We start from the raw sequence: 144,179 nt of genomic DNA on the forward strand, positions 1-144,179 counted from the left end.
GCCACAACTCACAAAGCTTACAAGGTTACCAGAATATTGCTTGGGTTAGTGGGTATTGCTATAGGGAGAGGCTGGACAAATTGTTTTACTTTCTCTGGAATGCCGGAAGCTGTGGGGAGACCTGATAAAAGTATATAATATTATAAGAGGGATAGAAAGGGTAGACAGCCTAGGGTAGAAAAATCAAACATTAGAGGGCATAGCTTTAAGATGAGATGGACCAAGTTTGAAGGAGATGTGTGGGGCAACTTTTTTACACAGAGGTAGGTGAGTACCTGGAAAGCTGCTACAAGGGTTGGTGGTTAAGGTAGATTTGTAAATTGAAGTCAGAGAGCTGTACAACACAGAAACAGGGCCTTTATTACACCTCGTAAATGCTGACCAAGTTGGCAAATTGGGTAGAATCTTCCGATCCATATAACTGACCATTTCTATATACTAAAACTCTCATTTGTTTGGTTGTTTGTTCCTGAACTACAGCCAAAATGGTACACGATAGCGCGACAATTTTAGGCCCACCTTACTCATCATCCTCCCTTTGGTGCTAATGGAAGAAGTTTCATTGAAATTAGTGTTATATTTTTTAAATTATCCACATTTTAAAGTTTAAATCAATCTCCCAGGGAGGGATGGGTGGGGAGGGGGGGGAGGGAGGAGGGGAACGAGGGAGGAGGAGGGGAGGAGGGAGGGGGGATAGGGGGGGTTGAGGGGAATGGTGGGGGGGAGGGGAAGGGGGAGGGGAAGGGGGGAGGAGGAAGGGAGGGGAGGGGGAAGGGGATGGGAGGGTAGGAGGGGGGTTGGAGGGAGGGGGGAGGGTGGGAGAGGGAGGAGAGGGAGGGGGTAGGAGTGGGATAAGGGGGGTTGAAGGGGTGGAGTGGGAGGAGGGGAAGGGGGGAGGGGAGTGGAGGGGGAGGGGAAGGGGTGGAGGAAGGGGAGAGGGGTGGAGAGGGGAGGGGAGGGGGAGGGGGGGAGGGATGTGGAGGGAGGGGGTGGAGGGGGAGGGATGAAGGGAGAGGGAGGGGAGGGAGGGGGAGGAGGGGGGATAAGGGGGGGTTGAGGGAGATGGTGAGGGGGAGGGGAAGGGGAGGGGATGGGACAGGGAGGGAGGGGGAGGGGAAAGGGGAGGGATGGTGAGGAGGGAGGGGGGAGGGAGGAAGGGGATGGGGAGGGGAGGGGGGAGGTGGGAGAGGGGATTGGGGGGAAGAGGGTACTGCACCAATGCAGGAGGGGTTTGGGCCCAACGGGGCCACTTGGTCTTGTATCTTTTAAAAGTCATAATTGCAACTGCTTTTATAGATTCATTTAGTAGCTCATTCCAGTTACGGACTATTTTCTGAATAAAAAAGTTGTTCCTAATGTCCCTCTTAAATCTCTCCCCAGCATGCCCTTCTTGATCTTGTACATCTCAATAAGGTCACCTCTCAGCCTCCAAGGCTCCACAAATAATCTCTCCAACTTCTCCAACCTCTTCCAACAACTCAAGGCTGCAAGCTCAGGTAAACATCCCGGCTGAATCTCCTTTGTACCCTTTCCAACTTAATGACATCTATCCTATAGATGAGTGACCAGAACTGCACACAGTATCCAAGTATGATCTTAACAATGACGTATAGTTGCATCATGATGTGCCAATCTTTGTACTCAAGCCGCTTCCCAATGAAGGCAAGTGTGGCAAATGCCTCTACACCACACTGCCCACCTGACTGGCTACTTTTCGGGAATGATTACCGGTACTCCGAGATTGTAAATATTGTAATTATTTTACCCATTGATCCATACGCTGAAATTTGCATGCTTACTTTGTATACTGTTCAAAGCAAGCACAGTAATATCGGCTAAACTGACAAAGCATTTCACTTTACGAAGACTGCTTCTTGCTCCGGTGTCAACAATGAAGTAGAAGGATTTTTGTATGTTATCAGTGGTATATATATGTATTAAAATGGTGAGTCATTTCTGGGATAAACAGTTTATAATCTGCATTTCCAATATGTAACAGAATATTTTAATCCCCTTGCACTTTGAACATGGTTAAGTGTGATTTCATAATATAAAACCTATTGTTGCTATCTCTGAGAATGGATAGCAGATTTATGAGGAGACATACAGCAAATTATTGGGGGAGCTCATGCATAACCCTCAACTATAACCAACTGCAGCCTTATTATTAACTCACCCCACAATGATCAGGAGAAATAGGAGTTTTAAAATTGAAACTTTTCATCTGCAATTCTTCATGACTCTGATAAAGATGGCAACTTTTGAAAAGCACATCAAGCAACAGAACTTCTAACAGCACTCCTATAACCTTCACACATATTAGCAAGGTTTATCAACAATGACTCTGGTTCTATAATGTTGCTAATAGTTCCCTCAACCTGGGCATGCAGCTACCGCAGTTACCTTTCCCTTAGGATTGCTTGGTTTGCTGGGGTCAAGGAAAGAGCGTTCACGTAGCGGCCCTGTTTCCACCAATCTTTTCACCACTATGCACAAGAAGCGCAAGATGCCATTGTATGCATATGCCGCAAAGTTGTTCAGCTCCGGCTAAACAATTTCTAATCTTGTGATGTGGACTCGATAAGAAGAAGAGTGATTTGCCAATGGGGAAAGTCACCCCTTCTTTAACAACCTGGTGCCATCGCAACAACCTGGAGCTCAATGCTCTTAAGATAGTGGAATTGATTATAGACTTAAGGAGAGTTCCCCTCCCCTCCCCCCACTCACCATCAACAACACCACAGTCACATCTGTGGAGTCATTTAAGTTCCTTGGAACCATCATCTCCAGGGACCTGAAATGGGAGGCTACCATCGACTCCACAGCCAAAAAGGCCCAACAGAGGATGTACTTCCTGTGGCAGCTGAGAAAACACAATCCGCCATTGGCAATGATGGTCCAGTTTTATACTGCCACCATAGAGTCTGTCCTCACCTTCTCAATCATGGTCTGGCCATGAAGGTTTGGCTCAGCCACCAAGCATGACATCCGGAGACTGCAGCGCATTGTTCGATCAGCTGAGAAGGTTGTTGGCTGCAACCTTCCCCCTATTGACGAATTGTACACTGCAAGGTCCAGGAAGCAAGCAAGCAAGATCATCTCTGACCCCTCTCACCCAGGCCACAAACTCTTTGAAGCACTTTCCTCTGGAAGGCAACTCCGGACTGTCAAAGTCACCACAACCAGACATAAAAACAGCTTTTTTTCCATGAGCAGTAGCTCTACTCAACAGCCAAACGTCTGTAGCCTCCCTTTGCTCTGGTATTTTATTTCATTCTCATATGTTTAAATTATGTTTTATTTTTAATTGTCTACTGTATATCGTGTTGTTACTTGCGAGCAAAGCACCAAGGCAAATTCCTTGTATGTATACTGGAAAATATACATACAAGGAATTGTATGTATATACAATATACATTGACTAATGTCGAGCCAATATATATATATTGGCTATATATATATATATATATATATTTGGCTAATAAATATATTAGCCAATATATTTGGCTAATATATTGGCTATAAAATTTGGCTAATAAAATTTGCTAATAAAATTTATTCAGTTCAATTCAATTCAATTAGGTGGTCAAAATGTGAATTTATGACTGCAAAAGGTTAGGTCACAAATCATTTAAATGTTAAGGAAGGGATTACAAAAATCCTCTGTAGATAGAATCAGTGGATAAGATAAATGAAGGCCCTTTTCCGTGTATTAATGTGCGATGGTTTCAAGTAATTTGATTTTGGATGTAAATTTATTGTTATAGTTGAATGATACGATACGATGCGATACGATAGAACTTTATTTATCCTAGGAGGGATTGCACATTCCTAATCATAAAAATACAAAACACATGAAACATGAAATTAAAGTGACGAGTGCAAAAGGATTGGGAATGTGCAAAGATTGGGGAGAGGGGGGGGGTGCGGGAGGTGAGGGGAGCCAGTCTCATTCTACCCCACGACCGAAGAGGGAGGAGTTGGACATTTTTATAGCCACAGGGAAGAAGGATCCCCTGTGGCGTTCTGTCCTGCATGTTGGTACAACCAGTCTGTTGCTGAAGGTACTCCTCAGGTTGTCCAGTGTGTCATGGAGGGGGTGAGCTGTATTGTCCAAGATGCTCCGCAGTTTGAGGAGCATCCTCCCCTCCAAGACCACCTCCCATGAATCCAATTCCGCCCCCAGGACGGAGCCAGCCTTCCTGATCGTAATCATAATTTATTAGCCAAGTATGTTTTGCAACATACGAGGAATTTGATTCGCCATACAGTCATACTAAAAAAGCAACAAGACACACAACTACATAAAAATTTAACATAAACATCCACCACAGTGGCTCCTCCACATTCCCCACTGTGATGGAAGGCAATAAAGTCTTATCTTCTTTCCTCCTTTTCTCCCGCGGTTGGGGCAATTGAAGCTCTCGCAGCCGGCGATCGAAGCTCCCATGTCGGGACGATCGAAGCTCCCGCGATCGGGGCAGTTGAAGCTCCGGCGGTTGGAGCTCTTGACGTCAGTCGCTAACCAGGGATCGCGAGCTCCACGTTGTTAAGGTCCGCAAGCTCCCGCGGTCGATCCCTAACAAAGGAATCACCAGCTCCACGATGTTAAGTCTGCATGCTCCCAAGGTCCCAGCAAGAGGCCACCAGCTCCATGATGTTAGGTCACAGTGCAGATGGAGATACGACGGAAAATGTCGCATCTCCGTCGAGGAAAGAGATTTTAAAAATCCCCCCACCACCCCCCACATAATACAAAACAAAAGATAAACTAAAACATACATTTTACAACAAACTAAAAACACAAAGAAGGAAAAAGACAAGACAGACCGTTGGTGAGGCAGCCATCGTACAGCTTACCAAGGTACTTTGCAAATTAGGATAGAGTTTTTGGTGTAAAGCTTTAACCAAGAACTCACAACATTTTAGCATTACTCAGCAATTGGAATAAAAGTTGACTAATACAACATGGTTGCACTTAATCTGATGTATTTATATAAATGAGAGAATAGCAAATCTCTCATGATGTTGCTTGCATAGAGTTGCAAAATATATTCTGATAGAAGAAATGAGCATTTTTATTAAAACTGTAACTTGCTTTTAATGGGAGAGAATATTTCAAGACACTTCAACCCTCATCAATACAAATTTGCCTTTGGCCGAGGAAGGAGTTAAATAAGGACATGACAATGATAATGACAATCAATGTCAAACATAGCTGGTTCGGCTCTCTCCCTTTGGAGATGGTTAGTACTTGGCATTTCTGTGACACAAATATCACTTGTCTCTTTTCAGCCCATGCCTGAATGGTGTCAAGCTCCTGCTGCATGCTGGCATGGATTAGTTCATTTGCTGAGGTACTGTGAATGTAAATGCATATTGTGCAGATGACCCTTAAGTGCAGGAGAGTTGGAGTTGTGAAGATGGAAATTAACGTTGCTGTTATATTATTAGCAATTGATCTATTTTTAACAAGAATTATCCATTGGGGGCATGTGTTTATTGTAAATTATTATGATGTTGATTCAGTCTGAACAATGCTAATGAGTATAGTTTCATTAGTCTCTGACAAATTTGTTTACAGCTATATATAAATTGCTTGGGGCCACCTCCTGCAGTTCAAGCTGATGTTGTTTGATTCAGTTGTGAAATAAATGGAAGTTGTTTTACATGAAATCTGAAAGATAGATTCTGAAAAATCATTATATTTGTGGTGTTAACATTTTTTTTCATTTCTTGCCACTTCCCGTTTGCAAGATTTACATGGTACTGTTAAATATAAACAAATTTTAACATGAGAGAATTTGAATCTGCTAAGACAACATGCTTTAGAATGTGTTTACCAAACAACAGGGATAATAGCTTTGCAGCCAAAGGAAAACTGCTAATTGGGTTGGCCTCTGGGGTGATATTCAGTCTTGCAGCACCAGGGAGCCCTAAACATTGTTAGGGATTTGGAAGTATGTTGGCCAAGGTTTACTAACCACATTCAACAGAAAATCATAGGTAGTGCACACACAACTGATGGCAAGCATTCCTGGAGGACGATGAGCTCAGAAAATCAGCCCTCCTTTTTGCTTTCTTCAAGAGTCATGAATAGGATTTAGATATTTGTAATAAATCCACAATTATAATTGATACATTACTATTATTTTGTGAACAACTTAGCATTAAAATTGTTTATAACATCCCAAAATTTGTAATTTCAAACAATAACCGATCATTGCAGTGGACAAAACTCCATGAACATTTATTATTGCTGAAGATGGAGCCAAACATGAAATTTATTCTTATCCACATAATTGCATGTCAATTTTTTGTTCTTGATTAGTACAGGTTTCAGAGGTTATGGGGAGAAGGCAGAAGAATGGGGTTATGAGGAAGTGATAGATCAGCCATGATTGAATGGCAGAGTAGACTTGATGGGCCGAATGGCCTAATTCTACTCCTATTCCTTATGACCTCATGAATATAGTATATGTTTATCATTTTTAAATTCATTAGATAAGTTAGAGAAGTGGAAAACATACACCTGACCTGAAAGCACATTACAGGAGCATCGAGATCACTGAGTTTTGTAGGACTTTCTGCCAGTTAATTGTATCCTAAACTCCTAATACATTATCAAAAAACGTGAAACTGATTTTGCACATTATTCATATTGGACTGAGAGCAATGACATAAATTTCTATTTCTATGAAATTTGAGAGTGTATTAGTTGTCATTAGACCAAGTGGACCCGTTGGGCACAAACCTCTCCTGCATTGGTGCAGTACCCTCTCCTTCCACCTTCCTCCCCCTTCTCCTCCTCTCCCCCCCTTCCACCCATCCCCCCTCCCTCCTCCCCATCCCTCCTCATCCCTCCCTCCTCCCCCCCTCCCTCCTCCCCCCTCCCTCCTCCCCCCCCTCCCTCCTCCCCCTCCCTCCCTCCCCCCCCTCCCTCCCTAGGAGATAGATTTTAAAGGTGAATAACATTAAAAATACGACCGATTTCAATGAAACTTCTTCCATTAGCACCAAAAGGACGATGGTGAGTAAGGTGGGCCTAAAATTGTTGCGCTATCATGTACCGTCTTGGATGTAGTTCAGGAACAAAGAAACAAATGAGAGTTTTAGTATATAGATTATTGCAGAGTGGGTTGATTCTTATATCCATTGTTAAGAAATATTGTACTTCAAATGCCTTCATTGAAATACTGCAACTGGTGTACAGTTTGATAGCTGACAGCTGATGCGGATTAACGCTATATGCATCATTCAGAAGATCAGAATCTGCCTATATAAGGAAAAGAGTACCATTCAGATAAGATAAGGGTTAGAATTTTGAGAGAAATTAATGGACATCTGAAAAAGAATAGTATATGGATCTTCTCTCCTGTGATGCTGAGTTACTCCAACATTTGACCTGCTGAGTTACTCCAAAATTTTGTGAATAAATACCTTCAATTTGTACCAGCATTTGCAGTTATTTTCGTACATTACATATGGAAGAATGGGATTGCCCTGGAAGCCAGGATAAACTCCATGTGCCAGAAGGCTCTTTTATCTTGTAAAGAAATATGATATACCACATGCCACAAAAACATTTCCTTCAATATCTACTCATATGCCTTATGAAACTTTTAATACTTACTCTGCATGGACATGGCACAGTATTGCTAAATTACTGGTGCAGTTTACACCTGCGACATTAGCCCCATTTCAATAGTCAATAGTCAATTTATTTGTCACATACACATAAATGCGCAGTGAAATGAAAAATTACCCGCAGTTCAACAATAAGACCAATAAGAATAATCAATAAAAATGCAATAACACATACAATCATAAACCAAACAAAAGAAACATCCATCACAGTGAGTCTCCTCCAGTCACCTCCTCACTGTGATGGAAGGCCAGAATGTATTTTTCTCTTCCCTGCCGTCTTCTCCCGCGGTCAGGCTGTTGGAGTTGCCACGTCGGGGCGGTCGGGGCTCCCGACATTGAAGCCCCCGCCGGGCGGAGAAAATCCCGCGGCCGGTTGCAGGCCGGCTGGACGGTGAAAGGTCCGCGGCGGGCCGACCCAAGCCACACGATTCGGGGCGGGCGAAGACGCTGCCGCTGCCAGAGCTCCCGATGTCGGTCCCCACCCAGGGGCCTGTGGGCTTCCGACGTCCAGACGGCCCGCGCCGAAGGCTCCGGAGCCTCCGGATCCTCCGAAGGCAGCCAGCGCCGCAGGTGGTGAGTCCGGGCCGCGGGCTCTGCGAACCGCCAGCTCCAGGTGCATGGCCGGTGGTAGGCCGCAGCGGGAACGGAGACACGACACAGAAACAAAGGTTGGGTCTCCATTCGGGAGAGACACTTTTACAGTTCTCTGATAATAATCTGCCTTCCTATTCTTACCACCAAAGTGGATAATCTCACACTTATCCACATTAAACTGCATCTGCCATGAATCCGCCCACTCACACAGCCTGTCCAAGTCACCCTGCAACCTCATAGCATCTTCCTCGCAGTTCACCCAGCTTTGTGTCATCTGCAAATTTGCTAATGTTACTTTTAATCCCATCATCCAAGTCATTAATGTAATATTGTAAATACCTGCGGTCACAGCACCGAGCCTTGCGGTACCCCACTAGTCACTGCCTGCCATTCTGAAAGGGACCCATTTATCCCCACTCTTTGCTTTCTGTCTGCCAATCAATTTTCTATCCATGTCAGTATCCCACCCCCAATACCATGTGCTCTAATTTTGCCCACTAATCTCCTATGTTGAAGGCTTTCTGAAAATCAAGGTACACTACATCCACCGGGCTCTTCCCTGTCCATTTTCCTAGTTACATCCTCAAAAAATTCCAGAAGATCAGTCAAGCATGGTTTCCCCTTCGTAAATCCATGCAAACTTGGAACGATCCTGTTACTGCTATCCAAATGCTCCGCAATTTCTCTTTTATAATTGACTCCAGCATCTTCCCCACCACTGATGTCAGACTAACTGGTCTATAATTTCCAGTTTTCTCTCTCCCTTAAAAAGTGGGATAACATTAGCTACCCTCCAATCCACAGGAACTGATCCTGAATCTATAGAACATTGGAAAATGATCACCAATGCGTCCACAATTTCTAGAGCCACCTCCTTAAGTACCCTGGGATGCAGACCATCAGGCCCTGGGGATTTATCAGCCTTCAGTCCCATCAGTCTAACCAACACAATTTTCTGCCTAATGTGAATTTCCTTCAGTTCCTCCGGGAACATCTGGGAGATTGTTTGTATCTTCCTTAGTGAAGACAGATCCAAAGTACCGGTTCAACTCGTCTGCCATTTCCTTGTTCCCCATAATAAATTTCCCTGCTTCTGTCTTCAAGGGACCCACATGTGCCTTAACTATTTTTTTCCTCTTCACATACCTAAAGAAGCTTTTACTATCCTCCTTTATATTATTGGCCAGCTTACCTTCGTACCTCATCTTTTCTCCCCGTATTGCCTTTTTAGTTATCTTCTGTTGCTCTTTAAAAGAGTCCCGATCCTCTGGCTTCCCGCTCTTCTTTGCTATGTTATACTTATTCTCTTTTATTTTTATGCTGTCCTTGACTTCCCTTGTCCGCCACGGGTGCCTCTTACTCCCCTTAGAATCTTTCCTCCTCTTTGGGATGAATTGATCCTGCAACTTCTGCATTATTCCCAGGAATACATGCCATTGCTGTTCCACCGTCTTCCCTGCTAGGGTCTCCTTCCAGTCAAATCTGGCTAGCTCCTGCCTCATGCCTCTGTAATCCCCTTTGCTATACTGTAATACTGACACTTCCGATTTTCCCTTCTCCCTCTCAATTTGTCGATTAAAACTTATCATATTATGATTACTGCCTCCTAATGGCTCTTTTACCTTGAGTTCCCTTATCAAATCAGGTTCATGACACAACACTAAATCCAGAATTGCCTTTTCCCTGGTAGGCTCCAGAAAAAGCTATTCTAAGAATCCATCTCGGAGGCACTCCACAAACTCCCTTTCCTGGGGTCCAGTACCAATCTAATTTTCCCAGTCTACCTGCATGTTGAAATCTCCCATAACCACTGTAGCATTATGTTTGCGACATGAAAATTTTAGCTCTTGATTCAACTTGCACCCTATGTCGAAGTTACTGTTTGGGGGCCTGTAGATAATTCCCATTAGGGTCTTTTTACCCTTACAATTTCTCATTTCTATCGATACTGATTCTACATCTCCTGATTCTATGTCACCCCTTGCAAGGGAGTGAATATCATTCCTTACCAACAGAGCGACCCCACCCCCTCTGCTCACCTATCTGTCTTTTCGATAGGTCGTATACCCCTGAATATTCAGTTCCCAGCCCTGGTCCTCTTGCAGCCATGTCTCTGTAATTGCCACAACATCATACTTGCCAATGTCTAACTGAGCCTCAAGCTCATCCACTTTATTTTTTATACTTCGCGCATTTAAATACAACACTTTAACTTCGGTATTCACCTCCCCTCTCACACCATTGGCCATTTCAAGTTCCTTTGACTTCATGTCTTTCTTCCTGGTGAAAACAGAGGACCTTGACCATCTCCTGTGGCTCCATACATAAATGATCAGTTCGTTTTTTGAGAGTCCCTATTCTCTCTCTTATTATCTTTTATCCCTTAATATACATAAAATGTATTTGCATTTTCTATGAGAGCTACCTCTTGTCCCCTTTTTGCCTTCCAGTTTTTTCTTAAGTATGCTTCTCTTTCCCCAATACTCCTCCAGCTGCTTTGTTCACACAATTGGCCCTGACCTTACTCTCTAATCCCATCTCGAACTTTCCTTCCCATTTATTCTAGAGTCCTTTGCAATTTCTCCTGTATTCGCTTCCCCTTAAACTCCATCTTTTAAATGTCTTTTAAATTGTGTTATTAGTTAATAACAATGAATCAAAGAATTTTTATTGATTATAGTTTAATAATTGGGAAAAAATTAATATTGAAATTCTGGAAAGGTCCTACATCCCCCACAATTAAAATGTGGATTACAGGAATGTCGGAGACACTTCATCTGGAAAGATTGAGACTTGTACTAATGGACAGGTTGAATCTTTTCAGAGGAATATGGTCTCCATTTATTGCATATTTAAAGGGTCAAAATGGCTTGGTGCGAGGACCTGACTGTGGCCTGAATAATGGAATGGAGGAAGAATTATGTATAATAAATCATGGATATATCTCCAATGATAGATAACTTTTTTAATACTCCATTCATTTCTCCAATTTGGATTTCTTATTTTTATTTTATTTTTCTTTATCTTTCCCTCTCTGGGAAAAAAAGTATAGAAATATATAAGACATAATTGTTAATATTAATAATATTACGAATGTATGTGATAAGTATATTTTATTAATATGTACTTATGTTTAATAAAAATATTTATCAAAAAAAATAAATTGTGTTATTAGAGTCATAGTGTTCTACATCGTGGAAACAGGTCCTTCGGCTCAACTTGCTCACGCCGACCAACATACCCCATCCACAATAATCCTACCTGTTGGATATGTTGGCCCAGATCCTTCTAAACCTATTCTATCCATGTACCTGCCTCAACTACCTCCTCCAGCAGCTCATTCCATATATCTACCACCTTTTGTATAATATATTTTCTGTTCAGGTTCCGATTAAATCTTACTCCCCTCACCTAAAACCTATGTCCTCTGGTTCTTGATTATCTTACTGTGGGTAAAAGATTGTCCATTTACCCAATCTATTCCTCTCATGATCCTGTACACCTCTATAAGATCACCCCTCATCTTCCTGCTCCCCAAGAAATAAAGTCTGCCTGCTAAACCTCTCAGGCCCTAAAGTTCTGGCAACATCCTCATAAATCTTCTCTGCATCCTTTCCAGCTTGACAGCAACTTTTCTATAACAAGGTGACCAAAACTGAACACTCTCAACTGTAACATGACCTCTCAACATCTATATTTAATACTCGGACTGATGATGGACAATATATATCAAAAGCCTTCTTAACCATTCTACCTGTGACGCCAATTTCAAGGAACTATATACCTGCATTCCTAGATCTCTCTGCTCTACAACACTTTCCAGAGCCCTGCCATTCACTGTGTAGATCCTGCCCTGGTTTGACCTCCCAAAATGCAAAACCTTGAACTTATCATTATTAAACTCCATCAACCATTCCTCAGCTCACCTGATCAAGATCCTGCTGCAATTTTTGACAACCATCTACAATACCACCCAATTTACCTGCCTCAACTACTTCCTCTGACAGCTCATTCCATATACTAAACTCCCCATCCTCTGTGTGACAAGGTTGCCCCTCTGCTACCTATAAAATAATTGCCCTCTAGAAACATAAGTAGATAGAGTGACAGAGGCGTTTGGTATGCTTGCCTTAATTGGTCGAGGCATTGAGTTTATTTGTCAGGGAGCCATGATGCAAGTCTATAAGACATTGGTTAAGCCGCATCTGGAGTATTGGGTACAGATCTGGTCGTCCCATTGTAAGAATGATGTGGAAGCTTTAGAGAAGATGCAGATGTGGTTTGCCAGAATACTGCCTGGATTAGAGGTTATTAGCTGCAAGAAGTTGGACAAATTTGTATTATTTTCCCTAAAATTCCAGGTTTTGAGGGGAGACCTGATAGAAGTATATAATATTATGAGAGTCATAGATAGGGTAGTCAGTCAGTAGAAATGTCAAAGTCATGAGAGATTTTGTGAGAGGAGCAACATTTAAAGGAGATATGCCATTCAAGTTTTTTTACACAGAGGGTAATGGGTGGTTGGAATGTGATGCCAGGGGTGGTGATGGAGGCAGATAAGAGTGCGATTTAAAAAGCATATACATATATATATATGCTGAGAATGGAAAGATATGGATCATGTGTAGGCAGATAAGGTTACGATACCTTGTCATTACTTCCAGCAAGACGCTATTGGCCAAAGGGCCTGCTTCAATGCTGTACTTTTCTGTTTTGTATTCTATGCCTTCTAATGCTAACCCTACCCTGGGAAAAAGACCTGTGCATTCAACCTCTCTTTTGACCCTAATGTTTTATACACCGCCATAAGATCAGCTCTCATCCTCTTGCGCCTCGAGAAATAGCCAGCCCAATCTCACGTATAACACAGATATTCGAATCTTGGCAACCCTTTCCAGCTTAATGACATCTTTCCGAGAGCAGGGTGATGAAAGCTGAACACATAACTCCAAATGCAGCCTCGCCAACGTCTTGCGCATACTGTAACACAATATCCCAACTTCTATACTCAGTAACCTGATTGTTGAAGCCCAGTGTGTGAAAACCCTTCCTCGTCACCCTATCTACGCCACTTTCAGGGAACTATGTAGTTGATGAAAGCCTGAACTTTAAGAGAAAAGATAAGGGTTGACTGAGCAGAATATTGATCCCATCCCACATCCTGAGCATCTAAAGAAATACAGCCTTTCCTGAACCCAGGTCAGCCCAAAACACTTCTCTGTTAGTCAAATTGTTTAGATTTAGATTTTAGATTTAGATTTTATAGATTTTTAGATTTAGATTTAGAGATACAGCGCGGAAACAGGCCCTTTCGGCCCACCAAGTCCGCGCCGCCCAGCGATCCCCGCACATTAACACTATCCTACACACATTAGGGACAATTTTTAATTTTTTTTTTACATTTACCCGGTCAATTAACCTACATACCTGTACGTCTTTGGAGTGTGGGAGGAAACCGAAGATCTCGGAGAAAACCCACGCAGGTCACGGGGAGAACGTACAAACTCCATACAGTACAGCACCCATAGTCAGGATCGAACCTGAGTCTCCGGCACTGCATTCGCTGTAAGGTAGCAACTCTACCGCTGTGCCACCATGCCGCCCAGTGCCCACTGAAGCATAGTCACTGTTTTTAACCTGAAAAAACATGACAGCCAAAAAGCATGCAGCAAGGTCTCATGAGTAACAATGTGAGAAAAGACACATGTGCAGGTACATGGATAGGAAAGGATTATGACTCATATGCATCCAAATGGCATTAGCTTAGATGGAAATCTTGGTCAGCATGAAAGAGTTGGCCCGAAGAGCCTATTTCCGTGCTGTGTGAGTCTATGACATGTTTTCTAATTATGTTCACTGACAAATTAAATTTGACCTTATGCTGCTGATCTTATTCAGATTATACCTTGAGGTATTTTACATTTATCCAGACATAAATCTCCTGCAATTTCTTTTCTAGCTTTCTATTGTATCCTTGGATATATCTGATCAAGCCTGGGAGATCTACCTTCATATATCTTTGGACGTTCAGCAACTGCTCGAGCATAATATGGACTGTCCTCAAGACATCGCTATTGAATTTCAAGTTCCTTTGACTTCATGTCTTTCTTCCTGGTGAAAACAGAGGAATTTGACCATCTCCTGTGTCTCCATACATAAATGACCAGTTTGTTTTTTGAGGGTCCCTATTCTCTCTCATTACCTTTTATCCCTTAATATACATAAAATGTATTTGCATTTTCTTTGAGAGCTACCTCTTGTCCCCTTTTTGCCTTCCAGTTTTTTCTTAAGTATGCTTCTCTTTCCCCAATACTCCTCCAGTTGCCTTGTTCGCAGCGGCCTATACCTGACCCAAGTCTCCTTCTTTTTCCTGAGAGGTAATTTTTTTCTTGCTATCCAAGGTTCCTTATTCTTATCTTTTTAATACCATCAAAGTTGGCCTTGCCCCAATTTAGAACTTTAACGTGAATCAACCCTGTCCTTATCCATAACTATTTAAACTAATAGAACTGTGGTCACAAGTCCCAAAACGTTTACCCACTGACACTTCTGTCACTTGCCCAGCCCAATTTCCCAAGAGTAAGTCAAGATTTGCCCTCCCTTTTGTGACGCCCTCTAAATATTGCCTCGGGAAACTTTCCTGAATATACTTGAAAGATTCCATCCCATTTGAGCCTTTGTGCTATGGCAGTCCCAATCTATATTGGGAAAGAAAAAAAATTCCCTACTATGACAACTCTATTAGTCTTGCAGATGTCTGCAATCTCCCAGCTTTATTTGTTCCCTTATACCCATTGATTTTTTAGGGGACCTATAGTACAATCCCAACATGGTGATCATCCCCTTTCTATTTCCTAGCTCCACTGGATGAACCATCAGAAATGCCATATTGAACTACTGTTGTTCTTCTTAATCAGTAAAGCAAATTCCCCTCCTCTTTTACCCCCACCTCTATCTCACCGATAGCACCAACTGCCTGGAACATTAAGCTGCTAATCCCGACCATCCCTTAGTCAGGTCTCCATAATGGTTATAATGTTCCAGTCGCACATACCTAACCATCCCCAATTAGGCAGAGCGCGACTTCTACAGGTGTTCCCTAAAGATGTAAACTCTTAGACTATTTATAGGATGAAATAAAAGGAAGTAGTACTCCTAATGAGAAATGACCAGTAATTGCAACCTGCCAAATGATGCAAAACTCGACATTCTAATTCTTTCACAATTTAATCCTTCCACATTAAAAAAAACATAACAAAGCAGTTAACCACTTCCTTGTCCTCACTGACCAGACTTTCATAACAGGTATAACAGAGCTTTATTTGTCGTTCGGTACCGAAGTACCGAACGAAACTACATAGCAGTCACAGAAAAAAAAAAAAGAACACAAGACACATAACCCCAACACAAACGTCCATCACAGTGACTCCAAACACCCCCTCACTGTGATGGAGGCAACAAAACTTCCACTCTCTTCCCCACGCCCACGGACAGACAGCTCGTCCCCGACCGACCCGCACAGTCCCCGCACCGGGCGCTGAAACGTCTCGCGGCCGAACCGGGCGATGAAAGGCCCGCGACCAAGCCTTGCGCAGCTAAGTCCAGTGGTCGAGCCGCACCGGGCGATGTTAAGCCCCGCGGCCGAGCCGCACCGGGCGATGTTAAGTCCCGCAGCCGAGCCGCACCAGCGGTGAAAAGTCCCGCAGCCGAGCTGCACCGGGCGATGTTAAGCCCCGCAGCCGAGCTGCACCGGGCGATGTTAAGCCCCGCAGCCGAGCTGCACCGGGCGATGTTAAGCCCCGCAGCCGAGCCGCACCGGGCACTGTTAAGTCCAGCGGCCAAGCCGCACCGGGATGTAAAGTCCAAAGGGAAAAAAAGACGGACAGACTGCTAGTCAGCCGCTCTTTAAATTCAATGCAATGTCTATCCCACAACCTCCCCAATGTTCATTTATGGCAACCAACCTCACTCATTCCATTCTCACGCTAAACAGAGCAAGCATCTCCCCACTGAGCCCAATTAAGACCTTATCAATTTCCAATCACAGATACTTAATTTTAAATGTAAACTAATACCTCTTTGGCACATTGCAAAAGTGTAATCAGACAAAAATGGAAACCAATAAAATGGTGCCAAGACTAAGTACATACGCTGAGAGATGGAGTTTTAGGTAGATCTTGGGCGAGGTGGATAGGTTCATGTGGAGTTAGATTAGCGTGTCTTGGATGAAATTGATTTCCCACAAGAGAGCTAGAGCTAATTTTAGATGAAATGAGACTTACCTCATACAAAGCAATGGTAAATGGGCAGTGAAATCTCCAGAATGAAATTAGGCCACCTGTGATTAGGTGATGAATTTTCTTGACATTATTACCCTAATTAGTGAGCTTTCTTTCTGTATTTTGCCTGTTCCAGGAAATTATATCGTTCAAAGAGGGTGGGATATATATTGTAATGGCATAATTATGGTGACAATTTTGGAGCATTGGCCTAAACAATTGAACCATTAATGGGCTAAATGGAAAGGGGGAAAGTAGGTTACCCATAATTTGTATAGCTGGGGAAAATTGCTAATATGGAGAGGAAAGGGCTGGGACAGAATATGAACACAAGGGGAAAAAATTAACTTGTTGCAACAGGGACTCATAATATAAATTGATGTTAGTAGAAGACCAAAAACCAATATCAGTTACTGGGTAAATGGGAGTTCATGCCAATGCAGTACAGATGGAAGAGTTTAGTGTGAGCCGAAATGTATGGAGTATGGAAAATGTCAGGCCAGCCCGTAAAGGGAATACACATGAATCTTGCAGTGCATACACTTTTTCCTATTAATTTGTGATGCCACCATGATGCACTTTTGCCCCTCTCTAAACCATATAACAGGCAGAAAAACAGAAAAAAAACCATTCAATAACTAGGGCAATAATAGCAATAAAACCCATTCCCCAATCATGAGCTACCTAATGTCATTCAGGAGATATTACTGTTGACCTCGTGCATTATATAGGGTGATTCACACTCCAGCTAAATTAATGCCATCTCACTCTTATGACAAATCAGTTTACACTCAAAACCTGCCAATCTATTCCCCAGTTGAACAGTTTGGGAAAAGAGAAATCACCATCCATTCAACCTAGTTCTATCAATAGACAATAGACAATAGACAATAGGTGCAGGAGTAGGCCATTCAGCCCTTCGAGCCAGCACCGCCATTCAATGCGATCATGGCTGATCACTATCAATCAGTACCCCGTTCCTGCCTTCTCCCCATACCCCCTCACTCCGCTATCCTTAAGAGCTCTATCCAGCTCTCTCTTGAAAGCATCCAACGAACTGGCCTCCACTGCCTTCTGAGGCAGAGAATTCCACACCTTCACCACCCTCTGACTGAAAAAGTTCTTCCTCATCTCCGTTCTAAATGGCCTACCCCTTATTCTCAAACTGTGGCCCCTTGTTCTGGACTCCCCCAACATTGGGAACATGTTATCTGCCTCTAATGTGTCCAATCCCCTAATTATCTTATATGTTTCAATAAGATCCCCCCTCATCCTTCTAAATTCCAGTGTATACAAGCCCAATCGCTCCAGCCTTTCAACATACGACAGTCCCGCCATTCCGGGAATTAATCTAGTGAACCTACGCTGCACGCCCTCCATAGCAGTTTTAACAGTTTTTCTTGATTCTGCCTAACATGTCTGGTTGAAATGATAAATAAGTATAAATGTGACCCCATGCCTCATTATTTTATAAATTCCAAATTCAAATGTTCACTTTGCTAATGCATCTAGATGTGGCCTTTAACCTTATTCCCATTTTCCTCAGCCTTTTTGGTATGGAGAATAAAAGAGAACACAAGATTTGACTAATGGTCGTGTAGTAAGTGGGAAACTTTACTGTGCATTTAATTTGCATTTATGCCTTCTTTTCAGAAGAATGTTTATTTTCACTATTGCTAAATTGAATTGTTCATGAACCTTCACAATGTCATCTACTCGAACAATCAGAAAAATACTAACGAATTGGGAAGTGGTTTTAATTTAAATAGATCCTCCGTGTGCTGCCGAGACACAGATCGCGGGCTAACTTTAAAAAAATATAATCTGTAGGAATGGGAACTTTGGGACGCATAGAGACTTGCATTAGATTCATGGAAGTACCAGTCGTTCTGGTTGCTAATGGAAGAGAATGCACTTCCTCTTTCACTTCAGGTAACCAAGAGCGCGAAACGGCAGCAACATCGGTGGAAAATCGGTAGCGGGCTGAGAAAAGTCCCACCGTCCAGTTCTCCGGTTGGGCCATCACTTGAATTTTCAGGCATTGATGTGGCATGCTGAGGCCATCCCGTGGCCACTGTGCAGACAGTGCAGTGTCATTTTCCGGCAGATAATTTCCGTCTTCCGACCCTATCAGTTGTACCGTACTGTAATTAATAAACCCGTATTGGGAAAATTGCCATTTCAGAACCGCATTTGAAAATAATTTACAGACGGTAGGTGACGAGTCCCAATTTAAGTTAAATAAAACCACTGACCAGCAGAATAAATCCCACGGTATTTATATTTGAAACGAAGTTTGACAAACGATAGAAACGGAAGAAATGGCTATCTTTCTCAAGCTATTATCTGTTTTACTTAAGTGGCTAATGGTATATATTTATATATACATACATCTGACATATATATATATATATATATATTCACTACTTCTTCAATTACGGCGTTTATACAAGTTTGTCCTTCCGCAGTCAGGGTGCGTGTACAAACTTGTATAAACGCCGTAATTGAAGAAGTAGTGAATTGGATACCTTAGAAAATGGTGCAAAGGATGTCGGTTTGTTTCAAAATCCAAAACAAGCTGTGACTTTAAAAATATCCAATAGCTTTGGACTAAATGTGGCAGAAAACAGAATAATCCTGGCAGAGCTCAAGAAGTCTTTCAACGGCTGCATATCAACACCGTACAAGGCCAGTGGTGGAGAAGGAGGCGGGGTCTGTACGTTTCCAATCAGCTGGCTGCATCATCAGTGAATCATGCCAGTATAACTTTCAGCTTGTTTCCTCTTCTTCCAACCTTGTTTTATTACTGTTTATGATAATTTCTTTCCAAAGCACCACAAGAGAGGGTTAAATGGTTGTATACAGTACCATAGAAAAATAGGTGTAGGAGTAGGCCATTTGGCCATTCGAGCTAGCACCGCCATTCAATATGATCATGGCTGATCATCCAAAATCAGTACCCCGTTCCGGCTTTTTCCCCATATCCCTTAATTCCCTTAACCCCAAGAGCTAAATCTAACTCTCTGTCTTGAAAACATCCAATGAATTGGCCTCCACTACCTTCTGTGGCAGAGAATTCCACAGATTCACAACTCTCTGGGTGAAAAAGCTTTTCCTCATCTCAGTCCTAAATGGCCTATCCCTTATTCTTAAACTGTGAACCCTGGTTCTGGACTCCCCCAACATCGGAAACATTTTCCTGCATCTACCCTGTCCAATCCTCCAAGAGATTTTATATGTTTCTATAAGATGCCTCCTCATCCTTCTAAATTCCAGTGAATACAAGCCCAGTTGACCCATTCTTTCAATATACGTCAGTCCCGCCATCCCGGGAATTAACCTGGTAAACCTATGCTGCACTCCCTCAATAGCATTAATGTCCTTCCTCAAATTAGGAGACCAAAATTGCGCAGTACTCCAGGTGCAGTCTCACCAGGGCCCTGTACAACTGCAGTGGGACCTCCTTGCTCTTAAACTCAAATCCTCTCGCTATGAAGGCCAACATGCCATTAGGTTTCTTCACTGCCTGCTGTACCTGCATTCTTACTTTCAGTGACTGATGTACAAGCACACCCAGGTCTCGTTGCATCTCCCCTTCTCTAATCTGACACCATTCAGATAATAATCTGCCTTCCTATCCACTAAAGTGGATAACCTCACATTTATCCACATTATATTGCATCTGTCATGCTTCTGCCCACTCACCCAACCTCTCCATATCACCCTGCAGCCTCATAGCATCCTCCTCGCCGCTCACACTGCAACCCAGCTTTGTGTCATCCACAATCTTAGAGATGTTACATTTAATTCCCTCGTCTAAATCATTTATATATATATTGTAAACAACTGAGGTCCCAGCACGGAGCCTTGTGACACCCCACTAGTCACTGCCTGCCTTTCTGAAAAAGACCCATTAATTTCTACTCTGCCACCAGTTCTCTATCCATGTCAATACCCTACCCCCAATACCATGTGCTCTAATTTTGCACACTAATCTCCTGTGTGGGACCTTGTCAAAGGCTTTTTGAAAGTCCAGCTACACAACATCCACTAGCTCTCCCTTATCCATTTTACCTTGTTACATCCTCAAAAAAGTCCAAAATATTTGTCAAGCATGATTTGCCCTTCATAAATCCATGCTGACTTTGACCAACCCGTCACTACTTTCCAAATGCGCTGCTGTAGCATCTCTATACTAAAACTCTCATTTGTTTGTTTGTTTGTTCCTGAACTACATCCAAAAAGGTACACGATAGCATGACAATTTTAGGCCCACCTTACTCGCCGTCGTCCCTTCGGTGCTAATGGAAGAAGTTTCATTGACAAAGTTATTCACATTTTAAAGTTTAAATCTATCTCCAAGAGAGGGAGGGGAAATAAGGGGGGTTGAGGGGGATGGAATGGAGGGGAAGGGGGAGGAAGGAGGGGGGAGGAGAGAGGGAGGGGGCAGGGAGGAAGGGAGGAGGAGAGGGTGCTGCACCAATGCAGGAGAGGTTTGGGCCCAACTTGGTATAGTCTTTAATAATCAGCTCCAGCATCTTCCCCACTACCGATGCAAGGCTAACTGGTCTATAATTTCCCGTTTTCTCTCTCCCTCCTTTCTTAAAAAGTGAAGTTAAATTGGCTACCCTCCAGTCCACAGGAACTGATCCAGTGTCGAGAGAACGTTAGGAAATCATCACCAATGCATCCACGATTTCTAGGGCCACCTCCTCGAGTACTCTGGGATGCAGACCATCAGGCCCTGCGGATTTATCTGCCTTCAGTCCCAACAGTTAACCTAACACCATTTTCTGACTAATGTGGATTCCCTTCAGTTCCTCCCTCCCACTAGATCCTTGGTCCCCTAGTATTTCCAGGAGATTGCTTGTGTCTTCCTTAGTGAAGACAGAACCAAAGTACTCGTTTAATTGTTCTGACATTTCCCTTGTTTTCCATTATAAATTCACCTATCTCTGACTAAATTTTCCTTTTTACATACCTAAAGAAACTTTTATAGTCAGTTTTTATATTCCCCGCAAGCTTTCTTTCATGCTTTTTATCCCCCCATCTTAATTAACCTCTTTGTCCTCCTCTGTTGAGTTCTAAATTTCTCGAGTCCTCTGGTTTGCCGCTTCTTCTGGCCAATTTATATGCCTCTTCCTTGGATTTAACACTATCCTTGACTTCCTTTGTAGCCACGGTTGAGCCGCCTTCCCAGTTTTATTTTTTCGCCAGACAGGGATGAACAATTTCTGGAGTTCATCCTTGCGGTCTTTGAATCTGCCACTGCATCTCCATTGTCAACCCATTAAGTATAGTTTGCCAGTCTATCCTAGCCAATTCCCGTCTCATACTTTCAAAGTCTCCTTTATTCAAGTTCAGGACCCTAGTCTCTGAATTAACCGTGTCACTCTCCATTCTAATGCAGAATTCCACCATATTATGGTCACTGTTGCCCAAGGGACCTTGCAAAACAAAATCGCTAACTAATACTTCCTCGTTACACACACCCAGTCTAGGATGGCCTGCCCTCTAGTTGGTTCCTCTACATATTGGTTTACAAACCCATCCCATATGCATTCCAGGAAAACCTCCTCCTCAGTACAGTTACCAATTTGGTTGGCCCAATCTATATGTAGATTAAAGTCACCCATGATAACCGCTGTACCTTTGCTACACGCATCCCTAATTTCCTGCTTGATACTATCCCCAACCTCCCTTCTGCTGTTTGGTGGTCTGCATACCACTGCAACAAATGTTTTCTGCCCTTAGCTATTTTGCAGTTCTACCCATACCAATTTTACAGCATCTAAGCTAATGTTTCTCCTTGCTATTGCATTAATCTCCTCTTTAACCAGCAATGCCACCCCACCTCCTCTTCCTTTCTGTCTATTCTTCCTGAATATCGAATACCCCTGCATGTTTAGCTCCCAACCTTGGTCACCCTGGAGCCTTGTCTCCATAATTTCAACTATATCATATCCCTTAACTACTAACTGTGCATTCAATTAATCCGTCTTATTTTGAATGCTCCTCCCATTAAGGCACAAAGCTTTCAGGTTAGTTTTTCTTATCTCCCTTCTACCTTTTGCTTCTATCCTCCTTTTATGGCCTTCTGTCTCCTTGCATTGGGTCCCATCCCCTGGCCCTGTTAGTTTAAACGTAACCTTTCCTACACTCTCTTTCCTGTTAGCTGCACGTATACGCTTCCACGTTGTTGACTCCACCCCACTCCCACCCCCCCCCCCCCCCACACTATTTAATACCATGCATTAAGCTACCTAAATCATTTAGTTGACCTTGATCAAGTAATGGCAGGATTGCTATAAATATCGAAATGGATTAAGTTGGTGATAATGCTAACTGGAGTTACTCATTGGCAAATATCACCACTGCCTCCTTCAGGCTTCTAGTCACCTACAGGAGGACCAGAAGGCAGGAGGGGGTATGAAATTAAACGTCAAACGGCTGACCCCACAGAACATTGTGGAACTAAAAAAAGGGACTAGAGATTGGAGAACCATGAAGCCCCTCTTTGATTCCCCAATGCACTGGTGGGAAGCAACCAAAGAGAAAATCAAGAGGTTCTTTATCATCAAAGGTGTTTAGAAAGCAAAATAGGGTCAGAGGGAGTTGTGCCAAATTCAGACTTGCAGCAACTCATCCTTCTGCAGTCTTGAAGAAAGAAATGGGCGGCACGGTAGCGCAGCGGTAGAGTTGCTGCTTTACAGCGAATGCAGCGCCGGAGACTCAGGTTCGATCCTGACTACGGGTGCTGTACTGTAAGGAGTTTGTACGTTCCCCCCATGACCTGCGTGGGTTTTCTCCGAGATCTTCGGTTTCCTCCCACACTCCAAAAACGTACAGGTATGTAGGTTAATTGACCGGGTAAATGTATAAATTGTCCCTAGTGTCTATAGGATAGTGTTAATGTGCGGGGATCGCTGGGCGGTGCGGACTTGGTGGGCCGAAAAGGCCTGTTTCCGCGCTGTATCTGAAATATGAAAAATATGAAATGTGAGGGAGGAACTCCGAGAGAACACCAAGTTCACCACAGACCAACACAAGAACATTTTTCGATCCAGAGTCTGCTCCACGGAGCAGAATGAGACATGTTCACGCTTCTTCTTCCAAAAGGTTTTCAGGGAGAACTCTGTAATCTACAGCCTTAAGGAAGAAGACGGATCAGTAACAAGCTCATGGAAGGACATAGTATGGATCTGCAGATACTTTTATGCTGGTCTGTATGACAGAAAGGTCACAGACAACACAAATTCCCAGAAATGTCTGTACTCTATCACAAAGGTCATAGAGGACTGTAAATGGGAGAGTCTGGACCAACCACCGATCCTAGAAGAGCTGACAAATTCCATCCATTCCTGACTAAAATAAAACCAGAAAGTGATAGCTTACTGCCTGAATTGTACATGGCTATATGTGACTGGGTGGGCCTGCTGGAAGTGTACAATGCTATGCTTCTGGTTGGCAGCATGCCAGACTCCATGAGGAAGGACATATCACCTTCATCTACAAGCAGAAAGAGGAGAAGGATGACATCAGGAATTAGACATATTTCACTATGAAATGTAGACTATAAGATCCTGTCCAAGGCCATTGCCAACCGTGGGAATTCTGTTCTGCGACTGGTGATCACCCTGACCAAACCAGTGCAGTGCCAGCAGGTAAAACTCAGGCAGCCTTGTGATGCACAGGGATACCATCGTCTACATGCATAAAAGAGGGGTGGACTCCTGCATTGTCTGCTTGGACCAGGGAAAGGCCTTTGACACATCACAAATGTACATGATGAACAGGCTCTCTAAAATTGACCTTTGAGAGGGAATCAGGAACTGGATCCAACTATGTTACACAGATTTCTGTCATGCTATCCAAAACAATGGATGGAAAATGGATAGCTTCCCCATAAGGTCTGGAGTCAGGCAGGGTTTCCCACTCTCCCCTGTCTTGCTCGTGCACTGTGTAGAACACTTTACTGAAAGCATCTGGAGGGATGAGAGCATAACAGGGTGACATTGCAAGGCAGTGGGTGTGCTTATATCAAAGCCACCCTGCACATGGATGATGTTGCTGTCTTCAGCATGGCTCCATAGTTGGTCCACACATTGATCAGCATCTGCAACCAATTTGCACCAAGAACTCACCAATAAGCACCAAGACATCACTTAGTTGGTGATGAAAGGGCTCAGTCAAATTCTTCCTGTACCATCAGAACCTTACTCCTGATGCACACTGCCCTTAGGAAGCAGCTATGGAGAGGAGACGGTTGCCCACCACCTTACATTGTTTATCCTGAACAGCTCCAAAACAGAAGACTTTCTAATTTACAGGCTGTTCCCTGAGGCATATTTGGGGATGGCATCTGCTGCTGGAAGATCATCAAACAGACGAACACACACTTTTTGGTCTGCCTGAAACGTGTTGGCCCTACAACACCATTAAATGTCTTTTAAGGACTGTTAACAACTGGCCCATTCCAGACTGCAGGAGTACGTGCTGAGGGATTCACTGAAATTTGGTGCAGCCAACGCCAAGGCTCTGTGGGGCTGAACCACAGTTTAGGGTCCTTCCTCTGCTGCAATTTGAGGGGGCAGAGTCCAGTGGGAACTCCCTTTATCAAAGAGAATGGATAACACCCCATGGGGCCACATGAGCGGCAAGGGTATTTTGTTTAATGATATATGCAAACTCTACCGAGTATGACACTTTTGAATGTATAGTGCCATTCCGAAACAGTAGAAAATATCTAGTGTAAATATTTTCTAGTTTAGAAAATATCTGAAAGGTTTATGCACAATTTTTATTTTCTATATATTTTTTATTCTAAAATAAATGTTTGGGGGAAAAAAAGATTTTGCGAAACAATAAGTGCTGGAATAACTCAATGGGTCAGGCAGCATCTATGGACAGAATGGATAGGCAACATTTCCAGAAATCTATCTATTCCTTCCACATGAGCTGCCAGACCTGCTGGGTTACTCTAGCACTTTGTAATTTGCTCAAGATTCCAACATCTGCAGGTCCTTGTATCTCCAGAGTTAATTGATCAGACAGCATCTGTGGAGAGAATAAACAGAGTTAATGGTTCATGTGATGGCATTTCAACAGATCTGAAATGTTAACTCTGTTTCTCACTGTACAAGTGGTGCCTGCCCTGCTGAGTATTTTAAGCATTTTTGGTTTTTGTTTCAGCTTTCCAGCATTTGAAGCTTTTTTTTTGCTGGCCAATGCCTTTTGATTACTGCAGACTTCCTTTAAACAAATTATAGTTAAGCTTTTTTTTGACAAACTAGAACTGGTTAGCACGGGTATTATGAGCTGAATGTCCATTTGGATTCTATATGACTCTGACTCTATTACAGTATTTTTGCTCTTTTAGAATAGTACAAGGCCATTAGAAAGTGCAGCATATCAAACATTGAATTTACAAAAGATACGATTACATTGTAAGATAAAATAAGGCTTCATGAATTGGAGCAAAAGGTTAAGTTAAACGAGGGGAGTCAAACTCATTTTAGGTCACGGGCCGGAATGGGCAAAATGTGACTTCATGCGTGCCAGATCACTTGTGCACGCGCGAATGCATGCGCGTACTCCCACAGCGTTCGGTGCCTTCGTTTTTTCAACCTGCTCTCATGTGTCTCTGCTATAACTACAAAATGTTTCACTTTATGAATTTTGTTTCTTATGAAGAATATTGCCTAGCAAGCATTACTTTTATGATTGGTATTAGCTTACAGTCGTAGGCGACAAGAAAGTTGTGATGCGAGAGAGAAAAAACAATGCTCTTTTGGCTAAGATTGTTTCGAGAGCACCACCCTTTCCATTAATAAACCATTTGAAATCGAACTTTAGCAGACACAAATGTAAACCTAACGAAACAAATTGTAAATATAGGCTACACAACTGTACCTATTTTTTATTTGCCTGCTTCCAGCAATCAAACTCAGACAATGAACACAGTTCGCCTCTAAATTTTATTGAAGGGATCACATTTACAATAATAGAAGTCAGAAAATGAATGAATCACAATATTATGACACTCAATATTTCATAATTCATTTTGCTTACATGTCGCAGTGCATCAAACAGTGTCCCTCATATTTCACTTGCTGCTTCCAGACACCTGACATCTCTTGGCTTTAACCAGCCTGTCAACTCAGGTAGACACAAAATGCTGGAGTAACTCAGCGGGTCAGGCAGCATCTCTGGAGAGAGGGAATGGGTAATGTTTTGTGTAGAGACTCTTCTTCAGAAGAATCTGATGAAGGGTCTCGACCATTCCTTCTCCCCAGACATGTTGCCTGTCCCGCTGAGTTACTCCAGCTTTTTGTGTCTCTTTGGTTTAAACCAGCATCTGCAGTTTCTTCCTACAATCATCTCACACATTCATTGACGTCTGCAAAGTGCTGATGTCAGCTCATTGTGCTGATGGCGCAGTCGGACCCTGGTCTATAAAACCGCGCAGAGGTCACCGCGGCCGAGAGCTGGGATTCTCACCGCACTGGTCATCTGCAGTGCGGGCAGAATCTGCCACGATTTCATGGTGGCTCTGTAGACCCTCCCGGACACCGACCACAATAGACAATAGACAATAGGTGCAGGAGTAGGCCATTCAGCCCTTCGAGCCAGCACCGCCATTCAATGCGATCATGGCTGATCACTCTCAATCAGTACCCCGTTCCTGCCTTCTCCCCATACCCCCTCACTCTGCTATCCTTAAGAGCTCTATCCAGCTCTCTCTTGAAAGCATCCAACGAACTGGCCTCCACTGCCTTCTGAGGCAGAGAATTCCACACCTTCACCACTCTCTGACTGAAAAAGTTCTTCCTCATCTCCGTTCTAAATGGCCTACCCCTTATTCTTAAACTGTGGCCCCTTGTTCTGGACTCCCCCAACATTGGGAACATGTTTCCTGCCTCTAATGTGTCCAATCCCCTAATTATCTTATACGTTTCAATAAGATCCCCCCTCATCCTTCTAAATTCCAGTGTATACAAGCCTAATTGCTCCAGCCTTTCAACATACGACAGTCCCGCCATTCCGGGAATCAACCTAGTGAACCTACGCTGCACGCCCTCAATAGCAAGAATATCCTTCCTCAAATTTGGAGACCAAAACTGCACACAGTACTCCAGGTGCGGTCTCACCAGGGCCCGGTACAACTGTAGAAGGACCTCTTTGCTCCTATACTCAACTCCTCTTGTTACGAAGGCCAACATTCCATTGGCTTTCTTCACTGCCTGCTGTACCTGCATGCTTCCTTTCAGTGACTGATGCACTAGGACACCCAGATCTCGTTGAACATCCCCTTTTCCTAACTTGACACCATTCAGATAATAATCTGCCTTTCTATTCTTACTTCCAAAGTGAATAACCTCACACTTATCTACACGAGGTACAGAGAGGGGGTAGAGAGAGAGAGAGAGAGAAAGGGAGAGAAAGGGAGAGGCGGGAGGAAAGAAGAGGGAGAACGGGTGGGAGGGGAGAGTCAGAGAGGAGAGAGAGGGGGAGGAGGGAGTGGGGATAAGGGGGTTCAGAGGAGGGGGAGAGGAGAGTAAGGAGGGGAGAGTCAGAGTGGAGAGAGGTTTACTGTATGATAGCAATAATATCAAGCAGTCTAGAAAGTCTAACAGCTCTGAGCATGCTGGATTACAGGTTTCACTATATCTTGTAGGACATTACCCAGATTCCTTGGACCACAAATCTGTAACCTCCATGCAATGCTTCCATGCAGCACCAAAACTAAGATGGAATATTATACCACAGCTGCTGGTAATAATCATTGGGTGCCCTTTTTCATAACCAGCCCAAAAAGTGGTTGCTACTTGCCATTGACACCAATTTCACAGAATCAAACAGCACAAATGTGTTCAGTTCAATGTTTCCCTGCAAACACTTGAACATATGTTCCTGGTGGTGCAGATCACAGACAGTCTGACCTGGTCCCTAAACACTGCATGTCTAGTCAAGAAAGCCCAGCAGCGTTTGCACTTTCTGCGCTGGATGAGAAGAGCACACCTCCCCCATCCCATCCTCACCACTTTCGACAGAGGCACCATAGAGAGCATACTGACCAGCTGCATCTCTGTCTGGTTTGAGAACTGCAAAGCCTCAGACTGGAAGTCCGTGCAGAGAGTGGTGAGCACGGCTGAGAAAATCATCGGGACTTCACTTCCTTCCATCCAGGACATTGCACACAAACGCTGCTTGACAAAGGCCAAAAACATTATTAAAGACCCCACCCATCTCCATCATGGACTGTTCACCCTGCTGCCCTCTGGTAAAAGGTACTGCAGCATACGGAGCAGAACAGCCAGGTTCAGCAATAGCTTCTTCCCCCGAGCCATCAGACTTTTGAATTCCCAATAATCCGCCGCCATTATTTTTATGTGCGAGTTACTTATTTATTTTTTTAATTATTTTATTATTCGGTGTTATATTGTGAGCCAGATGCAATGGAATTTTGTTCAAATATGCACTCGTCTGGTGTATAGTTTTGAATGACAATAAAGTTATATTCATTCATTCATTCATATGTATCAGGAAAAGGTAGAGTGGGCCCCTCAATCCAGCCCCACCATTTAATAAGTTCATTGATCTGATTGTAACCTCAACTTTGCTTTCCTGTCCATCCCCTTACTGATTAAGTATCTATTTACCGGCTTTAAAAAATATTCCAAGACACTGATTCCCCCACCCTGTGAGGAAGAGAGTTGCAAAGAATCACAATACTCTATGAGATAAACAGCAATATTGTTGATCACGTTCCTGTACTGCTTTTATTGTATCATTAAAAACATGGGAGGAAATGTATATGGCTCTGAGTTGCTCAGGAAACATGACCGATTGTTAAGACAAACAGGTATGTTTTGAAAAGGGGCATAAGAAAGATGTACATCAGCATAATAATCATCATAATCATAATTTATTAGCCAAGTATGTTTTGCAACACACGAGGAATTTCATTTGCCGTACAATCATTAAAAAGCAACAGAACACACAAAATATATTTTAACGTGAACATCCATCACAGTGACTCCTCTGCATTCCTCACTGTGACGGAAAATAATAATAATAATAATAATATATTTATTTTATATAGCGCCTTAACACATGCACAAAGCGCTTTACAAATACAATTAACATAGAAACAAACAGACAAACAGACAAACTATCCTGACGGAAAAGCGGCGAATAATCAACGCCAGCGTCCTCTCACGTCAGGGTCCGGCAGTAGACATTAAAGAACACAAGACACACAGATACAATTTTTTACACAAAACAAAGGTGAAAAAAAGTTAAATCTCTGCCTTCTTTGTCCTCCAGCGGTCGGGGGCCTCTAACCTTCCGTTGATGGGACGATCTTACTCCCGTTGCCGGCGGCGGGCCTTCCTTGTTGGGGCGGTCAAGCTACTGCATCGGGGGGGATCTCAGCTCCCCCTGCGTCGGACGATCTACCCCGTGTCGGGCTAGTTGAACAGCGTGCGGCTTTTGGAGCTTCCCGACATCGGTCTTAACCTGAGACTGCGAGCTCCTTGATGTTAAAGTCCACAGGCCGCGGTTGGAGCATCGATCCCAGGCAATGAATCGGCTCCGATTAATAAGTCCACGCCCCACGGTGAGGCTCAAAGTCAGTCCCAAGCAAGGCCTCCAGCTCCACGATGTAAGGCCACAGAGTGACCAGAGATACGATCCGGAAAACAATTGCATCTCCAGCAAGGTAAGAGATTGAAAAAAAGTTTCCCCCGACCCCCCCCCACATAAAACAAATCAGAGAACATTAACACATACTTATTCAACACACCATAAATAACAGAAAAAAGACGAAAAGGACAGACAGACTGCAGGTGAGGCTGCCATCAAAGCGCCACCCGGTCGGTACATGTTTAGAGAAGAGGCATATGATCTGAAGGCTTCCCCACCAAAGATGGAGCTATAGGTGGTGGGTAAAAATAATGTTTTAAAACATAGAACAGTATAGCACAGGAGCGAGCCCTTCGATCAACAATTTTTTTTGCCGAACATGATGTTAAACTGATCTCATCTGCCAATATTCCATATCTAAAAGTCTCTTAAATGCCACTATTGTACCTGCCTATATCATCACCCTTGGCAATGCCTACCAGGCCCTACACCTCTCTGTGGAAAACATCTGCCCTGTTTAGTTTATGGTGACGTGTACTGAGATAAAGTGAAAAACCTTTGTTGCATGGTCACCAGTTAGCGGAAAAACTATAAATGATTACATGAAGTGTAAATTGAGTCAATGGAAGGGAGGTTTGTTCGTGTGATGGTATGATGTCCATAATTCTCTACAATATCTCACAGGGATATTGGATGAAATTGGATGGCCCCAAACCATGCATCCTGATAAGCACATCTGTAGAGATTGGTGAGAGTTGTTTGGGACATGCCAAACTTCCAAAGGATTCTAAGGAAGTAGAGGCATTGGTGTGCTTTCTTGACCATTTCTTCGATATGCATGGTCCAGGACCTGTGTGGACCAAAGGGCCTGTTTTCGTACAATATCTCTAAACTAAACTAAAGTACCTGTGCATTGTGAAGCCAAAGAAAGGAAAAGATGTGGAAAGGGACAGGGTGAGGGGGACCCACAAGGTTATAATCATTTCGAAGGATCCGGACCCGAAACGTCACCTATCCATGTTCTTCAGAGATCCTAACTGATCGACTCAGTTACTCCAGCACTTCGTGTTTAAAAAAAAAAACAGCCTCTGCAGTTCCTTGTGTCTCCAAAACACAATGGATGATGGGTGATTCTGTGACTGGCCGATTGTTATCAGCTGAGGCTCAGTACTCAACACCCTGCTCTTTGTTGTATATATTGATTTTTAAACTTGCATGCACGCAGCATGATAAAGAAATTTGCAGATAAAATAATCGACCATGTGATTGAGAACAAGAAGGAAAGCTATACTGTAGACACAAAATGCTGGAGCAACTCAGCTGGACAGGCAACATCTCTGGAGAGACATTTCGGGTTGAGACCCTTCTTTAGTCACAGGAAAGGGAAAGGAAAGATATAGATGATGATGTAGAGAGATATAGAACAAAAATGAATGAAAGCTATGCAAAAAAAGTAACAATGATAAAGGAAACAGGCCTTTTTTAGCTGTTTGCTCGGTGAGAACGAAGAGCTGATGGAACTTGGGTGGAGGAAGGGATGAAGAGAGAGGGAATGCAGGGGTTACTTGAAGTTAGAGAAATCAATATTCATACTCCTGGATTGTAAGCTGCCCAAGCAAAATATGAGATGTTGTTCCTCCAATTTGCATTTAGCCTCACTCTGACAATGGAGGAGGCCTAGGACAGAAAGGTCAGTGTGGGAATGGGAAATGGAATTAAAGTGTTTAGCACAGATGCTCCCTGCCTTACGATGCTTCGATTTCCGATATTTTGATTTCGCGATGGTGCAAACGGTAGCGACCCGTAGCGAGCCACAGCTCGCTTTCGGCCATGTGATCACGTGTATTCAATGCACTTCGACTTACGATATTTTCGGTTTCCGATGGGTTTCTCGGAATGTAACCCCATCGTAAGTTGAGGAGCACCTACCAGGAGATCAGGTAGATCCAGACGGATTGAGCAAAGGTGTTCAACGAAACAATCGCCCAGTCTACGTTCGGTCTCGCCGATGTACGAGTCCACATCTTGAACAACAGATACAGTAGATAAGGTTAGAGGAGGTGCAGGTGAACCTCTGCCTAACCTAAAAGGACCGTCGGGATCCCTGGACAGAGTCAAGGGAGGAGGTATAGGGACAACTGTTGCATCTCCTGCAGTTGCAGGAGAAGTTACCTGGGGAGGGGGTGATTTGGGTGGGAAGGGATGAGTTAGTCATCCCTTCATTCATTGCATGAAAAGCTCAAGAATAATAGTTTAAATTGAAATAATTACAAGAGAGTTCAGCAAGCGTGCAATCCTTGCTCGATTAAAAAAAATACATTTGTCCAGAACAGGTTGGCAGTTAACTCCACATATAAAAATGATTCATATCTGGAAAATAAACATCTTTCAAGGAAAAGGATGATTTCTTTGCTGTCTTCCTTGTTAAAGGTTAAGAATGATAACCTCAAGATCTTTGAACATGCTTCATCTGTTGTTGACTACTCCTTTAGCTTTCTGACCTCTTCAAAAGCCTGAAGTTATTTTTCCACTTTCCTTACTGCATATCATAGATATATTTAACAGGAATAGAGAAGATTAAAATCAAATTACTAATCTTGTATTAAAAAAAAATCTCATCTGTACCTGAACCCTCTAGTATTCTTTCAAAATGTACGAACTGAAAACTAAATTATGTCATGGGTGATAGAAGATCAACATTTACATTTGTGAGGGAAGGAACTGCAGGTGCTGGTTTACACCGAAGATAAACACAAAATGCTGGAGTAACACAGCGGGTCAGGCAGCATCTCGAGAGAAAAGGAATAGGTACCATTTTGGGTCAAGATCCTTCTTCAGAAGAATCAGGGCAAGAGGGAAACTCGATGTATGAAAAGGTACAGAACAGATTAGAGGCAGCACCGTTGGCCAAAGAGTTCACTATGGTCTATTGTTGGCTGTGGAGGAGGAGATTACGAGGGGATATGAACAGTAAAATTAGTTGGACGACTAGGGTGGAGGAAGGACAGAGAGGGAATTCATACTACTGAGTTGTAGCTGCCCAAGCGAAATACGAGGTGCTGTTCCTCTAACTTGTGTGAATTCACTCCGACGGTGGAGGAGACTAGGGCAGAAAGGTCACTATGGGAATGGTAAAGGGGAGTTAAAATGTTTGATAACCAGGAGATCGCGAAGGCCAAGGCGGACTGAGCTAAGTGAAACGATCATCCAGTCTGCGCTTGATCTCGCCGATACATAGGAGTCCATACCTATAACAGCAGATACGGTAGATGAGGTTGGAGGAGGTGCAAGTGATCTTCTGCCTCACCTGAAAGGAATGTCAGTGTCCTTGGATGGAGTCAAGGTAGGATGTGTCGGGACAGGTGTTGCATATTGTTTAAAATACTCAGCCTGTTTTTAAATTCCTTTTTGTCTCTTTGTGCCTGAAAATCTTGTTCTGCATTCCAATACGCAGAATCATATGTACCTTGAACTGTGGGATACAGTGTACCCCACAGTTTCTTTGCAATCCTTGGCCCTAACTTCTGGCAATGTCTCTGCTATCTCATTACCCATCTCCTTTAGTTCCAAGAAAATGCTGTCAGCATTTTCTACCAACCTTAATGTTGCCTTTTTTTCGAATAAGTACTCACAGGAAGAGCGACTTCGCGTAATTTACTGCGCTAAGTTAGCAATCGTGTCCCCCACCGCTTTGAAGCCACTTGCAGAAGTTCTTCCATATAAGGCAAGGAAGAACCTGCAGGGAGACAAGGGTGCAGCAGCCGCGCCCCCCCCAATGCAAACCTGCAATCCACGTACCAGTGCAACACACCTTGAGCCGACGTGCATTGCCAGCGCGGAGCACGGCACCCACCTGACTCGGGTGCGTGCTGACGTCAGCGCTCGCACGATGGAGGCGGAGGTTGGCGGAGGGGCTGAGTCGCCTCACAGCCGCGGCGCATCGAGCAGCTTTGACTATATATGGTCAAAGCGACGAGGGAGCAGCCGAGGAGCCTGTTTCCGGGTTGGGTTTTTTTTTGGCGTGTATTCGCCCTCACTCTGTGAACCCGCGGCGACAGGAGGGCCAGGCAAACGGAACGGAGGAAGAGAGAGAGAGGCGGCGAGCGGCTGTGTGGAGCGACCGTTGCTCGTTGAACGAGCGCGTCGGCGGCGACTCGCGCTCTTCATCCCTACCGCTGAGTAACGGCCCGGCGCGCGCCAGATCTCGCGGCGATGCCTCACGAGCTGAGTGAGTGTTGCCCGGGCGGGGGAGCAGGGAGGGTGGCCGAGCAAATGGAGCAGAGAATGCCTTCGGAGCAAAGGTTGCAGCTAACGCTGGCCAGCCCCAGCCCTGCTAAAGACTCGACAGTACGAGATGTGCAAAGATTTTTTATTTTAATTTTTTTAAAGGAGCCTCGCCCTTATTTCCCTTCGGGGTTTGGTTCCCTTTTCTCATCCCTCTCTTCCGCCTCAATCAAACTGGTTCAAACTTGACAATTGCATTCTTGTCATTGCGCTGCGATGCTGCCAATTCTGAAGTAATCCTTCAATTGAGCATTATTTTATTTTAAGGGGAATTGGTCAGCGAATTCGGAGATCCGCATATTTGCAATATCGGAGTTAACAAGTGTCCTTCCCTTTTTTGAACATTTGTGTTATTTTTGCAAACTCGAGAAGGACATGTCTTACGAGAATAGTTGCATATTTAAAATTATTCATTCGAATAATTTGAGAATATTTCCTATACGAGCTCGCGAGTGTTTAAACAAAAAAAACTTCGATATTGTGCTTGCATTAGAACCACTTAGTCATGGAGACATACAGTAGAAACTGGCCCTTCGGCCCAACTTGTCCATTTCGCCCAAGATGTCCGGTCTAAACTAGTCAAATTCGGCCCATATCCTTCCAAACCCTTCACGTACATGGATGTACCTGTCCAAATGCATTTTAAAATGTTATTGTACCTGCTTCAACTGCTTTCTCTCGCAGCTCGGGTTTTGGTGTATATATCAAGTACATTGAATTTTGAAGCAATAATATATTTATTTTTATAAATATATAAAAGGGTCCTGATAGTTCTAATGTCACACCCCAATACTGCTTTAAACTGCTGAGTTGTGTTTCCATTCATTAGAGGAGTTAAATTGTGTAATGTTGCTGAGGTCCTTTTGGATTATCTTTTGACAGTATTCTATGTCTCAAATATCACTCGATAGTAGGCTGAATACGTAACTTCCTATATGTTTAAATACTTTATATGCCATGAAATGTTACACATATATATGAAACTTAGGGAGGTTTAATTTAAGTACCCATTGAGTACTGAATTTTTCGTGGATGTAACTAGTAGAGTGGATAAGGGAGAACCAGTCGATGTGTTATATCTGGACTTTCAGAAGGCCTACGACAAGGTCCCACATAGGAGATTGGTGTACAAACTTAAAGCACACGGTATTGAGGGTTCAGTGTTGAGGTGGATAGAAAATTGGTTGGCGGACAGGAAGCAAAGAGTAGGAATAAATGGGTCCTTTTCGGAATGGCAGGCAGTGACTAGTGGGGTACCGCAAGGATCAGTGCTGGGACCCCAATTATTTACAGTGTATATTAATGATTTGGACGAGGGAATTGAATGCAACATCTCTAAGTTTGTGGATGACACGAAGCTGGGTGGCAGTGTTAGCTGCGAGGAGGATGCTAGGAGGCTGCAGAGTGACTTGGATAGATTAGGCGAGTGGGCAAATGCATGGCAGATGCAATATAATGTGGATAAATGTGAGGTTATCCACTTTGGCGGCAAGAACAGGAAAGCAGAGTATTACCTGAATGGTGACCGATTGGGAGAAGGGGAGATGCAACGTGACCTGGGTGTCATGGTGCACCAGTCATTGAAAGCAAGCGTGCAGGTGCAGCAGGCAGTGAAGAAAGCGAATGGTATGTTGGCATTCATAGCAAGAGGATTTGAGTTTAGGAGCAGGGAGGTTCTGCTGCAGTTGTACAGGGCCTTGGTGAGACCGCACCTGGAGTATTGTGTGCAGTTTTGGTCTCCTAACCTGAGGAAAGACGTTCTTGCCTTAGAGGGAGTACAGAGAAGGTTCACCAGATTGATCCCTGGGATGGCGGGACTTTCATATGAGGATAGACTGGGCTTGTACTCGCTGGAATTTAGAAGACTGAGGGGGGATCTTATAGAAACACATAAAATTCTTAAGGGGTTGGAGAGGCTAGATGCGGGAAGATTGTTCCCGATGTTGGGGGAGTCCAGAACCAGGGATCACAGCTTAAGGATAAGGGGGAAGTCTTTTAGGACCGAGATGAGAAAACATTTCTTCACACAGAGAGTGGTGAGTCTGTGGAATTTTCTGCCACAGAAGGAAGTTGAGGCCAGTTCATTGGCTATATTTAAGAGGGAGTTAGATGTGGCCCTTTTTGCTAAAGGGATCAGGGGGTATGGAGAGAAGGCAGGTACAGGCTACTGAGCTGGATGATCAGCCATGATCATATTGAATGGCGGTGCAGGCTCAAAGGGCCGAATGGCCTACTCCTGCACCTATTTTCTATGTTACATTGCATTTTTTTTGCATTGAACATTAATTTTAAAGTAAACTGGTATTTCCTGGTCATGAGTAATAAACAAAAAAGTACAACAGTGCCTTGTATATATCTGTATTTTACAAATGCTCTGCAGAAATGCTAAGTTTAGTCATTGCTCATGGATCAATAATCAAAAAATATCTTTCGCAAAATGAGATCTGACTAAACATTGCAATTCACATTCCTATCCAATTACTGACCTTATCTGATAACTGCTGCACATTTCTGGGATATCAAACAGCTGTTTTAAGTAAAGGTGTCACTGCAATAGTATATTGGAGTGATGTCAGTGGGAAGGTGGAGGAATGATGTGATGGCATGTTTTTTGAACTCTTTAACTAATTCCCCTTTATAACAGCAATAATGATGAGCTAGTGATCAAGCTTCCAATGTGTATTTTGAAAGTTGAAAGGTTTGATCCAAATGTCGTAGTTGGAAGGAATTGCATGTTCATCCACAAAAGATGTTTGAGTCTACATATTCTGTAAGCTCATGGATTGGATTTCACTTAACTCTTGAAAATAAAGATCTGTATTTATGTAGAGAGCATAACCTTGACACTGCAGCAAGCTCCATAATCAATTAACTGCTTTTAAATTATATTCATTGGTATAATAGATGAAAGCTTACAAATTCTTAGATACCACACACTGAAGAAAACAAACATTTGTTTGTTTTAAGTTTAGTATAGAAATACAGCATGGAAACAGGCCCTTTGGCTTGCACCGTCCACACTGACCACCAATCACTCTAGTTCCATACTTTCTTATCCACTCTACTTATTAGAGGTGATTTTACAGAGGCCAATTTCCAGAGGTCGCACGCCTTTAGAAAGTGGGAGAAACGGGAGCACCCAGAGGAAACCTACTTGGTCACAGGGAGAACTTGCAGGCTCCACAGAGACAGCAGCTGAGGTCAGACTCTAGCCCGGGTCAGTGGCAACATTTCTGCCAGCTGCACCACTGTGCTAAAAGAGGAATGAATGTTGATTGAGACCATTTTTGAATGGTGCCTACAAAGACATATTTGACTTTGTTTTAACTGCCCGATGGAAAGATGGCTCCTCAAGGAATGCAGTGCACATATTATTGTACATGAATTATGCCGTAAGTACTGTGCTTGCATTTCTTGAATGGACCTGAACTCAAAGCACTTGTTGCTGAGGAGGTTCATTATTTGATTTTGAGAGTAAACTAAGGAAATCGGCCATAACAAGTTAAGACCTGAGCTTGCATAACACAAGAACTTTTACCCAAATCAATAATGAATGACGGAATCTGTTTGTGCAACAACCTTGTATTGTTGGTGGTGTAATTGTTCACAGAATGAGGCGCGTATAAATAAATAAATAAAATTCTAGAGTTTTGTAAAAAAAACCCTTCAGAGTTGGCTGAGAAGGAATGTTTCCGAGGCTCTCGGACAATTATTTTCACAACGAGAATGGTGAAATAAATTGGGTCTTTGTATGGTATATTTGAAGGATGTTGCTTGTTACAATATTGCTGCCCCTATTGTTCCTGTATAATTTACTTCATTACGTGCTCAGAATTTTTGATATTTCAAATTGAGCTGAATTTGATAACTAAATAGCAGCAAGAAATATGTATCTTAGTATTGAATTTTTTAAATGGGCTCTCTCATTGTCCAGGGAACTTGTGTGCCTTAGTCATTAGAGCCATTAAGATACTTAGCTTGGACTAACTAATGTCAATATTTTTATTTTTCTCATTTGAAGGTGACCTTGATGTGCGACTGAAAATATCATAGCTTCTCAATGTTTGTCAAATTTATAATCTAATGGAACCATGACATTTCATATCTTGTAAAGTGCTGAATTACGTTGCAGTTTAATTTTCATTCTCGCTTTAATCTCTTTCTTGCTTTTCAACAGGCAAAGTGTTTGCATGCCTCCCTCAAGCGGAAAGGGGTGTTTCAAAAGTCATTGGAGGTGATCCCAAAGGAATCAACTTTCTTTACACCAATAACAAAAGTGTCATCATAAGAAACATTGATGTAATGCATATTTTATTTTACTAACTTTAATTTGAATACATTTTTAAAAAATGGAACATTTGTTTTTAAAAGCCTTTTCTCTTTTCAGAATCCAGGGATTGCAGATATATACACCGAGCATGCTCGTCAGGTTCAGGTTGCCCAATATGCACCCAGTGGATTTTACATTGCTTCGGGAGGTATGTGAATTATATTTTTGTCCCTTATCATTGCTTAACTATTTGTTTTGTTATTGTGTTTCAAGTGTTTGTCACTTTAAATAAGCACAACTTGTAATGAATAGTATTTTTAATACTGAAATTGGGCTTTGAAGAAAATTCATAGCACAAGAATATATTGCTCATCTGCTCTTTTACCTTTCCCTGATAAACGTTTCATTGTCCAGTTTACAATATTTTATTCCATATGAAATGCTTCTGTTTAGAGACACTTGGAAGAGTTGAGAGAGTGGTGGAGTTAAATAAAAAAAATAAAAAAGGTTATTAAAAACACATGAATCTGATTAATTGAGATAATATAGCTGTAATTTTCTTACCTAAGCTTGCTTTTTAAATATATGCACACACCTCTCTAACATCCAGTGCATTCCTGACATACATGCTGGCTGAAATGCACGGTTCCAAAGTCTATAATGTGCTGCTTGATGTTCTTCACTGTGTACCCACTAGCAAGGCATTACTGCTTTCTGGATTGTTATTCGTAGAAGCACAGTTTGAAAGTCTGATACAATTGTATCACCTTTTTATTGATACTGAATAAGTTGCTTATGGTATCAAAAATGTAGATTTCCTTGGGTGCATGTAGCAAAGTATAACACTAACTTAAGTTCCCCATCTGCCTTCTCTGCCAAGATTTAGACAGCAGTTTAAAAGCTGACTTGCTGGAAATTGACCACTCCTGCTTTTCACTACTATTACGTGCTCTTGAACGACTTGGATTCCTCTCTAACTACCTTTTCTTGTGCGTTTTTTTTTCTCCCAAATATTATTAATTTTCACAACTTGCTATATTTAACCCAGTTCTCTTTTAGTTTCTACTTATTTTTTGTTCTATTGCCTTTCTTTTATCTGGGGAATGTTTGCTTTAATTTCCTTTGTGGATTTTCACAGCCTGCCTCTGAGCTATCTCTTTTAAAGGTCATTCATTGCTACATTCACGTTTTGTTCAACAAAATTTGACTCTACTTTATCCTTTCTAGATATTTTTCTCATCTATTGAGTTATTCTAGTAATCTGAACTTCCAGTTAAATTGTAATTTAAATTTTTTTCCTTGCCTCTTTACAATGTTACTCCAAACATTTTTGTGATTTGCTGCTCCTAGAATTAATTTGATACTTTTTCTCTGCCTAAATTTAGGAATTTTGTTTTTTGTATTATGGCAGATATTTCTGGCAAGATTCGAATTTGGGATACTACCCAAAAGGAACATGGACTCAAATTTGAATACCAACCCTTTTGTGGAACAGTCAAAGATATTTGTTGGTCTGCTGATAACGAAAAGATTGCAGTTGCTGGAGAAGGCAAAGAAAAGTAAGTTTCAAGAACAGGCTATATTCTTGGTGATGCATATAAAACTGTATAACTACAAATTTACGCTGCTTTAGTGACAATAGGATGTATCAAATAAATGTTAAAAATAAAAATAAATATGTAACTTGATGGCTGAATAACTGTAACTGAATAATAAATAATGTTATTGATTTGTTACATTCCCACTAACCATCTGGCAATTGTATTTTAACTTCATGTAGATCTTGGGGGAATAGAATGCGCAAAGTTTTTAAGATTCTTAGCTAGTTTATATTCAACATAAATTTCAAGCAGAAATTGAAAATCTATTGCATTGGGCATGATTACCTTATTTCTGTGTTAAAGTACAATGTCTGTTTACATTTCTCACCGTTGGATGATCATAATAACATTGTTGTACAATCAAAGAAGGAAGAATGGCTTGTGATAACTTAATGGAAACCCTTTTTGAAAGATTTTCCCGAAGTAGATAATTTGATATTGAACATGGAAGATGGATCAAGATGCTAACTGAAAGTAGCAGCATTTGAAGAGACCCGAGTAGGATCAGACCAGAAACATGAAAGGGTCAATAGAAAGCATTGCAAAATATGAATTGGAAGCAGTTCAAGGTTATCTGGAGGAAGGCATAATTCAGGAATCCTGAGTTTAGTCAGAGGGTAGTTGGCTAATTCTTGATAAGGAAGGGCATAAAGCAGATTTGAGCTTGGATGAAATCAATCCTCAAAAAATTCCAGAAGGTTAGTCAAGCATGATTTCCCCTTCGTAAATCCATGCTGACTTGGAACGATCCTGTTACTGCTATCCAAATGCTCTGCAATTTCGTCTTTTATAATTGACTCCAGCATCTTCCCCACCACTGATGTCAGACTAACTGGTCTATAATTTCCTGTTCTCTCTCTCCCTCCTTTCTTTAAAAAGTGGGATAACATTAGCTACCCTCCAATCCACAGGAACTGATCTTAAATCTGTAGGACATTGGAAAATGATCACCAATACGTCCACAATTTCTAGAGCCACCTCCTTAAGTCCCCTGGGATGCAGACCATCAGGCCCTGGGGATTTATCAGCCTTCAGTCCCATCAGTCTACCCAACACCATTTCTTGCCTTTACTTCACGCAGAAGTAAATGTGTTAGATTTTCTAGTCCCTGTACAGATTCAAATAACGTGTAACCAAAACTAGAAATTAGATATTCCATGGTACTTGCTTTTATGGAAAATAAAAAGTTTGGATTGCCTTGATAATCAAGATGTCCCAAAAATGTATGTATAATCAGTTTTGTGGTGCTAATGAAAAGTCGGCACAGGTCCCCTGGTACCCGGATGCAATTATAGTTGGGAGTAAAGAAGGCCCAAAGAGCATCTTTTAAAAGTGGGACAGTAAAGATTTAATAAGATTTAAATGCTTAAAGCAGCTAATGTTTAAAAAGATGTATTGTGACTAAAGACCTAAATTGAGAGGTGGCTATGATAATAATGGCTGTGTTGCTTTTGATCTGTTGGAGGCCATCATAGATTTGAAGATTTGTCATTTGGAAAATGGAAAACTGAGAACAATGGCACATTTAACTGAATTATCAAGATTGGAAGTGCTGGATGCCCTTAAAGTTGTGATAACTGAGCATTTGAAATATTAGTATACTTGGGCAGAATTTACTAGTTTTATGCAAAAGAAGGCGGCATCTGAAATATGACGAGCTTGTTTATTTGAGAGTATAACTGGCAGGGTGCATGAGGTTGCTGGGAACCAATGAATGTTTTCACAATAGACAATAGGTGCAGGAGGAGGCCATTCGGCCCTTCGAGCCAGCACCGCCATTCAATGTGATCATGGCTGATCATTCTCAATCAGTACACCGTTCCTGCCTTCTCCCCATACCCCCTGACTCCGCTATCCTTAAGAGCTCTATCTAGCTCTCTCTTGAATGCATTCAGAGAATTGGCCTCCACTGCCTTCTGAGGTATTTTAGGTGTGATATGTTGAGATGTTAAGGTTCGATGCATTGGGAGTGATGTGTAAGCATTGGTTATGCTGACTACGGAGGAGGGAACAACGAAAGATATATTTTGAATGAAAAAAAGTTGCTAAACATGTTTAAATCTTGGGTGTTTGAGAGAGATTAAGGACAACGTACCTCAGCATACCAAGTTTCATGACATAACAAATTAAGATCAAGTTTAGTTTCGTTTGGAGATAACCCATGCAAGTCACGGGGAGAACGTACAAACCGTGCAGGCAGCACCCGTAGTCGGAATTGAACCCGGGTCTCCGGACAGTAGTGGACAAGTCGAACTGGATGGCATCACCCTGCCGCAGCTGAATGCGGGAAGGCCTCACCAAGGCAAAGACCACCATCATTGAACATCTGCTACAGACCCGAGACCGATGCTGGACGCTGACGTGAGAGGGCGCTGTTTGTTCGCCGCTTCTCTGTCTGGATAAATCTTTCTGCTTGATCCTCCCAGCTTCACCTGCCCAACTCTTCCACCGCTGCCTCCAACCCACTCCTGGACATCTCACACCTGTCCTGCCTTTTTGCTGGCTTGGACTGCTCTCCTGTGTGTTACCTGGACAGCTAGCTAGCTCCCTGCTAGCCACCGCTGCAGTCATCGAGCTGCAGGATACTCGTTAGCTAGCTGCTAACGCTAGCAGTTGCCCAGCTGCCTCCTCTGCCTGCACATCCTCAGCTCTCTATTAATCCTCAGGCTGCTCATCTTCATTCCTTGGTCCTCCTCACATGCCATGCTCTGGATCAGCCTGTTGTGCCTGACGCTTTGGTCAGCTAGCCCGCAGCTGCCGGCTAACTTCTCCGGGCTCTGCGCTCCTTCGCTCCTGCCTGGCATTGCACTAAGGTACTCCGCCGCGAGGCTTCTCCAACTCAACAACCACTCCACTCCGCCATGCATCTCTGTCATCAAAAACCACGGACTTCTACGACGACCCAGATACATCCACAGAGGCTCCAGTCGCAAGTTTGTTTACTCCCAGACAGGTCACTCCATCCCCGCACTCTGGTCAGCTTAGCGCACTCCCACCCATCGATTACGTCATCACAACAACACACACGAGCGCGCCCCCTGTCTGCAAGCCCTGGCAAAATCACCCGAGTCCATCCACACCATACAAAGCAATATGAAGCTCACTCTGTACAATACCCGGTCCCTCAACAAATAAAGCCACATTCTGAACGACTTCATTCTGGACAATAAACTGGACTTTCTCTGTCTGACTGAAACCTGGCAACAACCTCTGGATTACCTCTCACTCAACCTCACTACACCCAACGGATACTCCTACATCAATAAACCACGCTCGGAGGGCTGAGGTGGTGGGATTGCCGTAATACACCGAAAGGACATCAAGACCAGCCTCATCTCCATCTCATCTGCTCCTTCATTTGAACACCTGGTATTTTAAACACTCTGCTCACACACAGTTAGTCATGGCAGTTGTCTACCTCCCTCCCAGCGTGTTCGCCCGCCCCGAATCGCGGGGCTTGGGTCTGCCCGCCACGGACCTTTCACCATCCGGCGCGGCCTGTCACATTGAATGGCCGTGCTGGCTCGAAGGGCCGAATGGCCTACTCCTGCACCTATTGTCTATTGTTTTACTTACTCTGTAAAGCGTCTTTGAGTTTCCAGAAAAGCGCTATACAAATGAAATGTATTATTATTATTAAGATGTAAAAGTAATTGCTGGAAAACTATTAAAATACAATGTCAGCTTTGTCGCAGTGCAGATCAGTTCAGGGTTGTGAAAGTAGATGAAGTATTGTCATGTAGGATGTTGTGAATTGTCCATTTTTATTGATCATAAGTGATAGGAGCAGAATTAGGGCATTTGGCCCATCAAGCCTACTCTGCCATTCAATCACGGCTGATCTATCTCTCCCACCTAACCCCATTCTCCTGCCTTCTCCCCATAACCTCTGACACCTGTACTAATCAAGAATCTATCTATTTTTGCTTTAAAAATATCCACTGACGGCCTCCAAAGCCTTATGTGGCAAAGAATTCCACAGTTTCTCCACCCTTTGACTAAAGAAATTCCTCCTCCTTCCTAAAAGAACATTATTTAATTCTGAGGCTATGACCTCTAGTCCTAGATTTCCCACTAGTGGAAACACCCTCACCACATCAACTCTATCCAAGCCTTTCACTATTCTGTACATTTCAATGAGGTCCCCCTCGTTCTTCTAAAATCCATTGAGTACAGGCCCAGTGCCGTCAAACACTCATCATATGTTAACCTACTCCTTCCTGGGATCATTCTTGGAAACCTTCTCTGGACACTCTCCAGAGCCAGCATATCCTTCCGCAGACATGATGCCCAAAATTGCTCACATATTCCAAATGCGACCTGGCCAGTGCCTTCTGGAGCCTCAGCATTACATCCCTATTTTTGTATACAAGCCCTCTTGAAATAAATGCTAGCATTGCGTTTGCTTTCTTTACTGCTGATTTGACTTGCAGATTAACTTTTTGGGAATCTCGCACCAGCACTCCCAAGACCCTATTCGTCGACAATTTCTGGATTCTCTCCCCATTAGGAAAATAGTCTACGGCTTTATTCCTGCTACCAAAATGCATGACTCCACACTTTGCTACACAATATTCCATCTGCCACTTCTCTGCCCACTCTCCCAACCTGTCCAAGTCCTTCTGCAGAGTCCCTGCTTTCTCTACACTACCTGCCCCTCCATCTATTTTTGTATCATTCACAAAGCCCTCAATCTCACTCAAATCATTAATGTACAATGTGAAGAGCAACGGCCCAGCACCAAGCACTGCGGAACTCCATTCGTCACTGGCAACCAACCAGAAAAAGCACCCTTTATTGCCATTCATTTCATTCTGCCATCCAGCTAACCTGATTTCCATGCTAGTATCCTACCTTTGATACCATGGACTCTCATCTTCCTTAGCAGCCTCCGGTGTGGCACCTTATCAAAGGTTTTCTGAAAATCTAGGTGAACAACATCTACTGACCCTCCTTTGGACTCTTAAAATCTTACCAACCAATGAAGTCAGACTAAATGGCCTATACTTCCCACTATTCTGCTTTGCTCCCTTCTTGTGTAGCGGGATAATATTGGCAATTTTCCAATCATCTGGAACCACTACTGACTCTAGTGATACTTGAATATCACTATCAATGCCTCCACAATCTCTAAAGCCACATCTTTCAGACTGCTAGGGTGCAGTCCATCCGGTCCAGGTGACTTATCCACCTTCAGCCCTCCTGTCTCTTTTGAATTTTGGGCATGTTGTTGGTGTCTTCCACTGCGGAAACTGATGCAAAAATGTTATTCAACTCCTCTTCCATTTCTTTATTTCCCATTATCACTTCTCCATTTTCCAGCATCCACTCTTGCTCTTTCTTACTCTTTATATAACTGTTATGTAATTAGCTAGCTTACCTTTGTATTTTATCTTTTCTCTCCGTAATGCCTTTTAGTTACCTTCTGTTGTTCTTTAAAAGCTTCCCAATCCTCTGGCTTCCCACTAATCTTTGCACTGTGAAATATCTTCTCTTTTTTTTTTAGATTTTAGAGATAGTGCGGAAACAGGCTCTTCGGCCCACCGGGTCCGCGCCGCCCAGCGATCCCCGCACATTAACACTATCCTGCACACACTAGGGACAATTTTTACATTTGCCCCGCCAATTAACCTACATACCTGTACGTCTTTGGAGTGTGGGAGGAAACCGAAGATATCGGAGAAAACCCACGCAGGTCACGGGGAGAACGTACAAACTCCGTACAGACGGCGCCCGTAGTCAGGATCGAACCTGAGTCTCCGGCGCTGCATTCACTGTAAGGCAGCAACTCTACTGCTGCGCCACCGTGCCGCCCTCTTTTTGTTTAGATAAGAACATTTTAATTAAGATCTCGGTGTCTGAGGATGCAAATACTGCAGACGTGGGAAATTAGCCTGTTTTGCTGATGGATTGATGTGTGAGTAAGGGAGTCTTTCACAATTGTCCACATCTGTGAAGAGAACAAATCTAGAACTGCTTTTTGCCTGTGTTACTTAAATTTGTGCCTTGGATGGTTGAAAAAGAAGTTCAGTGGATTGATTATTTGGAGAGAAAAATCTAATGGGAGAGTGTGTATGTATTCATAAGTTAAGAAGGCAATGTTGTAAACTGAAGATTTAACAGGATGAATGTCGAGATGCTTTCTCTCTGAAGATCGGATAACTAAGGATATTAGCCATGGGGGGAGGGGGTTGTTGGTCAGTTGGATTGAAATAAGGTTTCTTCAGTCAGATTTGTGGTTATAAACATCCTTGTTGGTGGTTAGAGACTAGGATCTGGCACCTATCCAGACTCAACTAGACAGGTGAGGAGGAGCCAGCGCTGCCGTCGCAGCTGCGGCTTGCCTACAGTCCGTCTGTCTTTTGTGTTTTTTGTTGTTTTTGTCTGAATTGTAGTTTTAATATGATGTAGTGTTGTATGTTATGTTTTGGGGGGGGGTGGGGTGGGAGGGAACGGGAACTAACATTCTCTCTCCCGAACAGAGACGCGACCTTTGTTCTGTGTCGTGTCTCCGTTCCCGTTGCGGCCTACCACCGGCCATGCACCTGGGACCACCTGGGGCTCTGGTTCGCAGAGCCCGCGGCCCGGACTCACCACCTGTGGCGCTGGCTGCCTGCGGATGCTGCGGGAACGGCTGCGACTCGTCTCCGGAGGCTCCGGCGCGGGCCGCGTGGACGTCGGAAGCCCGCAGACCCCTGGATGGGGGCCGACATCGGGAGCTCCGGCAGCGGCAGAGGCAGCGTGTTCGCCCGCCCCGAATCGCGGGGCTTGGGTCTGCCCGCCACGGACCTTTCACCATCCGGCGCGGCTTGAAATAGGCCGCGGGATTTTTCACCGCCCAGCGGGGGCTTCAATATCGGGAGCCCCGACCGCCTCGACGTGGCAACTCCAACAGCCTGACCGCGGGCAAGACGGCAGGGAAGAGAAAAAGACATTGTGGCCTTCCATCATAGTGAGGAGGGACTGGAGGAGACTCACTGTGATGGATGTTTCTTTTTGTTTGGTGTTAGTTGTGATTGTATGTGTTATTGCATTTTTATTGATTAATCTTATTGGTCTTATTGTTCAACTGCGGGTAATGTTTCATTTCACTACACATTTATGTGTATGTGACAAATAAACGACTATTGACTATTGATATTGACTATTGGTTGAAATGTCTCAAGATGTTGAGAATGTGCCTGATTGAACTGCTGAGGGAAAGATTTTATTAAGATAAAGTGTGGAATTTGTCATGAAAGCTAAACATTTTTTGACACAGTTTTTGCTAGTTGTGATCTTTATTCATTGTAGCTTATGTGGTGTTATTGCAATGTGCCTTTAAGACTACACAGGTCTATTGGTAGGGGGTCATCAGAGGGCAACAGGGAGGAGCCCGGGGGAGCAGATGGCGGTTGAATAAACACTCGCGTAAAAACACAGTCGGACTCACTGTATCTTTTTAAAGAACACAACATGGTGTCAGAAGCCCTGTAGGGTGCGTGAAGTGTACTTTGAGTCGAACAACTATCGTTTGGAGCTCGTTGACGGCAAAAGAGAAAGAAGAGTGCGACATGCAAGACGACAACGCACAGAGAGCCCCGGTAGGACCAAATGCTACATTTAGCATCCAGCCTCCGGAGTCCTTCGACTTTTCAAAGCCGCAAGAGTGGGCCAAATGGATACGGAGGTTCGAAAGGTTCCGTCTGGCAAGTAACTTGAATGCCAGCTCCGAAGATAATCAAGTTAACACGCTGATTTATTGCATGGGAGATGAGGCGGACGATGTTCTGCGCGGGTTAAACCTGACAGTAGCACAAAGCGGAACGTACATAGGGGTGCGCGATGGCTTCCAACGATTTTTCATAGTAAAGAAAAATATAATCTATGAGCGTGCCAAGTTCAACATGCGCAGGCAGGGAGAACATGAAACAGTGGATGCCTTTGTCACTGCGTTATATGCGCTGGCAGAGCACTAACTACGGGGTGCTGCACGACGAGCTGATATGCGACAGGCTTGTTGTCGGACTGATGGATAAGCGGCTGTCCGAACGTATGCAGCTTGACGCAGAATTGACGCTCGAAAAGGCCGTCAATATGGCGAAGCAGAGTGAGGAGGTGAAACGGCAACAATCTCTGCGAGGTGACACCAGGACAGAGGCAAGTGATGCTAAATCTGTGGACAGAGTGTATAAGAGCAGTAGTAAAGGTGCCAAAAACAAACCTCACCAGGCTTATGGCCACCAACTCAAAACACACAGCGCCCAACACAGCAGGGGGAAAAGTGTACAGTGCCATAAATGTGGCAGCTCTCCGTCCCATCCAAGGCAGGATTGCCCGGCAAAGAATGCAAAATGCCATTTATGTGGGAGAAAGGGACACTACAATCGTGTGTGTAGATCACCCAAAACCGTGCAGGAAGTGGAAGAGGACGAGGATGTTATGTTCCTAGGCAGCGTCACAGCCGATGGAGAGCCATGGATGGTAAACATCGACATAAATGATAAAAACGTGTCATTCAAAATTGACACCGGCGCCGATGTTACAGTCCTACCCCACACCGTGTTTATAGAGATCTATAGAGACAGCGATCCACCTACCCTCCGTAAAGCAACCAAGCCACTGCTGGGACCCGGGAGGAGTCCACTAGAAGTTGTGGGCGTCGCTGGGCTGTTCCTGGTGAAAGGAGAGAAAAGGGTGATGGAGGATGTGTACGTCACACGACACCTGCACACTGCATTGCTGGGGAGGCCTGCTATTGGCAAGCTGGAGCTTGTGGTTCGGCTAGACAGCATCACCATAGAGACACTTAAGACTAGCTACCCGAAGCTATGCAGCGGTCTCGGGGAGGTACGACAGCAGTATGCCATCAAGCTGAAACCAGGGGCCCAACCGTTCTCATTGAAGACACCCAGAAGGATTCCGTTGCCGCTGATGGGTAAAGTCGAGCGAGAATTGTCCCGCATGGAAGGCCTGGGGGTGATCACCAGGGTTGAAGAGCCTACTGACTGGTGTTCAGGCATGGTGGTGGTGCAGAAAAAGACAGGAGCCGTACGCATATGCGTCGATCTCACTAACCTCAACGAGTCGGTGGGTCGAGAAAAGTACATCCTGCCATCGGTGGAGGAAACACTGGGGATGCTGGCAGGAGCCAGAATATTCAGCAAGTTGGATGCCAACACGGGGTTTTGGCAAATACCCCTGACCGAAGACTCAGCAAAATACACAACATTCATCACACCCTTCGGTCGTTACTACTTCAAGCGGCTGCCCTTCGGCATTGCCTCTGCCCCCGAACACTTTCAAAATAGGATGGTGTCAGAGGTCACGGAGGGACTCGAGGGAATCGTCTGCCACATGGATGATGTACTGGTCTGGGGCCAAACACGAGAGGAGCACGACGCTCGTCTGCATACTGTGCTGGCGAGGATCCAAAAGGCAGGCATTACGCTTAACATTGACAAATGTGACCTGTCGAAGGAAGAGGTGACCTTTCTTGGTCATGTCCTCTCCTCCAGTGGCATTAGTCCTGACCCGAGCAAGACTGAGGCTGTAAGGAAGATGGAGGAGCCAACCAATGTGAATGAGCTGAGGAGCTTTCTCGGAATGGTTAACCAGCTGGGGAAGTTCATCCCGCAACTAGCAGAGAGAGACAAGGCTCTGCGAGACCTCCTGTCAAATAGGAACTGCTGGCTGTGGGGCGTCGACCAGGCAATAGCGTTTCAAGATTTGAAAAATGCACTGGTATCCCCACCTGTACTAGCCATGTACGACACGAACCGTGAATGCAAAGTCTCAGCAGACGCGTCATCTTACGGCCTGGGAAGTGTACTTCTCCAAAAATGGGAGGAGGAGTGGAGACCGGTAGCCTACGTGTCGCGATCTCTCACACAGACGGAGCAGAGATACGCGCAGGTGGAGAAAGAGGCCTTGGGCCTGACCTGGGCTTGTGAAAGGTTCCGCAACTTTCTCATCGGTAAACACTTCCAGATGGAGACGGATCATAAGCCTCTCCTGAGTCTGCTGGGGTCACAGGCACTGGATGCTCTCCCTCCACGGATTCAGCGTTTCCGGATGCGCCTCATGCGCTATTCTTATTCCATTTCTCATGTGCCAGGAAAGTGTCTGTGGACAGCTGATACGCTGTCGCGTGCTCCTGTGAAAATGGGGGAAACGCCTGACGAAAAGGAGTTGTTTGAGAATACAAACATCTATGTGGACATGATAATAGAGAACCTGCCGGCAAGCACTGCCTACCTGGATGAGTTGAGAGCGGAGCTAAAAAGGGACAGTGTGTGCGCACGCGTAATGCAGCTGTGTCAGGAAGGATGGCCAACGAATAGCAACAGTGAACCGGCACTCAGGCTGTACTGGGCAGAACAAGCATTGCTCACGGTAAATGACGGACTGTTACTCAAAGGGGCAGATTAGTCATACCCTCAACTATGAGGAATGACGTGCTGACCAGACTACATGAAGGTCACCAGGGAATGGTGAAGTGTAGAGAGCGTGCACGACGGTCAGTGTGGTGGCCTGGACTAAGTCAGCAGCTGAACGAATTGGTCCTCAACTGCCGGACATGCAGCAAAGAGAGACAGAACCAGACAGAGCCGCTGATGCCATCACAATACCCAGGCTGACCATGGCAAAAGCTGGGAGCTGACTTGTGCATGCTGGGAAGCAAGAACTACCTGCTGGTAGTGGATTATGCATCGAGATACGTGGAAATCGCTCCACTCAGCCCCACCAAGTCGACAGATGTAATCCACCACCTCAAATCAATGTTTGCACGTCACGGCATTCCGGAGACATTGGTCACAGACAATGGGCCTCAGTTTGCCGGAACCGCCTTTGCTGCGTTTGCAAAGTCGTATGGTTTCCGCCATGTCACAAGCAGCCCGAGATATCCTCAGAGTAACGGGGAGGCCGAATGTGCAGTCAAGACAGTGAAGGGTCTCCTGAAGAAAGCGGCGGATCCCTACCTCGCTTTACTTGCATATAGAGCGACCCCACTGCAAAACGGGTACAGCCCAGCCCAACTCCTTATGGGGAGAAGGCTTCGCACTACGGTACCAACACTTCCAGCCCTGCTGAATCCTGCTCTTCCCGACAATTAAGTGGTTGCGTGGAAGGAAAAGGAGAAGAGAATCAGAGATGCACAACGGTACAACCTGCGGCATCGTGCACAGAGTCTCGACAGGCTCTTTCCCGGACAAGAAGTGTGGGTCACGGATCAAGGCGAAGCTGGAGCTGTGATCGGCAGCCACACCGCTCCCCGCTCTTACATCGTGGAGGGACCTCACGGGACGGTCAGGCGAAACCGTCGCCATCTAATTCCCATGAAACCCTTGCCGGACCAGAGTGGGGGTGGTATGAAAGAGCAACTCCCGGGTTGCATTCCAGAGCAGAGCTCAGCAGAACCACCAAAAGAGAACATTCCAGAGCAGAGCTCAGCAGAGCCACCAAAAGAGAACATTCCAGAACTGCCATCCACTCCCAGAACCAGGTTTGGGAGAAGAGTGGTGAGACCAGATAGGTTGAACTATAAGTGAAAAAAAAGAGAGTTTCTAAAGAAAAATGTTTTTCTAATTTAGTGAAAAGGGTAAAATCCTTTTCACTAAGACAATGTGTTTACATGTACTTATGTTGAATTAATTTAGTTCAGATAGGAACAGACCTTCCAGCTAAAGAGGCAGAATAATCCTCTAAGGTCTGGTGAATCAACCGCAGTCTACCGATTGATTCTAGAAAGGGGAGATGTGGTGTTATTGCAATGTGCCTTTAAGACTACACAGGTCTATTGGTAGGGGGTCATCAGAGGGCGACAGGGAGGAGCCCGGGGGAGCAGATGGCGGTTGAATAAACACTTGTGTAAAAACACAGTCGGACTCGCTGTATCTTTTTAAAGAACACAACAGCTTATAGTAAAGTGCTAAAAAGTGAAATAAGGTGGAAACAAGCTCTTTTATAAATGATACTGCCAAGGAGAAATTTTGCAGGAGATGTGGCCCAAGAATAGGATCCAAACGATGCCTTTTCTGAAAAAATGCTCATAAGGTCATAAGCGATAGGAGTGGAATTAGGCCATTCAGTCCATCAAGTCTACTCTGCCATTCAATCATTGCTGATCTCTCTCTCCATCTCCAAACCCCTTTCTCCTGACTTCTCCCCATAACCTCTGACACCTGTACTAATCAAGAAAGTGTGCTACTTTGCTGGGATAGATAGGAGTGCAAGTCTGGGACAGTCTCACAGCCATATGTACATTATATTAAATAAGGAAAGTAATTATTTGCTACATTGAAATATCATGTTTGTATCATTGCAGAAGAGGAGCAGTCATTCAATGGGACACGGGAACTAATGTTGGGACAGTGAGTGGCCACAGCAAAGCCATAAACAGCATATCTCTTAAGCCAAATCGCCCATACCATGCTGTGACTGCCAGTGATGATTTTTCCTGCGTGTTCTTTCAAGCATATCCTGTAAAGTTTGTGCGTACACTTTCTGTAAGTAACCTATTCAAAATATTCTGTTATAAAATGTTTTGGTAACTGAACAATGTCAAAATAGCGATCATAATTTGTGGCATTTCAGTTTTTTATGTGAGGAAAATAGTTATCCAACAGTTGCTGTTAAATCATTAGTTCTTTAGTACTAAATATTTAAATGTTGTACTAAATTCTCAGTAATTTAGTACTTTACAGCAGTCCCAAGTACTTAAATGAAGGCTTCTGTCACTTGTTTTCAGGTACTGAGTGCTGTGCCCATAATAATCTTGAAACCAAAAGCAGATGCTGCCTAGCCTGCCCAGTTCCTCCAGCACCATGTTTGATTGCTGTCAACAATTTCCATCATTTTAAGAACTGACTATAAATGTTAGTCCCATTGAATTTGTGTTGGTGTTCATATGTCCTCAATTTGGTTGATCCCAGGTTGGAGTGTACTCTGTTTATTGATATCATAGCAAGCACTGGAAGAGAATATCTTCCACGGCTATATGTTGTTGGAGCCCATAGTATTTGCCAGGTGTGCTCAACTATTTCTTTATTGCATGAAGATTTACCATTTATAATGATAGAGCTTTGATGCTGAGAAGGATTCTCTTTGCATGGATATGAGGGTTGCAGATAATTTGCTCTTTTTTTCCACTTGCTGCCATCAGTGAAAATAGGGGTGCTCACTTCCTTTTTCTACATGTGGCTGAATGTGGTAGTTTAGGTTAGTTTAGAGAAACAATGCAGAAGCAGGCCTTTCGGCCTGCCCAGTCCACACTGACTAGCGATCCCTGCACACTGACGCTAGCTTGCACACTTGGGACAATTTACAATCTTAGCAAACCAATTAACCTACAAACCTGTACATCTTTGGAGTGTGGAGGAAACCGGAGCACTTGGAGAAAGCCCATGCAGGTCACAGCGCGAACGTACAAACTCCGTACAAATAGCACCTGTAGTCAACATCAAAGCTGGGTCCCTGATGCTGTATGGCAGCAATTCTCCTGTTGCATTCCCTGTGCCGCCCTCTATTGTAGGATTGAAGAACTTGAATTGGGATGGTTTGTTTGATGGAGGGACCTTTAGCTCCATCTATAATTTGGCTCCTTAACATGTTTGTAAAGTGTTACTTTATTTTTGCTTTGTGTAGCTGTTGCAGCAGAAGGAGGAGCAATCCTTCATCAGCCTGCAGGGCTATAATCAACAAGAGGCTTCCTCTGTGTATTTGATGTTTGAATTAATGATGTGAAACTAAATAGTCATTTTGAAATCTCTCGACTTTACCACCTCCTTGGATGGCTTGATCCTACCAGTGAGATGAGACAAACTAAAAGATCATGCAAGAGTTTGAAGGATTGGCTGAAATATGAACATTCATTAAACTATTGCTTAAATAGTCACTGGGGGCGGTGGTGGGAGGAGAACCTTTCAAATTTAGGCCAATTCTTCACATTTGATCAATCAGTTGTGTGAACATATGTCTCAACTAAGTCTGATGCCGAGATCAGGCTGAGTGACCCGAACTATTTATTTCCCATTTTGTTGATTATTTGGTGCAACTGTGTGGCCTGTTGGTCTAGTTCAAAGTTGTGTGGGGATTAAGGTCGCACACAGGCCAGGTAATATAAAGGCTATCGATTTCCATGAATAATGAGCCACGGTCAGAAGCTTGATATCACTGTCCAGACCTCCCAACTCCCAGCGAGAGGGCGGTGGGGGGGCCAGGCATGTGCAAGCGGCCAGGCATGTGTTTTGCGGAAAAATGTGAGGCAAAATCGGAATGGCGGAAATGTAATAAGAAAGCAGAAACTTTCCGCCAAATTCAGAAGGGTTGGGAGATCTGACCATCCCTGATGAGAGCTCGGGGCGGCACGGTGGCGCAATGGTAATGTTGCTGCCTTGCCGCGCCAGAGACACGAGTTCGATCCCGACTATGGGTGCTGTCTGTATGGAGTCTGTACGTTCTCCGTGACCACTAGGATTTTCTCTGATCTTCAGTTTCTTCCCACACTCCAATATGACATGTTTGTATGTTAATTGGATTGGTAGAAATGTAAATTGTCCCTAGTGTGTGTAGATAGTGTTAACGTGCGGGTTGTTTGTTAGCGCAGACTCGGTGGGCCGAAGGGCCTGTTTCCGCGCTATATTACAAATCGAATTTACAGAAAACTCTGCTTTAAGTGTCGAATAGGTCAGGAGGACACATTATTGGCAACAATGCTGAATACAAGATTCAACACATCAAACACATCACCAAGACAGCCTTCTTCCACCTCAAAAACATCGCCCGTCTCCCTCCATCCCTCTCCTCCACAGCTGCAGAAACCCTCATCCACGCCTTCATCACCTCCCGTCTGGACTACTGCAACAGCCTCCTCTATGGTTCACCCTCAAAAATCATCAACAAACTCCAACACAGCCAGAACTCCGCTGCCCGTCTATTCACCCACTCCCCGATCCGTGACCATATCACCCCCGTCCTTTACAAGCTCCACTGGCTCCCCAACCCCCAGAGAATCCAGTACAAAATCCTCCTCATGACCTACAAAGCCCTCCATAACCTGGCCCCATCCTACCTTACTGACCTCCTCCACAGACACACTCCAACCCGTAACCTCCGCTCTGCTGCTGCAAACCTCCTGCCCCCCCCCCCATCCGGACCAAACTCAGATCCTGGGGGGACAGGGCTTTCTCCATCGCTGCTCCCACACTCTGGAACTCACTACCCCAAACCGTCAGAGACTCCTCCTCACTCACCACATTCAAAACATCACTGAAGTCTCACCTGTTCAGCACTGCCTTCAATCACTGACCGTCACCTCACCTTCTTTTTCCTTTTCTCTTCGTTTACTTATTTATCTATTTATTTTCTTTTATGTTTTAGTGAACCTTGTAAAGCGTCTTTGAGTGTTTAGAAAAGCGCTATATAAATGTAATGCATTATTATTATTATCATTATATCTCTAAACTAATCTCTGGCCCTGGGTAATTAGTCCATTAACTTACTATGTTTTGATTGGCACATTTTCAATCCTGGATGATTAGCATTGTCAAAGTTAAATTGAAGGTCTGTTACTGGAGATTCCAATAGTTCTGATGTGCAGATCTTCAGCCCTGAACCTTTCGATATGAGTGTCCCCCAACCAGAATTCATGGACAACCATCGCAAAGCCGTCAATAGGGAAAAACTAGGCCCAGCTATAGTCCCAGGATAATCACACAGAAATTACATCTGTTGATTATGCAAGGCTGGCATGCTTAAAGCAGACAACAATGTAAAGTTGAGCAGTTTCACTGTTAATAATGTGTCATTCCCTAATAAAGTCAATGCATTTTATGTTCATTTTGAAGATTTGATGGGAGAACATCTGCCCCAACAATATTGGGCGCACTTACACCTTGAGTCGCGATAGCAGGAATCAGATTGGCTTCCAAAGACTGAATTTGTAGAAAACAACTGACTTGGCGTCCCCAGGCGTATGCTGCGAACATGTGCGGGCCAGTTGGCAGGAATATTCGTGGAACCCAAGGGGTTCTACAGATATGTCAATAGCAAAAGGATAGCGAGGGATAAAATTGGTCCATTAGAGAGTCAGAGTGGACAGCTATGTGCTGAGCCGGAAGAAATGGGGGAGATATTAAACAATTTATTTTCTTCGGTATTCACCGAGGAGAAGGATATTGAATTATGTGAGGTAAGCGAAACAAGTAGAGCAGTGATGGAAATTATGAGGATTAAAGAAGAGGAGGTACGGACACTTTTGAAAAATATAAAAGTGGATAAGTCTCCAGGTCCTGATAGGATATTCCCATGGACATTGAGGGAAGTTAGTGCAGAAATAGCAGGGGCTATGACGGAAATATTTCAAACGTCATTAGAAACGGGGATGGTGCCGGAAGATTGGCGCATTGCGCATGTTGTGCCTTTGTTTAAAAAAGGTTCTAAAAGTAAACCTAGCAATTATAGACCTGTTAGTTTGACGTCTGTGGTGGGAAAATTAATGGAAAAGATACTTGGGGACAATATATATAATTATTTGGATAAACAAGGCCTGATTAGAAACAGTCAACATGGATTTGTGCCTGGAAGGTCATGTTTGACTAATCTTGAATTTTTTGAAGAGGTTACCAGGGAAATTGATAAGGGCAAGGCTGTGGATGTTGTCTATATGGACTTCAGTAAGGCATTTGACAAGGTTCCACATGGAAGGTTGATTAAGAAGGTTAAATCGTTGGGTATTAATAGTGAGGTTGCAAGATGGATTCAACAATGGCTGAATGGGAGATACCAGAGGGTAATGGTTGACAATTGTATGTCAGGTTGGAGGCCAGTGTCTAGTGGAGTACCCCAAGGATCTGTGTTGGGTCCACTGTTGTTTGTCATTTACATTAATGATCTGGATGATGGTGTGGCAAATTGGATTAGTAAATATGCAGATGATACTAAGATAGGTGGTGTAGTTAATAATGAAGTAGAGTTTCAAAGTCTACAGAGAGATTTGGGCCTTTTGGAAGGGTGGGCTGAAAGATGGCAGATGGAGTTTAATGCTGATAAGTGTGAGGTGCTGCATTTTGGTAGGACAAATCAAAATAGGACGTACAGGGTAAATGGTAGGGAATTGAGGAATGCAGTGGAACAGAGGGATCTGGGAATAACTGTGCATTGTTCCCTGAAGGTGGAATCTCATGTGGATAGGGTGGTGAAGAAGGCGTTTGGTATGCTTGCCTTTATAAATCAGAGCATCGAATATAGAAGTTGGAATGTAATGTTAAAATTGTACAGGGCATTGGTGAGGCCGAATCTGGAGTATGGTGTGCAGTTCTGGTCGCCAAATTATAGGAAGGATGTCGACAAAATGGAGAGGGTACAGAGGAGATTTACTAGAATGTTGCCTGGGTTTCAGCACTTAAGCTACAGAGAGAGGTTGAACAGGTTGGGTCTTTATTCTTTGGAGCGTAGAAGGTTGAGGGGGGACTCGATAGAGGTTTTAAAAATTTTAAGAGGGACGGACAGAGTTGACGTGGGTAGGCTTTTCCCTTTGAGAGTGGGGAAGATTCTAACAAGGGGACATAGCTTCAGAATTGAGGGACAAAAGTTTAGGGGTAACATGAGGGGTAACTTCTTTACTCAGAGGATGGTGGCTGTATGGAATGAGCTTCCGGTGGAAGTGGTGGAGGCAGGCTCGATTTTATTATTTAAGAGTAAATTGGATAGGTATATGGATAAGAGGGGATTAGAGGGTTATGGTCTGAGAGCAGGTAGATGAGACTAGGTCAGAGAGAGTGGTCGGCGTGGACTGGTAGGGCCGAACGGGCCTGTTTCCGTGCTGTAGTTGTTATATGGTTATATGGACATCTTTAACCCATCTCTCTGGAACATCTGGATAACAAAGACACCCGTGTCAACTCTGTTTATTGCACCCCTCCCAACCATTCTGAATTTGGCAGAATGTTTCTGCTTTCTTATTTCATTTCCGCCATTCTGATTTCACCTCACATTTTTCCGCAAAACATATAGCAGAATATACTCGTGATAGGCCTGACATTGTACATGTAGTCCAAGAACTACAGACTGTTGCAAATAATAGTCATTTTTCACACATGATTGTAGCGCAATGCGTGTACGCATTTGGTGTGCATACCTTTTTGCTCAAAAGTTGCATTACGTGCCATATTATGAATTTTGGACATCAAAATTATGAATTTGTAAAATCAAATGTTGGGAGGTCTGTTATTGACTTTATCTGTGCCTAATTAATCTTAATCAAATTAATCTCCAAACATCTGGCCCTAGGTATCAGCACCCCCTCTGCATCCCAATCCTTGACTGATAGATCGCAATCAGAAAGGATGGGTGACAAATCATCCTCTATGATCAGTCTCCATACCAGTACTCCACAAGGAAGCATTCTCAGCCCCTTCATTATACTTCCTTCACACTCACTATTGTGCAGCCAAATTTGCTCTATCTGTTTACAAGTGTGCAGATGACACTGCCATAATGGACTGGATATTGAACAGTGACGAGACTGGGTACAGGAAGAAGGGGCTTGGTATAAAGACAAAGACCTCTCTTCCAGTGGCAGATGACAAAAGAGCTAGTCATTGATGACCAGCTAGTCATGGTGTACATGCCATAGTCGGCATTGATGGTGCTGAAGAGATGAAGGTCAAGGGCTGAAATTCCTGGATACTTCCTCAAATGAAAATTCAGCATGTCTTCAATGACTTACCAATTTCTACACGTGTGCAGAACAAAGCATTCTATTGGAACTTGCTTTGACAACTGGTCTGATGAAAACGGCAAGAGTTTTGGGGCGAGTTGATACACCCCAATCCATCACACAAACCAGCCTTCCAGTCCACCACCAGCTGATTTGGTACGGCTCAATGTAAGCGGGGACCACAAACACTGCTCATTCTCTTTTCTTCACCTCTACTGTTGGGCATAAGTTGCAAAAGCTTGAAAGCGCATTCCACAAAAATCAGGAACAGCTGCTTCTGTAATCAGCCAACTTGGCAGACCTCAAGCAACAGGTCTAGTCCTGGCTTTCTCCACCTAGCTTCCTTGGGCCCTTGTCTTTTCTTGTACTTCCTCTGCAGCTGTAACATTAATGATGTAACACACTCTTCTGCACTGTTGTTACTTTTCTCTTTGCACTTGTATTTCTGAATAGCTTGATGGCAATTGTGTCGTAAAATGTAACTGGATGCCATGCAATCAAAGTCTTTCACAGTATCTTGGTACACATGACATAAGTAAACCAATACCATTACCAATTTTCCTCCCACGTTCCAAAGATGTAGTGGTTTGTAGATTAATTGGCTTGGTATAAATTTAAATTATCCCTAATGTGTGTAGGATAGTGTTAGTGTGCGGGGATCACTGGTCGGAGTGGCTTAGGTGGGCCGAAGGGTCTATTGCCACAGAAGGCTATAGAGGCCAAGTCAGTGGATATTTTAAAGGCAGAGTTAGATAGATTCTTGATTGGTACACGTGTCAGAGGTTATGGGGAGAAGGCAGGAGAATGGAATTAGGAGGGAGAGGTAGATCAGCCATGATTGAATGGCAGAGTAGACTTGATGGGCCGAATGGCCTAATTCTCCTCCTATTCCTGATGTCCTTGTGACCTGTTTCCGCACTGTATAACCAAACTAGGAAATTTATTGAGTCACAGATTACGTGCAAACTACATATGACCTTACCAAAGGTCAGATTTGAACTCGTCACTTGATCTGTGAGGTGACAGTTTTGTTTATTGCACTGCTGTGCTATCACAGTACTACTTACTATACAATTGTTTTCTGAAGGAATTACTTGTGACTCATTTGTCAATTTGGTATTTTAAAACTTCAGCTGGAAAACAGCTATTTTGTATGTATTAATTTTTGGACTCTTCTGTTTTAGATCCACACGGGATTTGTTAATTGTGTGAGGTACTCGCCGAAGGGGAACATGTTTGTTTCAGCCGGTGCAGATGGGCAGGTAAGAGAAGACTTCAAGTGTTTGTGGAATATCAGATTTCTGAGTTTGCTTGTGGCTCATTATTTGCATTACTTCAGGTTGAAATTTCAGTTGTGTGTTCTTGCATAACTTGACTACACATTGAGGCAATTTGAGCTTCATGAAACTGCATTGCCACACAAAACCAGAGTTTGTGTTGCAAATGGTCTAAAGGAAATGTCTGTTTGTGCTTGTAAAATTGAATTATTTAACTTTTTGGAGGTATCCTCTCTCCCTAAAGAAAGCAACCTGATTTTTTATTGTAATTAGGTATGCACCTTTAATTTGAAAAGCTTGAAGGCTAAAATGAATGTTAATTATTTATCTCTTTTCACATTAAATAAATTAGTTACTATTTCACTGTGCAATGTGAATGTTTGGGGAGAAAAGCACAAGAGTTATCGATGTGCAATTCTCTTCCCAAAATTATTTAGACTAATTTAAGTGATCCTGCTCTGAATATATTATAACACGAATGAATGAATAAGTTTATTGGCCAAGTATGCATATACAAGGAATGTGCTTTGGTGCTCTGCTCACAAATGACAACACAGACATGCAGTTAACAATTAAGAATAAAGCATAACCACATCAAAATAATAAGGATACAACATTACGGTCTAAACGAGTGGGTGAAAATAAACCAGAGTGAAAAAGAGACTACAGACTTTGATTATTGAGTAGAACAACTACTCGTGCAAAAAAAACAGTTTTTTATGTCTGGCTGTGGCTGCTTTGACAGTCCGGAGTCACCTTCCAGAGGGAAGTGCTTCAAAGATTTTGTGGCCAGGGTGAGAGGGGTCAGAGATAATCTTGCCCGCTCGCTTCCTGGCCCTTGCAGTGTACACATGGTCAGTTGGGGGAAGGTTGCAGCCAACAACCTTCTCAGCTGATCGAACGATCCGTTGCAGCCTCTGGATGTCGTGCTTGGTGGCTGAGCCAAAGCAGACCATGATGGAGAAGGTGAGGACAGACTCAATGTTAGCAGTATAGAATTGGACCATCATTGCCTGTGGCAGATTGTGTTTCCTTAGTTGCTGCAGGAAGTACATCCTTTTTTGGGCCTTTTTGACAGTGGAGTCGATGGTGACGCCCCCCATTTAAGGTCCCTGGAGATGATGGTTCCAAGGAACTTAAATGACTCCACAGATGTGACTGGCATTGTTGATGGTCAGTGGGGGGAGGGGAGGGGGAGCTCTTCGAAAGTCTACAATTAGTTCCACTGTCTTAAGAGCATTGAGCTCCAGGTTGTTGCGATGGCACCAGGACGCAGATTCCTCCCCATCCTGGATCAGTCCAATCAGGGTTGTGTCATCCGCAAACATGAGGAGCTTGACAGAGGAGTCTGTGGAGGTGCAGTTGTTGGTGCAGAGAAAATAAAGGAGAGGGGAGAGTTCGCTGCCTTGCGGTGTTCCTATGCTGAGGGGCCGAGATGTACTTTCCCAGCCTCACATGTTGCTTCCTGTCTGTCAGGAAATTGATGATCCATTGACAGAGGGGTTCAAGCAGTCAACTGGGAGAGTTTGGAGTGTTTCCTAATCTGCAATATTGAAATTATTGAGGCTTGTCTGTCGGATCATAGCATTATTATATTTGATGCATCTCTGCCTTTCTCTCCCGCCAAAACTCGTCTCCCTGTTCGTTACTCCCGCTACATAAACTCATTGACTGCCAGTAAGTTCTCCGAGGCTCTCGTAGCTGCCCCCAACATATGCACTATTGAGGCTTCTCCCCCCATCTCAGAACTGAGGATCTCATCTCTTTATTTAATACCACTTGCTCTTCCATCCTGGATTTTGTTGCTCCTCTTAAAATGAAAAATCCTAAGCCCAAAGGTCGGCCTTGACTCAATGACACCACCAGAGCCCTAAGAAGGGAATGCAGAAAATCAGAACAGAGGTGGAAATGTGATAAGCTTCAAATTTCCTTCGAAATTCTGATAAACAATCTTCACAAATACCAGGAAGCAGTAAAGTCTACGAGAGCACAATACTTTTCCGACATTATTTCCAAAAACACTTATAATTCCAAGGTCCTATTTAGCACTATTACCTCTGTCATATGTCCCGCCCCCAGTACCAGCTTAATTGGGTCCCCTGCTAAGTGCGAAGAATTCTCTACGTTTTTCACGAGCAAAATTGAGAACATTAGAATGAATATTTCCCCTCCCACCCGTGACCAAGCTGTCTCACTGGTCTGTTCATCTACATTGGACTGTTTCCAACCCGTCACTCTATCCTCCCTTGCAAAGCTTGTCTTCACTATGAAACCCGCAACCTGCCCCCTTGACACTGTCCCCACTGCCCTTCTGAAGGATGTCATTGCAATAGCCTGTCCCAGCATCCTCTCTATCATCAACAGTTCTCTGGCCACTGGCACTGTTCCAACCTGTTTCAAGCATGCGATGGTCCAGTCCCTCCTGAAAAAACCTAACCTAGACACCACCTTGCCTAGCAACTACAGACCCATTTCAAAACTGCCATTCCTGTCAAATGTCATTGAAAAGGTAATTCTAAATCAACTACTGCCTTACCTACAACAAAATACCATCCTGGAAAGTTTCCAGTAAGGTTTCAGGGCCCACCACAGCAAAGATTCTGCCTTGTTGAAGGTACACAACGACCTGCTTCTCGCCATCGACACCGGCGACTGTGCAATCTTGCTCCTTTTCGAACTCAGCGCAGCATTCGATACAGTGGACCACACCATCCTTATTAACATATAACATATAACATATAACAACTTCAGCATGGAAACAGGCCTGTCCGGCCCTACCAGTCCACGCCGACCATTCTCCCTGACCTAGTCTCATCTACCTGCACTCAGACCATAACCCTCCAATCCCCTCCCATCCATATACCTATCCAATTTACTCTTAAATAATAAAATCAAGCCAGCCTCCACCACTTCCACCGGAAGCCCATTCCATACAGCCACAACCCTCTGAGTAAAGAAGTTACCCCTCATGTTACCCCTAAACCTTTGTCCCTCAATTCTGAAGCTATGTCCCCTTGTTGGAATCTTCCCCACTCTCAAAGGGAAAAGCCTACCCACGTCAACTCTGTCCGTCCCTCTCAAAATTTTAAAAACCTCTATCAAGTCCCCCCTCAACCTTCTACGCTCCAAAGAATAAAGACCCAACCTATTCAACCTCTCTCTGTAGCCTAAGTGCTGAAACCCAGGCAACATTCTAGTAAATCTCCTCTGTACCCTCTCCATTTTGTCGACATCCTTCCTATAATTTGGCGACCAGAACTGCACACCATACTCCAGATTCGGCCTCACCAATGCCCTGTACAATTTCAACATTACATCCCAACTTCTATACTCAATGCTCTGATTTATAAAGGCAAGCATACCAAACGCCTTCTTCACCACCCTATCCACATGAGATTCCACCTTCAGGGAACAATGCACAGTTATTCCCAGATCCCTCTGTTCCACTGCATTCCTCAATTCCCTACCATTTACCCTGTACGTCCTATTTTGATTTGTCCTACCAAAATGCAGCACCTCACACTTATCAGCATTAAACTCCATCTGCCATCTTTCAGCCCACCCTTCCAAAAGGCCCAAGTCTCTCTGTAGACTTTGAAAATCTACCTCACTATCAACTACTCCACCTATCTTAGTATCATCTGCATATTTACTAATCCAATTTGCCACACCATCATCCAGATCATTAATGTAAATGACAAACAACAGTGGACCCAACACAGATCCTTGGGGCACTCCACTAGACACTGGCCTCCAACCTGACATACAATTGTCAACCATTACCCTCTGGTATCTCCCATTCAGCCATTGTTGAATCCATCTTGCAACCTCACTATTAATACCCAACGATTTAACCTTCTTAATCAACCTTCCATGTGGAACCTTGTCAAATGCCTTACTGAAGTCCATATAGACAACATCCACAGCCTTGCCCTTATCAATTTCCCTGGTAACCTCTTCAAAAAATTCAAGAAGATTAGTCAAACATGACCTTCCAGGCACAAATCCATGTTGACTGTTTCTAATCAGGCCTTGATTATCCAAATAATTATATATATTGTCCCTAAGTATCTTTTCCATTAATTTTCCCACCACAGACGTCAAACTAATAGGTCTATAATTGCTAGGTTTACTTTTAGAACCTTTTTTAAACAAAGGCACAACATGCGCAATGCGCCAATCTTCCGGCACCATCCCTGTTTCTAATGACGTTTGAAATATTTCCGTCATAGCCCCTGCTATTTCTGCACTAACTTCCCTCAATGTCCTAGGGAATATCCTATCAGGACCTGGAGACTTATCCACTTTTATATTCTTCAAAAGTGTCCGTGCCTCCTCTTCTTTAATCCTCCTAATTTCCATCACTACTCTACTTGTTTCGCTTACCTCACATAATTCAATATCCTTCTCCTCGGTAAATACCGAAGAAAAGAAATTGTTTAATATCTCCCCCATTTCTTCCGGCTCAGCACATAGCTGTCCACTCTGACTCTCTAATGGACCAATTTTATCCCTCACTATCCTTTTGCTATTGACATATCTGTAGAACCCCATGGGGTTTACTTTTACATTACTTGCCAAAGCAGCCTCATATCTTTTTTTCGCTTTTCTAATTTCCTTTTTAAGATTCCTTTTACATTCTTTATATTCCTCAAAAACCTCATTTACTCCCTGCCGCTTATATTTATTGTATATCTCCCTCTTTTTCCGAACCAAGTGTCCAATTTCCCTGGAAAACCACGGCTCTTTCAAATTATTATTCTTTCCTTTCCACCGAACAGGGACATAAAGACTCTGTACTCTCAAAATTTCACCTTTAAATATCCTCCATTTCTCTATTATATCCTTTTCATAAAACAACAATTTCCATTTCACTCCTTTTAAATCCTTTCTCATCTCCTCAAAATTAGCCTTTCTCCAATCCAAAATCTCAACCCTTGGTCCAGATTTGACCTTCTCCATAATGATATTGAAACTAATGGCATTATGATCACTAGACCCAAAGTGCTCCTCAACGCATACCTGTACGGGGTTGGCGTTGATGGCACTGCCCTGAGCTGGTTCTTTTCCGACCTCAAAAATAGGAGTTTCTCAATCAACATAGGCAATTATTCCTCTTCCCAGCTAGCCTCTCCTGTGGGGTTCCACAAGGCTCCATCTTAGGACCCATATATTCACAAAATGCTGGAGTAACTCAGCAGGTCAGGCAGCATCTCAGGAGAGAAGGAATGGGCAACGTTTCGGGTCGGGACCCTTCTTCAGCTTAGTTCTCTCTGTACATGCTCCCCCTCGGCCAAATCATTCAAAAGCACGGCATATCTTTCCACTGCTATGCGGATGACACACAGCTTTATCTCCCCCTGAAACCCAACAACCGGTCAAATTTAATCAGCCTCATGCACTGCCTTGAGGACATAAAATGTTGGATGGCACAGGCACAGAACTTCCTTCAACTAAACGAGAGCAAGTCTGAGGTCATCCTATTTGGGCCACCCCCCCCCCCCCCCCCCGGACTCCATCAAAGCGATAACAGGCAGCCTTGGAAGCCTATCCTCCCTAGTCAAACCGCATGTCAAAAACCTTGGCATGATATTTGACTCCGCATTAAAGTTTGACAAGCAAGTCAACGCTGTGGTAAAAGCCAGCTTCTTCCAGCTTCGTACCATAGCTAAAATCAAACCATTCCTCCAATTTGCCGACATTGAAAAAATCATCCACGCATTCATTTCCTCCCGCCTAGACTACTGCAACTCCCTATACACTGGGATCAGCCAATCATCCCTGTCCCGCCTGCAATTGGTCCAAAACACCGCAGCGAGACTCCTGACGGGTACCCGTAAAATAGACCACATCACCCCGATTCTGGCCTCTCTCCACTGGTTCCCAGTACAGAACCAACTTCAAGCTCCTCCTATTCACATACAAAGCCCTAAACGGGCTTGCCCCCCTCTATATCAAGAATCTTCAAATCCACCACTGTATCTCCAGGTTCCTCAGGTCGGCCGACTTGGGGCTACTGACTGTCCCGCGGTCTAGGCTTAAGCTCAGGGGTGACCGCGCTTTTGCGGTTGCAGCTCCTAGACTGTGGAACAGCATCCCTCTCCCCATCAGAACTGCCCCCTTCATCGACTCCTTTAAGTCCAGGCTCAAAACCTATTTCTACTCCCTAGTGTTTGAGGCCCTCTGAGGGGGTGCTGTGAACTGTAGTTTTTCAATGCCCTCGCACGTCCACCTTTTCTTTGTTCTGATCACAGGCTTAGCAGATTTCAGTTTCTACCTGTAGGTCGGAATAAGGTGAACTAAACAATGATCAGAGAGTCCCAGAGCCGCCTGGGGAACAGAGCGATAGGCGTGCTTCATTGAAATGTAGCGGTGATCAAGTGTCCTCTCCCCTCTGGTGGGGCAGGTAACATGAAGTGTGTACTTTGGGAGCTCACGGCTAAGGTTGGCCTTGTTAAAGTCCCCCAAAACAATGACCAAATGACCAAAACAAAGTCACTCTCTACCCTCAATACCTGGTCAGCAAGTTGCGTTTGCGCCTCATGTACACAGGCTTGGGGGGGGGGGATGTAAACTCCAGCGAGAAAAAAAGAGGTAAATTCCCTCGGAGAATAAAAGGGTTTGCAGTTGATCAAGAAAGATTCCAGATTGGGGGAACAGAAGTTACACAGTACCGTGATGTCGCTGCACCAGTCCTGGTTAGTGTAGAAGCAGATTCCTCCACCTCTTGTTTTTCCCGCTGCCTCTACGTCGCGGTCCGCTCTGTGTAGTTGAAAGCCAGCCAGTTGCAGCACGTTGTCCGGGGTCGACTCACACAGCCGGGTCTCGGTTTAGCACAGGGTAGCTGCTCGAGAGAAGTACTTGTTAGTGTGGCACAGAAGTTGCAGTCCGTCCACTTTGTTGTTGAGAGAACGTAGATTTGTGAGGTAGTATCAGTCTGAAGAAGGGTCTCGACCCGAAACGTCACCCATTCCTTCTCTCCTGAGATGCTGCCTGACCTGCTGAGTTACTCCAGCATTCTGTGAATAAATACCTTAGATTTGTGAGGAATATACTCGGGAGCGGTGTGTGTAATCCTCGTCGCCGGAGTCGGGTGCGTGCTCCAGAGCGCTGCCCACGGGTCCTCCTCTATTTCAAGACTTTGAACGCAGCCACAGGCCCGCCGACGAGCATGTCCAAATAATCCAGTGAGTGAGAGAAATCGGGAACGATGTTTGAAGGTACTGTATATCTGATGTTAAGGAGTACCTCTCTCATGAAAGTGATCTTTGTGGGATATCCGCAGACAACAGTGGGGTACCGCAAGGTTCGGTGCTGGGACCCCAGCTATTTACGATATACATCAATGACTTAGATGAAGGGATTAAAAGTATCATTAGCAAATTTGCAGATGATACTTAGCTGGGGGGTAGTGTGAATTGTGAGGAAGATGCAATAAGGCTGCAGGGTGACTTGGACAGGTTGTGTGAGTGGGCGGATACATGGCAGATGCAGTTTAATGTAGATAAGTGTGAGGTTATTCACTTTGGAAGTAAGAATAGAAAGGCAGATTATTATCTGAATGGTGTCAAGTTAGGAAGAGGGGATGTTCAACGAGATCTGGGTGTCCTAGTGCATCAGTCACTGAAAGGAAGCATGCAGGTACAGCAGGCAGTGAAGAAAGCCAATGGAATTTTGGCCTTCATAACAAGAGGAGTTGAGTATAGGAGCAAAGAGGTCCTTCTACAGTTGTACCGGGCCCTGGTGAGACCGCACCTGGAGTACTGTGTGCAGTTTTGGTCTCCAAATTTGAGGAAGGATATTCTTGCTATTGAGGGCGTGCAGCGTAGGTTCACCAGGTTAATTCCCGGAATGGCGGGACTGTCGTATGTTGAAAGGCTGGAGGAATTAGGCTTGTATACACTGGAATTTAGAAGGATGAGGGGGGATCTTATTGAAACATATAAGATAATTAGGGGATTGGACACATTAGAGGCAGGAAACATGTTCCCAATGTTGGGGGAGTCCAGAACAAGGGGCCACAGTTTAAGAATAAGGGGTAGGCCATTTAGAACGGAGATGAGGAAGAACTTTTTCAGTCAGAGAGTGGTGAAGGTGTGGAATTCTCTGCCTCAGAAGGCAGTGGAGGCCAGTTCGTTGGATGCTTTCAAGAGAGAGCTGGATAGAGCTCTTAAGGATAGCGGAGTGAGGGGGTATGGGGAGAAGGCATGAATGGGGTACTGATTGAGAGTGATCAGCCATGATCGCATTGAATGGCGGTGCTGGCTCGAAGGGCTGAATGGCCTACTCCTGCACCTATTGTCTATTGTCTATTAACACAAACGAACAAATACATACAAAACAGCAAGGAGCAGTACACTGTGGCAGCCATCGTCAGTGCTGTGTGTTTGTGGGAGAGAGAGTGTGTGCTCAAATATTGCTATGCACTTGTAATCACAAGTGAATCTTCTATATACTAAAACTTTTGTTCCAGAACTGCAGCCAAAACGGTACACGATAGCGTGACAATTTTAGGCCCACCTTACCGTCATCCCTTTGGTGCTAATGGAAGAAGTTTCATTGAAATTGGTGTTATATGTTTTAAATTATTCACATTTTAAAGTTTATATCTATCTCCTGGGGGGGAGGGAGGGGGGCGGTAAGGGGGTTGAGGGGGAGGGAGTGGGAGTGGTGGGGGGAGTGGGAGTGGTGAAGAGTGTTGTGGGGAGGGGGACAGAGGGAGGAGGAGTGGGTGCTACACCAATGCAGGAGAGGTTTCAGCCCAACTTGATCTAGTATGGTTATAAATGTTCCTCTTTGTGATGGACATTTTAACTTTATCCATCACTGATTATAAATTTTCCATTATCCAGTAGTTTACATCTTCTTTGACAAGATAGCAGACTGTGTATTTGACCAATTAAGCAACAAGATCACAGTTGCAAATATTTTCATGATGGCCTATCTTTTGAAACCTTAATTCCATTCTTGATTCACAACCATTTTTCAGGTGTTATGTTTTACTTTGACCTATAAAATATTTGAATCATTAATGTGTTTTTAAACCTGATATGTTTACAGTTTAATTTGAAATAGTAGAAAAATCCAGTCTAAAGCTGTAATTTAACTTTAAGATATGACTCTTGTATTGTGTTTCACATCCAAAAATATCCCATGGGTATTATTTGAAGTACACACTAACCACAATACATGCCAGTTTAGCAACACATGGCCATGCATTTGATCTGTGTATCAGTTCCAAGCTTCTTGGGTATGCCTGACCTCCATTTGATATTGGCATTTGGTCAGTTTAAGTAGGCAAAGAAGGAACCCATATCTTTGGTGGAATTTACTATAAAACTAAGCCATCTGAGCTGTCTAATTTTACCAGTTTAGTAATACTGTTTGGAAACAGGCCCTTCAGCCCACAGCGTCCATGCCAACCATCAAGCACCTCATTGCACTAGTTATGTTATCCTGCTTTCGCATCCACTCCCGACACCCTAAAGGCAATTTAGAGATTAATTAACCAACAACCACCATGTCTTTGGGATGTGGGTGAAAACTGGAACACCTGGATGGACCTCCCATGGTCACAAGGGGAACATGCAAACTCCTCACAGACCGTACTCAAGGTTAGGATCTAACCCAGTTTCTGGTTCTGAGGCAGCAAATCCGCCAGCTGCACCACTGTGTCGTCCTTCAGTTGGAGACTACTGAAGAAATGGTATGAAAATAGTACTGATAACCTCCCATAACTTTAGGTTTTGAACCATTCTAAAATGAACAATTTTGGGGAAAGTGTTTACAAATTTTGAAAACATGATCCAATTATAACATGGAGAAACAGCAATATACTTGTGCCTTACAGCAAAATGGCTAAAGTTTTAAAGGTAACTAGAATAAGTTGGGCCCATTCCTCGTAGAGGGGAGACAGGGAAGGGGAGAGTGTGTCACTGACCTGGGCCCCATGGCGCCAGCGCTAGTGCGAGCAGTGGACACAAAGCCACTCCTGTATTGGTCTAGCACCCTCAATCCCCCTTATTCCCCCCTCCTCCCCCACTAACCCACTCCATCCCCCTCCACCCCACCCCATCCCCCTCCACCCCAATCCCCCCCTTCCACCCCAATCTTAAGAATTCCAAAGCTTAATATTTTGGGAGCAGAAAACATTGCTACCATAGAAGGTGGGTTTTGATTCATGTTTAATCAACAGGCCAGAGCTTGGGTTGTTTTTCGGTCCGATTGTGCCCAAAATTAGGCTAAATGCATTCGGACACACTTGGGTGAGTGTTGACAGATGATAAAGTTGTGATTTACTTTATAATTCTGCAGGTCGTCCTCTTGTGTAACATCTTTTTTGTTGTGCATCTGTGATGAAACTGTTCTTGTCACAGAAAATGGGACGAATTTTGATTGATTTCATTATACATGAAATAATTTCTGTAATTTTGTTCATGCGAGTAGACAAGTGACTACTTGTATTAAAGCTGTTATACTTGGTAATTATTGTCTGTTTCTAATTTCAAAATAGATTATTCTCTATGATGGGAAGGATGGAACTCAGATGGGTGTTCTTGGACAAGAGAAGGCCCACAGTGGAGGTGTCTATGCTGTAAGTATTCTAATGCTTTGGTAACATCATACTAAATTTTACTTGTTTCATTTGATTATTTGAATAGGCAGCTTTTCTAGTCGGGCACATGACACACTATTTTTGCCCAAAGTAGTTAACTTTAAAATTAACTAACTTAACTGTTAAAGTAGTAGTATATTTAATATGTAATTAATAGATCAAGGTGCAAAAGTATTTTTTTCTACGGCTAACTAGCTTGACGTGTAATTAAAATATTTTGTTTGTTTAAAATAATTTAAGCAGGGTATCTTGATGTAAGATATTGTCAAATACACCAGAGTTCAATGAAATTCCTTGTTTGCACAAAACTACACAGTATATGTGATAATGACGGATGCAACAAAAAATGCAAAAAGAGCAAAATGCCACACAGATTGCAATCTCTGATTGAGTGAAGAATAAAACAATAATGGAATAACAGGATGAGGTAGATCTAAGAGTACATAGATACATAGAAAATATGTGCATGAGGAGGCCATTCGGCCCTTCGATCCAGCACCACCTTTCATTGTGATCATGGCTGATCATCCACAATCAGTAACCTGTGCCTGCCTTCTCCCTATATCTCTTGATTCTACTAGCCCCTAGAGCTCTATCTAACTCTCTTTTAAATTTATCCAGTGAATTGGTCTCTACTGCCTTCTGTGGCAGAGAATTTCACAAATTCACAACTCTCTGAGTGAAAACGTTTCTTCTCACCTCAGTTTTAAATGGCCTCCCCTTTATGCTTAGACTGGGTTCAGATCGGGTGATTGACGGCCACTCAAAAATTGCCCATTTTTCCACTTTGAAAAACTCCTTTGTTGCTTTAGCTGTACATTAGGGATCATTGTCTTGCTGCAGAATGAACCGCCGGCCAATGGGGTTTGAGGCATTTGTTTGAACTTGATTAGACAGGATGTGTCTATAAACTTCAGACAATAGACAATAGGTGCAGGAGGAGGCCATTCGGCCCTTTGAGCCAGCACCGCCATTCAATGTGATCATGGCTGATCATTCTCAATCAGTACTCCGTTCCTGCCTTCTCCCCATACCCCCTGACTCCGCTATCCTTAAGAGCTCTATCCAGCTCTCTCTTGAATGCATTCAGAGAATTGGCCTCCACTGCCTTCTGAGGCAGAGAATTCCACAGATTCACAACTCTCTGACTGAAAAAGCTTTTCCGCATCTCAGTTCTAAATGGCCTACCCCTTATTCTTAAACTGTGGCCCCTTGTTCTGGACTCCCCCAACATTGGGAACATGTTTCCTGCCTCTAACCTGTCCAACCCCTTAATAACCTTATATGTTTCGATAAAATCTCCTCTCATCCTTCTAAATTCATTATGATATTTCAGAATTCATTATGCTACTACCATCAGCAGTTACATCATCAATGAAGATAAGTGAGCCAGTACCTTCAGCAGCCATGCATGCTCAGGCCATAACGCCCCCACCACCGTGTTTCACAGATGAGGTGGTATGCTTTGGATCTTGGGCAGTTCCTTCTCTCCTCCATACTTTGCTCTTGCCATCACTCTGATATAAGTCAATCTTTGTCTCATCTGTCCACGACCTTTTTCCAGAACTGTGGTTGCTCTTTTATGTACTTCTTGGCAAACTGTAACCTGGCCATTCCTATTTGTGCTGCTAACCAGTAGTTTGCATCTTGCAGTCTTCTGCGGACAATGGTCATTGACAAATCCACACCTTACTCCTGAAGAGTGTTTCTGTTCTGTCGGACAGTTGTTTGGGGATTTCTCTTTATTATAGAGAGAATTCTTCTGTCATTGGCTGTGGGAGGTCTTCCTTGGCCAGTCCCTTTGCGATTAGTAAGCTCGCCATCTTAATGATGTTCCAAACAGTTAATTTTGCTAAGCCTAAGGTTTGACTGATGTCTCTTAACAGTTTTATTCTTGTTTCTCAGTAACATAATGGCTTATTTGACTTTCATTGGCACAACTTTGGTCCTTGTGTTGATAAATAGCAATTAAAGTTTCCAAAGGTGATGGAAAGACTAGGTGCTAAGAGCTCTCTTATATCTGCATTGAGGAGGCATTTAAACACACCTGAGCAATTACAAATGCCTGTGAAGCCATGTGTCACAAACATTATGGTGCCCTGAAAAGAGGGGACTATGTATAAACACAGCTGTAATTTCTACATGGTGAAACCAAAATGTATAAAAATACCCTTTAATAAAATCTGACAATGTGCACTTTAACCACATGTGATTTTATTTTTCTCTATTACAAATCTCAAATTGTGCAGTACAGAGACAAATAAATAAATGATGGGTCTTTGTCCTAAACATTATGGAGGACACTGTATATATTTTAAGTACGCTATCAATCCCACAACTTTTTGACTAGAGGCGAGACTGTTGCCAACTAAAGCGTGGCTGACATTAGTCATGGCAACCAAATGAAGTTTTCCTTTACTGATTAAATCATTCTGCAAGTTTCAAAGGCAATTTAATTCATTCAAATGCCATGTGTTAATGCTTATGCATTTTTTTTCCTTCAATAGCTTTGTTGGAGTGATGATGAAACATGCCTCCTTTCTGCCTCTGGAGATAAGACTGTTAAGCTCTGGGATATTGAAACAAAAACTGCAGTGACAACTTTTAACATGGGATCTGATGTACTGGACCAACAATTGGGCTGCTTGTGGCACCCAAAACACCTACTGAGCATTTCACTTTCTGGATACATTAACTACTTGGATAAAGCAAATCCCAACAAGCCTCTCCGCGTTATCAAGGTATTGAACCAGCACTTGTGCATTAGATCAAGTAGCTATGTCTGCGGTGCCAAGAAAATACTATAAAATGGTATGATCATGCGGTCACACAATTTCATTATGTCATAAGTTCACCAGAAAGTAGCATTTATCTTAAAAATAGTCATTTAGATTTTTGCAAAGAATGGCATGAAATAAAAATATTATGAATTGCTCTGGATATCATAATTATAAAGTTATTTTACTTTAACCACTTGCAGATTATACCAGGGTAGGAGGTTACCTTTAATGTAAAACTTATTTTTCAAACTTTCATGACGTTAAGTCCAGCAGTGTATATTTTAGTTGGCTCTGACTAAATGTTCATGCACTCGACTATATCATGTGAAATTAAGCAAAAAGCAGGATGCTAATTGTGTTTTGTTCCTGGTGTCGAACGTTGTAGTCCCATTTGACGTTGGCCAATTTCCCCAATTGCAATTGAGGCTTTTGGAAAATATTCCTGAAATGTTGCTTAGTTTAAAATAGAGCTCGAAGTTACAGATACAAAAGAAATGTTGCATAGTTTAAGCAAATATATTCTTTGACTAAAGTATATTCTTTTGCTTGTTATTCTCGCTTCGCAGCACTCCTTCCCCATTATTCATCCAATTAAAGGTAGACACAAAAGATTCACAGTCTGAAGCGTCTCGACCCAAAACATTACCCATTCCTTCTCTCCAGAGATGCTGCCTGGCCCGCTGAGTTACTCCAGCATTTTGTCTACCTTCGATTTAAACCAGCATCTGCAGTTCTTTCCTACACATTCATCGAATTAAGTTGCTTTATGCTAAATAATATGTTACTGACAATTTCAATTTGCTCAGAAAATCTGATCTCTAATCTGAAAAGTAAAATAATCCAATTAAGGTTGCAAGTATTTCAAGCCTCAAGAACATTAAACTGGTTCTGCAACGTGATAATAGCTGTAACAAATCCTGTATTGTTTTGGCAATTTGTGCCATTAACTCTGGAATTAATAAGAGTTTAAGTATTCTTAATAAATGTAATCAAAACAAACTAGAGTACAATAGGTAGAGTCAAAGGAGAAGATACAGTTTACAGAATATAGTATTGTAGTACTTTCTATTCCATTAATCTTTCAAGAGCAAAATAACCTCCACCCCGAAGGAATACATAATAATGGGCATACATTCTTTTTTCCTCCCTGAAGTCAAAAAACAAAATATCACAGAACAAAATGCTGGAAACATTCAGAAGATCACAGCCCCTGTGTAAAAAGAAACACTAAATGTGATGAAGATTCTCTGACCTAAAACTGCATTTATCTTTCCATAGATGCTGTCTAACCTGCTGAGAATTGCCTTGTTTTCTATTTTTATTCCAGATTTCCAGCATCTACTATGTTTTGATTTTAGTTATCCTAAAATTTTTATTATAAATCTGGCCGTGGCTATTTCACTTTGGGTAACTCATGTTCCCTAGCAGCCATTGTACAGAAAGGTCATTTGATCATTTTATTTGGACCCCTCTAAATGCCAGTTCCAATTTGCCAGTAATTTATCCAACTCTAGAAATGTCATTTGATAGCAGTTGCAAGAGTCCCTTAAAGTTGCAGGGAGAGGGATTATGTTATTTTTGGATTTAGAGACTTCATTAGTTTTTGGCATTGTTTTGTCTGATTTTTGAAGTGAGTCCTTGAATGTAGTTTTACAGCAGCTGCTAGTAGTGAATCGCTACTTTCATGTTTAAATTCACATAGTACATCTCCAAAGATGTACTGCCAGTGCAGACCATCATAATAGGTTAAATCACTTTTATTACATGTATGCAGTAGCATTTTTCCCCCTGTGAATCCAATGAGTAAAGGTAAGTGGGGAAATATGTAAATACTCCCTTGCTTAAGTCACATCCATCCATTCATCTTTGGTGTTGCTGATCCCACACCAGCTCTGGCTATGCACGCAGTCTGTAAGATGGAGCTATCTTGACTGCATTAGGCCCCACAAGCTATTCCTTCTCTTTTTTGCCCATTCCCATCTTATTCTGGCACTCTTGCATTCTAGATCACTGATGTATTCTGGACAAATTAATTAGCCAGATGTGGAATCATTTGAATTTCTGAACAGCTGGAAGCCAGATTATTGGAGTTGTACTGTTTGACAACGTGTCCTGGGAAATATGTTTAATTATGTGATGTTTTCAATTGTAATAAATGTCATGTGTAGAAACAGAAAATAGTCTATGCCCTGGGAGGAAAGGGTACTACTTTTAATGAAGACAACAATAAGGACAGTGGTGTTGAAATGTGTATAGCATGAATCTACCTGCAACAGGTTCATTTTGGTTTCACCATGTAGAAATTACAGCTGTGTTTATACATAGTCGCCCCTTTTCAGTGCACCATAATATTTGGGACACATGGCTTCACAGGTGATTGTAATTGCTCAGGTGTGTTTAAATGCCAACTTAATGCAGGTATAAGAGAGCTCTCAGCATCTAGTCTTTCCTCCAGTCTTTCTATCACCTTTGGAAACTTTTATTGCTGTTTATCAACATGGGGACCAAAGTTGTGCCAATGAAATTCAAAGAAGCCATTATGAGACTGAGAAACAACAATAAAACTGTTAGAGACATCAGCCAAACCTTGCGCTTACCAAAATCAACTGTTTGGAACATCATTTAGAAGAAAGAGAGCATTGGTGAGTTTACTAATCGCAAAGGGACTGGCAGGCCAAGGAAGACCTCCACAGCTGATGACAGAAGAATTCTCTCTATAATAAAGGGAAATCCCCAAACAACTGTCCAATAGATCAGGAACACTCTTCAAGAGTCAGGTGTGGATTTGTCAATGACCACTGTCCGCAGAAGACTTCATGAACAGTAATACAGAGGCTACACTGCAAGATGCAAACCACGGTTAGTCGCAAAAATAGGATGGCCGGGTTACAGTTTGTCAAGAAGTACTTAAAAGGGCAACCACAGTTCTGGAAAAAGATCTTGTGGACATGTGAGATGAAGATTAACTTATATCAGAGTGATGGCAAGAGCAAAGTATGGAAGAGGGAATGAACTGCCCAAGATCCAAAGCATACCACCTCATCTGTGAAACACAATGGTGGGGTTGTTATAGGCTGGGCATGTATGACTGCTGAAGGTGCTGGCTCACTTATCTTCACTGATCACACAATTGCTGATGGTAGTAGCATAATGAATTCTGAAGTGTATAGACACATCCTGTCTGCTCAAGTTCAAACAAATACCTCAAAACTCAATGGCCGGCGGTTCATTCTACAGCAAGACAATGATCCCAAACATACTGCTAAAACAACAAAGCAGATTTTCAAAGCTAAAAAATGGTCAATTCTTGAGTTGGCCAAGTCAATCACCCGACCTGAACCCAATTGAGCATGCCTTTTATATGTTGAAGAGAAAACTGAAGGGGACGAGCCCCCAAAACAAGCATTAGCTAAAGATGGCTGCAATGCAGGCCTGGCAGAGCATCACCAGAGAAGACACCAGCAACTGGTGATGTCCATGAATCGCAGACTTCAAGTACTCATTGCATGCAATAGATATGCAAAAAAATACTAAACATGACTACTTTAATTTACATGACATTGCTGTGCCCCAAACTTTATGGTGCCCTGAAATGGGGGGACGATGTATAAACACTGCTGTAATTTCTACATGGTGAAACCAAAATGTATAAAAATGGCCTTTATTAAAATCTGACAATATGCACTTTAACCATGTGATTTTGTTTTCTATTACAAATCTCAAATTGTGGAGTACAGAGACAAATAAATAATGGGTCTTTGTCCCAAACATTATGGAGGGCACTGTAACTAACTAAGAAATTAACCAATTTTTTGGGGGGATGTCATAGTTTAAAATGTACAAAATACCTCCTTTGGTACACAATAAGAATTGATAACTTCAGTCACCACAGTTTTTTAGACTTAAATGTAACCAAAAAATTACAATGCCCTTTTTTTAATTGTTGAAACTATAATGGTACCCATTCTTTATCTAAAAGGCTGTCCTCTGCACAACTGGATTAATTATTAGAATCTTGGTAACACAGCCTTTCCTTGTGCACTCCATAACAACTTGAACTTTTATTAAATACCAATACAACATTACAAGTATTGGTGGTTGATTGCTTAGAACTAATTGACCAAAGTGCATGGGTTATCCTTTTGGGACAGGTGTTTCAAAGCTTTTTTGCATTTGGCTTTTCTTTCACCTATTTGATTGATATTTTGCATAGTTGGATTGTGTTGCAAAGACAACAAAAATTGTGTCTTTGTATTTGCGCCGGTATGTCTATATATATATATATATATATATATATATATATATATATATATATCCTAAAATGTTTTGATAATATTGTTTTATTTTATAGGGGCACACCAAGTCAATTCAGTCATTGACTGTTCATACTGATGATGGGAAGCAATCTATCTACTCAGGCAGCCATGATGGTCATATGAATATCCTTTTTGTTGTTGCTATTTTGGCTGGGCTGAATACTTTGGTTACATGCCAAAATATCAAACTGCATAGCTTAGAACATATTAGACAATGATTATTTGGTGGCTTTAGTTTGTTACTTTCCTCAATTACTTTGTTTTATTAAACTGCATTATTTAAGTAGTGAAGTATTTCCTGTTCTTGCTGTCGTCCTAGTTTAATCTTTAAATTATTTTTCCTGAACTGATATTATATGAAATATATTTTAGCAAAACAGCAGCTTATTTTTCTACTGTGTATTGAAGTATGACCATCTTAACTGCCTGAAATTGAAGCATTACTCTTTATTTATGAAATGGGTAAAGAGTATCTCATAAGAATTCTGCATCTCCTCTGAAAGTGTTATACTTCATTGTAGATTAATTTTTAAATCCCTTTGATGAAGTAGAAATTAACCCATTTTAAACCTGGTTCCTCGAGGTAAACTTATCTTTATGTAAGCTTCTGCAAAATACGCATAAATTTGCTTTATTAGAACAAATTTCAGGCATTCATTATTTTTTGGCTGTAAAGTTGATCATCCTACACAATGTATTCATAAGATCGTAAATGATAGGAGGAGAATTAGGCCATTCGGCCCATCAAGTCTACTCAGCCATTCAATCATGGCTGATCTATCCCTCCTAACACCATTCTCCTGCCTTCTCCCCATAACCTCTGACACCTGGACAAATCAAGAATCTTTTTCTCTGCCTTAAATATATCCACTAACTTGGTCTCTACAGCCTTCTGTGGCAAAGAGTTCCACAGATTCACCACCCTCCGACTAAAGAAACTTCTTCTCATCTCTTTCCTAAAAGAATATCCTTTAATTCTGAGGCTATGACCTCTAGTCCTAGACTCTTCCACTAGTGGAAACATCCTCTCCCCATCCACTCTATCCAAGCCTTTCACTATTCTATTATGTTTCAATGAGGTTCCCCCTAATTCTTCTGAACTCCAGCAAGTACAAGTCCAGTGCTGAAAAATACTCATCATAGGTTAATCTACTCATTCTGGGATTATTCTTGTAAACCTACTCTGGACCCTCTCCAGAGCCAGCACATCCTCGGATATGGTGCCCGAAATTGCTCACAATGTTCCAAATGCAGCCTGACCAGTGACTTACAGAACCTCAGCATTACATCCCTGTTTTTGCATACAAGCCCTCAAAATAAATGCAAGCTTTGTGTTTGCTTTCCTTACTACCGATTCGACTTGCAGATTAACCTTTTGGGAATCCTGCACCAGCACTCGAAAGTCCCTTTGCACTTCAGATTTTTGGATTCTCTCCCCATTTAGAAAATAATCTATGCCTTTATTCCTACTACCAAAATGCATGACTCCCCACTTTGCTACATTACATTCCATCTGCCACTTCTCTGCCCACCCTCCCAACCTATCTGTCCTTTTGAAAAGTTCCTGCTTTTTCTGCACTATCTGCCCCTCCATCTATTTTCGTATCTTCTGCAAACTGGGCCACAAAACCTTCAATCGCCTCATCCAAATCATTAAAATACCACATTAGAGCAGCGGCCCCAGCACCGACCCTTGCAGAGCCGCTAGTCACTGGTAGCCAACCAGAAAAGCCCCCCTTTATTGCCACCTAGTCAACGAAAGTAAAATCCAAGAGAAGGACATATTCTTGAACTTGGACATATTCTGAATTGAATATTTAGTGAGCATGAATATTTTTCTATAGGCGATATTTTTAAAAAAATAGTGTTTGTGAGGCTGAATGTTCTCCTCCCAAGTTCCTTTGAACAATGAACCAACTAACTATTTTGAAACCATTCCATTGATCATAATGTAATGTTTGATAGGTAATTCAATTAAATCAAACTTTATTTATTCAGCTGACCCTTGAATTCCCTGCAAACAAACTGTTGGCCAAGCGTCCACATTTGCCACTGAACTACGCACAGCAGCAGCAGTTTTCTTGTGCAGTTTTCTATGCAGGAATTTCCTGGATAAATCTATCCAAACATCACAAACATTTCACCAACAAGGCATTCTGTAAAATAAATCAATCTCTTGTCCAAGTCATACCCACAAAAAATGAGGGGTATCAGCCTTGGAAAGAATTAGAAAGCCCTTGAATAGTAATTGACTTCGATTGAAAATAAAAATTCATATGCCAACCAAGATGTCCTATCAAGGTCCCTTTAATCCTTTCCTATCCATGTACTTGGCCAACTTTAATTACTTGCTATTCTTCAGCATTTGAAACAAATGGAGATACTATTCTCTGGTCTAGTCTCAGCTGGATTGTTCAGAACTAGAGAATTGGAAGCATCTTTTGAGAAGACTATTGGTAGGTGTTCTGAGAAATCACAATGAACAGACTTTATTAACTGGAAGCCTGCTTTATAAACATGAGCCTAAAAATCCTATTTTGTTAGTGCATGGTGCAGGGAAATGCTGGCAGTTCCATATAAAATTGCTTGATTTTTCTTCAAAATGTATGCTTCGTTTGCCTTCACCAATACAAATTGTCATAGAGCACAGAAACTGGCCCAACTCTTCCATGCCAACTAAGATGTCCTATCAAGGTCCCATTTTGCGTGCATTTGGCCCTTTAATCCTTTCCTGTCCATGTACTTGGCCAAGTGTCTTTTAAAATGTCTGTATCTGTCTCTATTTCCTTGGCAGCCCCTTCCATATACGCACCACCCTCTGTGGATAAAGTTGCTCCTTAGGCTTTGTACCATGATTTTGTACACCTCCATAGTATCATCCCTCAGCCTCCTGAGAATAATGTTCTAGCCTGCCCAATCTTTCCCTGGAGCTCAGGCCCTTAAGTCCTTGTAAATCTTCTCTGCATCCTTTCTGGCTTAATGGCATCTTTCCTTTTGCAGGTTGACCAAAAGCTGCCTTCACTAGCCTATCTGCCCATGATACCACTTAATAGGAACTGGTTTACTTGCAGATCCCTCTGCTCTACAACACTTCCCGGGGCCCTCCTGTTCACTGAAGATCATGCTCTAGTTTATCTTCCCAAAATGTAATACCTCACTAATCCAAATTAAACTCCATTCACCATTCTTCAGTCAACTTGCTCAGCTGATCGAAATGCCACTGTAATTCTTGATGACTGTCTTCACTGTCTATCTTTTTTAGTGTTATCTCCAAGTGTGTTAAAACCAAATGTTTAATACACTTGGAAATGTGTTCTCATCCTAATTGGAGATGACAAACAGTAATGGGCTCAGCACCAATTCTTGAAGTACACCACTAGTTGCAGACCTCCAGACTGAAAAACTACCTTCCACCTTCACCTGTTTCCTGCCATGAAACAAATTTTATATCCAGTTGGCTAGTTCCCCCTGAGTCCATGCAATCTAAATTCCTAGAGCAGCCAACCAAATATAATCTTATCAAAGGCCTTACTGCCTTCATACTTTTCTTGGTTACCACCAAAAAACTCGTCAACTTGCACAAGAACATGCTGACTATCCTGAATTAGCCACCCTTTCCAAATACATGTATCTTACCCCTCCTGTACCTCTCCTATCACTAATGATGGGCTTACTGCCCTGTAGTTTCCAAACTTTTCTTTGCAGCCATTCTTAAATTTAGTTATCTTCCAGCACTTTACCTATATTTAACGATGATTCATGTTTGTTATCCTTTACTCCTGCAATTTAGTTACTTGATTTCCCACAATGTCCTTGGATATATCCCCCCTCAGAAGGCAGTGGAGGCCAATTCTCTGAATGCATTTAAGAGAGAGCTAGATAGAGCTCTTAAGAATAGCGGAGTCAGGGGGTATGGGGAGAAGGCAGGAACGGGGTACTGATTGAGAATGATCAGCCATGATCACATTGAATGGCGGTGCTGGCTCGAAGGTCCAAATGGCCTCCTCCTGCACCTATTGTCTATTGAGTTATCTACCATCATGTCTTGGGATGTCCAGCACGTCTTTGACTAATATAGACTGCCCTCAAGACATCTCCATTAACTTTCCCAAGTTAGCTAGTCTCCATGGTAAAAACAGAGGACACATATTGAAGACCTTTCCCGTCTCTTGTGGCACCACACATGGATGATCATTTTGATTTCTGAAGGCCCTGTTTTTTTCTAGTTACCCTTTTTCCTTCAACATACTGAATCACTTTGGAATCTTATCTGCCAGAGCTATCTGGTGCTTCCCTTTCTTCCCCCCTCATTTCCTTACATATGCTTCTCAGTCCCTAAATCATCTGAGGATGCACTTGATTCCAACTGCCTAAACCTGACCCATGCCTCTTTTCCTTGCCGGAATCTCAATTTGAGAAAGGGTCTCAACCCGAAAATGTCACCCATTCCTTCTCTCCAGAGATGCTGCCTGTCCCGCTGAGTTACTCCAGCATTTTGTATCTATCTCCCTTTCTCTCATCAGCCAGGATTTGTTATTCCCGCCTACCTTGGCCTTCACTCTAACAGGACTTGCATGGCACTTTTAAAAAGTCCCACTTTCCAGATGTCCCTTGCCCACAAACTGCCTACTCCAATCAAGTTCTTGTCTAAAACCATCAAAGTTGTCATTGCACCAATTTAGAACTTTAACTTGTGGACCAGCCTTGTCATTATCCTTAACTATTCTAAAGCTAATAGTACTGTAGTCACTGGTCCTAAAAGGCTTGCCCACTGCCACTTCAGTGACTTGCTTTACCCAATTCCCAAAGAGTTGGTTCTCTCCCTTGTCAGGCCCTCTACTTATTCCTTGAGGAATACACTTGACAAATTCAAATTGTCTTCATAATTTTTACTATATCATGCCCCCTAAGGGCTTGAAATGAACAATTTTCTCTCTATGTAGGGTTTTGTTATGGTCTTGCAGGCTAATTTTGTTTTGTCCCTTTTCTTATATACTCCAGTTAATGGGAAGCCTGTGCTTCTGATTCTGTTGATCACTGACTCGCCCACCATTGGTGTCCTGTAAAACAAAACATTTCTTCCATGCTTGTCAATTTAGCAATTTTCCTCAACTTTTATAAATTCCTTTTTCCATTGGAGAAAATTTGATCAGTGATGCAAAAAACAGTTTTTTCTTTTTAACCATTTTAATTTTGTAAATTTATGGATGCTTATCAGATTTGCATTTAGTGTTATTAAAATGACACCAGTTCAGAAACATTAGACTAAAATGATAGTCTACTGGTAAAATTGGCTATCTATTGTCTATTGTAAAATGTGTGAAATTACAAGGTTTTGGTTGTTGAAGTTTTTGTGTTAATAGACAATAGGTGCAGGAGTAGGCCATTCGGCCCTTCGAGCCAACACCGCCATTCACTGTGATCATGGCTGATCACCCACAATCAGTACCCTGTTCCTGCCTTCTCCCCATATCCCTTGACTTCGCTATCTTTAAGAGCTCTATCTAACTCTTGAAAGCATCCAGAGACTTGACCTCCACTGCCTTCTGAGGCAGAAAATTCCATGGATTCATAACTCTGGGTGAAAAAGTTTTTCCTCATCTCTGTTCTAAATGGTCTACCCCTTATTCTTAAACTGTGACCCCTGGTTCTGCACTCCCACCCCCCAACATCGGGAACCTGTTTCCTGGCTCGAGCGTGTCCAATCCCTTAATCTTATTTTTCAATAACATCCCCTCTCTTCCTTCTAAATTCCAATGAATACTAGCCCAGTCGCTCCATTCTTTCAACATTTGACAGTCCAGCCATCCTGGGAATTAACCTCGTGAACCGACACTGCACTCCCTCAATAGCATGAATGTCTTTCCTCAAATCTGGAGACCAAAACTGCACACAATACTCCAGGTGTGGTCTCACCAGGGCTCTGTACAACTGCAGATTGACCTCTTTGCTCCTATACTCAACTCCTCTTGTTTTGAAGGCCATGTTACCTTTCCTTGATTTTTATGATCATCACATTACTGGGATGCTCTCTCTGGAGAGAATGATGCTTTTACAGGGAAAGGACATACCAATATGGTATCATCTATCGCGATCAATGATGACAATGAAGTTGTTAGTTGTGGTATGGATGATACTGTGCGTTACACCAGTTTGATCAAGAAAGAATATAAGTAAGATATCATTTATGTTTTCTAATTCCATGTTTTGTCCTCTTCCAGTGTTATATTTTCAATTTTTTGATATTTTACTAAATGTGCTCCTTTTTCTTCAATATTTCTCTACTTTTCAAACAAATATTTACATTTGATTATCTATTTAACCGAGCACACCTGATCTAATCCCTTCTGTAGGTTAAAAGAATGTTAAGGTTGCAAAATAAATTGTTAAGGATATGAAAAGAATTTGCTGAGTAACTTGTGAACATCATGGAAATCAAACACAATTGTAGGAAAGGTGCTGAGGTGTCTGTCCTTTCTACTGATGCGCTGTACGGGTATGGGCTGGCTACTTGCAGATTGTCAGTTAGCAACTTGTTGGTGACAAAATTGTCACAAAATTAAGGGTACCATGCACCACTGAATGGCCCGTGCAGTTAAATATTATTTTCTACTCGTGTCAGCATAAACCTCGTCCACAAAATGACTGGCAAAAAGGATGAAACCTGACTGAGCTAGGCTTGGGCAAAGGTTAGCAAAATAAAATGCAAGAAACTGCAATTCATTGTAGTTCAGTGGCCTGATTCTCCAACATCTGTGAAGGTACTCCAAGTTCATGATCCATCTCTGGACTTCCATTTGGAATTCATTGAATACATTACATTGAATAATTTGCCATTCATAAAATTGTTGCTTAAGCTTAACCAACAAGGTTTTGAGCCTTCTATGCATTGAAAAATTGCCATATTTGCAGGTGGTTGATGCCATAATGGGACTGTCACCCCCGTCTGCAAGTTGGACTTCTGTTTCAACATGTTTCTCATGTTTAATTAGATGGAGTTTAAAACCTATTACAGACTGCATGCTCGATTAGGAGTCTTCCTGTACAGCAATGGGGAGTAGAATGTGTAGATATAGTAGCCAGGTTTATTTTTGTACATAATGTCAATAATAGTGAAAATATATAGGGAAGTACCTCTGAATCCTTGTGGATATAAAGTTTAGTCCATAAAGAGAAAGAGTGACAGCACTTGTAATGTTTTCATTTTGAGCATTATTAACAAGATGTTGGTGAGCTTACATTTCAAAAAGTTTGTTCAGTTTTGCTCACCCTGCTATAGGAAGGATATTGTTAAGCTGGAAGAGTGCGGGAAAGATTTACCAGGATATTGCCAGGACTTATGGGGCTGAGCTGTAGGGAGAGGTTGGGAAGGCTAGGACTATCCTCCTCGGAGCACGGTTGGATGACGGGTAATCTTTTAAAGCTGTATGATATCACAAGAGGAATAGATAGGGTGAAAACTTCAGTCTTTTACGTAGACCAGGGGAATCAAGAACCAGAAAAGATTGGTTTAAGGTTATAGGGGAAATGTTTAATAGAACCTATGGGGCAACTCTTTCCACACGGGATATGTGGTGGTTATATGGAACAAGCTGCCAGAGGAGGTCGGTGTTATTCGCATTTAAAAGACATTTGGGCAGATCCGCTGGTAAGAAAGGTTTGGAGGGCTATGGGTTAAATGCAGCCAAGTGGACGTGTAGATGGGGCCAGTTTGGTCGACAAAGACATATTGGGCTAAAGTGCTCATTTTGGTGCTGTAAGATGCTAACTATATGAAGGAATAATGTACAAGTTCATGAACAACTTTGCTTGACTTATTGTATTTCATTTATAGTCCTCAAGACACAGTAAAGATGGATACCCAACCAAAGAACGTAGCAGTTGGTCGTGGTGGCTATACAGTTGTCACTTCCATTGGCCAGGTAATTTTAAACAATTGCTGCTTGATGTATAGATTTGGGATTAAAGAACAATATGCATTGCTACATGTAGTGTAGAGGGTTAGCCAGATTGAGTTCAGCCATTCCCTCATCATGTTTTATTGGTCAATGTAATCCAGTTTCAATTTTCCTCTCTTTGATTGTTTTGAAAAAATAAGCATATTATTCAAATTTATCTCCTGTTTGTAATATAATTGAGTCTCATTATGCATATATACAAATTCGTTACATACTTATCATAATGTGCAGAACTGACGTTTTAATGTTTTTAATTTGTACAGAAAATGAAATTTATTACCGTCATCCATAAAATATAGAATTTCACGACTTTTCTTTGTCCGCAGTTTTTAACTGGATGAATTCAATTAGCCAATTTACCTTGCGATTCTTAACTTTTAAATCTGCAACCGAAAACTTGTGTAATGAGGTTTTTAAATATGCTTGCCTGCACAGATTGTACTCCTGAAGGACAAGAAAAAGGTTTTTGCAATTGAAAATCTTGATTACGAACCGGAAACCGTCGCAATTCATCCTGGAGGAGAAACTGTGGCTGTGGGAGGAAATGTAAGACACTCTTTCACTGCTTTTGGGGAAGTTTTTGAAATTTAATGAAAATGACTGAGAAAAAGAATTCCACTCTGGTAACAATTAACATGTGACCGTAAAAAGCAATATTGACTATTGAGGATCTGTGGATATGCCCTTTGAGATTGTGTATTCCCGTAAATATAGCATATCTCCAAATGTTGGAAAAAACACTTGTTAAAAGGTACGCTTCTGCCATGAAGCCAATTCTGGGTCCAGTTCAAAACCCTTTCTAAGATCTTATGGGCTTTTACTTTTTTTAAATCTACGCTGCCATTTGCAATTTTGAGTGACAAGCTAAAATACATGTAAATCATATCAAATTGGCTGTCTTTATCAACCGTTTCTCGCAACGCTAAAATGATTCAGTTTGTCAGAAAATCTGCAACGAAAATCCCGAAATAAAGGCGAGGAGCCAGGTATTTCGGGAGGGATTTATTTTGTGGTGTCTCTAGACCAGTCGAGTCTGCCAGAGAGAGAGAGCACTTAAATTTCCGCCCTTTATCCTCGTAGCTAAGGGCTGCCCCCCTGGACGGGTCCATTCTCGTGCCGAGCTGTTCGGTAGTGGTATGGCCCGACCCTTGGGAGCCGCCACAGGACCCCCCCACAGAACCGGAGGCACAAAACGCACTGGCGGTCACGCAACCCGACCGGACCGCGTACGAAAATTGGCCGACACAGGGGCCGGCGGAGGCACAAGTGGGGGGACAGGCGGTGGTAGCCGTGAAGGGGGGCGACCTCGCGGCCGAGGCTGGGCAACCCGCACCGGTTGGTCGATGTCCAAATGCGCCGGCTTTAAGCGATCAATTGACACAGCCTCCGGCCGGCCCCCCATGTCCAAGACAAAGGTTGTCTGTCCGTGCTGCAGCACCCGGTATGGGTCCTCATAAGGCCTCTGGAGTGGCGTCCGGTGGGTGTCAAGGCGCAGGAACACATAGGCGCAGTCCCTGAGGGCCAATGGCACGTGCGGGCAAAATGTCCCATGGCGGGACGTCGGCACGGGTGCGAGCTTGCCAACTCACTCGCGAAGGCGCTGTAGGGTGGATGAGGGCGGTTCCTGCTGCCCCGGCGCCAAGGGCATGAACTCCCCGGGCACCGTGAGTGGCGACACGTACACGAGCTCCGCTGAAGATGAGGCCAGGTCCTCCTTTAGGCAGTCCGGATGCCCAGCAAGACCTATGGTAATGCGTCCATACAGTCCAGGCCGGAGAGTCGTGCCTTCAGCGCTGCCTTCAGCTGCCGGTGGAACCTCTCCACCAGGCCGTTTGCCTGCGGGTGATAGGCCATGGTGTGGTGCAGCAGCACCCCCAACAGGTGAGCTATGGCGGACCACAGCTCAGAGGTGAACTGTGGCCCCCAGTCCGAGGAGATGTCCTCCGGCACCCCAAAGCGAGCAATCCAGTGCGCGGCCAACGCACGAGCGCATGTAGCCGTGGATGTGTCGGCCAGCGGTATGGCCTCCGGCCACCGTGTGAAGCGGTTCACCACTGTGAGGAGGTGGGTGATGCCCCGGGACTGCGGGAGTGGGCCCACAATGTCCACGTGCAGGTGGTCGAAACGCCGGCGTGGTACACCGATCTCCTGCAGTGGCGCCAGGATGTGGCGTTGGATTTTCGCCGTCTGGCACGGAATGCAGGTGTGGGCCCAGTGGCCAACCTGTTTGCGTAGACCGTGCCACACGAACTGCGCAGCTACCAGTGCCGTCGTCGCCCGGATGGATGGGTGAGCCAGCCGATGGACCACGTCGAAAACCCTCTGGCGCCAGGCGTCAGGGACGATGGAGCGCGGCTGACCGGACGACACGTCGCACAGTATTGTCGCTCCTCCGGGGCCGAGAAGGACATCCTCAAGGCGGAGGCCAGAGATGGCAGTCCGGTAGGCGGGCATCTCACTTTCCGGTAGCTGGACCTCCGCCAGGGCAGAATAATCAATGCCGGGCGCCACTACGAAAACGGCATCGATGGCGGGGCGAGACAACGCGTCGGCCACCCGGTTTTCCTTCCCCTCGACAAAGCGAATGGAGGTGGTGTACTCCGAAATATATGCCAACTGGCACTGCTGTCGGGTGGACCACGGGTTGGAAACCTTTGCTAAGGCGAACGTGAGTGGCTTGTGGTCCGTGTACGCGGTGAACGGGTGGCCCTCCTGGAAATGGCGCACTGCCAGGTAAAGAGCTAGGAGCTCGCGGTCAAATGCGCTGTATTTCCTGTGGGCGTTGTTGAGGTGCCGGCTGAAGAAGGCCAAGGGGTGCCAACCCCCATCCGTTAGTTGCTCCAGCACGGCACCAACCGCAGACTCTGAGGCGTCCACCGTAAGGGCTGTCGGGGCATCCTCCCGCGGGTGAACCAGCAGCACAGCCTGAGCCAGGGCCTCCTTGGCTCCATCGAAGGCTGTTACCGCCTCGTCGGTTCACACGACGTCCTTATGCCTACCCGCCAGAAGCTCGTATAGCGGCCGCATGATGTGGGCCCACGGACGGCAGAAACCAGTGATAAAAAGCCACCATGCCGACGAACTCCTGTAGGCCTCGCATCAAGGATGGACGGGGAAACCGGCAGATGGCGTTGACTTTGTCCGGCAGGGGATCCGCGCCTGGCGAAGTCACACAGTGGCCGAGAAAGTCAATTGTTGTCACTCCAAAGCAGCACTTGGCAAGGTTGAAAGCCAAACTATGCTCGCTGAGCCGCTGAAAGAGCCGCCGGAGGTGGGCACAGTACTCCTGCCGCGAGCGGCTGGCTACCAAGATGTCGTCGAGGTAGATGGACAGGAAATCAAGCCCGCGACACACCCCGTCCATCAACCGTTGAAATGCCTGCGCGGCGTTCTTAAGGCCGAACGGCATCCGCACGAACTCGTACAGACCAAACGGTGTGGTGATTGCCGTCTTGGGCACATCCTCCGGGTGGACCGGGGTTTGGTTATAGCCCCGCACCAGATCCACTTTCAAAAACATTGTAACCCCGGCCAAATGGGCGCTCAAGTCCTGGATGTGGGGCATGGGGTATCGGTCCGCGGCGGTAGCGACATTCAGCCGCCGATAATCCCCGCAAGGTCTCCAGCCCCCGTTTTCCTTGGGAACCATATGGAGTGGGGAAGCCCATGGGCTGTTGGAAGGGCGGACGATCCCCAAAGACTCCGTCGTGCGTAACTCCTGCCCTGCCAGATGTAGTTTATCGGGCAGCAGTCGCCGTGCTCATGCGTGGAGGGGCAGGCCAGTAGTTACTATGAAATGGACTACCTCGTGCTTGGGGTTCGACGACCAGAATTGCAGGGTCATGATTTCCGGGAACTCTGTCAGAACCCGAGCAAAATAGGAGTCCACAGACGACAGCGGGCGTGCAATTGGCTCATCCAGGTGCAACGCGATGGGCTCCATCGTGGTGGCGTGGACCAAGCGCCGCTGCCTGACGTCCACCAGGAGAGAATGAGCCCACAGAAAGTCGGCTCCGAGCAGCGGCTGGGAGACGTCGGCGATCGTGAAATGACAGGAGCCGAACACGATGTGTACCGTGCAGACCCCATAATTGCAGATGTGGCTCTCATTTGCAGCGGTGAGGACGGGCCCCCGCTTACCGGAACGAATGTCCGCCAGCGAAGGGGGCAGGACGTTGAGCTCCGCCCCGGTGTCCATGAGGAAGCGACCCCCGGAGCGCCGATCCCAGGCGAAGAGGCGGTGAATCTGGCCGGCCGCCGCGGGGACTATTGGCAGCCGGCCACGGCGTTTCCCGGGAACGTGCACGGCTGGCGGCATCGTTGGGCTGCAGCACCCCAGCGCTGGTGGTAATAGCACCAGTGCCTTCTGCTGGTGCTGCCTGAAGCCTGCTGGTGCAGGACTGCAGGTGCGGTCCTGGCAACGGCCGCGGGGGGGCGATCGCACAGGCCTACGGGGTGCAGCTGTCACTGATCCCCCGGCCGACCGGAGGAAATCGGGCGCTGCTGGAGTGACATTCAGCGCGCTGACGTCATCAAGGCGTGCCATCTACAGCGCGTCCGAGGGCCCGAATGTCGGTGAGCTGCAGGCGGATGTCGGCCGGCAGCAGATGCAGGTAGGTATACTCGAACATCAAGCACGGTCTGTGCCCGTCGAGTAGTGCGACCATCTCCTTCAGGAGGCTTGTTGGGCGCCGGTCGCCTAGGCCTGGCATGTGCAGGAGCCTTTCAGCCCATTCCATCCTGGAAAGTCCATAGGTTTGGAACAGCAGTTCCTTAAGGGCTTTATACTTAGGCCGGGGGTTCATCGAGGAACTCTGTGACCTCTTCGGCAGTGTCCTGGTCAAGGGCTCCCACCAGGTAGAAAAAACAGGTGTCGTCTGCCGTAATGCCCTGCAGCTGGAACAGAGCCTCCGCTTGCTGAAACCAAACGCGAGGCCGGGTGGTCCCAAACGTCGGCAGTTTGATGGAGACTGCGTCGATAGAAAGGGCATGGTCGGCCTGTGAGCCGGATGAACGGTCAGTTCTAGATTTTGAGTCCATTATAACAGCAATGGACCGTCAGGGTCACCAATGTGGCGCGTCGAAAGTCCTGAAATAAAGGCGAGGAGCCAGGTATTTCGGGAGGGATTTATTTTGTGGTGTCTCTAGACCAGTCGAGTCTGCCAGAGAGCGAGCGCGCCTAAGCTCCCGCCCTTTATCCTCATAGCTAAGGGTCGCCACCCTGGACTGGTCCATTCCCGTGCCGAGGGGTTCGGTAGTGGTATGGCCCGACCCTTGGGAGCTTTGTATATCAACTACAACAATCAAAAGTGGCAATTGGTGCTTCAGAGTACCATAGTTGACACTTTGCTGCAAACTTTGCCAGTTCTGTAGAACTACCCAGGGTTGAGGACGTAAAGCAGCTCCCACCCCTTTTCAGAGGTGAGAAGAAGAGAAAACAAGTTTAGTTAGCAGACAATGAGGAGGGGTGTAACAAAGATCAGAGTTTCTTTATCAGTACATTGTATTGCTAATGGTAAGGCTACGGGACATGTTCAACAGGTTAGAGTATTCAACAAAAAAGAAAAAATCTGCCAAAATGGGGGCATACAAAATGGCTGGTTTCTATCAAAACTAGCAGTTTGTCTAATCCAAATTTGCATATTTGTATTGGACCTTCTATGCAACTTTTTTCCTAATGATTTTCCTTTTAATTTAATGTTTTTCTTTTGTTGGCTTGATGCTGCATTCGTCCTTAGTACCTCATATGCTTCCGTTTTTTTTTTGCCTTATCCTCCATTTTCCTTGACATTTGGTAGAGCCTTCAAATTTTTTTTAGTTTTTTCTTGTAACATGTTAACATTGTTCCTTTTTATGAATCGATTTAAATGTCTTCCTTTGTTCCAGGATTCAGCTTTATTGTTATTTTCATTTATCTTTGCTCAATCTGTTAAAGTGAACTGCCCATGACCCAGCTTAAACCTTTATTCCTATTTTACCTTTTGTTCTCTTCCCATTTGATTTATGTTCATCGCCATAAAGGATTTCCTACTATTACTACCATCTGCCCAGCTTCATTCCTCAAAAATAATTCTAAAATGTCCTCCCTTTGTAAGACTGAGTACACAGTTCCTACAAATAAAAGTTTTCATGGTGCTATTTATGAACTCTGTACCCATTGAGCCTTTCATAGTGACCACAGATATGAGTTAGAAACATGCCACCATGACTGCTTGGTGCTTTTGTGTATCAGAAAATTCATAAGTTATAGGAGCAGAATTAGGCAATTCAGCACATCAAGTGTACACTGCCATTCAATCAAGGCTGATCTATCTTTCCCTCTCAACCCCATTCTCCTGTCTCCCCCCCCCCCCCCCACACACACAACCCTTGACACCCTTACTAATCTAGAACCTATCAATCTCCACCTTAAAAAAATATATATCCATTGACTTGGCCTCCACAGCCTTCTGTGGCAATGAATTCCCCAAATTCGCCACCCTTTGACTAAATACATTCCTCATCTCCTTTCTAAAGGTACATCCTTTTATCTGGAGGCTATGGCCTCTGTTCCCAGACTCATCCACTGGTGGAATCATCCTCTCTGCATTCACTCTATCCAGTCCTTTCACACTAAGTTTCAAACTTACTTTCAGATTTGTTCCCTTAACCCATGAAACGTTTGGAGGCTTATAAAACCAGCTCAGCAATATGATTTGTCATTTAACTCAACCCATAAAGATTCACTTGATCTTCCTCAATATCCCACAACTCTGCTCTTGCTCCCCCTCCCCCCATTCGAAACAAGGATAGAGTCCTCCTTGTCCTCACCTTCCGTCGCATACAACAAATTATCCTCCAACATTTCTGCCACCCCCAACGGGATCCCACTACTGGCCACATCTTCCCCTCCACCCCTTTTTGCTTTCCGCAGAGACCATTCCCTCCGAAACTCCCTGGCCCACTCGTCCCTTCCCACCCAAACTACCTCCCCACGTACTTTCCCCTGCAACCGCAGGAGATGCAAAAACTGTTCCTTTACCTTCCCCCTCAACTCCATCCAAGGACCCAAACAGTCTTTCCAGGCGAGGCAGAGGTTCACCTGCACCCCTCCAACCTCATCTATTGTATCCGCTGCTCTAGATGTCAACCTTTCTACATCGGCGAGACCAAGCGCAGGCTCAGCGATCGTTTCGCTGAAGACCTCCGCTCAGTCAACTCAACCAACCTGATCTCCCGGTGGCTCAGCACTTTAACTCTCCCTCCCATTCCCAATCTGACCTTTCTGTCCTGGGCCTTCTCCATTGTCAGAGTGAGGCCCAGCGCAAATTGAAGGAACAGCACCTCGTATTTCGCTTGGGCAGTTTACACCCCAGCAGTATGAACATTAACTTCTCTAACTTCAGGTAGTCCCTGCTTCCCCTCTCTATTTCCTCCCCCTTTCCAGTTCTGCAACTAGTCTTCCTGTCTCCGACACCATCCTATCTTTGTCCCGCCCCCTCCCCTGACATCAGTCTGAAGAAGGGTCTCGACCCGAAATGTCACCCATTCGTTCTCTCCCGAGATGCTGCCTGACCCGCTGAGTTACTCCAGTATTTTGTGTCTACCTTCCTAATATAATGTTTATTACTCTATTATGTGCCTTTCATTAACATTCAATATTGCTGTTCCTTTTGGTGATCATTGATTGCGTGACTTACTTGCTTTTTGATTTTCCAGTGGAAATTTGTGGTGTATTTTTTAATTCACAGACTGAATATATAAATGTCAACTTAGTCCATTGTGCTTTACGATTACTTTCCTTTTCAGCTATATTTTTTATAAATTAATTTTTTTTGTGAATTGAATCAAACTACTGTATTTGTTCTTTTAAAGGATGGCAAAATATACCTGTACAATATTCGATGTTCCACTCTGCAGAAAAATGGCAGTGTATTGGATTTTGAGAACAAAGCACCAGTGAATGCTCTATCTTATTCACCTGATGGTGCCATCCTTGCTGCCTGTTGTGCAAATAACATAATAACATATACTGTTGCAGATGGATATCAGGTATTAATTTCCATTTTCTGCAATAAGCTTAAGAATAACTCCTTGTATGATAGCTGTACACCAAGATGAATACAGATTTGTATTATTTTTGATTAGTTTATTTAGTTGATCTTTTCCATATGCAACCTATTTGTGAAATCAAAATATATAGTGCATTTAAACAACCTTGACATTAATTAAATCAAGATTTGTAACCAATTGCATAATTTTAACCTGACATCTGTCAACATATTTGCCATTTACATGCTATTCCTCAATCAAACTGCTAAGACCCTGGCCTTTTGCCCTGCATCAAAACCCTATATTTAAATTCATAAATTGTTATGGCACAGAAGAGCCCATCCAGTCTGGCAAAGCTAACTGACTTCTTAAAGAACAAACCTGTCTGTCACTACTTTACATGTCCCCGCAGCCCTACAAACTATCCTCTTTCAAGTGTTTATCCAGTTCTCTTTTTAGATTTTTTTTTAGATTTAGAGATACAGGCCCTTCGGCCCACCGAGTCCGCGCCGCCCAGCGATCCCCGCACATTAACACTATCCTACACACACTAGGGACAATTTTTACATTTACTCAGTCAATTACCCTACATGCCTGTACGTCTTTGGAGTGTGGGAGGAAACCGAAGATCTCAGAGAAAACCCACGCAGGTCACGGGGAGAACGTACAAACTCCGTACCGATGGCGCCCGTAGTCAGGATCGAACCTGAGTCTCCGGCGCTGCATTCGCTGTAAGGCAGCAACTCTACCGCTGCGCTACCATGGGAGGAAAAGTCCTGAATGATTGTTTTCATTATCAACATATTCTTGGGCATAATTATTATGCACAGATAATATTTGGCATAACTTGATCTTTTGATTGGAATTTAAAATTTCTCATCTGTTCTTCAAACAACTTGCTAATGCCAACCAGTTGACTCCTTTAACATGATCATTATTGAATTAGATTATGTGAGATTTTGTACACATTTGCAACACTACAATCTTAGATATCCACACCCCTTAGTGGCACCGATCTCCCTTTAATGTCTCCTTTGCAAGAATTTCTATTCCAAATCTTCTCCAACTTTATTAAACTTTGGGCATCTTGTCACGGCCCTGAGCTAAGTTCCATTTTGTCTATTGCCTGCAGGCTTTCAGACCTGTATTCACTCTGAATCTAATGTATCAGACTTTGAAAGATAATGATTTCTGCAAGTTGATATTATGCATCCTCATTCACTCTGTTAATCTCACTAACCTTCTGTGCATTCCTTAATTTCACAATTTTTTAGGGATCAGTGACTGCCGTTTTGAATCATCTTCCTTAATTTTTTTGCTTTTAAAAACCATTATCTCAAAATAAAGTCTCTTAAGAAAAAGACAGTTTCCCTCTCCCATAGCCTTGAAATACTGAGTTTGTGAAGCATAGAAAACATATAAAATAGGTGCAGGAGGAGGCCATTTGGCCCTTTGAGCCAGTACCGCATGAATAACTGGCTGTGCAAAATTTAGTGTTCTCCTTTGCTGCAAAATAAACATGTTCACTCATAAAAAATAATTCTTGAGCTTATTTTTGACTGAAGGGAATGGAAGATGAAATTTGCTATTTATTTAATTGATAAATCTTTATCCTACCATTTGTATTTGTGCTACTCCCTATAATGATAATTAGCTAGCTTCCGGAAAAGCACGTAACTAGGTTTTGCAAATAGAAAGAAACTTAAGTTCCAATCTATATTGGCTGTTTGATTTTCAGTTTGGGTAGTAATAATTGAGTAGTTTGGCTATAGTGTTTCTGCTTTTGGGTGAAAGTGCACCTTTGCAATTCATGGCCATCAATTATGCAGTTGGTCTTGTAAAAAAAGTTATATTTGTCCACCACGCTCTTCTAAGTTCTTGAACCACATGCACTAAAGTAGGTCAAGATGGGTTCTTGCTAATGTGCAAACCTGACAACATTGCCCCTCTTCCAAAAATTAGGGATTTCAAACAGTGGCAAAACAGTAGAATTGCTGCCTTGCAACACCAGACACCCAGGTTCTATCCTGACTATGAGTACTGTCTGTACAGAATTTGTACATTCTACCTGTGACCACATGTGTCTTCTCTGGTTTCCTCCCACATTCTAAAGATGTGCAGGTTTGTAGGATAATTGGCTTCAGTCGTGTGTAGGATGCAAAACTGGGATAACATAGAACTAATGTAAGGGTGATCAATGGTCAGCCTGGGCTCAATGGACCGAAGGGCCTGTTTCCACACTGTACCACTAAAACTGAAACCTGTGTTGCTAGTAATATGGCTCCCAAAGTATCATTTTAATTCAGTTGATCAGTGTCAAACCCATACATTCTTTGACTAAAATCCAACCACTTCTAACAATGTTTGATTGATGGATGTAATGTGGATGCATGGATGCTGACCTGTAGTGAAAGTGGCTGCAAATGACCTTGGGCAGTTCTGAGCATGGTACCTGGTTTTGACTTGCCACAAACAGCAGATTGGTGAGGTGAGAGATAAGTAATAGAATACCCAAGTAGGTAGAGAAGATGGTGGATGTTGAACTGAGCTGAATTGTAATGATGCCTATGTTTTTTGCAGGAAACAAATCGCTACCATGGACATCATGCTAAGATTATGTGTGCAGGATGGTCTCCAGACAATGAGCACTTTGCAACTGGTGGAATGGATGGATTGGTCTTTATTTGGAGCGTGTCCGAGGCAAATAAAAGATTCAAAATCTCAGGTATTTCAGAATCTTTTTGGTTTTTAAATGTTTTGCATCTAGTTCCTGTCTCAGCTCCTATGTTTTGATCAATTATGCCTCATATGGTATTTCCATATTATTTTATAGTTATAATTGATAAACTACGATCCTGAAAGTGGCTTTTCTCTCCACAGCTGTTGTCTAACCTGCTGAGTCTTTCAAGATTATTTTTGTGGGTTGTTTTTTCCAGATTTCCACTATTTTTGGTAGTTTGCATTTGTGTAATAACATTGTTACTTATGCTCAGCAGTATTTGTATTATTTTTGGCATGAATCACAGTGGAGAATGGGACAGTAAATGGGAGAAGAGTTCAGAGGTAGACTTTTGTGTCTAGCCAAATCGTTCCAGTGCAGTTACAATACTGTCATTATATCTGACATTGTGGGAAACTGCCTGGCTGTGCTTTGTTGATAGAAGATATGGGTTATTTACTGCAAATCAGCACCCACCCCCACACCCTCGAGCACCCAGCCCCTGTGCTCCAATCTGTCTCTACAGACCAGGTGAGAAATGAGCTCAGAAAAATCAATGAGAGGAAGGCGGCTGGTCTGGACGGCATCAGCTCATCAGGTCCTGTGCAGACAAACTGTGTGGGATAGTGGAGCACGTCTTCAATCTGAGCCTGAAACTGGGGAGAGTTCAACAGCTGTGGAAAACATCCTCGTGGTACCAGTGCCAAAGACACCGCACCCGAAGGAACTCAACAGCTACAGGCCGGTGGCACTGACATCACACCTGATGAAGACGCAGGAGCGACTGGTCCTCGCCCATCAATGGATCCGCTGCAGTTCGCCTACCAGACTCGCATCGGGGTGGAGGACGCCATCATCTACCTACGACACAAAGATCTTTCGCACCTGGAGAAGCCGGATAGCACTGTGAGAATCATGTTCTTTGATTTCTCCAGTGTGTTCAATACCTTCCAGCCTGGGCTTCTGGGGGGCAAGCTGGAGCGCACAGGAGTGGATCACCACCTCACATCCTGGATTCTGGACTACCTCACCAACCAACCACAGTATGCGAGGACAAAGGACCTGGTCTCGGACAGGGTGGTCTGCAGCACTGGGGTTCTGCAGGGAACAGTGCTAGCTCCTTTCCTGTTCACCCTGTACACTGCGGACTTCAGGCACAGCTCTGAAGACTGCTATCTACAGAAGTTATCCGACGGCTCTGCCATCGTTGGCCTCATCACAGACGACGATGACAGGGCGTACAGGGAACTGACCAGGGACTTTGTGGACTGGTGCCAGCGGAACCGCCTCTGGATCAACGCGGGGAAAACCAGGGAGATGGTGATGGATTTCCGCAGGCGCAGCCATGTCTCCCCGACACCGGTGAACATCCAGGGAATGGACATCGGGAGAGTGGACTCTTATAAGTATCTGGGTGTTTACCTTAACAATAAACTTGACTGGACCGAAAATATCAATGCACTGTACAAAAAGGGCCAGAGCAGACTTTACCTACTGAGGAGACTCTGGTCCTTTGGAGTGCAGGGGGCACTCCTAAGGACCTTCTACGACACTGTTGTGGCATCAGCAATTTCTATGGAGTGGTCTGCTGGAGCAACAGCATCTCAGCAGCAGAGGGGAAGAGACTTGACAAGCTGATCAGGAAGGCCAGCTCTGTCCTGGGTTGCCCCCTCGACTCGGTACAGGCGATGGGAGAGAGGAGGATGATGGCAAAGATAACATTGATGCTGGACAATGACTCCCACCCCATGCAGGACACTGTCACTGCACTAAGTAGCTCCTTCAGTGACAGACTCCTTTCACCCCAAGTGTATGAAGGAGAGATATCGGAGGTCTTTCCTTCCTGCTGCTGTGAGACTGCACAACCAGCGCTACTCCCAGCAGACCAGTCAACAGACCTGTTAACAGTAACAGTAAAAAAAACACAGTAAATGATGACAATTATCCTTTTTTTTCATTTATAATGAATGTCTCTTGCTATCCACTTTGCTGCTGTAACACTGCAAATTTCCCCGGTGTGGGACGAATAAAGGAATATATTATTATTAAATCAGTATACTTAATTGGTCTACTCTCAACAAAGTGACAGCAGCTGACATGGATGTCGTCAAACGGCATATATTCACAAATAGCCCACACATTGATACCATTTGGGTTTTGCCAGATCCCCTCAGTCCAAAGTTCCTTATAACTCTTTTTTTTGTGTTGTTACTGTAAAGAATAAAGGAACTGGTGTTTCAGAAGGTATTTGATAAGATGCTTCAACAAAGTGAAGAAATTTGAAAACTCGTGATGCAAGACTAGAAATTGGGCAGAATGTGTATTTTATTGGCTAGCAAGCTGTAATGAGTATTGTGCCAACTCGTAAGTATCTCAATTTCCAATTTCCAAAATGATTTTGATAAAGATAGAGACGGTATCTACTAAATTAGCTAAAGAACAAAGGTAGGAATATAAGGTATGAAAAGAAAAAAGGTTACAAGTTCACAAGTTATAGGTGTAGAATTGGGCCATTCAATCATGACTGATCTCTGCCTCCTAATCTCATTTTCCTGCCTTCTCCCCATAACCCTTGACACCCGCTCTAATCAAGGGATATAGATTGGACTATGAATCTGTCAAATGACATAATGTGAGAAAATGATTCAGCAAAAAGCTGTGTACATTAGACAATAGACAATAGGTGCAGGAGTAGGCCATTCAGCCCTTCGAGCCAGCACCGCCATTCAATGTGATCATGGCTGATCACTCTCAATCAGTACCCCGTTCCTGCCTTCTCCCCATACCCCCTCACTCCGCTATCCTTAAGAGCTCTATCCAGCTCTCTCTTGAAAGCATCCAACGAACTGGCCTCCACTGCCTTCTGAGGCAGAGAATTCCACACCTTCACCACTCTCTGACTGAAAAAGTTCTTCCTCATCTCCGTTCTAAATGGCCTACCCCTTATTCTTAAACTGTGGCCCCTTGTTCTGGACTCCCCCAACATTGGGAACATGTTTCCTGTCTCTAATGTGTCCAATCCCCTAATTATCTTATATGTTTCAATAAGATCCCCCCTCATCCTTCTAAATTCCAGTGTATACAAGCCCAATCGCTCCAGCCTTTCAACATATTGGTCTTCATTACGAACAGATGTGATTGCATTGAAAGAAATTCAGAGGAGGCTTGATATATTGATATCAGGAACAGGCAGTTTGTCTCATGAGGAAAGATTGGACAGGCTAGGCTGGAATTGGGAAGAATGAGAAGAAAGTGATTTGTATTGTACAAGATTTTGATGGGTCTTACCTGGATGGGTGTGGAGGGGTTGTTTCCTCTTATGAGAGAATCTGGAACTAGAGACAGAAGGTACATTTTTATTTCTCTCTGTAGGTCACAAATCTTAAGAACTTTCTTCCTCAAAGATTGGTTAGAATAGGGCTTTTACAGTTTATAGATGGATTTGCTCTGAACTCTATAGCAGGCTAGTCACTTTCTTCCATCCAGTTCCTCTTCAATATTGTTGCATTAGAAAGGCTAGAAGTGTCATCAAGATTGCATGTCACCCTGGCCATTCTCTTTTCTGCCTGCTAGGGTAGGACTCAGGAGCTTGTAAGAGTCAGACATCCAGAATTAAGAATAGTTTCTTCCACCACTGCTATCAGATTCCTGAACCAATCATCTCTGAACAGTCTCGATCCAAAATGTCACCCATTCCTCTCTCCAGAGATGCTGCCGGTCCTGCTGAGTTACTCCAGCAATTTGTGTCCAACCTCTTTCATCTCCTTTCCTAGAGGTTCTGCCCTGCCTTCTTACTCTAACGACTTCATTTGATGATGCCATTATTTTACTTTAATATTTTTTGCGCTACTTCCAATTGTACTGCAATCTTGCACCGTTCTGCGATTTTGCACACTTGTTTATCATTACTGTATGTATGCTGTTTACTCTAGGACCTTTGTAAACAAAGAATTTCATTGCACTCTTGTGTATATGACACTAAAGTAATCTGATTTAAAGACCAAAATTATACTAGCTGTTTTTTTAAATTTTCTTGAGTTTTATGAATGTTAGTGATTTGTATGTCTGGAAACCCAATCTTCCTTGGTGAATAAACAAGGTCAAAGTCTATTTGTAAAGGTCTCATCCTGCAAATCTGTAGATTATGCAAATCTACTTGCCTTTACTTTCCTTTAAGAATTTCTACCGTGCTCATAATGTGGACTTTGTCTTCATTAAACTTGGATTGCTTATTATGGACCATATTAGCCGATAGTTCAAGGATCAACTGACATGCAATTTTTAAAGTTAAAATCTTGAAATTACAATCTATGTTATTCCTAAATGTATTTTTAGCTTTCCAGGGTGTGTACATTTCCTTTGATTGTATTTTTGAGTCCCAACCTTTTTTTACTTCAAAAACAAAATTGGCAACTACTCAGGCATGTGAAGATTCCGCGGAGTTGCGTTTTTAAAATCCATTTTCTGCGCTTTTTGCATGATTTCTGCGTTTTTCACTTTGCCAAAATCATGTTTACCAATGGAAAAAATCGGATTGGAAAAAGAAAAGAAACGATGTATAGACTTGTAATGAACGCTAGTGTTCCGCGAGAGGTCGCTAGGGGTTCTGCGAGAAATCCCCATGCGCCCTGGCAGTCTCCCCGAAAATATGGCATCTAGGCTGGGCAAGGCAGCCAATCTCTACCTCATCGGGACTTCCATGGCCAATTTGTCAATTCAGTTGCTAGCGGTTCCGCGAGAAATCCCCAGGCATGCTGGAAGTCTCCCCGAAAATGTGGCACCTAGTCTGGGCAAGGCAGCCAATCTCGACCTCATGGGGACTTCCACGGCCAATCGGTGGGTTGAATTTGCAACCTGTGGCCGGGGCTCTGGAACTCCAGCCCAGCTGGAGCCAGCAAATCTATCCCCATAGCCGGCTTCCTTGGCCGGCTTGATAAACCAGCAAAGCTCTGGAACCAAGAGTGCCAAAAAATCAGTGATGGAACTGTAATGAGTAAATATTAAATTTAAGTGCAAGATTATATAACTAAATTAATTAAGACGGAGTTAAAATATAAAACACAACGGAAAAGCCAATTACTACCTTTTTGTGCTGATTATCAATTAATGTGCGAATTTACTTAAATGTTATTAGTATACAGTGACATATTCACGTTATTTTGTAATGTCCGTTTTTACTTTGAAAGGCACTAAGAGGCTTGAAACTAGTAATTTTGTGTGTAAATTTTCCTATTTTTTGACCCCCGCTCTACGCCTCGCGCAAGCGCTCGGCTCTCTTCCTCTTTTTTAACCTCACTCACATGCCTGAATACTGTATTTTGAATTAATGGATAGAAGTAGGATTATAAAGCATCTGAATCCTGTTGTGGACAAAATGCTGCCTTGCTGTTTTATGAGTGACTTGTTCAGTCCTGTGAATGTTTTAATTGGCTTTTGTTTTCTCCCCACAGATACTCATCGATTATATCATGTCGGCTGCATTGTTTGGTTGGATGCACATACTCTGGTGACAGCATCCCATGATGCCTGTATAAAGCAGTGGATTATCACCTACAACTGAACAAGTTATTATATTTGGGGAGGGGGACTAGAATTTCAGGGACTAGGGCTGCTGCTGTAGAAACGTAGTATTGAGCAGAATATTTCTTTTTTGCCCTGTGGGCCCCATATCACAATCTTATGTCTGATATACTGTGTTGGGAAAGCTTTAGCAGAAAAAAAATTGCACGTGAAAAGCACTTGTTAACCTAATCTCTGGAGCTTAATCTTGTACGTTCACATTCCAGAGGCAACAGCCTTATTTGTATCCATATGACCCCTATATGCAGCTTTTTTCTTTTTTGTTTAAAGACCAGATTTGACATTGTACTGAATCAAGAGACTAAAACTCCAATTAAATAATATTTCTGTATAGTGACAAGATAATTAATGTGTGATTGAAATTGATGCAAGTGCAGCTACTGTATATTGTACATGTTATTTCTTTTGCTTTAGAAATCTGTACTGCACAACCGTTGCCTGAGATGTTCTCTAGATTATCAGAAAAATACCTAATAAAGTTTTTAATGCTTTAAGAATTCAAAAATGGTTACTTTATAATTGGAGTCCTTGTTCCATTTTAATATAATCAATATTTATTGAACCAAATAGATGTAGATTGTTTTAGTGCTGAATAGTAAGTGCCAAAATTGTACATAGAATGTTGGGGAAATTTTCTGATTATATATTCACTTTTTAAAGAAATTTTACGAAATGTGCAACAAGGCAAGTTTTTGTAGATTTTTTTTAAACTACATTTGAAATTTCGCCATTCTCAATGCAATACTTATTGGAAGGAATAGCAAAAAGTCTGATTAATCCAATTATCTTGTGGATTGTATCCAGTCGAGTTGCTTGCAACATCTAAGGTACTAGAGAAATGTTAGAATATATAGCTAATTTAATTATTCTGCATATGGGTATATGATTGTTTAATAAGGGTTCGTGACATTTTGGCATTTGCAGCAGCATGCATTCTTATCTCAAAATTCATTGTTTTTAAACCAACAGCAATTTTTCCAGACGCACTAATTTTTTTAAAGGCTAGTTTCAATGAAAAAGTCTGAAAAATTTATGAAAAATTCTGACCCAATAGTAATCAAAGTTTGTTGTACATTTGGAAGGCAGAATTCCATAAACTACCTGCATGTCAAAAAGCGAATGCGCACAGGAATCCGATAGCCATTTGGTTAGATTGTAACTGCTCTGTTTGTGCAGTTCATTTACTTGCTTTTGCGTATCTTTTTTCCAGCACATATTTTGCTGGTGGTAGATTTGCAGGAGACAGTCTTTTGAGTTTGCTGCTTCCCTTTTGTGTAGGTCACAAAGATCTTTCTGAATTTACTTATGACCTGACTGTATTTTCAAAGTTAAACCCTCTTTCTAGATTTGCTCAGTAAAGGAAAGTGAAATTCCTATTTACTTTAACCTTTTTTAAAATCCAGATCACACTCTTTCTTGAATATACTAATTAACTTCTACAATCTATCCTAGCTCTTGTTTCTATTGAGTCTGAGCGACACCATCTCCAGTCCCCTTCCTAATATGCAGTGTTCAGATTGAACTATGCCATAGAGTGTTTGGCAAATAGTTTCAATTGAAACTATTTCTCTTTTTGGTATTTTAGCCCAACTGAGAATAAATAGCAAAATGTTGTACTACTCTTGCTTTTTACACTTGCCACCCTTCCCCCATGATAATTAGTGTTTTTTTATATATGGATAGCAAAATCTTGTTGGCCTTCAATGATTGCCTAATACTTGCCATTTTGAAAAGTTTTTCAAGTGAATGACTCAATACCATACAATGGGACAATGTATTGCTCACTTGCTTAATTTTGTTCCACGTAAATTCCTGCTGCTGTCCACATAAGCCATTTTTAGCGTCCTCCACAATTTGGGGTATATAATTCTCCACCTTTTATCATATCGCTGAAAAGTACAGAAAAAATAATCAAAGTACACATTTCTGGGAATACATTTACACAATTTATCAGCTCCAACCATTCAATGTATGTACCTTTAGGTTCCACCTCATGTTATAAGGTGTTTAGTAATTGTGTAAAATTTAGGTAATGCATGGATATTTAAAAATGATGCTACAGAAAATTTAAGATGGAATCTAGGAGTGGTTTGGAAAATAATCTTGCCAATATAAGGTTAAATGCTTTTTATCTGTGAATCCTAATTTCAGTTCAGAGGGAATAGCAAAAGACCAGTTTGAGTACTATTTATTTATCAAAATTATAAGAAACTTGAAACAAGCTACAGCTCCAACTAACTGCAAATTACCCAGGGGTTAAGAGTGGTATTCGTCTCTTTACTGTTACTACTGTATCAGCATATGTTTGTGTATTTTAATAAAAGAATGATTGAGTGAGTACTCTTGGTGTAATAATATCCAAATCCGTTATAAATTGTCAGCAAAAAACAGAAATGGCTAATGTTTTATTAGGGTAGGAAGTATGTTTTAAAAACTAGGAATCAGTAGACTTGGGCCAGAAATGTGATTGTGCAAATTATACCTTGTCAGCATTCAACCAATGTCAATCTTGCTGTTAGACTGTCCACTGCATAAATATGCATTCAACATGTAATTCTAGGACTTGTATATCCAGTAGTTCAAACTAACTGCTGCTGACGGATATTATAACTGTATTTCTGAAAGATGTAATTGTGACTTCTAACCACCACAGACTTTTAAAGGTTTACTTAAACTAGGCAAAAGACTATGACTGGAATTTTTTAGATTAAAATTGAAGAGGGAGAGATGACTCAACAATATTCCAAGGCCAAGATGTCTGTCTGCAATCCAGATCTGGAATGTAATGCCAGTTGGGATATCTTGGCTAAGAAACTAAAATAAAACAACCCATAACATTTTATTGACCATATATACAGTTAAGATCAATTGCAAGTTCTCATTTCTCAACAAATGAAAGCCTCAACTAACAAAGTTTATCACCATCCTATCAAAGACATGCATTGTCACTCATTTTATCACCATAACTGACACACCACCTTACAACTTTACATACAGCCATTTGTTACAGTAAGCAAATTACTGTCCACCACTATTTTCTTCTAATGCACCAGCTGTCTTACTATCACTGCCAACATCAATGAACTTGTAGCGGCAGTCTTTATGATTTAGAGGCTTCTCTGCTTTATTTTTCTCCTGAGCTTCAATAGCTGTATTTTCAGTTGGCTTCTGACTGCACATGGACCAAACATTGTATGTTTGAGATCGAGAAGGAGGTGGTAAGAGTAAAAGAACATTAAGGTGGATAAATCCCCAGGGCCTAATGGTACCTACCCCAGGTTATTGAGGAAAGCAAGAGAATTTGTGGGGCCTTGACTAGGATCTTCTCCAACCACAGGTGAGGTCCGGAGACTGGAGATTGCCCAATGTTCTTTTGTTTGAGAAAGGAAGTAGAGAAAATCCAGGAAACTATATGCCACGTAGGTGGTAGGGAATCTGTTGGAGAGAATTCTTTGAAATAGGAATTAGGGATAGCCAGCACAACTTTGTATGTGACAGGATGTGTGTTGAACTCGATTGAGTTTTTTTGAGGATGTGACAAAGGGGATTGATGAAATTAGGGTGGTTGGTGTTGTATGCATGGATTTGGCTAAGGCTTTTGATAAGGTCGCTCATGATAGGTTGATCCAGAAGATTAAGATGTACGGGATTCACGATGACTTGGCCATGTAGATTCAGAACTGACTTATTCACAGAATGCAGAGGGTTGCCAGATATTCTGGCTGCAAGTCTGTGACCAGTGGAGCTACATATGGATCTGTGATGGGATCTATGCTGATAGTGATGTAGAAATGACTTGGATGGAAATGGGTTGGTGAATAAGTTTCCTGATGATTTCAAATTTGGAGGAGTTTTAGATCATGAGGAAGGTGGTCAGAAGATACGGTGGGATATAGATCAGCTGAAAAAAATGGGTGGAGAAATGGCTGTTTAACCTGACCAAGTACAAAGTGTTGTACTTTGGGAGGTTGAATGCAAGGCGAGAGTATACAGTTAATGGCAAGATCGAATGGCGGGGCAGACTGAGGGACCAGGAGGTCTGCTTTTGTTCCTATCTTTATATTTATTCTCTTGATACATTTCTAGGTGGCTTTAGAGTCATAGAGTGATACAGTGTAGAAACAGGACATTCGGCCCAACTTGCTCACACCTGCCAACATGGCCCAGCTACATTCGTCCCACCTGCCTGCATTTGGTTCATATCCAATCCCAATCTGTGTAACTGTTTCTTGAACATTGGGATAGTCCCAGTCTCTACTACCTCATCTGGCAACTTGTTCCATACACCTACCACCCTTTGTGTGAAAATGTTACCCCTCAGATTCCCATTAAATCTTTTCCCCTTCAACTTGAACCTATGTTCTCTGGTCTTCGATTCCCCTATTCTGGGCAACAGACTCTGTGCATCTACCCGGTCTATTCCTCGCATGATTTTGTACACCTCTATAAGATCACCCCTCATCCTGTGCTCCAAGGAATAGAGACTCAGCCTACTCAACCTCTCCCTATAGCTCACACCCTCTAGTCCTGGCAACATCCTCGTAAACCTTCTCAAGCTTGACATTATATTTTCTGTAACATGGTGCCCAGAATTGAACACAATATTCTAAATGTGGTCTCACCAACATCTTATACAACTGCAACAAGATCTCCCAACTTCTGTACTCAATACTCTGACTGATGAATGACAATGTGCCAAAAGCCTTTTTGACCACCTTATCTCCCTGCGACTCGACTTTCAAGGAACCATGCACCTGCTCTACAACACTCCCCAGAGCCCTACCATTCACTGTGTAGGCCCTGACCTTGTTAGACGTTCCAAAATGCAATACCTCACACTTTTCTATTAAATTCCATCAAACATTCCTCAGCCCACCTGGCCAATCGATCCAGATTTTGCTGCAATCTTTGCAACCATCTTCACTAACTGCAAAACCATCCACTTTTGTATCATCAGCAAACTTGTTAACCTTGCCCTGTAGGTTCTCATCCAAATCACTGTATATGAAAAACAGTAACGGGCCCAGCACCGAACGCTGAGGCACACCGCTAGTCACAAGCCTCCAGTCTGAGAAGTAACCTTCCACCATCACTCTCTGCTTCCTTCCATAGAGCCAATTTGCTATCAATTCAGCGCTATCTCCTTGGATCCCATGCGATCTAACCAGACCAGACCAGCCTACCATGCGGAACCTTGTCAAATGCCTTACTAAAATCCATGTATACAACATCTACAGCTCTGCCTTCATCGACCTTTTTGGTCACGACTTCCAAAAATCAGTCAGATTTGTGAGACACGACCTCCCACGTACAAAACCATGCTGACGCCCCCTAATCAGCCCTTGCCCGACCAAATACCTATATAACCTATCCTTCAGAATACTCTCCAATAACTTTCCAACTATAGATGTGAAGCTCAGTGGGTTATAGTTCCCAGCATTTTCCCTGCAGCCCTTCTTGAAAAGAGGCACAACATTTGCCATCCTCCAGTCTTGTGGCACCCCTCCTGTATTTAAGCACGACTCGTATATTTCAACCAGGGCTCCTTGCAATTTCCTCTCTGGTTTCCCACAGTGTCCAATATCTGATCAGGCCCTGAGATTTGTCAACTTTCATACACGATAGTACCTTCAGTACATCTTCGACAGTAACACTGACTGCTCTCAAGACACTTCCATTGACTGCCCTAGTTCCTCTGTCCTACTGTCTCAGTAAATACAGAGGAGAATTACGCATTGAGGACCTCTTGTGACTTCACACAGAGGTGACTGCTTTGATTCCTGAGGTCCCACTCCCTCTCTCTCTAGTTACCCTTTTCCCCCTTATATTTATAAAATCTTTTGGGATTGTCCTTAATGCTACCTGCCAGAGCTACCTCCTTGCCCCTTTTTGCCCTTCTGATCTCCTTTTTCAGTTTACTCCTTAGTTCCCAAAACTCCTCCAGGTGATGCACTGGATCTCAGCTGCCTATACCTGTCCCACGCATCCTTGTGTAGGACAATAACTGCAGATGCTGGTACAAATCGAAGGTATCACAAAATGCTGGAGTAACTCAGCAGGTCAGGCAGCATCTCTGGAGAGAAGGAATGGGTGACGTTTCGTGATGAGACCCTTCTTAAGACTGATGTCAGGGGGGGGGGCAGGACCAAGACAGGATATAGGTGGAGACAGGAAGACAATGGGAGTACTGGGACTGGGGAGGGGAAGAGAGGGACAGAGGAACTATCTAAAGTTAGAGAAGTCGATGTTCATACCACTGGGCTGCAAGCTGCCCAAGGGAAATATGACGTGTATAAGAAGATAACTGCAGATGCTGGTACAAATCGAAGGTTTTTATTAACAAAATGCTGGAGTAACTCAGCAGGTCAGGCAGCATCTCGGGAGTGAAGGAATGGGTGACGTTTCGGGTCGAGACCCTTCTTCAGACTGATGTCAGGGGGCGGGACAAAGGAAGGATATAGGTGGAGACAGGAAGATAGAGGGAGATCTGGGAAGGAGGAGGGGACGGGAGGGACAGGGGAACTATCTAAAGTTGGAGAAGTCGATGTTCATACCACTGGGCTGCAAACTGCCCAGGCGAAATATGAGGTGCTGTTCCTCGAATTTCCGGTGGGCCTCACTATGGCACTGGAGGAGGCCCATGACAGAAAGGTCAGACTGGGAATGGGAGGGGGAGGGGGAGTTGAAGTGCTCGGCCACCGAGAGATCAGTTTGATTAATGCGGACCGAGCGCAGGTGTTAAGTGAAGCGATCGCCGAGCCTGCTCTTGGTTTCGCCGATGTAAATAAGTTGACATCTAGAGCAGCGGATGCAATAGATGAGGTTGGAGGAGGTGCAGGTGAATCTTTGTCTCACCTGGAAAGACTGTTTGGGTCCTTGGATGGAGTTAAGGGGGGAGGTAAAGGGACAGGTGTTGCATCTCGTGCAGTTGCAGGGGAAAGTGCCCGGGGTTGGGGTGGTTTGGGTAGGAAGGGACGAGTGGACCAGGGAGTTACGGAGGGAACGGTCTCTGCAGAACGCGGGGAGGGGAGGGGATGGGAAGATATGGCCAATGGTGGGGTCCCGTTGTAGGTGACGGAAATGTTGGTGGATGATTCGTTGGATCCGCTGGCTGGTGGGGTGGAAGGTGAGAATGAGGGGGATTCTGTCCTTGTTGCGAGTGGGGAGAGTGGGAGCAATAGCGGAGCTGCGGGATGTAGAAGAAACCCTAGTGAGAGCCTCATCTATAATGGAGGAGGGGAAGCCCCGTTTCCTGAAGAACGAGGACATCTCTGAAGCCCTAGTGTGAAACACCTCATCCCGGGCGCAGATGCGGCGTAGACGGAGGAATTGGGAATAGGGGATAGACTTTTTGCAGGGGACCGGGTGGGAAGGAGTGTAGTCCAGATAGCTGTGCGAGTCGGTGGGTTTATAGTAAATGTCCGTCACTGGTTTGTCTCCTGTGATGGAGATGGTGAGAGGGTGGTGAAGGTGTGGAATTCTCTGCCTCAGAAGGCAGTGGAGGCCAGTTCGTTGGATGCTTTCAAGAGAGAGCTGGATAGAGCTCTTAAGGATAGCGGAGTGAGGGGGTATGGGGAGAAAGCAGGAACGGGGTACTGATTGATAGTGATCAGCCATGATCGCATTGAATGGCGGTGCTGGCTCGAAGGGCTGAATGGCCTACTCCTGCACCTATTGTCTATTGTCTATTGTCTATTGTCCAGAAATGGGAGGGAGATGTCGGAGATAGTCCAGGTATATTTAAGGGCAGGATGGAAATTGGAGGTGAAGTGTATGAAGTCAGTGAGTTCTGCATGGGTGCAAGAGGTGGCACCAATGCAGTCGTCGATGTAGTGGAGGTAGAGTTTGGGGATGGGAACAGGCCCGGAACAGGGATTGTTCGACGTACCCGACAAAGAGGCAGGCCATGCGAGTGCCCATAGCTACGCCTCTGGTTTGGAGGAAGTGGGAGGAGTCAAAGGAGAAGTTGTTGAGGGTAAGAACCAGCTCTGCTAGGCGGAGGAGAGTGTTGGTAGACGGGGATTGGCTGGTTCTGCGGTCGAGGAAGAAACGGAGGGCTTCGAGACCATCCTTGTGGGGGAATGAAATGTAGAGTGACTGGACATCCATGGTAAAGATGAGGGAGTGGGGGCCTGGGAACCGGAAGTTATTGAGGAGATGGAGGGCGTGTGAGGTGTCTTGGACGTAGGTGGGGAGGGATTTAACCAGGGGGGATAGGATGGAGTCGAGGTAGGTGGAGATAAGTTCGGTGGGGCATGAGCAGGCAGAGACAATGGTTCTGCCGAAATATGAGGTGCTCTTCCTCCAATTTGCAGTGGGCCTCAATATAACACTGGAGGAGGCCCATGACAGAAAGGTCAGACTGGGAGTGGGAGTTGAAGTGCTCAGCCACCAGCAGATCAGGTTGGCCAACATCCTTTTTGTTTGTTTGTTTGTTTATATTTTATTTCAAACGTATAAAACAAAAAAGATAAAAACAAAACAAAATAACAATAAAATGAAATGGACGATAAACCTATACGCAACTCAATGAATAAATTCTCATAAACAACACAAATTAAATCTTACATGTACGAAAAGGAGTAGGAGGAAGTATATACTTATTTACTACTACCCCTTCGCCGCTTCTCAACAATTAATTCACAAACTTTATCTCATCTACACACACACACACACACACACACATATATATATATATATATATATATATATATATATATATATATGTAAAAATAAACCTTTTGAAAGTTTCTACCTCAAATGACTGATCCTAGATTAGCTTTGTCACTTCATTTTAGCCAACTCTGAGCATCATGTGCTTAGAGTCATAATGTGATACAACATAGACACAGGCCCTTCAGCCCACCATGACATCAACTACCCAGTTACCCTAATCCTACATTAATTCTATTTTTTATTCTGCCCACATTATCACCAACTCTCCCCAGATTATTAGGTTCCACCATTCATCTCCAGCTGGGCAAACTGCAGTGCTCAAATAACCTACCGATACACATACATTTGGGATATGGTTGTAAACAGGTATACCCAGAGGTTATTGGATTCTGTCTTCTCTCCCTCAAACTGAATGCAAAATGTATTATCTATCTGCCCTTCTCTTCCACATACCGATGGTTTATGTGTCTTCTTTATAGAAAAGTGAGCTCTCAAGTTAACCTCCTTTCTTGTATTTTGTTATTGATTAGTTAACTTTGTTGTGAGCAGCAGACATCAGCATGGCTGTCAGGACATGCAGCAAGGAGTCTGTGTCTGTTAGTTAATTAACTGGGTGGATTTGTTTCTCACAAGCAACCATCAGATGGAGAGTGATATGCAGCAAATCTACTACATTGCTAACTTTATAATTCTGTAAAAATAGACTATGAAATTTATCTTGATGTAAAAAAACTGCTGGTGGAATGCAGCAATTTAGCGGCATCTATTGGGGGAAGGAAGTATCGACATTTCCAGTCGAAGCACTGGATCAGGCCTAATGCAAGAGCTCAACCTGAAACGTCAACAATTGCTGCTCGGCACTGCTGAATTCCTTCAGCGGTTAGATTTTTGCTCCTGATTCCTGTCTCTTGTGTCTCTCTATATATTGGACTAGAATTTTGCAATTTAACAAGGCTACTTTCCAATAATTTTTGCCCACCCTTATGTCAGCCAGTTTCTGGGTTTTTACATATTTGTTACAAGTCTGTTCGAACTTCTACCATGGGGCAGATGATACAAGGCCTTCTACGCCCGCACCTCCAGACTCAGGAACAGCTTCATCCCCAGGGCCATAGCTGCTATGAACCGGTCCTGCTGAGCCGGATGGTCACATCGCACAGTGAACCAGCACAGATCTACTTGCACTTTATTCTGTTTTAAAACTGTTCTAATTTGTTTCATTGGGTTGTTTAAATTAATACTGACTAGCTAATTAATTTATTGCATCATACGGGAGGCGCATTCCCAATCTCGTTGTACCCCTGTACAATGACAATAACGATATATTGTATTGTATTGTATATAAGATTACACAAAAAATAAAATAACATTAATATATGGTGCATTTGTGTTTTAATTATTCATGATGATCAAGGAATAGGCATGTCAAAACCATTCTTGCATTTTCTCAAATAAGCCTCAAAAATTAACTGCGGGATTTAAGGGCAACCTGCTAAATATCCAGATTTGCTTCCGTCACAGGGTTATACTGCATTGTAAAGTGAACAAATTCTCGAGGAAATATAAATTGATTGAGTGAATGGGTAAAATAATGGTAAATATCCTATCATTCAGTCTAACGTCGGCCACTTTCACCAAGAAATAGATAGATCAGAATATGTTTCAAATGTTCAGAAAGACATGCAGAAGTTTGGACAACTCCAATCATTAGCAGGAAGAGCAGCACAGTGCCGCAATGGTAGAGTTGCTGCCTTATAGCACCAGAGACCCGGGTGCAATCCTGAATATGGGTGCTGAGTGCACGGAGTTTGTATATTCCCCCTTGTGACCACATGGGTTTTTCCAGGTGCTTTGGGTTCCTCTCATACTCCAAAGACGTACAGGTTTGTAGTTTAATTGACTTTGGTACAATTGTAAATTGTCCCTTGTGTGTAGGATAGTATTAGTGTACGAGGAGATCACTGGTTGGTGGAGAATTGGTGGGCCGAAGGGCCTGTTTCTGTGCCTGTATCTCTAAAGTCTATAGTAAAGTAAAATAGAAAGCAGTTTAACAGAATATTTTTTTTAAAATAACAGATATAGGCTGAGACACAAGAAAATAGAAGTTGTGCTGCAAAAGCATCTGCTAGAATGCATTTAGAGTACTGTGCATTAGGAAGAATATGAAAATTCAAAATTCAAAGTGCAGATGCTGGAAATTTGAAATGAAAATAGAAAATGCTGGAAATACTCATCAGGGTAGGTAGTAAAACAAAACAGATTATTATTTTAAGTCAACTGGAAGAGAGAAAACAAGTTCAATTGGGATTTTGAGTCAAACAGCATGGAAATAGACCCTTCCACCCATCTCATCCATGCCAACCAATATGTCCATCCAAGCTGGTTGTATTTGCCTGTGGTTACCTATAGCCTGCCAACTTTCCTGTCCATGTACCAATCCAACTGTCTTTTAAATATAGTTATTGTACTCCCCACCCCCCAACCTATTATTCTAACAGCTCGTTCTATATACATAATCACCCTCAGCGTGAAAAAGTTGCCCCTTGGGTTCTTATTAAAACTTTCCCCTCTCACTTTAAACCTATGGCCTGTCATTCCTGATTCTCCAACAATGTTCCCTATCTGTGATGCAAAATGCCACTATATCTATTCCCCTCATTATTTTATCTCTGTAACATAACTCGTCAATCTCCTAAACTCAAAGGAATAATATCCTAGTCTACCCAACATCAAAGTCCTTTGAATCCTAGCAACGTCCTCATAAATCTTTTCTTCACTTTTTTAAGCTTGATGGCACGCTTCAAGAGCAGGGTGACCATAATTATACACAATACTCCAAATGCGGCCTTACTTACATCTTGTACAACTGCAACATAGCATCTCAACCTCGTAAATTCAATGCACTGAATGATAACGGCTAGCATGCTAAATGTGTAAGAAAATAACTGCAGATGCTGGTACAAATCGAAGGTATTTATTCACAAAATGCTGGAGTAACTCAGCAGGTCAGGCAGCATCTCAGGAGAGAAGGAATTGGTGACGTTTCGGGTCGAGACCCTTCTTCAGACTGATGTCAGGGGGACGGGACAAAGGAAGGATATAGGTGGAGACAGGAAGATAGAGGGAGAACTGGGAAGGGGGCGGGGAAGAGAGGGACAGAGGAACTATCTAAAGTTGGAGAAGTCAATGTTCATACCGCTAGGCTGCAAGCTGCCCAGGCGAAATATGAGATGTTCTTCCTCCAATTTCCGGTGGGACTCACTATGGCACTGGGGGAGGCCCATGACAGAAAGGTCAGACTGGCAGTGGGAGGGGGAGTTGAAGTGCTCAGCCACCGGGAGATCAGGTTGTTTAAGGCAGACTGAGCAAAGGTGTTGAGCGAAATGATCGCAGAGCCTGCGTTTGGTTTGCTTCTTCGAACCTTGAACGAACACCTTTGCTCAGTCCGCCTTAACCAACCTGATCTCCCGGTGGCTGAGCACTTCAACTCACCCTCCCAGTCTGACCTTTCTGTCATGGGCCACCTCCAGTGCCATAGTGAGGCCCATCGGAAATTGGAGGAACAGCACCTCATATTTTGCTTGGGCAGCTTGCAGCCCAGCGGTATGAACATTGACTTCTCCAAATTTAGATAGTTCCTCTGTCCCTCTCTTCTCCTCCCCCTACCCAGTTCTCCCTCTATCTTCCTGTCTCCACCTATATCCTTCCTTTGTCCCGCCCCCCTGACATCAGTCTGAAGAAGGGTGTCGACCCCAAATGTCACTCATTCCTTCTCTCCTGAGATGCTGCCAGACCCGCTGAGTTACTCCAGCATTTTGTGAATAAATACCTTCGAGCGTGCTAAATGTGGTGTCTGCCTTTGAAACCACTATCAGGGTACCATGAACTTGCACTCCGAAATTTCTCACCAGATCCCCGCCATTGTAGTCCTGCCCTGGTTTGACTTCCCAAAATGCAAAACCTTGTACTTATCTTCAATTAAACACAATTTTTCATTTTATGGCATAATTACCCTGCTGAAATTCTCGGCAGTGGAGGCCAATTCTCTGAATGCATTCAAGAGAGAGCTAGATAGAGCTCTTAAGGATAGCAGAGTCAGGGGGTATGGGGAGAAGGCGGGAATGGGGTACTGATTGAGAATGATCAGCCATGATCACATTGAATGGTGGTGCTGGCTCGAAGGGCCGAATGGCCTCCTCCTGCACCTATTGTCTATTGAGATCCCTCTGAAGCTCTTGAAAGCAAAGAGTGGGGATAAATGGGTCCCTTTCAGAATGGCAGGCAGTAACAAGTGTGGTACCGCAAGGCTTGATGCTGGGACCGCAGATATTTACAATATATTTTACATTAATGACTTGGATGAAGGGATTAAAAGTACCATTAGCAAATTTGCAGATGATACAAAGCTGGGTGGTAGTGTGAACTGTGAGGAAGATGCTATGAGGTTGCAGGGTGACTTGGACAGGTTGTGTGAGTGGGCGGATGCACGGCAGATGCAGTTTAATGTGGATAAGTGTGAGGTTATCCACTTTGGTGGTAAGAATAGGAAGGCAGAGTATTATCTGAATGGTGTCAAGTTAGGAAAAGGGGACGTACAACGAGATCTGGGTGTCCTAGTGCATCAGTCACTGAAAGGAAGCATGCAGGTACAGCAGGCAGTGAAGAAAGCCAATGGAATGTTGGCCTTCATAACAAGAGGAGTTGAGTATAGGAGCAAAGAGGTCCTTCTGCAGTTGTACAGGGCCCTAGTGAGACCGCACCTGGAGTACTGTGTGCAGTTTTGGTCTCCAAATTTGAGGAAGGATATTCTTGCTATTGAGGGTGTGCGGCGCAGGTTTACTAGGTTAATTCCCGGAATGGCGGGACTGTCATATGTTGAAAGACCGGAGCGACTGGGCTTGTATACACTGGAATTTAGAAAGATGAGAGGCGATCTTATCGAAACATATAAGATTATTATGGGGTTGGACACGTTAGAGGCAGGACACATGTTCCCAATGTTGGGGAAATCCAGAACAAGGGGCCACGGTTTAAGAATAAGGGGTAGGCCAATTAGAACGGAGATGAGGAAAAACGTTTTCAGTCAGAGAGTTGTGAATCTGTGGAATTCTCTGCCTCAGAAGGCAGTGGAGGCCAATTCTCTGAATGCATTCAAGAGAGAGCTAGATAGAGCTCTTAAAGATAGCGGAGTCAGGGGGTATGGGAAGAAGGCAGGAACGGGGTACTGATTGAGAATGATCAGCCATGATCACATTGAATGGCGGTGCTGGCTCGAAGGGCCAAATGGCCTACTCCTGCACCTATTATCTATTGTCTATTGTCTATTGATAACCATATTCACTGAGTACAATGCCACCTATTTTATGTCAGCTACAGACTTACTAATTACGCCTTGTGCAATCTCACCTAAATTATTGATATGAATGACAAACAACAATGAGCTCAGCACCAACACTTGAGGCACACAACTAGTCATTGGTCTTCAGACCTTCAAATATTCCAATAATGGAAACAAGTTCATAAGTTCATAAATGATAGGAGTTAGGCCATTCAGCCCATCGTCTACTCAGTCATTCAATCATGGTTGATCTATCTTCCCCTTAACCCCTTCCTCCTGCCTTCTCTCCATAATGCTTGACACCCGTGCTAATCAAAATCTATCTATCTCTGCATTAAAAATCACCATTGACGGACTCCACAGTGCTCTGTGGCAATGAATTCCACAGATTCAACGCCCTCTGACGAAAGAAATTCCTCCTCATCTGCTTCCTAAAGGAACGTCCTTTTAATCTGAGGCTATGACCCTATGGCCTCTCGTCCAAGACTAATCCACAATTGGAAACATAGTCTCCACATCCACTACCCAGGCCTTTCACTATTCAGCAAGTTTCAATCACCTTCTATCACAACTCTGTGCTTCCTACCAGCAATCAAATTCTCTTCAGTAAGCTTGCTCTCCCTGGATCCCATGCAAGAGCAGCCTACCACATGGAATGTTATCAAAGGCCTTGCTTAAATCCACAGAAGCCATGCCTATCATCTTGCCTCAATTACCTTATTGTTTACTTCTTCAAAAAGCTCAACGAATTCAATTCAGTTCAGTTTAGTTTATTGTCGCGTGTATAAGCTGTTGCATGCTAATCAGTCAGCAGAAAGACATCACATGTTTATAATCGATCCATTCACAGTGTATAGATACACGATAAGGGAATAACGTTTGGTGCAAGGTAAAGCAAGCCAGCAAAGTCAGATGAAGGGTTCCTCATGCTGCATTGGGTTCCTCATGCTGCATTCATTAATTTCTGCTCCCTGTGACTTTGATTGAAAGATGCTTGTCAAATCTATTGAAGCGACCAACCGTAGTGGATTTTTGCTGTTTTGCAAGACTTGTGTTGCATTAGCTTAGATGAACATCTGAGGCCAACGACCTTTCAGGCCTCATGGATACAAAAGGAATGATTGTCACCTATTCAGAGGGAAAGTAAGAGGTGCAAATTGCCAAACTGCTGCAGGTTCCTGGAGGGACTTTATATTCTTGCATCGAATACAGCAGATGACCATCAATCTAAAAGGGATCCTTCGAGAGGACAACCGACTTGAAATTTCAAGACTACAAACATGTGCAAGTGCAGCCAGTTTCCGTAACAAATTGTTCTTTTATTTCTTGAAACTTTAGTTAGTCAATGCTGGAGCATTGGTTTATTTGTGAGCATTTTGTGTTGAAGACATTGGCACCTCTGTTTTTTTGCCTCACTATAACACTTTACAGGCATCTACCTCCTGAACTGTAGCACTTTCTGTTGCATTGAGTGGTAAGTGCTACCATGTTGGGTGACTGCTATCTGGCTCTTCACAATCAAACATTCCGTTCATTCCGATCTCATCACAACTGTCCCATCATCCAGAGTTGCTTCAGCCCGAAGGGTAACATTGTCTTGCATTTTCTCTTCTCTGATCTCTTAACTTGATTTCTCAGCGCCTGATTTGCCTTCGTCTGTCCAAGTCTCAAGTGAGTGGTGACCGCATCCCAGACTCTGCAGCAAAGGCAGAAAGAGACAATTGGTTCCTTCAAGCTCCCAACTTCCGATCACTGTTTGAGAAACTCCACCAATATTTGTTGCACGGATAAGATAAAAAGAATTAAGAATCACTGGTCTTGTGTGATTTGCTTGACCACGTTATGTTTCTTCTTTTATCCGAGAAGGTTGTGGCCACTCGTGAAATTGGATTCTCATGTCCATGATTGAAGATGTCAAGCGGCTGATCTTGTACATCGTTTCCTTTACCAATGATCTTCTTTACTTTCAAGCAATGTTTAAGAATGGAAGGTGATGAGCAATGTCGGGTGGCTGCAACAATGTTAAGTGCTGCTGTTGTGGTGTCCTTACTTGTTCAATCATCATCACTTGGTTTGGTCAACATGTTCCCCAGAGTTTTATTTGGCTTGACAAACGTGGGTCTAATTAAATTTTCATGTCTAATTTGTGTGCAGGTTTCCTGATGCTGCATTCATTAATTTCTAGTCCATGTGATTTGATTGAAAGATGCTTGACAAATCTATTGAAGTGACCAAATTGTTCTTTTATTTCTTGAAAAATTAGTTTGTCAATGCTGGGGCAGTGGTAAGTGCAACAATGACTGCTATTTGGCTCTTAACAATCAAGCTTTAGGTTCATTCAGATCTCATCACAACTGTGCAATCATTCAGAGTTGCTTCATCCCGAAGGGTAACATTGTCTTGCATTTTCTCTTCACTGATCTCTTAACTTGATTTCTCAGCGCCTGATTTGCCTTCGTCTGTCCAAGTCTCAAGTGAGTGGTGACCGCATCCCAGACTCTGCAGCAAAGACAGAAAGAGACAATTGGTTCCTTCAAGCTCCCAATTTCCGATTACTTTTGAGAAATTTGTCACCTTTTATCTTGAATGAAGGTTTACTCTACCAATATTTGTTGTACTGGTCTTGTGTGATTTGCTTAACCATGTAGTGTCTCTGTCTTTTATCCGAGAAGGTTATGGCCACTCGTGAAATTGGATTCTCATGTCCATGATAGAAGATGTCAAGCGGCTGATCTTGTACATCGTTTCCTTTACCAATGATCTTCTTTACTTTTAAGCAATGTTTAAGAATGGAAGGTGATGAGCAATGTCGGGTGGCTACAAATATGGTACTAAATGACTGTTAGAAGAATAAATTAAGTGCTGCTGTTGTGGTGTCCTTACTTATTGTTCAATTATCATCATGACTTGATTTACATGTCACGCTGACCTTTTTATTTACCAGTTAGTCATGAATCTGTGTGGATTTGATGTGATGTGCTATGTGGTGTTATTTTCGAATGCATCAACCGCATCAAATGAACAACAACCGGAAACAAACCTTTGTGAGGAAAACCGACATCTGTCCAAGTTCGATGTATTCAAACATGTGGAAGTACACACATGTTTGGTAACAAACAGCTCCTTTTTTTCTTGAAATATTTGTTGGTCAATGCTGCTCTTGATGAGAATTTCTTGTTGAAAGCTTCGGCACCACTGATTTTTACATTAACGTAGCACTTTCCAGACATCTGCCTCCTGAACTGTAGCACTTTCTGTTACATTGAGTGGTAAGTGCTACCATGTTTGGGTGACTGCTATCTGGCTCTTCACGATCAAGCTCAAGGTTCATTCGTACCTCTTTGAAACTGTCCCATCATCCAGTGTTACTTAATCTGGAAGAGTAACATAGCCTGACATTTCCACGTATTTCAAGGCTTGTCAAGCATGAGTCTAACTACATTTTCATGTCTAATTTGTGTGCAAGTTTCCTAATGCTGCATTCATTAATTTCTGGTCCGTGTGACATTGATTGAAAAAAACTTGTCAAATCTATTGAGTCGATCAACTGTAGTGGATTTTTGGTGTTTTGGAAGACTTGTGTTGCATTAGCTTAGATGAACATCGGAGACCAACGACCTTTCAGGCCTCATGGATACAAAAGGAATGATTGCACCTATTCAGAGGGGAAGTAAGAGGTGTAAAATGCCAAACTGCTGTAGGTTCCTGGAGGGAAAATATATTCTTGCATCGAATACAGCAGATGACCATCAACATAAAAGGGATCCTGCGAGAGGACAACCGACTTGAAATTTCAAGACTACAAACATGTGCAAGTGCAGCCGGTGCAGCAAATTGTTCTTTTATTTCTTGAAAATGTGGTTTGTCAATGCTAGGGCATTGGTTAATTGGTGAGCAGTTCGTGTTGAACACATCGGCACCTCCGTTTTATTGCCTCACTGCAGCACTTTACAGACATCTGCCTCCTGATGTTGCATTGAGTGGTAAGTGCTACCATGTTTGGGTGACTGCTATCTGTCTCTTCACGATCAAGCTCAAAGTTCATTTGTGCCTCTCTGAAACTGTCCCATCATCCAGTGTTATTTAATCCTGAAGAGTAACATAGCCTGACATTTCCACGTATTGCAAGGTCCCTTTCCAATAAATTTTCTTCTCGAAACAGATCCTATTTCCCTGGCATCTCCTATTAGGTGAGTCTACCCAACAGAGCAAAGTTAAAGCCATGTTTGTATGAACCTCATGCCCTACCCATCATTTATCTTTCCAACGGTCGACTTTAGTTTCGAGCACTGTCTTAGAAAGGGAAGAGATGTGCAACGTAGGGTGGCTGCAACAGTGGTACTGAATGACAGTTGAGAACAAAATATTAAGTGCTACTGTTGTGGTGTCCTTATTTGTTCAATCATCATCACTTGGTTTGGTCAACGTGTTCAACTGAGTTTGATTTGGCTTGTGTGCAGCACTTTACAGACATCTTCCTCCTGAACTGTAGCACTTTCTGTTTCCACTTTGAGTATTAAGTGCAACCATGTTTGGGTGACTGCTATCTGGCTCTTCACAATCAAGCTTCAGGTTCCAGTTTACTAATAGCAGAATTAAGAAATTTAATTTATAAGTGGTTAAATGTATTTTTGTGCGGAGTGTGGGCATTCTTTGAAAATATACGGGAGATGCATATTTGGATTCTGGGTTGCAATTTGTCCAAATTTTGTGCACGTTTCCTGATGCTGCATTCATTAATTTCTGGTCCAAGTGACTTTGATTGAAAGATGCTTGTCAAACTTATTGAAGCGACCAAATTGTTCTTTTACTTCTTGGAAAATTAGTTTGTCAATGCTGGGGCATTGGTTAATTGGCGAGCATTTCGTGTTGAAGACATATTAAGTGCTACTTGTTTTTTGCCTCACTGCAGCACATTACAGACATCTGCCTCCCGAAATGTAGCACTTTCTGTTGCATTGAGTGGTAAGTGCTACCATGTTTGGGTGACTGCTATCTGGCTTTTCACGATCAAGCTTCACGTTCATTCGTATCTCTTTGAAACTGTCCCAACATCCAGTGTTACTTAATCCTGAAGAGTAACATAGCCTGACATTTCCACGTACTACAAGGTCCCTTTCCAATAAATTTCTTTCTCGAAACAGATCCTATTTCCCTGGCATCTCGTATTAGGAGAGTCCACCTACAGAGCAATGTTAAAGCCATGTTTGTACGAACCTCTTGCCCTACCCATCATTTATTTTTTCAACGGTCGACTTTAGTTTCGAGCACTGTCTTAGAAAGGGAAGAGATGTGCAACGTAGGGTGGCTGCAACAGTGGTACTGAATGACAGTTGAGAACAAAATATTAAGTGCTAATGTTGTGGTGTCCTTACTTGTTCAATCATCATCACTTGGTTTGGCCAATGTGTTTCACTGAGTTTGATTTGGCTTGACATGCGTGGGTCTAACTACATTTTCATTCATGTCCAATTTGTGTGCAAGGTTCCTGATGCTGCGTTTATTAATTTCTGATCCATGAGGATTTGATTGAAAGATGCTTATCAAATCTATTGAAGCGATCAACTGTAGTGGATTTTTGGTGTTTTGCAAGACTTGTGTTGCATTAGCTTAGATGAACATCGGAGGCCATCGACCTTTCCGGCTTCATGGATACAAAAGGAATGATTGTCACCTATTCAGACGGAAAGTAAGAGGTTCAAATTGCCAAACTGCTGTAGGTTCCTTGAGGGACTTTATATTCTTGCATCGAATACAGCAGATGACCATCAACATAAAAGGGATCCTTCGAGAGGACAACCGACGTGAAATTTCAAGACTACAAACATGTGCAAGTGCAGCCAGTTTCCGTAGCAAATTGTTCTTTTATTTCTTGAAAATGTGGTTTGTCAATGCTGGTGCATTGGTTAATTGGTGACCTGTAATGGAATTTTGGTGTTTTGCAAGACTCAGATGAACATCGGAGGCCAATGACCTTTCAGGCATCATAGATACAAAAGGAATGATTATCACCTAATCAGAGGGAATGTAAGAGGTGCAAATTGCCAAACTGCTGTAGGTTCCTGGAGGGACAATATATTCTTGCATCCAATACAGCAGATGACCATCAACCTAAAAGGTAGTATAAGACAATAACTGCAGATGCTGGTACAGATCGAAGGTATTTATTCACAAAATGCAGGAGTAACTCAGCAGGTCAGGCAGCATCTCAGGAGAGAAGGAATGGGGATCGTTCGAGAGGACAACCGACTTGAAATTTTAAGACGACATACATGTGCAAGTGCAGCCAGTTTCCGTAGCAAATTGATCTTTTATTTCTTGAAAATGTGGTTTGTCAATGCTATGGCATTGGTTAATTGGTGAGCAGTTCGTGTTGAACACATCGGCACCTCCGTTTTTTTGCCTCACTGCAGCACTTTACAGACATCTGCCTCCTGAACTGGAGCACTTTCCGTTGCATTGAGTGGTAAGTGCTACCATGTTTGGGTGACTGCTATCTGGCTCTTCACAATCAAGCTTTTGGTTCCAGTTTTCTAATAGCAGTATTAAGAAATTTAAATTAAAAAGTGGTTAAATGGATTTTTGTGCGGAGTGTGGGCATTCTTTGAAAATGTACGGGAGATGCATATTTGGTTTCTGGGTTGCAATTTGACCAAATTTTGTGCACGTTTCCTGATGCTGCATTCATTAATTTCTGGTCTATGTGCCTTTGATTGAAAGATACTTTGTCAAACTTATTGAAGCGAACAAATTGTTCTTTTACTTCTTGGAAAACTAGTTTATCAATGCTGGGGCATTGGTTAATTGGCGTGCATTTCGTGTTGAAGACATCGGCACCTCCGTTTTTTGCCTCACTGCAGCACTTTACAGACATCTGCCTCCTGAACTGTAGCACTTTCTGTTTCATTGAGTGGTAAGTGCTACCATGTTTGGGTGACTGCTATCTGGCTTTTCACGAACAAGCTTTACGTTCATTCGTACCTCTTTGAAACTGTCACATCATCCAGTGTTACTTAATCCTGAAGAGTAACATAGCCCGAAATTTCCACGTATTACAAGGTCCCTTTCCACTACATTTCTTTCTCGAAACAGATCCTATTTCCCTGGCATCTCGTATTAGGAGAGTTCAACCAACAGAGCAATGTTAAAGCCATGTTTTTACGAATCTCTTCCCCTACCCATCATTTCTTTTTTCAACGTTCGACTTTAGTTTCGAGCACTGTCTTAGAAAGGGAAGAGATGTGCAACGTAGGGTGGCTGCAACAGTGGTACTGAATGACAGTTGAGAACAAAATATTAAGTGCTACTGTTGTGGTGTCCTTACTTGTTCAATCATCATCACTTGGTTTGGTCAACGTGTTCCACTGAGTTTTATTTGGCTTGGCAAACGTGGGTCTAACTAAATTTTCGTGTCCAATTTGTGTGCAAGTTTCCGGATGCTGCATTCTTTAATTTCTAGTCCATGTGACTTTGATTGAAAGATGCTTGTCAAATCTATTGATGCGACCAAATATTTATTTTATTTCTTGAAAAATTAGTTTGTCAATACTGGGGCAGTGGTAAGTGCAACAATGACTGCTATTTGGCTCTTCACATTCAAGCTTTAGGATCATTCAGATCTCATCACAACTGTACAATCATCCTGAGTTGCTTCATCCCAAAGGGTAAAATTGTCTTGCATTTTCTCTTCTCAATTATCATGACTTGTTTAATTATCATCATGACTTGATTTACATGTACCTCTGACCTTTTTATTTACCAGTTAGTCATGAATCTGTGTGGATTTGATGTGATGTGCTATGTGGTGTTATTTACAAATGCATCAACCGCATCAAATGAACAACAACCGGAATAAAACCGTTGCAAGGAAAACCGACATCCAAGTTCGATGTATTCAAACATGTGGAAGTACACACGCGTTTAGTAACAAACAGCTCCTTTTTTTCTTGAAATATTTGTTGGACATTGATTGAAAGAAACTTGTCAAATCTATTGAGTCGACCAACTGTAGTGGATTTTTGGTGTTTTGGAAGACTTGTGTTGCATTAGCTTAGATGAACATCGGCGGCCAACGACTTTTCAGGCCACATGGATAAAAATAAATGATTGTCACCTATTTAGAGGGAAAGTAAGAGGTGCAAATTGCCAAACTGCTGTAGGTTCCTGGAGGGACTTTATATTCTTGCATCGAATACAACAGATGACCATCAACATAAAAGGGATCCTTCGAGAGGACAACCGACGTGAAATTTCAAGACTACAAACATGTGCAAGTGCAGCCAATTTCCGTAGCAAATTGTTCTTTTATTTCTTGAAAATGTGGTTTGTCAATGCTGGGGCATTGGTTAATTGGTGACCTGTAATGGAATTTTGGTGTTTTGCAAGACTCAGATGAACATCGGAGGCCAATGACCTTTCAGGCATCATAGATACAAAAGGAATGATTATCACCTAATCAGAGGGAATGTAAGAGGTGCAAATTGCCAAACTGCTGTAGGTTCCTGGAGGGACAATATATTCTTGCATCCAATACAGCAGATGACCATCAACCTAAAAGGTAGTATAAGACAATAACTGCAGATGCTGGTACAGATCGAAGGTATTTATTCACAAAATGCAGGAGTAACTCAGCAGGTCAGGCAGCATCTCAGGAGAGAAGGAATGGGGATCGTTCGAGAGGACAACCGACTTGAAATTTCAAGACTACATCCATGTGCAAGTGCAGCCAGTTTCCGTAGCAAATTGATCTTTTATTTCTTGAAAATGTGGTTTGTCAATGCTATGGCATTGGTTAATTGGTGAGCAGTTCGTGTTGAACACATCGGCACCTCCGTTTTTTTGCCTCACTGCAGCACTTTACAGACATCTGCCTCCTGAACTGGAGCACTTTCCGTTGCATTGAGTGGTAAGTGCTACCATGTTTGTGTGACTGCTATCTGGCTCTTCACAATCAAGCTTTTGGTTCCAGTTTACTAATAGCAGTATTAAGAAATTTAAATTAAAAAGTGGTTAAATGGATTTTTGTGCGGAGTGTGGGCATTCTTTGAAAATGTACGGGAGATGCATATTTGGTTTCTGGGTTGCAATTTGACCAAATTTTGTGCACGTTTCCTGATGCTGCATTCATTAATTTCTGGTCTATGTGCCTTTGATTGAAAGATACTTTGTCAAACTTATTGAAGCGAACAAATTGTTCTTTTACTTCTTGGAAAACTAGTTTATCAATGCTGGGGCATTGGTTAATTGGCGTGCATTTCGTGTTGGAAGACATCGGCACCTCCGTTTTTTGCCTCACTGCAGCACTTTACAGACATCTGCCTCCCGAACTGTAGCACTTTCTGTTTCATTGAGTGGTAAGTGCTACCATGTTTGGGTGACTGCTATCTGGCTTTTCACGATCAAGCTTTACGTTCATTCGTACCTCTTTGAAACTGTCACATCCAGTGTTACTTAATCCTGAAGAGTAACATAGCCCGAAAATTCCACGTATTACAAGGTCCCTTTCCACTAAATTTCTTTCTCGAAACAGATCCTATTTCCCTGGCATCTCGTATTAGGAGAGTTCAACCAACAGAGCAATGTTAAAGCCATGTTTTTACGAACTCTTCCCCTACCCATCATTTCTTTTTTCAACGGTCGACTTTAGTTTCGAGCACTGTCTTAGAAAGGGAAGAGATGTGCAACGTAGGGTGGCTGCAACAGTGGTACTGAATGACAGTTGAGAACAAAATATTAAGTGCTACTGTTGTGGTGTCCTTACTTGTTCAATCATCATCACTTGGTTTGGTCAACGTGTTCCACTGAGTTTTATTTGGCTTGGCAAACGTGGGTCTAACTACATTTTCATATCCAATTTGTGTGCAAGTTTCCGGATGCTGCATTCTTTAATTTTAGTCCATGTGACTTTGATTGAAAGATGCTTGTCAAATCTATTGATGCGACCAAATATTTATTTTATTTCTTGAAAAATTAGTTTGTCAATACTGGGGTAGTGGTAAGTGCAACAATGACTGCTATTTGGCTCTTCACATTCAAGCTTTAGGGTCATTCAGATCTCATCACAACTGTACAATCATCCTGAGTTGCTTCATCCCGAAGGGTAACATTGTCTTGCATTTTCTCTTCTCAATTATCATCATGACTTGTTTAATTATCATCATGACTTGATTTACATGTACCTCTGACCTTTTTATTTACCAGTTAGTCATGAATCTGTGTGGATTTGATGTGATGTGCTATGTGGTGTTATTTACAAATGCATCAACCGCATCAAATGAACAACAACCGGAATAAAACCTTTGCAAGGAAAACCGACATCCAAGTTCGATGTATTCAAACATGTGGAAGTACACACACGTTTGGTAACAAACAGCTCCTTTTTTTCTTGAAATATTTGTTGGACATTGATTGAAAGAAACTTGTCAAATCTATTGAGTCGACCAACTGTAGTGGATTTTTGGTGTTTTGGAAGACTTGTGTTGCATTAGCTTAGATGAACATCGGCGGCCAACAACTTTTCAGGCCACATGGATAAAAAAGAAATGATTGTCACCTATTCAGAGGGAAAGTAAGAGGTGCAAATTGCCAAACTGCTGTAGGTTCCTGGAGGGACTTTATATTCTTGCATCGAATACAACAGATGACCATCAACATAAAAGGGATCCTTCGAGAGGACAACCGACTTGAAATTTCAAGACTACAAACATGTGCAAGTGCAGCCAGTTTCCGTAGCAAATTGTTCTTTTATTTCTTGAAAATGTGGTTTTGTCAATGCTGGGGCATTGGTTAATTGGTGAGCATTTCGTGTTGAAGACATCGGCACCTCTGTTTTTTTGCCTCACTGCAGCACTTTACAGACATCTGCCTCCTGAACTGGAGCACTTTCCGTTGCATTGAGTGGTAAGTGCTACCATGTTTGGGTGACTGCTATCTGGCTCTTCACAATCAAGCTTTTGGTTCCAGTTTACTAATAGCAGTATTAAGAAATTTAATTTTAAAAGTGGTTAAATAGATTTTTGTGCAGAGTGTGGGCATTCTTTGAAAATGTACGGGAGATGCATATCTGGTTTCTGGGTTGCAATTTGTCCAAATTTTGTGCACGTTTCCTGATGCTGCGTTCATTTAATTCCTGGTCCATGTGACTTTGATTGAAAAATGCTTGTCAAACTTATTGAAGCGACCAAATTGTTCTTTTACTTTTTGGAAAATTAGTTTGTCAATGCTGGGGCATTGTTTAATTGGCGAGCATTTCGTGTTGAAGACATCGGCACCTCTATTTTTGGCCTCACTGCAGCGCTTTACAGACATCTGCCTCCTGAACTGTAGCACTTTCTTTTGCATTGAGTGGTAAGTGCTACCATGTTTGGGTGACTGCTATCTGGCTTTTCACGATCAAGCTCAAGGTTCATTCGTACCTCTTTGAAACTGTCCCATTATCCAGTGTTACTTAATCCTAAAGAGTAACATAGCCTGAAATTTCCACGTAGTGCAAAGTCCCTTTCCTAAAAATTTCCTTCTCGAAACAGATCCTATTTCCCTAGCATCTCGTATTAGGAGAGTCCACCCAACAGAGCAAAGTTAAAACCATGTTTGTACGAACCTCTTGCCCTACCCATTAATTCATTTTTCAACGGTCGACTTTAGTTTCGAGCACTGTCTTAGAAAGGGAAGAGATGTGCAACGTAGGGTGACTGCAACAGTGGTACTGAATGAGAACAAAATATTAAGTGTTACTGTTGTGGTGTCCTTACTTGTTCAATCATCATCACTTAGTTTGGTCAACGTGTTTCACTGAGTTTGATTTGGCTTGTCAAGCGTGGGTCTAACTACATTTTCATATCGAATTTGTGTGCAAGGTTCCTGATGCTGCATTTATTAATTTCTGATCCATGAGACTTTGAAAGATGCTTGTCAAATCTATTGAAGCGATCAACTGTAGTGGATTTTTGCTGTTTTGCAAGACTTGTGTTGCATTAGCTTAGACGAACATCGGCGGCCAACGACCTTTCAGGCCTCATGGATACAAAAGGAATGATTGTCACCTATTCAGAGGGAAAGTAAGAGGTGCAAATTGCCAAACTGCTGTAGGTTCCTTGAGGGAAAATATATTCTTGCATCGAATACAGCAGATGACCATCAACATAAAAGGGATCCTTCGAGAAGACAACCGACTTGAAATTTCAAGACTACAAACATGTGCAAGTGCAGCCAGTTTCCGTAGCAAATTGTTCTTTTATTTCTTGAAAATGTGGTTTTGTCAATGCTGGGGCATTGGTTTATTGGTGAGCATTTCGTGTTGAAGACATCGGCACCTCTGCTTTTTGCCTCACTGCAGCACTTTACAGACATCTGCCTCCTGAACTGGAGCACTTTCCGTTGCATTGAGTGGTAAGTGCTACCATGTTTGGGTGACTGCTATCTGGCTCTTCACGATCAAGCTCAAGGTTCTTTCCTACCTCTTTGAAACAAAATGTGTGATTTGCTTGACCATGTATTGTCTCTGTCTTTTATCCGAGAAGGTTATGGCCACTCGTGAAATAGGATTCTCGTGTCCATGATAGAAGATGTCAAGCGGCTGATCTTCTACAGCGTTTCCTTTACCAATGATCTACTTTACTTTCAAGCAATGCTTAAGAATGGAAGGTGATGAGCAATGTCGGGTGGCTGCAACAATGGTACTAAATGACTGTTAGAACAAAAAATTAAGTGCTGCTGTTGTGGTGTCCTTACTTATTGTTCAATTATCATCATGACTTGATTTACATGTCCCTCTGACCTTTTTATTTACCAGTTAGTCATGAATCTGTGTGGATCTGATGTGATGTGCTATGTGGTGTTATTTACACATGCATCATCCGCATCAAATGAACAACAAACCGGAAACAAACCTTTGCAAGGAAAACCGACATCTGTCAACGTTCGATGTATTCAAACATGTGGAAGTACACACACATTTGGTAACAAACGGCTCCTTTTTGTCTTGAAATATTTGTTGGTCAATGCTGCTCTTGATGAGAATTTCTTGTTGAAAACTTCGGCACCACTGGTTTTTACCTTAACGTAGCACTTTCCAGACACCTGCCTCCTGAACTGTAGCACTTTCTGTTGCATTGAGTGGTAAGTGCTACCATGTTTTGGTGACTGTTATCTGGTTTCCACGATCAAGCTGAATGTTCATTCTTATGTCTTTGAAACTGTCCCATCATCCAGTGTTATTTAAACCTGAAGAGTAACATAGACTAACATTTCCACATATTGCAAGATCCTTTTCCAATAAATATCCTTCTAGAAACAGATCCTATTTCCCAGGCATCTCCTATTTGGAGAGTCACCCAACAGAGCAATGTTAAAGCCATGTTTGTACAAACCTCTTCCCCTACCCATCATTTCTTTTTCAACGGCCGACTCGGACTTTACTGGGTTTATCTTGCACTAAACATTATTCGCTTTATTCGCTTTATAATAGTTTCGAGCACTGTCTTGGAAAGGGAAGAGATGTGCAAAGAAGTGTGGCTGCAACAGTGGTACTGAATGGCAGTTGAGAACAAATTATTAAGTGCTACTGTTGTGGTGTCCTTACATGTTCAATCATCATCACTTGGTTTGGTCAACGTGTTCCAATGAGTTTTATTTGGCTTGGCAAACGTGGGTCTAACTAAATTTTCATGTCCAATTTGGGTGTAAGTTTCCTGATGCTGCATTCATTAATTTCTAGTCCATGTGACTTTGATTGAAAGATGCTTGTCAAATCTATTGAAGCGACCAAATATTTATTTTATTCTTGAAAAATTAGTTTGTCAAAACTGGGGTAGTGGTAATTGCAACAATGACTGCTATTTGGCTCTTCACAATCAAGCTTTAGGATCATTCAGAACTCATCACAACTGTGCAATCATCCAGAGTTGCTTCATCCCGAAGGGTAACATTGTCTTGCATTTTCTCTTCTCTGATCTCTTAACTTGATTTCTCAGCGCCTGATTTGCCTTCGTCTGTCCAAGTCTCAAGTGAGTGGTGACCACATCCCAGACTCTGCAGCAAAGGCAGAAAGAGACAATTGGTTCCTTCAAGCTCCCAACTTCCGATTACCTTTGAGAAATTTGTCACCTTTTATCTTGAATGAAGGTTTACTCTACCAATATTTGTTGCACAGTTAAGCTAAAAAGAAGTAAGAATCACTGGTCTTGTGTGATTTGCTTGACCATGTAGTGTCTCTGTCTTTTATCCGAGAAGATTATGTCCACTTGTGAAATTGGATTCTCATGTCCATGATAGAAGATGTCAAGCGGCTGATCTTGTACATCGTTTCCTTTACCGATGATCTACTTTACTTTCAAGCAATGTTTAAGATTGGAAGGTGATGAGCAATGTCGGGTGGCTGCAACAATGGTACTAAATGACTGTTAGAACAAAAAATTAAGTGCTGCTGTTGTGGTGTCCTTGCTTGTTGTTCAATTATCATCCTGACTTGATTTACATGTCCCTCTGACCTTTTTATCTACCAGTTACTCATGAATCTGTGTGGATTTGATGTGATGTGCTATGTGGTGTTATTTTCGAATGCATCATTCGCATCAAATGAACAACAACCGGAAACAAACCGTTGCAAGGAAAACCGACATCTGTCCAAGTTCGATGTATTCAAACATGTGGAATTACACACACATTTGGTAACAAACAGCTCCTTTTTTTCTTGAAATATTTGTTGGACAATGCTGCTCTTCATGAGAATTTCTTGTTGAAAACTTCGGTACCACTGGATTATACCTTAACATCTCACTTTCCAGACATCTGCCTCCTGAACTGTAACATTTTATGTTGCATTGAGTGGTAAGTGCTACCATGTTTGGGTGACTGCTATCTGTCTCTTCACGATCAAGCTCAAGGTTCATTCGTGCCTCTCTAAAAATTGTCCCATCATCCAATGTTATTTAATCCTGAAGAGTAACAAAGCCTGATATATCCACGTATTGCAAGGTCCCTTTGCAATAAATTTCCTTCTCGATACAGATCCTATTTCCCTGGCATCTCCTTTTAGGTGAGTCCACCCAACAGAGCAATGTTAAAGCCATGTTTGTACAAACCTCTTGCCCTACCCAGTAATTCATTTTTCAACGGTCGACTTTAGTTTCGAGCACTGTCTTAGAAAGGGAAGAGATGTACAACGTAGGGTGGCTGCAACAGTGGTACTGAATGACAGTTGAGAAAAAAATATTAAGTGCTACTGTTGTGGTGTCCTTACTTGTTCAATCATCATCACTTGGTTTGGTCAACGTGTTTCACTGAGTATGATTTGGCTTGGCAAGTGTGGGTCTAACTACATTTTCATATCCAATTTGGGTGCAAGGTTCCTGATGCTGCATTTATTAATTTCTGATCCATGAGACTTTGATTGAAAGATGCTTATCAAATCTATTGAAGCGACCAACTGTAGTGGATTTTTGCAAGACTTGTGTTGCATTAGCTTAGATGAACATCGGAGGCCAACGACCTTTCAGGCCTCATGGATACAAAAGGAATGATTGTCACCTATTCAAAGGGAAAGTAGGAGGTGCAAATTTCCAAACTGCTGTAGGTTCCTGGAGGGACTTTATTTTCTTGCATCGAATACAGCAGATGACCATCAACATAAAAGGGATCCTTCGAGAGGACAACCGACTTGAAATTTCAAGACTACAAACATGTGCAAGTGCAGCCAGTTTCAGTAGCAAATTGTTCTTTTATTTCTTGAAAATGTGGTTTTGTCAATGCTGGGGCATTGGTTAATTGGTGAGCATTTCATGTTGAACACATCGCCACCTCTGTATTTTGCCTCACTGCAGCACTTTACAGACATCTGCCTCCTGAACTGGAGCACTTTCCGTTGCATTGAGTGGTAAGTGCTACCTTGTTTGGGTGACTGCTATCTGGCTCTTCACAATCAAGCTTTTGGTTCCAGTTTACTAATAGCAGTATTAAGAAATTTAATTTTAAAAGTGGTTAAATAGATTTTTGTGCGGAGTGTGGGCATTCTTTGAAATTGTACGGGAGATGCATATCTGGTTTCTGGGTTGTAATTTGTCCAAATTTTGTGCACGTTTCCTGCTGCTACATTCACTCATTCCTGGTCCATGTGACTTTGATTGAAAAATGCTTGTCAAACTTATTGAAGCGACCAAATTGTTCTTTTACTTCTTGGAAAATTAGTTTGTCAATGCTGGGGCATTATTTAATTGGCGAGCATTTCGTGTTGAAGACATCGGCGCACCTGTTTTTTTGCCTCACTGCAGCGCTTTACAGACATCTGCCTCCTGAACTGTAGCACTTTCCTTTGCATTGAGTGGTAAGTGCTACCATGTTTGGCTGACTGCTATCTGGCTTTTCACGATCAAGCTCAAGGTTCATTCGTACCTCTTTGAAACTGTCCCATCATCCAGTGTTACTTAATCCTGAAGAGTAACAGCCTGACATTTCCACATATTGCAAGGTCTCTTTCCAATAAATTTCTTTCTCGAAACAGATCCTATTTCCCTGGCATCTCCTATTAGGAGAGTCCACCAAACAGAGCAATGTTAAAGCCATGTTTGTACAAACCTCTTGCCCTTCCCATGAATTCATTTTTCAACGGTCGACTTTAGTTTCGAGCACTGTCATAGCAAGGGAAGAGATGTGCAACGTAGGGTGGCTGCAACAGTGGTACTGAATGACAGTTGAGAACAAAATATTAAGTGCTACTGTTGTGGTGTCCTTACTTGTTCAATCATCATCACTTGGTTTGGTCAACATGTTTCACTGAGTTTGATTTGGCTTGGCAAGCGTGGGTCTAACTACATTTTCATATCCAAATTGGGTGCAAGGTTCCTGATGCTGCATTTATTAATTTCTGATCCATGAGACTTTGATTGAAAGATGCTTATCAAATCTATTGAAGCGACCAACTGTAGTGGATTTTTGCAAGACTTGTGTTGCATTAGCTTAGATGAACATCGGAGGCCAACGACCTTTCAGGCCTCATGGATACAAAAGGAATGATTGTCACCTATTCAAAGGGAAAGTAGGAGGTGCAAATTTCCAAACTGCTGTAGGTTCCTGGAGGGACTTTATATTCTTGCATCGAATACAGCAGATGACCATCAACATAAAAGGGATCCTTCGAGAGGACAACCGACTTGAAATGTCAAGACTACAAACATATGCAAGTGCAGCCAGTTTCAGTAGCAAATTGTTCTTTTATTTCTTGAAAATGTGGTTTTGTCAATGCTGGGGCATTGGTTAATTGGTGAGCATTTCGTGTTGAACACATCGCCACCTCTGTATTTTGCCTCACTGCAGCACTTTACAGACATCTGCCTCCTGAACTGGAGCACTTTCCGTTGCATTGAGTGGTAAGTGCTACCTTGTTTGGGTGACTGCTATCTGGCTCTTCACAATCAAGCTTTTGGTTCCAGTTTACTAATAGCAGTATTAATAAATTTAATTTTAAAAGTGGTTAAATAGATTTTTGTGCGGAGTGTGGGCATTCTTTGAAATTGTACGGGAGATGCATATCTGGTTTCTGGGTTGTAATTTGTCCAAATTTTGTGCACGTTTCCTGCTGCTACATTCACTCATTCCTGGTCCATGTGACTTTGATTGAAAAATGCTTGTCAAACTTATTGAAGCGACCAAATTGTTCTTTTACTTCTTGGAAAATTAGTTTGTCAATGTTGGGGCATTATTTAATTGGCGAGCATTTCGTGTTGAAGACATCGGCGCACCTGTTTTTTTGCCTCACTGCAGCGCTTTACAGACATCTGCCTCCTGAACTGTAGCACTTTCCTTTGCATTGAGTGGTAAGTGCTACCATGTTTGGCTGACTGCTATCTGGCTTTTCACGATCAAGCTCAAGGTTCATTCGTACCTCTTTGAAACTGTCCCATCATCCAGTGTTACTTAATCCTGAAGAGTAACATAGCCCGAAATTTCCACGTATTACAAGGTCCCTTTCCACTAAATTTCTTTCTCGAAACAGATCCTATTTCCCTGGCATCTCGTATTAGGAGAGTTCAACCAACAGAGCAATGTTAAAGCCATGTTTTTACGAATCTCTTCCCCTACCCATCATTTCTTTTTTCAACGGTCGACTTTAGTTTCGAGCACTGTCTTAGAAAGGGAAGAGATGTGCAACGTAGGTTGGCTGCAACAGTGGTACTGAATGACAGTTGAGAACAAAATATTAAGTGCTACTGTTGTGGTGTCCTTACTTGTTCAATCATCATCACTTGGTTTGGTCAACGTGTTCCACTGAGTTTTATTTGGCTTGGCAAACGTGGGTCTATCTAAATTTTCATGTCCAATTTGTGTGCAAGTTTCCGGATGCTGCATTCTTTAATTTCTAGTCCATGTGACTTTGATTGAAAGATGCTGGTCAAATCTATTGATGCGACCAAATATTTATTTTATTTCTTGAAAAATTAGTTTGTCAATACTGGGGCAGTGGTAAGTGCAACAATGACTGCTATTTGGCTCTTCACATTGAAGCTTTAGGATCATTCAGATCTCATCACAACTGTACAATCATCATGAGTTGCTTCATCCCGAAGGGTAAAATTGTCTTGCATTTTCTCTTCTCAATGATCATGACTTGTTTAATTATCATCATGACTTGATTTACATGTACCTCTGACCTTTTTATTTACCAGTTAGTCATGAATCTGTGTGGATTTGATGTGATGTGCTATGGTGTTATTTACAAATGCATCAACCGCATCAAATGAACAACAACCGGAATAAAACCTTTGCAAGGAAAACCGACATCCAAGTTCGATGTATTCAAACATGTGGAAGTACACACACGTTTAGTAACAAACAGCTCCTTTTTTTCTTGAAATATTTGTTGGACATTGATTGAAAGAAACTTGTCAAATCTATTGAGTCGACCAACTGTAGTGGATTTTTGGTGTTTTGGAAGACTTGTGTTGCATTAGCTTAGATGAACATCGGCGGCCAACGACTTTTCAGGCCACATGGATAAAAAAGAAATGATTGTCACCTATTCAGAGGGAAAGTAAGAGGTGCAAATTTCCAAACTGCTGTAGGTTCCTGGAGGGACTTTATATTCTTGCATCAAATACAACAGATGACCATCAACATAAAAGGGAACCTTCAAGACTACAAACATGTGCAAGTGCAGCCAGTTTCCGTAGCAAATTGTTCTTTTATTTCTTGAAAATGTGGTTTTGTCAATGCTGGGGCATTGGTTAATTGGTGAGCATTTCGTGTTGAACACATCGGCACCTCTGTATTTTGCCTCACTGCAGCACTTTACAGACATCTGCCTCCTGAACTGGAGCACTTTCCGTTGCATTGAGTGGTAAGTGCTACCATGTTTGGCTGACTGCTATCTGGCTTTTCACGATCAAGCTCAAGGTTCATTCGTACCTCTTTGAAACTGTCCCATTATCCAGTGTTACTTAATCCTAAAGAGTAACATAGCCTGAAATTTCCACGTATTGCAAAGTCCCTTTCCTAAAAATTTCCTTCTCGAAACAGATCCTATTTCCCTGGCATCTCCTATTAGGAGAGTCCACCCAACAGAGCAAAGTTAAAACCATGTTTGTACGAACCTCTTGCCATACCCATTATTTCATTTTCCAACGGTCGACTTTAGTTTCGAGCACTGTCTTAGAAAGGGAAGAGATGTGCAACGTAGGGTGGCTGCAACATTGGTACTGAATGACAGTTGAGAACAAAATATTAAGTGCTACTGTTGTGGTGTCCTTACTTGTTCAATCATCATCACTTGGTTTGGCCAATGTGTTTCACTGAGTTTGATTTGGCTAGACATGCGTGGGTCTAACTACATTTTCATTCATGTCCAATTTGTGTGCAAGGTTCCTGATGCTGCGTTTATTAATTTCTGATCCATGAGCATTTGATTGAAAGATGCTTGTCAAATCTATTGAAGCGATCAACTGTAGTGGATTTTTGGTGTTTTGCAAGACTTGTGTTGCATTAGCTTAGATGAACATCGGAGGCCAACGACCTTTCCGGCTTCATGGATACAAAAGGAATGATTGTCACCTATTCAGACGGAAAGTAAGAGGTGCAAATTGCCAAACTGCTGTAGGTTCCTTGAGGGACTTTATATTCTTGCATCGAATACAGCAGGTGACCATCAACATAAAAGGGATCCTTCGAGAGGACAACCGACGTGAAATTTCAAGACTACAAACATGTGCAAGTGCAGCCAGTTTCCATAGCAAATTGTTCTTTTATTTCTTGAAAATGTGGTTTGTCAATGCTGGTGCATTGGTTAATTGGTGACCTATAATGGAATTTTGGTGTTTTGCAAGATTTAGATGAACATCGGAGGCCAATGACCTTTCAGGCATCACAGATACAAAAGGAATGATTATCACCTAATCAGAGGGAATGTAAGAGGTGCAAATTGCCAAACTGCTGTAGGTTCCTGGAGGGACAATATATTCTTGCATCCAATACAGCAGATGACCATCAACCTAAAAGGTAGTATAAGACAATAACTGCAGATGCTGGTACAGATCGAAGGTATTTATTCACAAAATGCAGGAGTAACTCAGCAGGTCAGGCAGCATCTCAGGAGAGAAGGAATGGGGATCCTTCGAGAGGACAACCGACTTGAAATTTCAAGACTACAAACATGTGCAAGTGCAGCCAGTTTCTGTAGCAAATTGTTCTTTTATTTCTTGAAAATGTGGTTTTGTCAATGCTGGGGCATTGGTTAATTGGTGAGCATTTCGTGTTCAACACATCGGCACCTCTGTATTTTGCCTTACTGCAGCACTTTACAGACATCTGCCTCCTGAACTGGAGCACTTTCCGTTGCATTGAGTGGTAAGTGCTACCTTGTTTGGGTGACTGCTATCTGGCTCTTCACAATCAAGCTTTTGGTTCCAGTTTACTAATAGCAGTATTAAGAAATTTAATTTTAAAAGTGGTTAAATAGAGTGTGGGCATTCTTTGAAATTGTACGGGAGATGCATATCTGGTTTCTGGGTTGCAATTTGACCAAATTTTGTGCACGTTTCCTGATGCTGCATTCATTAATTCCTGGTCCATGTGACTTTGATTGAAAAATGCTTGTCAAACTTATTGAAGCGACCAAATTGTTCTTTTACTTCTTGGAAAACTAGTTTGTGAATGCTGGGGCATTGGTTAATTGGCGAGCATTTCGTGTTGAAGACATCGGCACCTCCGTTTTTTGCCTCACTGCAGCGCTTTACAGACATCTGCCTCCTGAACTGTAGCACTTTCCTTTGCATTGAGTGGTAAGTGCTACCATGTTTGGCTGACTGCTATCTGGCTTTTCACGATCAAGCTCAAGGTTCATTCGTACCTCTTTGAAACTGTCCCATCATCCAGTGTTATTTAATCCTGAAGAGTAACAGCCTGACATTTCCACATATTGCAAGGTCTCTTTCCAATAAATTTCTTTCTCGAAACATCCTATTTCCCTGGCATCTCCTATTAGGAGAGTCCACCAAACAGAGCAATGTTAAAGCCATGTTTGTACAAACCTCTTGCCCTACCCATTAATTCATTTTTCAACGGTCGACTTTAGTTTCGAGCACTGTCTTAGAAAGGGAAGAGATGTGCAACGTAGGGTGGCTGCAACAGTGGTACTGAATGACAGTTGAGAACAAAATATTAAGTGCTACTGTTGTGGTGTCCTTACTTGTTCAATCATCATCACTTGGTTTGGTCAACGTGTTTCACTGAGTTTGATTTGGCTTGGCAAGTGTGGGTCTAACTACATTTTCATATCCAATTTGGGTGCAAGGTTCCTGATGCTGCATTTATTAATTTCTGATCCATGAGACTTTGATTGAAAGATGCTTATCAAATCTATTGAAGCGACCAACTGTAGTGGATTTTTGCAAGACTTGTGTTGCATTAGCTTAGATGAACATCGGAGGCCAACGAACTTTCAGGCCTCATGGATACAAAAGGAATGATTGTCACCTATTCAGAGGGAAAGTAAGAGGTGCAAATTGCCAAACTGCTGTAGGTTCCTGGAGGGACTTTATATTCTTGCATCGAATACAGCAGATGACCATCAACATAAAAGGGATCCTTCGAGAGGACAACCGACTTGAAATTTCAAGACTACAAACATGTGCAAGTGCAGCCAGTTTCTGTAGCAAATTGTTCTTTTATTTCTTGAAAATGTGGTTTTGTCAATGCTGGGGCATTGATTAACTGGTGAGCATTTCGTGTTGAACACATCGGCACCTCTGTATTTTGCCTCACTGCAGCACTTTACAGACATCTGCCTCCTGAACTGGAGCACTTTCCGTTGCATTGAGTGGTAAGTGCTACCTTGTTTGGGTGACTGCTATCTGGCTCTTCACAATCAAGCTTTTGTTTCCAGTTTACTAATAGCAGTATTAAGAAATTTAATTTAAAAAGTGGTTAAATAGATTTTTGTGCGGAGTGTGGGCATTCTTTGAAAATGTACGGGAGATGCATATTTGGTTTCTGGGTTGCAATTTGACCAAATTTTGTGCACGTTTCCTGATGCTGCATTCATTAATTCCTGGTCCATGTGACTTTGATTGAAAAATGCTTGTCAAACTTATTGAAGCGACCAAATTGTTCTTTTACTTCTTGGAAAACTAGTTTGTCAATGCTGGGGCATTGGTTAATTGGCGAGCATTTCGTGTTGAAGACATCGGCACCTCCGTTTTTTGCCTCACTGCAGCACTTTACAGACATCTGCCTCCTGAACTGTAGCACTTTCTGTTTCATTGAGTGGTAAGTGCTACCATGTTTGGGTGACTGCTATCTGGCTCTTCACAATCAAGCTTTTGGTTCCAGTTTACGAATAGCAGTATTAAGAAATTTAATTTTAAAAGTGGTTAAATGGATTTTTGTGCGGAGTGTGGGCATTCTTTGAAATTGTACGGGAGATGCATATCTGGTTTCTGGGTTGTAATTTGTCCAAATTTTGTGCACGTTTTCTGCTGCTACATTCATTCATTCCTGGTCCATGTGACTTTGATTGAAAAATGCTTGTCAAACTTATTGAAGCGACCAAATTGTTCTTTTACTTCTTGGAAAATTAGTTTGTCAATGCTGGGGCATTGTTTAATTGGCGAGCATTTCGTGTTGAAGACATCGGCACCTGTTTTTTTGCCTCACTGCAGCGCTTTACAGACATCTGCCTCCTGAACTGTAGCACTTTCCTTTGCATTGAGTGGTAAGTGCTACCATGTTTGGCTGACTGCTATCTGGCTTTTCACGATCAAGCTCAAGGTTCATTCGTACCTCTTTGAAACTGTCCCATCATCCAGTGTTATTTAATCCTGAAGAGTAACAGCCTGACATTTCCACATATTGCAAGGTCTCTTTCCAATAAATTTCTTTCTCGAAACATCCTATTTCCCTGGCATCTCCTATTAGGAGAGTCCACCAAACAGAGCAATGTTAAAGCCATGTTTGTACAAACCTCTTGCCCTACCCATTAATTCATTTTTCAACGGTCGACTTTAGTTTCGAGCACTGTCTTAGAAAGGGAAGAGATGTGCAACGTAGGGTGGCTGCAACAGTGGTAATGAATGACAGTTGAGAACAAAATATTAAGTGCTACTGTTGTGGTGTCCTTACTTGTTCAATCATCATCACTTGGTTTGGTCAACGTGTTTCACTGAGTTTGATTTGGCTTGGCAAGTGTGGGTCTAACTACATTTTCATATCCAATTTAGGTGCAAGGTTCCTGATGCTGCATTTATTAATTTCTGATCCATGAGACTTTGATTGAAAGATGCTTATCAAATCTATTGAAGCGACCAACTGTAGTGGATTTTTGCAAGACTTGTGTTGCATTAGCTTAGATGAACATCGGAGGCCAACGAACTTTCAGGCCTCATGGATACAAAAGGAATGATTGTCACCTATTCAGAGGGAAAGTAAGAGGTGCAAATTGCCAAACTGCTGTAGGTTCCTGGAGGGACTTTATATTCTTGCATCGAATACAGCAGATGACCATCAACATAAAAGGGATCCTTCGAGAGGACAACCGACTTGAAATTTCAAGACTACAAACATGTGCAAGTGCAGCCAGTTTCTGTAGCAAATTGTTCTTTTATTTCTTGAAAATGTGGTTTTGTCAATGCTGGGGCATTGATTAACTGGTGAGCATTTCGTGTTGAACACATCGGCACCTCTGTATTTTGCCTCACTGCAGCACTTTGCAGACATCTGCCTCCTGAACTGGAGCACTTTCCGTTGCATTGAGTGGTAAGTGCTACCTTGTTTGGGTGACTGCTATCTGGCTCTTCACAATCAAGCTTTTGGTTCCAGTTTACTAATAGCAGTATTAAGAAATTTAATTTAAAAAGTGGTTAAATAGATTTTTGTGCGGAGTGTGGGCATTCTTTGAAAATGTACGGGAGATGCATATTTGGTTTCTGGGTTGCAATTTGACCAAATTTTGTGCACGTTTCCTGATGCTGCATTCATTAATTCCTGGTCCATGTGACTTTGATTGAAAAATGCTTGTCAAACTTATTGAAGCGACCAAATTGTTCTTTTACTTCTTGGAAAACTAGTTTGTCAATGCTGGGGCATTGGTTAATTGGCGAGCATTTCGTGTTGAAGACATCGGCACCTCCGTTTTTTGCCTCACTGCAGCACTTTACAGACATCTGCCTCCTGAACTGTAGCACTTTCTGTTTCATTGAGTGGTAAGTGCTACCATGTTTGGGTGACTGCTATCTGGCTCTTCACAATCAAGCTTTTGGTTCCAGTTTACGAATAGCAGTATTAAGAAATTTAATTTTAAAAGTGGTTAAATGGATTTTTGTGCGGAGTGTGGGCATTCTTTGAAATTGTACGGGAGATGCATATCTGGTTTCTGGGTTGCAATTTGACCAAATTTTGTGCACGTTTCCTGATGCTGCATTCATTAATTCCTGGTCCATGTGACTTTGATTGAAAAATGCTTGTCAAACTTATTGAAGCGACCAAATTGTTCTTTTACTTCTTGGAAAACTAGTTTGTGAATGCTGGGGCATTGGTTAATTGGCGAGCATTTCGTGTTGAAGACATCGGCACCTCCGGTTTTTGCCTCACTGCAGCGCTTTACAGACATCTGCCTCCTGAACTGTAGCACTTTCCTTTGCATTGAGTGGTAAGTGCTACCATGTTTGGCTGACTGCTATCTGGCTTTTCACGATCAAGCTCAAGGTTCATTCGTACCTCTTTGAAACTGTCCCATCATCCAGTGTTATTTAATCCTGAAGAGTAACAGCCTGACATTTCCACATATTGCAAGGTCTCTTTCCAATAAATTTCTTTCTCGAAACATCCTATTTCCCTGGCATCTCCTATTAGGAGAGTCCACCAAACAGAGCAATGTTAAAGCCATGTTTGTACAAACCTCTTGCCCTACCCATTAATTCATTTTTCAACGGTCGACTTTAGTTTCGAGCACTGTCTTAGAAAGGGAAGAGATGTGCAACGTAGGGTGGCTGCAACAGTGGTACTGAATGACAGTTGAGAACAAAATATTAAGTGCTACTGTTGTGGTGTCCTTACTTGTTCAATCATCATCACTTGGTTTGGTCAACGTGTTTCACTGAGTTTGATTTGGCTTGGCAAGTGTGGGTCTAACTACATTTTCATATCCAATTTGGGTGCAAGGTTCCTGATGCTGCATTTATTAATTTCTGATCCATGAGACTTTGATTGAAAGATGCTTATCAAATCTATTGAAGCGACCAACTGTAGTGGATTTTTGCAAGACTTGTGTTGCATTAGCTTAGATGAACATCGGAGGCCAACGAACTTTCAGGCCTCATGGATACAAAAGGAATGATTGTCACCTATTCAGAGGGAAAGTAAGAGGTGCAAATTGCCAAACTGCTGTAGGTTCCTGGAGGGACTTTATATTCTTGCATCGAATACAGCAGATGACCATCAACATAAAAGGGATCCTTCGAGAGGACAACCGACTTGAAATTTCAAGACTACAAACATGTGCAAGTGCAGCCAGTTTCTGTAGCAAATTGTTCTTTTATTTCTTGAAAATGTGGTTTTGTCAATGCTGGGGCATTGATTAACTGGTGAGCATTTCGTGTTGAACACATCGGCACCTCTGTATTTTGCCTCACTGCAGCACTTTACAGACATCTGCCTCCTGAACTGGAGCACTTTCCGTTGCATTGAGTGGTAAGTGCTACCTTGTTTGGGTGACTGCTATCTGGCTCTTCACAATCAAGCTTTTGGTTCCAGTTTACTAATAGCAGTATTAAGAAATTTAATTTAAAAAGTGGTTAAATAGATTTTTGTGCGGAGTGTGGGCATTCTTTGAAAATGTACGGGAGATGCATATTTGGTTTCTGGGTTGCAATTTGACCAGATTTTGTGCACGTTTCCTGATGCTGCATTCATTAATTCCTGGTCCATGTGACTTTGATTGAAAAATGCTTGTCAAACTTATTGAAGCGACCAAATTGTTCTTTTACTTCTTGGAAAACTAGTTTGTCAATGCTGGGGCATTGGTTAATTGGCGAGCATTTCGTGTTGAAGACATCGGCACCTCCGTTTTTTGCCTCACTGCAGCACTTTACAGACATCTGCCTCCTGAACTGTAGCACTTTCTGTTTCATTGAGTGGTAAGTGCTACCATGTTTGGGTGACTGCTATCTGGCTCTTCACAATCAAGCTTTTGGTTCCAGTTTACGAATAGCAGTATTAAGAAATTTAATTTTAAAAATGGTTAAATGGATTTTTGTGCGGAGTGTGGGCATTCTTTGAAATTGTACGGGAGATGCATATCTGGTTTCTGGGTTGTAATTTGTCCAAATTTTGTGCACGTTTTCTGCTGCTACATTCATTCATTCCTGGTCCATGTGACTTTGATTGAAAAATGCTTGTCAAACTTATTGAAGCGACCAAATTGTTCTTTTACTTCTTGGAAAATTAGTTTGTCAATGCTGGGGCATTGTTTAATTGGCGAGCATTTCGTGTTGAAGACATCGGCACCTGTTTTTTTGCCTCACTGCAGCGCTTTACAGACATCTGCCTCCTGAACTGTAGCACTTTCCTTTGCATTAAGTGGTAAGTGCTACCATGTTTGGCTGACTGCTATCTGGCTTTTCACGATCAAGCTCAAGGTTCATTCGTACCTCTTTGAAACTGTCCCATCATCCAGTGTTATTTAATCCTGAAGAGTAACAGCCTGACATTTCCACATATTGCAAGGTCTCTTTCCAATAAATTTCTTTCTCGAAACATCCTATTTCCCTGGCATCTCCTATTAGGAGAGTCCACCAAACAGAGCAATGTTAAAGCCATGTTTGTACAAACCTCTTGCCCTACCCATTAATTCATTTTTCAACGGTCGACTTTAGTTTCGAGCACTGTCTTAGAAAGGGAAGAGATGTGCAACGTAGGGTGGCTGCAACAGTGGTACTGAATGACAGTTGAGAACAAAATATTAAGTGCTACTGTTGTGGTGTCCTTACTTGTTCAATCATCATCACTTGGTTTGGTCAACGTGTTTCACTGAGTTTGATTTGGCTTGTCAAGCGTGGGTCTAACTATATTTTCATATCCAATTTGGGTGCAAGGTTCCTGATGCTGCATTTATTAATTTCTGATCCATGAGACTTTGATTGAAAGATGCTTATCAAATATATTGAAGCGACCAACTGTAGTGGATTTTTGCAAGACTTGTGTTGCATTAGCTTAGATGAACATCGGCGGCCAACGACTTTTCAGGCCTCATGGATACAAAAGGAATGATTGTCACCTATTCAAAGGGAAAGTAGGAGGTGCAAATTGCCAAACTGCTGTAGGTTCCTGGAGGGAATTTATATTCTTGCATCGAATACAGCAGATGACCATCAACATAAAAGGGATCCTTTG

The 144,179-nt window shown here is 42.9% G+C and overlaps 1 protein-coding gene and 1 long non-coding RNA gene across 2 annotated transcripts; one reads left to right on the forward strand and one right to left on the reverse strand.

The window, feature by feature from the left end:
* Positions 1–25,318: 25,318 nt before the first annotated feature.
* Positions 25,319–34,330, reverse strand: LOC144594615 (uncharacterized). Its single transcript, XR_013547412.1, has 3 exons — positions 33,966–34,330; positions 32,097–32,191; positions 25,319–25,577 (listed from the first exon to the last, which is right to left on the reverse strand). It is a non-coding gene; the product is annotated as an uncharacterized LOC144594615 (long non-coding RNA).
* On the forward strand, positions 34,063–104,958 carry wdr1 (WD repeat domain 1). The gene is made up of 15 exons (XM_078401367.1): positions 34,063–34,395; positions 38,629–38,750; positions 38,839–38,929; positions 40,133–40,280; positions 52,630–52,810; positions 60,207–60,284; positions 70,813–70,893; positions 73,422–73,655; positions 78,046–78,138; positions 84,032–84,183; positions 85,845–85,932; positions 86,404–86,514; positions 93,823–93,999; positions 96,580–96,724; positions 102,169–104,958. The coding sequence occupies exons 1-15, from the start codon at positions 34,380–34,382 to the stop codon at positions 102,276–102,278; spliced, it is 1,827 nt and encodes a 608-aa protein (XP_078257493.1). The 5' UTR covers positions 34,063–34,379; the 3' UTR covers positions 102,279–104,958.
* The last annotated feature ends 39,221 nt before the right edge of the window (positions 104,959–144,179 follow it).

Source organism: Rhinoraja longicauda, chromosome 1, assembly GCF_053455715.1.
Source record: "Rhinoraja longicauda isolate Sanriku21f chromosome 1, sRhiLon1.1, whole genome shotgun sequence".
NCBI classification, from domain to species: domain Eukaryota; kingdom Metazoa; phylum Chordata; class Chondrichthyes; order Rajiformes; family Arhynchobatidae; genus Rhinoraja; species Rhinoraja longicauda.

Excerpts from the sequence above, each read along its gene's own strand:
- wdr1 (XM_078401367.1), top strand. Across the intron at positions 38,751-38,838 it reads TCATCATAAGAAACATTGAT|AATCCAGGGATTGCAGATAT; the intron begins GTAATGCATATT and ends TTCTCTTTTCAG. Across the intron at positions 52,811-60,206 it reads AGTTTGTGCGTACACTTTCT|ATCCACACGGGATTTGTTAA; the intron begins GTAAGTAACCTA and ends CTTCTGTTTTAG.